This window comes from Nicotiana tomentosiformis, chromosome 6, assembly GCF_000390325.3.
Source record: "Nicotiana tomentosiformis chromosome 6, ASM39032v3, whole genome shotgun sequence".
Lineage (NCBI taxonomy): Eukaryota > Viridiplantae > Streptophyta > Magnoliopsida > Solanales > Solanaceae > Nicotiana > Nicotiana tomentosiformis.
This window is the reverse complement of record NC_090817.1, coordinates 42396784-42516768: the sequence shown is the minus strand read 5'-3', so window position 1 is coordinate 42516768 and position 119985 is coordinate 42396784. Positions and strand designations below refer to the sequence as shown.

Genomic DNA, 119985 nt, shown 5'->3' with positions numbered 1-119985 from the left:
CAAAACAACAAGAAGTGTTCCCGCTAAATAACTCTTTGCAACATGAGAATAACAACAAGAATCGCAATGAGGTATCGCCTCGTGCACAATAAGAATCACAACCGAAGTACCGCCTCATATAGATGTCAAGGATCACAACCGAGGTACCGCCTCATATTCACAATTCACAATCTTAATCATAATCTTTCCTTATATAGCCGCGTGAGCCTTACATTTAAATAGGTTTTGAAAACATTTTTTCCGAAATAGCAACACGCACTTTAGCCCACCTTATGACGCCGTGTGGCTTCACGTAGTTCCCCTACCAGCAACATGTACATAAGTCCCACCTTATGTTGTCGCGTGCACATTAACCCCTAGCCTTATACCGCCGCATGTGCGTCAATATCACATCATAATAACAACTCGCACCACAAGTGCCCATATGTCACAACTTGCCAATAATCAACAATATCAATGGTTCCACAACAATAGCCCATGGCTCCACCACAACATATACAAGAATATCAACAACAACAATGAATGTAAAATGCTCAACAAGAAAGGTGTCTCAACAATATTGATTTTGCCTCAACGTGATAACGGATTTCACAACTTCAACACCAATAACCTAATAATGAGAGAGATAATGCATAACCGTGATATTAAATAAGAATAACTCACAATGGAAGAGATAACGTGTAACAATGACTTCAAATAATGGAAATCAACAATGAAATAGATAACATGGACAATAACTTCAAATAATGATAATCAACAATGAAAGAGATAACATGAACAATAACTTTAAATAATGATAATCAACAATGAAAGAGATAACATGTAACAACAAAAGAGGCAACAAGTTGAACTAAAGCATGAGATCCATTTATCAATTAGGAAGTAGAACAAGTGTTAACGAAATCATTTAAGGCATGTAAGGATGGACTAACAGAAGTAAGAATAGATCGACTATGAGATCTTAGAACATGATATGAAAATTAAATTAAGGCATGAAAAGAGTCTAAGTAGCCTAATCTGGTCAATTACCATATACAACCTGTGTACCCACTAGTTACCTTGCGTACACGGCTTTCACTTAACACGAATGACACAATTAATCCCAAATCCTAAGGGGTAGTTCCCCCACACAAAGTTAGGCAAGATACTTATCTCAACTAGGCCAATTCAACTCTCGAAAATAGCTTTTCCCCTAATATTTGCCTCCACACGGCTCAAATCTAACCAAAATCGACTTACCATCATCAAACAATGCAAGGAAAATCAATTACAATAGATATAGCTATGATCTTTATACTTTTCCCAAAAAGTCAATAAAAGTCAACCCAAAGCTCGCCTGGTCAAAATTCTGGTAATTTTGGCATTTGATTGATGATTTTAGAAGATAAATTAGGGATTTTTGTCTAAACTTTCAAAAAATGAATTACTGAGTTTCGAACATCGATTTGGAGTCGGATTTGAGTAAAATTAGTATGGCTGGACTCGTATTCGAATGGGTTATCAGAATTTGTGAGTTTTGTCAGGTTTCGAGGTGCGGGCCCAGGTTGACATTTTGGTTGACTTTGAATTTTTTATTAAAGATTCGACCTTTAGCGCTTGGGCTTGTTTCCTAAGGCATTATTTGATATTTTTGAGTTTCTTTTGGCTAGTTTCGAGCTTTTCGCAAGTTGATTCGTGCGGGGTGGAGTTTCTAGAGTATTATTTGGCTTGATTGGTATTTGATTTGGCTTATTTGAGGTAAGTAACATATCTAAACTTTGACTTGAGGGTAATTATCCCTGGGAACTATGGTATTTGAGATGGGTTGGGGGTGACACACATGCTAGATGATGGGCGTGTGTGTGTGCACCGAGGTAGTCATGATCCGGATAGTTCTTAGATTATTATATGCCTTGTTTTGCTATCATGCTTCTTGATATCATGTTTTCTCCATTTTTATGACTACGTGAGATATTATTCATGCTGGAAATCATGTTTAGGCCACCTGCTTAATTGTTGAGACATGATAGGGCTATTTTGCCATGTTGAACTAATTGCCTTAGCCGTAGTCATATTGTTTCAGTCATGATAGTTATATCCGCATGTTATATCTCTGCCTTTGTGCAATCTTGATATGCTATCTCACATGTTATTAGAGTCATTGTATGACACAAGTTTGAGATATATTTGAGGCACATCATGGTATTCCGTGTTATATGATTGGATTATGTTTCTATGATATGTTGACATATGGAGACTTGAGCGTATTGATGACTGATGTGGGCCGTTGAGCCATGTTAGATCGGGTTGCACACTGCAACGGTTATATTGATATTGAGGTGGCACGTATGCCAGGCCCCACATTGGGCTAAGTGTTACTGATTTCGAGGCTACGCGTACACCAAGCCCCATTGGGCTATGTGATTATGATTAGCGCTTGGGCAGGATCCGTCCCTCCAAGGTCTGACATAATAACAGTGGGCATAAGCACAGTATTTTATATATGTGTTACATATGTTCCGGATATACCTGCCACTTGTCCTTGGTAGCTTAGGATTTGAAAATCTATTTATGTATATTTCGAACAGATGATGTATTTATTTCATACCAGCTTGTAAATTCTAAGTCTTAGAAGCTCATGATTTATACTAAAAATCCTTGGGATTTTGTATAGAAGTTCAATTATTGCACTCATTGACTTCTACATTTCTTATTCGAGTTGTGTTGACTATTATTTGGCTTACCTAGCGGGTTTGGTTAGGTGTCCTTAGGACTAGCCAGATTTTAGATCGTGACAAGTTGGTATCAGAGCTCTAGGCTCATAGATTCTAGGAGTCATGAGCAAGTGTCTAGTAGACTCTTTCAGATTAGTATGATGACGTCCATACCTATATTCGAGAGGCTACAGGGCACGTAGGAAAATTTCCCATCTTCCCTTCCTTATCGTGTAACATTGAATCACGTTGAAGTGTATCTCTTTGAATTTCGTACACTCTCTCATGTGTTATGTTGAGCATTCGGTACAGTTGTGCATCGGCGTCTTGTGATGGCATGGATGATGTGCAACATGTGTTCTCGATGTTATGGTTATGGGCCAGTCTGGAGGACTTAAGGCTAGGTTCAGACCGCAGCTTTGGCTCGGTAGTTTCAGTTATGGGAGTATGTACATTTGGACTTATATGTCCAGCACTATCCCTAGAATTGGGATTGATGGATCAGTGAGTGGTTGGATAGCTATATGATGAGTATTATGTGACTAAGGACTATGCTTAGATGATCTGTATGGGATGAGAAGAGTTTGCTTTGGATATGAAAAGGGTTATGGGTGCCGAATTTCTGTCTTGGTGTGTTGTACAATCTTGAGTTATAAGTGTATTGAGGGATATTTCAAGTTGTTCATTTATGGAATGAAGTAGATTTTAATGTTTTGCTGACGAGTTTAAACTTGGGAAGATTTAGCGATTGCATAGTGGTTGTGACCATCGTAGGGCATAGAGAAATGCCAGTTTGAAGCTAAGCAGGTGGGTTATCTCCTTCGGGATATTCTGAGGTTGTTTCATCCTTACGATGTTATGTGAGGAATTTTCTTTCTATCAGTGGGTTATGTGTTGCAATTCATGTTGGGATCGCTTGAGGAAGTTGCAATACTATCAGAAGATGATTTGAGGTATTTTACGATATGTGTTACATGAGCTTATGAAGAATTTAGTTGAATTATAGTGCGGGATTATGGCAGTAATGGAGTAGGGGTATTGTGGGTCATCGGATGTCGTGTTCTATGGCCTAGATCCAAGTGGAGGAGTCTGCTATCAACGATTAGATTGCATGGTTATGTGTTATATTAGTTTTGGTTTGAGGCATACTTGTGGATCGGTTATGACTTGAAGAGTTTGATTTTGAGGATGACTTCAGTAAGAATATTTCTAGATGCGTGATGTATTATACTTTGTGAATATATAGAAATCTTAGAATGATTCGGGTTTGTTATTCGTGATGGATGTAATGTGCTAAGAGAGGGGAGTCACTCGATTGCGTTAAGGTGGGGTTACTTCTTTGGGTATTGGTGTGCAAATGGAGAAAAAGTCGTTTGGCTCGTTTTGGAGATTTATTTGAGATTAGAGTAGGGTGGATGACTCTCGAGAAGGTTCGAAAGAGTTCAAGATCCATATGTGGTATTTAAGGAATTTCTAGATTTGTAAATGGCTAAGATATGAGATTTGCATTAGGTGGTGTCGGGACTCGCGGTATTTCTATATCATTATGGATTCTATATTTCAGCATCAGAGAGGTTAAGGAAACGACTTATATTCACATAAGGTCTCTTCCGAGTGAGTATCTTGGATGTGGTATTTTGGGTGCTTAGGAGGGATTACAGTAGTTTATGGGCTTCAAGGCGACATGGTTTCATGCTAAGATCCATTGGGGTGAGATTTGGTTATGGATCGTGGTGTACTGTAAAGGAGAAGTGTTAACTTGAAGGCAATTCTAAAAGAACTCGGAGAAATAGGACAGCTTGGTAGTAAGATGGATCAGCATGGTAATGGAAATAATTGGTTCTTTTCGTTCTTATGATGTGGTGAGGTTTTACCGGTGTTATAGGGGCAATACTCTTGGGTTAGTGACCTACGTGACTTGGTTGAGTTAGAGGGATTCAGTTCTAATGACTTGGTTATGTGCTAATGGGTTTTGAAGAGTTCTCAATGGTTTCTACCATGACTCGAGATGGATATTTTCAACTGGCATGATGAGTACGTTGCGTGTTGTGATTTTCTCTTGGATGGGGGTCAAGTGGAAGGTTTCTGGATGATGGAATAAGTGTCCTTCTTGCGAATCAGAGTTGATGATGAGGTTCTCATATTTTCATATGATGGTATGATAGATGCGGTGCAACGTGTGGGAGTGAGGTTTGCATGTACGAGGTTGTGGTTCTATTCGAAGGAAAAGTCATGAGCTTTAGACAGCATAGACGGTCTCAATTGTTTAGATGAATGCTAGTACTACTTGGTATTACTTGAGAAGAGTGTACTTTACAGAAGGGCGCATTGTGTTTTGACTTACAGATGATTCATTGGCATTGCGGTACTCGCCTGGTTGATCGACTGCTGATGTTCACATTTTGCTATATGGCACGAAATAATTAAGGAAGTATTTCTTGTGAGGTGATTGTGCATGAGGGGTGGGTCAGTTATATGGGTGGTCAAGTCGTGATCGGATATGGAGGTTTTTGTATTCTTGTGATTTGGAGACTGTGAGTCTTAGAGGTGGACTATTCCTTGGTTGTGCACTATGAAGATATGGCTAGAGTTAGATAGTTGATGGTATGTGTTATGGATAGGTTTCAGTGGATCTTTGGAAAGGTTATCTACTCATTTCGGGAGGATCGAAATCGATTTGGAGGCCATCGGTAGGCCTAACGAGAATTTGTATTCTACATCGGGTCGGATTTGTTTACTCAGCACAACTATTGTTGAAGGATGTAAAATCGATTAAAGTTGATCTTATTCGTGTCTGTTATGTTCCATGTATTTTTATTTTATGCTACGATGGGTTGTGATTTGTTGGTTATTTGCACACATAATGCATTTCTATTTGGGCCTTATGGAGAAATTCGAGCGAGATGATTCTTGAGGTGTCAAATTGTTGATTGCACCTTGGTTATGATCTTTCATGTTCACGGTATATTGTGCTACTCGTTTCTCCATGGCTATGGTTGTTTTGCCATGTTTGTTGGTGATTTGCATAGGGTTGTTGATTTTGAGCATTATGGATCGAGGTATTTCATGTGGGCCGGTATTTGTATGGGGTCACACATCGCAGCTGAGATTTGTTGGGATATGATCCTTTGTATTGATTTTGTGTTATTCCATACATATAATATTAAAATATAATTATTTAAAATAAAGGTATATTTATAATACATTATATATGCTTGAAAAGTTTGCTCCATTATTTTTTTTCAAGATTATATATGCCTGAAAACTATTTTTGCCTTTTTACTTTGTAAATAAAATTTATTTATTCTATATGTAAGTCCCTAATATAAAGTAAACAAGGAAAGTTATTATAATATTAAAAAGCATTAAAAATAAAGATTGATAATTTAGAGAGTAAAATAAGTATATAGTCGCGAAAGTTTGAAAAATCTAATTGAGCGACCTTAGTGCTATAGAAATAGTTAAGTGACTTTTCTGTTACAAACAAAAATTAAACATAACTTAACTAAGTAATTTTAAGTAGTTAAATAATTGTCTGAGTAATGAAATCGATCTTCCGTGTATTTTTAATTTGTGGCCTTTTTTTGCTTATTTATGTCAGTTTGGTTACTTTCTGTAACCAATATCACTAGCACTGCTTCTTCATTTTATAATCTTATTATGTGATAGCAATGATCAGAGTTGAAAGTTTTTGTCTGATCAAAAGAGAAAAGGGCAATCCTCACCTCGACCTAGTTTTTGGCTTGAGTTAAAGTTAAGATCCATTTTAGTCAAAATAGCATAAGCTCGTCAGTTTTTGGACGGGTAATTAGAAAATAACTAATATTTGTAAATTAATTGAAAAAAACTATTACTTTTTGCGGAAATAAAATCTGCATGAATTGTCACGACCCAAAATCCCACCACAGGCGTCGTGATGACACCTAGTCTCTAAGACTAGGAAAGCCGATTTCAATTATATTTTTTGGAGCTATTTTTTTTTATTTTAAAACTAACAACAGAAATAATTACAATATACAACCTCCCAAGACTGGTAGTACTGAGTCACGAACTCTAACTGAATACATGGAATGATCGCGAGGACCGAATATACAATAATGTTTGATTAAAATTAACAGTATAATGAAATGAAAAAACTCCAAGGGACTGCGACGACCAAGCAGCTTGGTTTTGTTCTCCTTTGTATGATGGGTTCATAGCATTGCGCTTGTGGTGATGCATGTTGAGCTTGCGGGGCGGTTCTCTCATTTGATTTTCTTCCCCTCATTGGGTAAATTCGAGTTGTTGTTTGTTTGGGTGCACGGATTGCACGGTGTGTGGCTATAGATGGTATTGGTGTGACATGTCGGTTGAACAGCTTGCATTGGATGAGATGAGGTTATTGGACATGGAATGAGTGCTATCAGATTTGATTAAGGTATGTTTGGAAGGGTAACGTCTCTAGTCAGCTTAGAATTGGGCTATGGTTCTTATCGGGCGAGGGAGCTCTATGAATTGTTGATCTAATCAGTATCTATGAGTATCTGCATGTTTCATTTATCATTGGCGGTGTACGAAGGTTCAGAACAAGGTTATAGTTTAGATAAGGTTTGTTACCGGAACCGGGTTTGTGATTAAGCAGCTATTGTTGTTGGAAGTTATTGTTATGAGTATCTGAGTTATGTGGTATATCATGCAATTATATCTTGTTGTTATGGTTATGACTTAATACAGCCTTTTTAGGCTTATACAATGTATAAATGAGATAATCGGGTCTTCTAATGGATTCCAAATATTAGAGATTTGATTCTAAGGTTTATGGCCTAAGAGTGAAGTAAGGATCTTAAGCTAGGTTGTGTTGGCAGACTTATATGGATTGGGGTGATGTGGAATCACCCACGGGGAGGTTATACGGTGATTTGATGGATTTGGGACGACTCGTGGCACATTCGAGAACGACGTATGTTTAAGTGGGGGAGAATGTAACGACCCGATCGGTCGTTATGAGTATTTTCATTTAGTTCGGTGGTTTGAGGTCATGAGTAGCTTCATATGATATATTATGACTTGCGTGTATCATCGGTTTTGCTTTTCGAGTGATTCCGGATTGATTTGGAATAATAATTCTCATTTTAGAAGCTTTAAGATGGAAGAGTTGACCAAGTTTGACTTTTGAGTATTTGACCTCGGATTGGAGTTTTGATTGTTTCGTTAGGTCCGGATGGTGATTTTGGACTTGGTCATATGCGTGGAATTTCATTTGGAAGTTTATAGAAGATTTTGGCGCTAATTGGTGAACATTGGCAATTTGAAGGTTTGGAATGATCATAAGTTTGTCTAGGAGATGACGATGATGATATTGGATTCAAATTATTATTCTGAGAGTTGGAATAGGTTCGTCGTGTTATTTAGAACTTGTGCACAAAATTTGAGGTCATTCCGAGTTGATTTGATGTGGTTCGGCACGGGTTTTGGAAGTTGAAAGTTCAAAAGTTTATCAAATTTGATTTGAGGTACAATTCGTGGTTTTGATGTTATTATGTATAATTTGAGGCCTCCAGTAAGTTCGTGTTATGTTTTAGGACTTGTTGGCATGTTCAGACGGGGTCCCAAAGGGGTCGGGTGAGTTTCGGACGGGTTTCGGACCATTTTGGCACAACTGATTTATGGTGCTTCATTTGTTCTTCGCGATTGCGAGGATGAAGCCGTGATCGCGAAATGTTAGGGGCTGGTCTTCTTCGCGTTAGCATTCACGTCCTCGTCTACGCATTCGCGTAGTGTTGAGCTGGGCTGGGTAGTTTTTAAGTTCTTCTTCGCGTTCACGTATGTTGGACCGCGTTTGCGAAGTTCTAGCTAAGGTGCTAATCGTGTTTGCAAAGGAAGTGCCGCAAACACGTAAAGGAAATTGTGGCATTGTGATTTGTGCATCGTGATCGTGAGGGTACAACCGCGATTGCGTAGGGTACCATAGGACAGAGTATATAAGTACTCTATTTCGGACCTTGAGCTCAGTTTATCACATTTTGAGTTATGGAGTTTGGATTTGGGCGATTTTGGAGAGGTTTTTCACCACATGGATTGGGGTAAGTATTTTTTTAGTCAGTTTTTATTATATACCATGAATCCATCATCGATTTTGGCATTTGATTGACGGTTTTAGAAGAGAAATTTGGGGGTTTTGTCTAAACTTTTCAAAAATGAATTATTAATTTTGAACATCGATTCGGAGTCGGATTTGAGTGAAATTAGCATGGTTGGACTCGTATTCGAATGGGTTTTCGAAATTTGTGAGGTTTGTTGGGTTTCGGGGTGCAAGCCCGGGTTGACGTTTTGGTTGACTTTGAGTTTTTGATTAAAGACTCGGCCTTTATCGCTTGGGTTTGTTTCCTAAGGCATTATTTGATGTTCTTGAGTTGCTTTTGGCTAGTTTCGAGCTGTTTAGAGGTTAATTCGCATGGGATGGAATTTCTAGAGTATTATTTGGCTTGCTCGGTATTTGATTTGGCTTGTTCGAGGTAAGTAACATATCTAATCTTCGATTTGAGGGTAATTATCCCTGAGAACTATGAAATTTGAGATGGGTTAGGGGTGACGCATGTGCTAGGTGACGGGCGTGTGTGCGTGTACCGAAGTATTCATAATCCGGGTAGTTCTTAGACTATTATATGCCTTGTTTTGCTATCATGCTTCTTTGATATCATATTTTCTCCATTTATATGACTACGTGAGATATTATTCATGCTAAAAATCATGTTTAGGCCACATGCTTAATTGTTGAGACATAATAGGGTTATTTTGCCATGTTGAGCTAATTGCCTTAGCCGTTGTCATACTGTTGCAATCATCATAGTTATATCCACATGTTATATCTCTGTTTCTATGCATTCTTGATATGCTATCTCACATGTTATTAGTGTCCTTGTACGTGACACGAGTTTGAGCTGTATTTCAGGCACATCATGGTATTCCGTGTTATGTGATTGGATTATGTTTCTGTGATATGTTGACATTTGGAGACTTGAGTGGATTGATGATTGTTGTGGGCCGTAGAGCAATGTTATGAGTTATGTTAGATCGGGTTGCACGTCGTAACGGTATATTGATATTGAGGTGGCGCGCATGCCAGACCCCATATTGGCAAAGTGTTACTGATTCTGAGGCTACGCATGCACCAGGCCCCATGATTGGGCTATGTGATTATGATTAGCTCTTGGTCAGGATCCTCCCCTCCGGAGTCTGACATACCAGCAGTGGGCGCATGCACAATGTTTTATATATGCGCTTTAGTGAGGGGCATTTATATCAAGCACATGTACAGTGCTAAGTGTTGTTGTGTGTGATAGTGAGGGCCTTGGGCCAAGCACGGTGAGTGTTCTAAGTGTGGTTATTCTTGATGGTTTCACTGTGATGATATTGAGTTGACATGAATATTTGATATATAGGCATAGAGATGTATTTTTCTCATGTCAGGCGGTGATGTGACATTTGATGATTTGGTATGTATATTTGACACATAAACAGAAAGATGTATATTCCTCATGCTAGACGGTATTTGATAATTGAAGACTTGATATGTATATTGACATCTAGGCATAGAGATGTACTTTCCTCATGCTTATTGGTAAACAGAAATTCTTATCCGGTGTTGTGAACTGGTGAATACTGTTCTTTTGATAAATTCATGTTTAGTTTATTTTTAGTGGCAAGATTAGGACTTGACTGTTATACTTGTAAAGCATGCCTACTTTCCCACAACTATGAACTGAGCATATATCTCTTGAGTTATTTACCTTTAGTGTCCTCATTATATTATTACGAGTTGTTATTGGTTATTGGTGTTAGATATTGACCTTCTTCCTAGCTCGTCACTACTTTTAACCTGAGGTTAGGTTTGTTGCTTATTGACTACATGGGATCGGTTGTATTCACACTATAATTTTGCACCTTGCGTGCAGATCTTGGAGTTGATGTTGTTGTGTATGGCGGGAGCTGGCATTGAAGATGTACCTGCATTTCGGTTATAGCTACCACTTGTCCTTGGTAGATTAGGATTTGCAAATATGTTTATGTATATTTCGAACATATGATGTATTTATTTCGTACCACCTTATAAATTTTGAGTCTTAGACGCTCATAATTTATACTACCAATCCTTGGATTTTTTTATAGAAGTTCATTTATTGCACTCATTGACTCCTATATTTCTTATTCGAGTTATGTTGACTGTTATTTGGCTTACCTAGCGGGTTGGGTTAGATTCCATCACGACTAGCCGAATTTTGGATAGTGACAGGAGGTATGGTCTTCGCAGTCATGAAGGGTGGACCGCGTTCACGATGGTCGTTGGACAGTGTGCTCCGCGTTCGCATTTGGTGTGTCGCGTTCGTGAAGAAGGAATTTCGGTCAGGGGTATATTTTGTTAAGAAATTCGGGAATTGCTTATTTTCACTATTTTGAGTTTTGGAGCTCAGGAAGAAGCGATTTTGGAGATGGATTGCACCCATATTTTGAGGGTAAGTAATTTCTACTTAATTTTGATTACATATCATGAATTCCCATGGATTGCTACACCTAAAACATGAAATTTTGAATGGAAATTTGGGGTTTTTGTCTACACTTTATGAGAGTATATTTCGGAGATTTGAGTACCGAGTTGGACACGGCTTTGGAAACTAATTATATATTTGGACTCGGCAAGTTATTGTTCATTGAGATTTGGTAATGCTTTCGGATTTTTGGGCATGCGGGCCGGGTTGACTCTTGTTGACTTTTTAGAAATTTTTCAAAGATCGAAGCTTTATTGATTGGAATTGCTTCCTATAGCAATTTTTACTTCCTTTTTTATATTTGGCTTGGATTTACGTGATTGGAGGGCTAGAATGAGATTTTGACGCGATTTGAGGTTGAAGACTAGCCCGGATGAGGTAAGTGTCTTGCCTAGCTTTGGTGAGGGAATTTTAAATGATGTATTTTGCTACATGCGAGGGTGACATACATGTGAGATAACAAGCATATGCACGTGAACCGGGTTTATCCATGCTTAGGGTAGTCTTCAGGTTGTATTATGCTTTGTTTTGGATAATGTGCTTCCTACTATCATGTTTTGTATGTTTGTATGACTAGGTGAACCTCTTGAATCATGCTAGAGATCATGTGTAGGTGTTGATTTCCTATTTCACCATGATACTTGTTATAGTATGCCATACCCGCCTAATCTGAGCTGTAGTCCTACACTTCGCACATGTATACACCTCAGTGTGCTATTTTCTCTCTGTCCATGTGTATGTGATTTGATATCAATTTTTGTATACATGTATTCTTGTATATGCTTTCTTTGTGATGGACTGGATTGGAAACACATGAGTAGTCTATGCAGGTTGAGTTATTATGGCACGTGAGTTATCCGTGCGGTTATAGAACGTGAATTATCCGTGCAGTGTATGGATATGGATTCATCCACCTAGGGTCGTCCTCTCACGTTTCTCCTTGATGACATATACGCAAATTATGGAAAACTGATCAGTGGTTGGATTTTGTGTTTCTTCTCTATATGAAAACTCCTTGGATGTATACATGATTTTTACCGCATATCTTATTTATATGCTAGCTTCGAAATATATACATGCCTTTTATGCATATCTTCTCTATATGCTGCTTTGGTTGATGAAATGATTCATGGTGCATAGTTTCTCTATATGTCAACATGTGCAACTCGACTTGTTTATTTATGCATATCTCCTCTATATGCCACTATTGGCGGGTTAATTGATATTTAATGCATATCTTCTCTATATATTGCTTGATTGAAGAACGATTCACGGTACATATCTTTTCTATATGTCAATTTGGGTAACTTTACTTGTTACTTCATGCATATCTTCTCTATATGACAATATTGACGGGCTATTTGATATCAAATGCATATCTTCTCTACATGTTGAACTGTTAGTTGATTTTCCATTCTTGTGCATATTTTCTCTATGTGTACCAATGGTCTTACTTGTATTTCATCCTTAGATTTTGGTATTGTTTCTATGTATATACTAGTGAGCTACACATGTTAAGTAAAGTGAGTATCTTCTGACTTGAAAACCTCATCACCACTTCACTGAGTTTAGTCAAGATTCTTACTGAGTACATGAGATTAGTTGTACTCATACTACACTTCTGCACCTTGCGTGCAGATTTTGGAGCTGAGTTGTTGTGGATGACGAAGTCTAGCATCGAAGACACACTAGGGTTCCAAATACAAGCTACCACTTATTAATGGTAGTTTAGGATTTGTACTTTTGTTTATGTATATTCAAACAGATGTTGTATTTTCTTCATACCAGCATTGTAAATCTAAATCTTAGTGGCTCATGACTTGTACTACCAGTCCTTGGGATAATATTATGGATTTTCACCATCTTATTTATTGCTTATTGATGATCTTTCATTCGAGTTGTGTTATTTGTTGTTTGGATTACCTAGCATATGGGGGCTAGTCTACTAAACATATCTATGACTCGTAGAACCCATGAACCTAGAGCTTTGATACCAATTTATCACGGCCCAAATCTCCCAAGGCCATGATGGTAACTAACCCAACCCATTAGGTGAACCAACACACACAAATAACCATAAAGCAACTATAATATATAAGTGCAGAAATAAGTCAAACATCAACATCAAGTGCGGAAATACTATATCAACCCCCAAGAATCGATAGTACAAGTCATGAGTCACTAAACGAAATACAACATAGTCTTAAAGTACAAAATACTATCTAGAACAAGAAACAATAGATAAGAGATGAATTCATATCCACACGCTATATCCAAGCATAATAGATCAATAATAAATCATCAATAATCATATCAATCCACATGAACAACTCACATGCTATAATCATATCAATCTACATGGACAACTCACATGGTATAACCTCAGTCCATATAAGAGAACCATATGCAGGGATGTATGCATACGTATAATAGATAAGAGTATATATGGACAAGAGAGATAAACATGCGGGGGTGTACGAATGTGTACAATGTATGACTATGGCTACGACATATAATCCAACATACAAATAGCCCATCATATCCAGATAAGGTTCCAAAATCCTATACATAATTTTTAGCATGAATAAGAAATGCTCAAGTAGTTAGACAAACAAATAAAGCACGTTACATGTAGAACATGTGTCAAAACAAGGCATAAGAAAGCCTAAAATCTAGCCCAAACATGATATAACATGGGTATCCGCATATGCACTCATCACCATATATATTACCTTTATACACATAGCATGTACCACATACATCCATTATAGGAATAATTCCATCAAGTTGAAGTTAGCGAGGATACCTTCTTCGTAGTAGTCTTTAACCTTCCAAAAACTCTTTTCCTCTATCCTCGGCCTCTGAACGCCCAAATCCATCCAAAGAATACTCAACAAGGTCAAATAAAACTTTATGAATAAACTCAAAATGATAAAATGAATCCCATGTACAAAATGAGGGTAAATAGCTATAAGTTAAAATTGCAGCAACTAGAAGAGCTCGTCTGGGGTCCTCGCATCGCGAGCCCAAAGCACGCTTTCCCATAGCTTGTCTCCTCCCTTCTATGACCTAGTGCAAATCTGCTGGTTTTTCTCTTTGAAACCACTCTGGAACACCCTGAAACTCACCCAAGCCTTTGGGACCCTTCCAAGCTTTCCCGACTACTCCATATGCCCTATACGAACTTGTTCAAGGGCTCTTAACACATATAGAAACATCACAACTAAGAATCAAGGTTGATATCAAATTATAAACTCTCTTAAGTTCTTCAAGCTTTAACTTTATATGCCCAGATCACATTTGAGCCCCTCGGGTGCTAAACTGAATATATGTACAAGTCCAAAATCATCATACGAACCTATTAGAACCTTCAAATCAAGAAACCAAGCTTGTCTACCCAAGTATTAACTTTGGTGAACATTTTTCAACTTATGGCTTCTAGTTAGAAACTAAGTATTCCAGATTATTCCCGCACTGCCCATACCCGAAAGTCATAAAACACCAAATGAACCTATGAGAAGTCTTGAATATGGGAATGAGGTTCTAGAACTCAAAACAATCAGTTGAGTCGTTATAAGCATATCTCAGAAAAATACAATGCAATGAGCGAGGAGCTAGCTTTTTGAGTTGGTGCTTATGAAGATGTACAAATGCCATAAGCACCAATGCTACACAACCAAAAGCATGAGGAGACAAATTTGGGACTGCTAGTACAATCACCACTTCAGCAAGAGCTTGAGATGGTGTTGTAAAACTTATTATGCTAGAAGGTACTCGATTAATTAGATATGTTGCACAAGCGAGTGCTTCTACCTAATAATGTCACGACCCAAAATCCTGATCGCCATGGCGCCTAACCCGCTCTCCAGGAAATACAACACTCATCAACAATTACGAAAGTAATTTATTAAGTTATTAACATAGCCATGATATAAATAATAAGTAATTTATTAAGTTACTTGACTTGTCCATTTATGCACATCTTCTCTATATGCTGAGTTGTTGTTCCATTTTGATGCTAATGCATATCTTCTCTAATGCACCGTAAGCTTTATCTATATTTTATGTGTAGATTCTAGTATTGTTAAAAAAACATCAACCCTGACCCACTAGTTAAAACCCGATCCTTGGGGTAGAGCCCGACTATCCATAACCCCACGAGTCGAAATATATAATTATATTCCAAATCCGAGGTCAAATTGGCACTCAAAACACTCAAAACCTCAAAATATCCTCTCTAAGTTTGTAAACGAACACCCTTAAATTTAACTTTAAATTTTCATATTTTAAGTGTAGAAATCTGTGGGGGAATCAAGATATATAATCAAAATCAAGTAGAGATTTCTTACCCCCAAGATTATAGAAAATCTCCTAAAGATCACCTCTTCCCGATCTCCAAAACTCAAAAATAATAAAAATGAGTCAAAACTCGACATATAAGATATGTGAGGCATTCTCGCATCTGCGGATACTTAGCTGCAGGTGCGAGCCCCGCATCTGCGCTACATGTTGCACATCAACGAGACTCCAGCCTTAGAATCATCTTTGCATTTGCGATCTAATAAGTTGGGTCACAGATGCGAATGTTGGTCAGTCCGAGCCTCCCATACTCCCATTCAATCATACTAATAAGTTCGGATAGCTTATCCAACCTTATCCTGAGACTAGAGACATCAAAAAAAATAAGAATAGAAGATCAAAACCATTTATTAATTTTCCAACTTTCCAACTTTGCCAAATGCGTGCGAATCATACTTAGACATTCTGAATCACAACCAAATTTTGCACATAAGTCCCATTCAACAAAATGAATCTACCTACAGTTTTGAAACACCAATTAAAACCCGATAACATTAAAGTCAACTATTGGTCAAACATAAGAACTCTTCAATCCTCCAAATTGCCGACTTTCGGCAACCAGAGCCAAAACCTTCTAAGTACCTTCAAAATCAAATTCGAACTTATGCCCAAGTCCAAAATCATCATACGAACCTATAGGAACCCTCGAATCTTAATTTCGAAGTCGTTTACTCAAAAGTTAAACCTTGGTCAATTCTTACAACTTAAGCTTCCAAAAATAGAACTAAGTGTTCCAATTCACTTCCAATCCATTCTGAAACCAATCAACCATCCCCGCAAGTCATAAAATATCAAAAAAAAATTAAAGATATCATAAAATAGGAGAATGAAGCTCTAATACTTAAAACAACCGGCGGGGCCATTACAAATAAGATAGTGGCATATGAGCTTCTATCAATAAAGCACGAACAACCTCTAACAATTTTTTTTGCGCGGCTAGCCCATTCTCCTAGGTGTATTAGCACAAGTCATCTGATGAACAACTTTTTTTTCTTCCAAATATTGCTGAAGTCTATGACCAATATGCTCTCCCACATTCTCACTATGTAGAGCTTTTACTTGGGCATTATATTGAGTGAATCATTTTATGAAACTTTCAAAACAACAAATCCACTTTACTTTTGAATTTCATCAAGCACAACCAAGTCATTCTAGTACAATCATCTATAAAAGTAACAAACCAACGTGACGCACCTAAGGTATTCACCTGGATGGACCCCAAACATCAGAATATGTAACCATAAAAGGAACTAAACTTCTATTCATTCTTGGTAAAAAAGACACACTCTATTCAAGTTTACATACATCACCGCAGAAACTAGAAGCATCAAATTTAATAAATAACTTAGGAAATAATTTCCTAAGTTAGCCAAAAACGCATGTCTCAATCGTCTATGCCATAGCCAAATATCAGATTTCCTTTATTTGTCCTTAGAACTAAACAATTCAGCCGATAATGCTTCGCATAACTGATTCACACTTTGTGACTCCAAGTCCAATACTTCGCATAACTGATTCACACGTTGTGACTCCAAGTCCAAGTAATATAATTTTCCTCGTATATAGTACCATAAACAATCGTATTCCTTGTTCGGATGTCCTTAAATACATAACATTCAGGCCAAAAGATCACAATATAAGATAGAATAGTGGTAATTTGAGAAACTAACAACGGATTATAATCCAACAATGGAACTACTAAGATGTGACGACCCAAAATCCCTTCTTAGGAGGCGTGATGGCACCTAGTATCTAAGACTAGGTAAGCCTAACAAATACTGAGATTTTTAACAGATTTAAATCAATCAAATATTAAACATGAACCAGAAATTTCTATACATAGCCAACAACCATTAAAAGATGTACAATATCCCAAAATCGGTAGTACAAGCCATAAGCTCTACTGAGTTCACTAGAAAATATCTAAGTATAACCAGTTCCGGAATAAAAATAAATAGTGGTAAAGAAGATAACAGAAGGTGACTCCGAGGCCAGCGAACGGGATGGCGGGTATACCTTGAAGTCTCCAGGGTAGCTCACAATCAGCTAACTAACGATCGGCACACTCTGAGGTACCTGGATCTGCACAAAAAAGTACAACAAGCATAGCATGAGTACACCACAGCGGTACCTAATAAGTATCAAGCCTAACCTCAGTAGAGTAGGTGACGAGGTCATGTCAAGACACCTATTGGAAATGGAAACTTGTATAAGATATTGATATAATCTAACAATGGAAAAATAAAGTCAGTTAAAGGACAATTAAGCAATTTATCCATACAAGCCTAACAACGGTAGCAAAGAAACAAATGTCAGTAAGAGAGTACATGCGGTAAAGATAACAGGTAACCAAGTACAATCAAAATACAAATGGAAGGAAGTAAGGAAAACAAGAACCACAACCGTTCAACTCATCAAGCTTTTCAACATAAAATGTACAACAAGAATCATACCGAAATACCACCATTTCACAAATCCCAACTCACGAATCATAATCACACAGCATATCGTGCCCACTTTATAAATCACAACTGCACGGACAATCTACGTGATGCACAGACAACTTACGTGCTAATTCTATTAACAGTAACCTCATACCCGCATGGAGAACTCACGTGCCAACAATAATAATGTCTCATATCTGCACGGACAACTCACTTGCCAATAGTTTAGTCCCCACATAGAAGGCAGATATACAAGAATACACGTACATGATCAATGGACATCAAGAATTTTACTCATGGATTGATATAGGTGACAGATTACGGTGCATGCTTGTGCAAGTGTACTTTCACAGCTCGAGTCAACAAGTAAGATCAAAGACACCGAATAGCACATTAGAAATACCACAACAAACCCGCAATATTCATGACACATACAAGATGGTCACACTACCACACAAATACCATCAAAGACAATGCCCTCAGGCCATTACAAATCATCCCCGACATAGCCCACCATGTCTCGACGCGTGCGCAATAGTAAATTAAATACCCGCCTTATCTCGCCACATGTGCATCAATAATTGTCCCGCCTTCTCTCGCCACATGCGCAAACTCAACATATATAGCCTGCCTTGTCACACTGCATGTGCAAATATCAATAATAACAATAGCACGATCACGTGTAAACACCCCGACAATCCTCTCAACAATTTCACATATGCCAAAAACATAACAACGCTGCCGCGCCCCTTACTTTCTCGCGAAATCGGGCTTCGACACGTGACAACTTCTTTTAAAGAAAGGGGTGTTAAAAGAGAGAGTCACCACCTAAAGGATTTAAGGTGCGTTAGGGCACCTATTTGCAGATAACTCTGGTTTAACCAGTTACGTCACCAAAGATCGGGTAAGGGCTCAAATTACCTTGAGGAGAAGGTGTTAGTAACTCCTCGAGGTCCACAATGGTGGGTCACGGCCGAACTTGAATTATATGAATTAGTCTAACCAAGGAGAAGAGACAAAATTGGACAAATAAAATAGAATGATTGACTTTAAAACAAAGGTGGGGGGTCCTAAATTTTTTTAGCCTAAAGGATCACCCCGTGCAACATAAATAATACTCCGTAACTCCCTCAAGATGGGGTGTTACTCATATTATTCGGCGGGCACAGACTATCATCTTCTGCTACCCGATTACTATCTTTAAGTTGTTTACTTAAAGCACACTAGTCAATTCTAGTCGTACTCTATATGTGCACTGCCCGTCCCATGCCTATGGTCCAGGAGCAATTTGGACCTCTATTTCAGGGTGGTTCTAAACTTTAAATTAGGTTGCTCAAAAGAGAAAATACTAGGCGACAAGCAAAATATTTAGGACTTTCATGTATAGGCAAACAAGGGCTCAAGTTGGCCTCCGCACTTAGGCAACAAATGCACGCGAACTAACTAACATTGACAGTTGCAAATTTTAATAAGTTAAGGTCGCAGAACCCTATAGGCAGGATCTCTATGTGATTCTGGATTTTATAAGCGGGCAGCTTCATGTGTAAAAGCCTTTCTTTTAATACAATTTCTAAAGCATGTATAGTTTCCTACTGATTATAAGCATAAGAGATTAAACCTATAGGCATAATTTCTAGGTGATTCGCGCAATAACTAACAATGGTAATCACAAGAATATGTTCAGAATTGCTTAATCGAGTCATATTGGCATGATTTCTAATAATGGTTAAAAGAAACAAGCAGGACCAGATTATGTTCGATTTAAAAGAATCTGAAATCCTAATTTTAGGGTGAGTAGGAGTCACAAAAATACATAGAGATTCATACCATAAAAGAACAAAAATGAACATATACGGAAAAGGTCAAGGAACTGAACCAGCTTTGGTTCGAATTTGATGAGATCCACTTGCCATGTTTAGGCAAGCGGTATAGAGAAAGGGTCCAGTACCAAGGGGGAGTCGAATATGGCAAGAAGTAACCGTCTAATCCCATGTCCGGTGGGATTAGGAGAAAAATTTGGGGGAGACGACTAGGGTTTGGGCATAGAGAATGGGGAGGTTTGAGAGCATTCAAAGGCGGCGGGTGACGAAGAGTGGTTAGGGTTAGGGGAGTATTAGGTTAATTAAAAGGGACGGGGTAATATGGGCCGTTGATCTCGGAGATCAACGGCCATGATTAGTTGGGGGTTCTAGGACGGGTTGGTTAATTGGTTGGGTTGGGGGTTATTTGGTTTGGGCTCAGAGGTTATTGGGCTGGGATTGGATAGTTTAGGTCCGAAACTAAGGTAAATTTGGGGGCAGATTTTAAATACCCAATGTTTAATAAATAAATAGTTTATAAAAGTAATTAATAAATATCAAAAAATATCATCTGTACACTAAGATGATTAAAAATAATTACTTAATATTATAAAAATATAAAAAATCATTTGTCTGCATAAATAAGGTAATTATACATGCATATGGGCTATTATTGCAAAATGTACAATTTGGCATTAAAAATGCAAATGTAATGTTACGCGGCGCCTTCCTGAAGTTCCTTGGAAGGGCGAAGTAAGGCTAAGCAACCGATGTCAGTACGGATGCTGTCCGCCAACTGAGGTCCCCTCCGTACGCTAGACTAGATTGTCAGTGTCGTACGGGAAAACCAATGTCATGAGCAATTGAAAGAGAGCAGAAAAGAGAATTGAGAATGAAAGAAAGCTTGATTGCATTGAATGAAAGCTATTACATAAAACAAGACGGTGTCGGGGAGGAGAGACACCAGTACAGAGAGTTGTTTGCTTGCTTGAAAGTTTTGATTGCTTGGTCCCCCTTAATAATGCTTAAAAAAAATAAACCAAAGTTACATGACTAGAACTATGAAAGCTAGAAAATCACACTTAAAGAAAATGCAGCAAAACTACTCTATATTTACAATGAAAAGGACTTAGTCTTCTACAAAGCAGCAACAAGTCCGTTGGCAGCAACTTTGTCTTTAGCATCAGGGTCTGCGCGCGCGGCATTGTCTACGCGCGCGGCGCTATTGGCATCTGCCTGTGGCTGGGCACTGGCGATGGCTATCGGTGGGGCGACAGAGGCACATGCGCGCTTGTCACTTGGAGCTGCCGAGTCCACGGGACCGACCGTGGCGACGGGCGTTGGGAGGCTGGCCAGGACGCCACGGGGCGCGTCCAAGGGGTCATGGGGTATGGTTGGAAAGCCGCCCATGACATTCTCCCCCACCTGAGTTGGCAACGTCCTCGGCGCCTTCCTTGCAAGGTAATCATCAATCAGGCTCTTGTAAGCTTTGAGGTTTGTTCCCCTCTCCCAAGTATTCTCCTCTGCATTACAACCCTGCCATTTCACCAAGAACTCCTGGTGATCTTTTCTTGAGGCGTGAATCACTCGATCATCAAGAATAGCTTCAGCACGCCTTTTCTCGGTTGAATTGGGGCCTCGAATACTTGGTATTGTGAGTTGGCTTCATGAAGGGTCCTCCATATCTTCCCGAAAAGGTTTCAGGAGACTGACATAGAAAACAGGATGGATTTTCCACCAAGCTGGGGTATCCACCCGGTATGCAACTTTCCCAATGCGCCTTTCAATGGACAAGGGTCCAATATATTTTTGCAATAGGCGAGGGTCATGGACACCTGCAAACAAGTACCGCTTTGGGATTTTGACCATCACTTTGTCTCCCACCTGGTATTCAACAAAGCGGCGATTCTGATCAGCATGCCTCTTCATCCGCTTTTGGACTTTGACAAGATAGCTCCGCACTATCTCCAAATTTTGCTTCCATTATTTTGAGAAGCTAGCAGCCCGAGGAGATTTTGACATGTTTGGTGCATTCACTGTGTGTGGGAGTAGCGGTTGCTGTTCGGTAACAATTTCAAAAGCGCTTTTGTTGGTACTTGAGCTCTTTTGTGAATTGAAACACAGTTGAGCAGCATCCAGAAGCTTCACCCAATTCTTCTGCGATCCGGTCACAAAGTGCCGGAGATATTCCTCTAGCATGCCATTGAATCGCTCCGTCTGGCCATCAGATTGCGGATGAAAACTTGAGCTATGACTCAATTTTGACCCGAGGCACTTAAAGAGTTGGGTCCAAAAATTGCTAGTGAAGCGTGAGTCGCGATCACTAACAATGTCTTTAGGTAAGCCCCAATATTTGACGACATGAGAGAAGAATAGTCGAGCTGTATCTTCTGCTGATATATATTGTGGGGCTGCTATAAAGGTAGCATACTTGGAAAACCGATCCACCACAACCAAGATAGTTGTGAGATCTCCGACCTTGGGCAATCCGGTGATGAAGTCCAGGGAAACGCTTTCCCAAGGTCTTTTTGGGACAGCTAGTGGTTCTAAGAGCCCTGCCTGCGACAAGCGATCTGACTTATCTTTCTGGCATACTAGACAAGTCTTCATATACTGAGCGACGTCATCGACCATTTGAAGCCAATAATATGCACGGCGAAGTAATGCCATAGTGCGTTCCTCGCCGGGATGACTGGCCCACAAAGTATCGTGGCATTCTGCAAGAAGAGCCCGTCGCAGATCTCCTCCTTTAGGAACATAAAGTCGGTTCCCTTTCACCTTCAGGAAACCATCTTCGGTGTAGAACTGGCGAGTCTTGCCCTATCCTACCAAATCAACCAAATACTGTGCAGCAGGATCCTTGATTAGTAGATCCTGTATCTGGTCTTTTATGGTGGCGGTTACTTCGCTTCCCTTTAGGGTGGCGAGTACACACATCGATGCTAGATCAGCCCTCCGACTGAGTACATCAGCAACATGATTGGTCTTTCCACTTCGGTACTCCAGGTTGAAGTGAAATTCCGCTAGGAGTTCCTGCCACCTAGCCTGTCGACCATTCAGCTTTGGCTGGGTCATGAAATGGCTAACGGCTGTGTTGTCTGTCTTGACCACGAATGGGGCTCCCAGTAGATAATGCCTCCAAAGGCGTAAGCAATGAACGACAGCCAATAATTCTTTCTCATGAGCGGCATAGCGCCGCTCTGCATCCTTCAGTTTCCGGCTCTCATATGCTACGGGATGCCCTTCTTGTAGCAATACTCCACCAAGTGCAAAGTCGGAGGCATCCGTTTGCACTTCGAATGGCTTGCCCAAGTCAGGGAGGGCCAAGACTGGGCTACTAGACATAGCCATCTTCAATGCGTCGAAGGCCTCTGCCCGCTTGGGGCCCCAATCCCACGGGGTGGCCTTCTTGAGAAGTTCTGTCGGCGGCACTGCAATGAGGGAGTAATTTTTCAGAAAACGTCGATAGAAGTTGCATAGACCAAGGAACGACCTCAAGGCATGTATATCCTTAGGAGGCGGCCATTCTGTAATGGCCTGAATCTTTTGCTGGTCCATCTTGATCCTCCCTTCCTCGATGACATGTCCGAGGAAGTCAATTTGTTTCTGAGCAAAGGAGCACTTGGATAGCTTCGCATATAATTCGTGCTCCCGCAATCGGGCTAGGACCTTCTGCAAATGCTCCAGGTGTTCTTCTAGTGTCTGGCTATATACCACAATGTCATCCAAATAAACCACGACAAATTCATCAATGTATTTTCGGAAGACTTGGTTCATCAGGGTGCAAAATGTGGCTGGCGCGTTAGTCAAGCCAAAGGGCATAACCAGGAAGTCTTACGACCCATATCTTGTCACACAGGTCGTCTTGTGCTCATCACCATCTGCAATCCGAACTTGCCAATAACCTGTCCTCAGGTCTATTTTGGTGAATACCGTCGCACCACCCAGTCTAGCAAACAAGTCTGTCATTAGCGGAATAGGATACTTATTTTTCACGGTGATTTTGTTTAGAGCCCGGTAATCCACACAGAGTCGTAAACTACCAACATGTTTCTTTTGGAATAGCACAGGGGACCCGTATGGGGACTTGGAGGGCACGATGATCCCTGTGTCTAGCATTTCCGTCAATTGTCTCCGAAGCTCGGAGAGTTCGGGTTGTGACATTCTGTACGGTGCCCGGGCAGGTGGCTTCGCACCCAGCACCAACTCAATCTCATGGTCCACAGCTCGCCTAGGCGGAAGGCGCTTTGGCATGTCTTGTGGCATGATGTCTTCAAATTCCAGAAGCAACTCCTTCACGGGTGCAGGAATGGGACCCGAGGAGCGTTCTATATCTTCCATGCAGAGGGTAGCCAGGAACGTGGGTTCATGTCTTTTTACCCCTTTTTCAACTGCAAGGCCGAGATGTTCTCGGCTGCCATCTTCATGGGAATGCACGGAATAATGTAGGGCTTGGCCCCATTTGCTCCCATCATCAGTAGCATGTCTGCATATGGTGCGGGCATGGTATTGGTCTGTCTCAGGAATTCCAACCCCACTATTAACTCAAAGTCATCTATGATCACTACGCGCAGGTTGAACTTTCCTTCATAAGGGCCAAGCTTCACAGGTACTTCTTTGGCTATTCCACCCACTGGTTGAGGTGGTGAGTTGATAGCCTTCACACGACCTTTGCCCTTTCCTACAACTAGTCCAAGACGCTCCACCTGAGTCGAGGCTAAGTAGTTGTGGGTGGCACCCGTGTCTATCATTGCCCGAATGGTCTTGCCATTTACCTTCATGTCAACGAACATTAAGGTCCTCTCTTGATGAGGAGGAGTCCTCAAATTCGCCTTCTTATTTCCTTTCCTGGCAATTGGACAGGGGTCCTTCTTCTTGCGGTTACCGGCACTGGTTCCTGCTAAGGGCTCAGAAATGGAGCCAACAATTGCATTGAATGCACCTACTGGCTCGGTCTGGTCCGCATCATCGGCGTCGTCATCCGTCCCATCCTCAAAAGGTTGCTGGGCGTTCATCTGTGCATGTGGGCATTCATTATTCCAATGTGGTCCGCCGCAATGACGACATCCTGAGGGGGGCTTCCTCCCCCGATCATTGTTGTTAGATGCAGCACTAGTACTGCCGGAAGAGGGAGCCTTGGATTTGGGTGCACTCCGGTCTCCTCCACTTCTGCTAGGGCCACCAGTGTTTGGTTGGCCCCCTTTGTATCCTCCTCGGACAGGCTGTTGAGGCCTATCCTTCCGGGCTTCCACTTGGTAATCCCCAAGGCACTCTGCTGCTTGGATTGCCTTAGGCAACGTGTCTACCCTTTGTCTCTGCAACTCCATCCGGGCATAAGGTTTCAACCCTTCCAGGAAGGTGAAGAGTTTGTCTTTGTCCCCCATGTCACGGATGTTCAGCATGAGCGCGGAGAATTCCCGCACGTAATCTCGCACTGATTTGGTCTGGCGGAGCTCCCGCAACTTTCTCCTGGCATTGTACTCAACATTTTCGGGGAAGAACTGTAGGCGTATGGCTGCCTTCAGTTCCGCCCATGTCTCGAGGGCATCTTCGCCAGCCTTGATGGCTTCGTACTTCACCCGCCACCAGAGTTTGGCATCACCCTGAAGATACATGGCAGCAGTTGCTACCTTCTTAGCTTCTTCTAGGCCTCCCACGGCATCGAAGTATTGCTCGATGTCGAAAATGAAATTTTCCACTTCTTTGGCATTCCGAGCTCCACTGTATGGCTTTGGCTCAGGAATTTTCAGCTTTTGTGCCATAGGGGCGAGGTTCACACCACCCCCAAATTGGTTTTCGCCTCCTCGAAGTAGGCCTTGTAAAGCAGCATTGACAACATTGAGCTGGCCTGTCAAGTTGTCTATAGTTTGTTGCATGGCAGTCACCCTGTCTGCCTCTTATTTCCTGTTGGCTAAATCCTCGGCACGCTCCTGCTGGAGGACCTCAAAATTACCAAAAATTTCAGCTGCCTCTGTGGCTGCTGTTTGCCGGTCTCCTTCAGAGTCGCGACTGATGTTTTCTATGTCAACTTCGGCCTGGATGAGTCTGCGGTCCAGGTCATCCAACCTTTGCACTAGGCTAGTCTTTAAATCGGGCACCATTTCCACGATGGGCCGTAATGCGTCAACCGTTCCCTTAAGGGTCGCGATGCGATCCCCATAATTCACCATGGTCAGAAATGGTGGTAATTGCAATGTAATCCCTCGTCCGATGTCGAGCCTAGGCTCTGATACCAACTGTTACGCGGCGCCTTCCTGAAGTTCCTTGGAAGGGAGACGTAAGGCTAAGCAACCGATGTCAGTACGGATGTTGTCCGCCAATTGAGGTCCCCTCCGTACGCTAGACTAGATTGTCAGTGTCGTACGGGAAAACCAATGTCATGAGCAATTGAAAGAGAGCAGAAAAGAGAATTGAGAATGAAAGAAAGCTTGATTGCATTGAATGAAAGCTATTACAGAAAACAAGACGGTGTCGGGGGAGAGACACCAGTACAGAGAGTTGTTTGCTTGCTTGAAAGTTTTGATTGCTTGGTCCCCCTTAATAATGCTTAAAAAAAATAAAACAAAGTTACATGACTAGAACTATGAAAGCTGGAAAATCACACTTAAAGAAAATGCAGCAAAACTACTCTATATTTACAATGAAAAGGACTTAGTCTTCTACAAAGCAGCAACAAGTCCGTTGGCAGCAACTTTGTCTTTAGCATCAGGGTCTGCGCGCGCGGCATTGTCTACGCGCGTGGCGCTATTGGCATCTGCCTGTGGCTGGGCACTGGCGATGGCTATCGGTGGGGCGACAGAGGCACATGCGCGCTTGTCACTTGGAGCTGCCGAGACCACGGGGCCGACCGTGGCGACGGGCGTTGGGAGGCTGGCCAGGACGCCACGGGGCGCGTCCAAGGGGTCATGGGGCGTGGTTGGAAAGCCGCCCATGACAGTAATTATGATAAATGCACTGAAAATATTTAAAACCTCATATTGATATAAATGATAAGTTTAGATGATTAAATCATCATAAAAATAATTTGTAGGGTAATTTTTGGATATTTATATAATAAAATACAGAAATAAATTGATTTAAAGCCTTTAAAAATTATAAAAAAATAATTATGAAAAAGGCTTGTATATGCTTATAAACTAAATGATTATGCATACGTACTATTTTGAAAGTATATATATATATATATATATATATATATATATGTATATTTGAAAATAGTGTAAGTCTATCCCTCAATTCCTTCCATTAGGGTCTTAGTAACCATAGCTAAGTGAGTGTGAATCCTTTCTCCTTGTATTGGGAATACCAGCATCCCCAGAAAACAGACAATGAACACAAAAACCCGGCGATGAGTCCAACCTTTGAAAATAGTGTAAGTCTGTCCCTCAATTCCTTCCATTAGGGTCTTAGTAACCATAGCTAAGTAAGTGTGAATCCTTTCTCCTTGTATTGGGAATACCAGCATCCCCAGAAAACAGACAATGAATACAAAAACCCGGCGATGAGTCCAACCCAGAGAGGTGATAGCAAATTCATCATGATAAAGACGGTAGGACTTGTTGTGCCCATAACGCTCGTAAAGGAAGTCAAATGGTATGTAAGACTCCTTCAGGTAGACTAACTCATCATTCCTTCTAAAACCCATCATTTTCAGAAAACCTCGAGAAGTACAATTTTCCGGTACCAACAGACCAGAGCTGTCCCAGGGAAGCCCAACAAAGCCTCATATTTCCTCTAGAAGGGGAGTCATTTCTATGTCACCGAAATGGAAAACAACCCTCTTCTCATCCCAGAACATAGCAGCGACCTCAATCAGTACATTGTTTGGCTGAATGTCTAGCAAAGAAGGTAAATTCCCAAAAACTCTTTTCACATGGTTTTTGTCGCTTGGCGAGAGATTTTCTCACCAATCTAGCAACAAAGGTGGGATACTTTGAACCATGCCGAACCTGGGGACTTTGTGCCTTATTTCTTCAAAACAGATAAAGTTAGCCCTTTCACCCTCCGGATCCGACTATTTACGCATTAATGATTAGCATATCGGTACATTTTCTCCAAATAATGCACATATCATGATCGTGCCCATTGGGATTATGGAAACCCCGATGGGCTTTGGACAAGGATTGCCTTATGGGGTTATTACGCAGATAGCGTTCTAACCCATACTAGGTTTAGACATTATGCATGCACAGTTAATATCATAGTGGGGGTTTCTAGATGAGTCTAGACCGATACCCTCAAGTGGACAACTTGAGAGGGAAAGGCACGGAACCGTCGATTGCACCGGTGATCGACTAGTTTCACCACAAATAAGCCTTTCCAAATTTAAAAGGGGTAATATATGAAGAGCGCGGACACTCATCAAGTGCCGCTATGGTATTAATTGCGCACGAGTGGAATATGATGTAGAGCATGCTTTATGCAAAAATAAAATAACACGTTGTCAAGTATTTTGCATGATAAAAGCGATAAATGCATTATTTAATAAATGTAAAGACAGAAAAGAAAGAAAAGCAGGGAAGAAGTTAGTTCATATAATATTAAAAAAATTGTAATGAAGCAATAAAGGGGTAAGGATTGGGAAAGTCATGATATAACAAAATTTAAAAAGTTGGAGCCAGTGGGATGCATATTGTAACTGGATTAAGCGAAGAGTTGCATATGAGTTCACATAAAGGGAAAATAGGGAAGAGGGTGTGCATGTAGAAATAAAAGGGAGAATGGGAGCGGGATGTTCAAGTATGAGCAAAATAATAAAGACACACTTATCGAGAGAGACTAATTCATATAAACCAAGTTCGCAATGGTAAGAGCCTAATATATATCCCCAGCGGAGTCGCCATGCTGTCGCGCCCCTTTCTTTCTCGCGAAATCGGGCTTCGACACGTGACAACTTCTTTTAAAGGAAGGGGTGTTAAAAAAGAGAGTCGCCATCTAACGGATTTAAGATGCGTTAGGGAACTTATTTGCAGATAACTCTGGTTTAACCAGTTGCGTCACCAAAAATCGGGTAAGTGCTCAAATTACCTTGAGGAGAAAGTGTTAGGCGCTCCTCGAGGTCCACAATGGTGGGTCCCGGACGAACTAGAATTATATGAATTAGTCTAAGCAAGGAGAAGAGACAAAATTGGACAAATAAAATAGAATGATTGACTTTAAAACAAAGGTGGGGGGTCCTAAGTTATTTTAGCCTATAGGATCACCCCGTGCAACATAAATAATACGTTGTAACTCCCTCAAGATGGGGTGTTACTCATATTATTCGGTGGGCACAGACTATCATCTTCTGCTACCCGATTACTATCTTTAAGTTGTTTACCTAAAGCGCACTAGTCAATTCTAGCCGTACTCTATATGTGCACTACCCGTCCCATGCCTATGGTCCAGGAGCAATTTGGACCTCTATTTCAGGGTGGTTCTAAACTTTAAATTAGGTTGCTCAAAAGAGAAAATACTAGGTGACAAGAAAAATATTTAGGACTTTCATGTATAGGCAAACAAGGGCTCAAGTTGGCCTCCGCACTTAGGCAACAAATGCACGCGAACTAACTAACATTGACAGTTGTAGATTTTAATAAGTTAAGGTCGCAGAACCTTATAGGCAGGATCTCTATGTGATTCTGGATTTTATAAGCGGGCAGCTTCATATGTAAAAGCCTTTCTTTTAATACAATTTCTAAAGCCTATATAGTTGCCTACTGATTATAAGTATAAGAGATTAAACCTATAGGCATGATTTCTAGGTGATTCGCGCAGTAACTAACAATAGTAATCATAAGAATATGTTCAGAATTTCTTAATCGAGTCCTATAGGCATGATTTCTAATAATGGTTAAAAGAAACGAGCAGGACAATAATCAAGACTGATTTAGACCCTATAGGCAAGATTTCTATAATTAAAACTGGGTTTTTTAGATCCTATAGGCATGGCATCTAATTTGTAGATTAAGTCGTACGTAAACAGAATCTTATGCGCACATTGAGATGTTAATCATTCAATACCCTATAGGCATGGTTTCTAACAAGTAAAAGTAGAACACATTTGGACCAAATAGAGAAACTATAGGCAAGATTTCTAACACACATTTGAGCAAGATAGGATACTTATAGGCAGGATTTCTATAATAACTGAAGAGTAACACATTATGAGCAAAATAGAATACCTATAGTCACAATCTCTAACACATGACAGCGGAACATGTTTGAACATAATAACATATTTGAGCTAAGTGATGAACCTATAGGCAGGATTTCTACCCCTCTCAATGCAAGTGTAAGATAAATCCCCTTTCCAAATTTTACTAATACCACAAAATGTTATTACAAAAATTATTACAAAGCTAGAATGAATAGCATGAATTACATCGGAGAATAACTATAGGGAGCCTAAAGTAGGCCCGAAATACACTTGGGAAGGCCTGGCCTTTACAACAGTCTCCAAGTTACACACTCAAAGACATACAGAAGCCAGGAACTGAATGATTCACCCAGTGAGCACAAGATAGAGTTGAGCCTATAAAACCAAGGCCCTAGCGCGTCAGAGTTCCCAAGGGCTTCAAGAACCAGGGTAGTGCTCACACTAGGGTGGTTAACAATAATAGTTCAGAGGAGGGATTAGGGACCAAATCCTAGTGTGTCAGAGTTCACAAGGGTCTCAATTGGACCCTGAGCAGTGCTCACACTATGAAGGTCAAAGGATAGAACCTAAGCAGCCTTGGCTTTCAGCCGGCTAAGAATAAGAATTCAAATAGACCAAGTAGTAAAGGAATAGACTGAGGCTAGGGGACAACACTGAGGGATACAAACAGATTCAAGTTGACCATATAAAAAAAGTAATAGAACATGCTTGGGTATTAAGAACATACTTTAGTAAAGTTTCAAAAGAACAAATTCAACACATAATACATATGTTACCAAGACAAGTTTGCAGGATTGATTTGCACAGACTTATGGTAAAAAGTTCAGATTATGCTAAATGTAGAATGTTAGTATCACAAGAAGGAATAATATCAATCAAAACTTAACATGAGAAGGGCCATTACTGGGGAAGCCAAGACATGGTGACAACAGGATCAAAACAGGCTACATGTCATCACAGCAAATTCAGAAACAGATTTGTGCTATATACTTATATACTCATACTTAGTCAACTAATCCATAGAAAGAGGGTATAGGAGCATGCTCAAATAGCAAATTTAAACAGTAAAGAGATGGCTATCAATAACACATAGGCTAGGCAGGCTTTAAAAAAAGAAATTAATCAACTTAAAGCAGGTCTAAACATGTCTCAAACTACAAGCGTAATGGCATTTTAGATTAGAAAGGCATATAATTGAAGTAAGACAGTTAGAATTGCATACGAGAACAACCTAGAAACATATTGAACAACGATCTTCAGAAGTGAAAACACATGCTAATGATAGGTAAGTAGAAATGAAATGACAAAGGTTTGGTAACTCACCAGCTAAGCGAAAACAAGAAAGAACGGAAGTCCACAGTGTTATGAATATCAATAAAAGAACAAGAACTCAGAATTTCTGGCCTTGGCTTTTAGCCGGCCAGGAACCAAAGTGCAGAATAAGATTATTAAAGAGCACACAACTTTTATTTTTTAGTAATTTTCCTTAATGATTGTGGACTGTCTCAAAAGGGGAGTGGGGAGGGATTTATATAGCAGTAGAAATCAAACACCCAAACAAGAAAAATCATCAATCAAACACTAGAAAGGAAAGCAATCGAAATCAATAAGGAAAAGCAAAAATTTCAAAACCCTAATTTTAGGTAATGTACACAAATCGGCAGAAATCTAAAATAAATAAAAGATAAAAATCACATGTTGCATAGAATAAGATGAACATAAACAGAAATACCTTTTAAAATCAAAGAATCGGGCCAGATTTGGTTCGATGTAAAAGAATCTGAAATCCTAATTTTAGGGTGAGTAGGAGTCACAGAAATACATAGAGATTCAAACCTTAAAAGAACATCAATGAACATATACGGAAAAGGTCAAGGAACTGAACCAACTTTGGTTCGAAGTTGATGAGATCTGTTTGCCATGTTTAGGCAAGCGGTATAGAGAAAGGGTCCAGTACCAAGGGGGAGTCGAATATGGCAAGAAGTAATCGTCTAATCCCATGTCCGGTGGGATTAGGAGAGAAATTTGGGGGAGACGACTAGGGTTTGGGCATAGAGAATGGGGAGGTTTGAGAGCATTCAAAGGCGGCGGGTGATGAAGAGTGGTTAGGGTTAGGGGAGTATTAGGTTAATTAAAAGGGACGGGGTAATATGGGCCGTTGATCTCCGGAGGCGGGTGATGAAGAGTGGTTAGGGTTAGGGGAGTATTAGGTTAATTAAAAGGGAAGAGGTAATATGGGCCGTTGATCTCGGAGATCAACGGCCATGATTAGTTAGGGGTTCTAGGATGGGTTGGTTAATTGGTTGGGTTGGGGGTTATTTGGTTTGGGCTCAGAGGTTATTGGGCTGGGATTGGGTAGTTTAGGTCCGAAACTAAGGTAAATTTGGGGCCAGATTTTAAATACCTAATGTTTAATAAATAAATAGTTTATAAAAGTAATTAATAAATATCAAAAAATATCATATGTACACTAAGATGATTAAAAATAATTACTTAATATTATAAAAATATAAAAAATCATGTTTCTGCATAAGTAAGGTAATTATACATACATATGGGCTATTATTGCAAAATGTACAATTTGGCATTAAAAACGCAAATGTAATTATGATAAATGCAGTGAAAATATTTAAAACCTCATATTGGTATAAATGATAAGTTTAGATGATTAAATCATCATAAAAATAATTTGTAGGGTAATTATTGGATATTTATATAATAAAATGCAGAAATAAATTGATTTAAAGCCTTTAAAAATTATAAAAAAATAATTATGTAAAATACTTGTATATGCTTATAAACTAAATGATGATGCATACGTACTATTTTGAAAGTATATATATATATATATATATATATATATATTTTGAAAATATAAGGGAAGGATGAAAATCGGATATCAAGAGCTGCCCCTATTTACCTGGGAAGGATGAAAGAGTTGTGGGGTAAAGAAATGATGACTGATTTAGACCGAATGGGGTGATTTCAAAAAATATAGGTTGAACCCTGGTTTCTGAGCTGCCTACATATCCCTGATTTTACAGGAATGAGGCCATGTGTAGTCCTGGATCCAACGGTGGAATAAACCGTTGGAGTTATTGTAATAACGGACAAGATATTCTGGATAGGACGATATCGGGATTGTAAATGGATGTATCTGGGAATGGTTATGGATATTTGAATGGTTATCAGATGGAAATGGGTAACAGATGGTGGTTGGTTGCTGGACATGAATGTTGAATGGAAACCGGAGCGAAGATTGCTCCAGTTAAGAGAACAGTTATTTTTTGGATCACCTGCAAACTCAAAATATTATGCATACAAATACATATAGATTATTGCATAAATTTAAGCATGATGCAAATTCCCTATGGACTATGGAGATCGTCTTTAGACGGTGAGGATGATGTCCTTAGACCGTGATGTCCCGGGCCATGAATTGTGAGATAGGGGATTCGTAGGCCATGAAATGATGTTCTCGGGCTATGAAGATGGTGCCTCCTAACTATGATGCCTTTGAATAATGATGTGCACTATTGAGAGATCCTCAAGCCCTGGCATGGTGTCTTCCGGCTATGAGAATGATGCCTTCGGACTATGACGCCTTCGGAAAATTTGGCCATGCTTCTGCCCATGAGATGCAAAGACATGCTGCTTGAGATAAAACAAGACAGAGCTTAGTTTTGTGTAGAATCGGGGGCATATCTTAGCCCCGAGAGAAGAGAATAATGCAAGGTTTTGAATAGCGCAACATTTGTGGTTATACAATGAGAGACAATGCTTAGTCTTGTGCAAGATTGGAGACAATGCTTAATCTTGTGCAAGGTTGGAGACAATGCTTAGTCTCATGCAGGATTGGATACAATGCTTAGTCTCGTGCATTGGGAAGGAAGAGCTTAGCCTTATGCAATCAAGGATGCAAGACTTAGCCTCATACAAGATGGGAGACAATGCTTAATCTCGTGCAAGCTTGGAGACAATGCTTAGTCTCGTGCATTGGGAAGGCAAAGCATAGCCTTATGCAATTGAGGAGGCAGGGCTTAGCATATGCAAAGATGGAGACAGTGCTTAGTCTCATGCAAGGGAAGGCAGTGCTTAGCCTTATGCAATTGAGGAGGCAGGGCTTAGCCTCATGCAAAGATGGAGACAGTGCTTAGTCTCATGCAAGGAAAGACAGAGCTTAGCCTTATGCAATTGTGGAGGCAGGGCTTAGCCTCATGCAAAGATGGATACAGTGCTTAGTCTCATACAAGGGAAGGAAGTGCTTAGCCTTATGCAATTGAGGAGGCAGGGCTTAGCCTCATGCAAAGATGGAGACAGTGCTTAGCCTTATGAAATTGAGGAGGCAGGGCTTAGCCTCATGCAAAGATGGAGACAGTGCTTAGTCTCATGCAAGGGAAGGCAGTTCTTAGCCTTATGCGATTGAGGAGGTAGGGCTTAGCCTCATGCAAAGATGGAGACAATGCTTAGTCTCATGCAATGAATAGATAATAAGTGATAACAGAGTATTTCTTAGCTAGAGATACGTTTGCGTTCGGTAGCTTTGTTGTTATGAAGATAGTGATTCTAAGGTGCGCACATACTTGCGGCTATTCCTTGTTCCTGTATCCAAAGGAAAATTATGAGTTTTACGGGGAGGTCGGTTTGTGCCTCCGCCTGCTTGCTTTGCTTTGCTCTGCATTGAAATCCTGCTCGAGTTACCATGGGTAGCATCTAGCTAAAAATAAAGCTTTCCGAAAAATATGTGTGCATAGTTATTTAAAACACATTAATATTAAATAAATTAGATGAACCAGAAAATGTGACATTATCAGAGACATTGCGACATTCTTGCCATAGAATTTTGAGGGTCCTCCTCAAAATTCTGCCCCAGTTATTCAGATGATTTAATGGATATTCCGCACACGGTGCAGTTGGCTGAGCTTGTCCCGAAATTTTGAAGGTCCTCCTCAAAATTCTGTCCTAGTTTCTGATTATGGGAAAAATGAAAATTTTATTGAATTGTGACCGAACCCACATGGCTACATACGTATCCTCTCTTAAACAGGAATCAGGTCATGCGTAGTTCAGTTATATCAATTGCATAAATGTAAACAACTTTAAACATAGTATATTTTGATTGCATCTGAGTTGATAAACTTTGGCCAAATCTCTCCATCCATTTCTGCGAGTATGAGTGCTCTTCCTGTTAGTACTCTATGAACCATATAGGTTCATTGCTAGTTGGGTGAGAATTTTCCTTTGGCTTCATCCTGATGTGGAAAGATTTGTTTCAGCACCAACTGCCCCGGTGCGAACTGTCTAGGTTTGACCCTTTTGTTGAAAGCTCTGGACATTCTGTTCTAATAAAGTTGACCATGACACACTGTATTCATTCTTTTCCCGTCAATGAGAGATAATTTTTCATAGCGACTTCTTACCCACTCCGCATCACTGAGTTCAGCTTCCTGTATAATTCTCTGGGAGGGAATTTCTACCCTGGCGGGAATGACGGCTTCCGTACCGTAGACCAATAGGTAAGGAGTTGCCCCGGTTGACGTGCAGACTGTGGTCCGGTACCCCAATAAGGCAAATGGTAACCTCTCGTGCCATTGCTTGTGGTTGTCTACCATCTTCCTCAGTATTTTCTTGATATTCTTGTTTGCGGCCTCCACGGCTCCATTCATTTGAGGTATGTATGCTGTGGAATTCTTGTGCTTGATTTTGAAGGTCTCGCACATAGCTTTCATTAGGTCAATGTTGATATTGGCGGCGTTGTCGGTGATGATTGACTCTGGAACCCCGAATCGGCAAACAATACGATCTCTGACAAACTCTACGATAACTTTCTTGGTTACAGCTTTGTAGGATGCAGCTTTAACCCATTTTTTGAAGTAGTCTATGGCCACTAAAATGAACTTGTGCACGTTTGAAGCGGCGGGCTCGATTGGTCCAATGACGTCCATTCCCCAAGCGGCAAAAGGCCAAGGCGCACTCGTTGCATTGAGTTCATTTGGCGGCACCCGTATCATATCTGTGTGTGTTTAGCACTGATGACATTTCTAGACATACCTGATGCAGTCTGTTTCCATAGTTATCCAAAAATAACTTGCCCTCAGTATCTTCTTGGCTAAAACGAAACCATTCATGTGTAGTCCGCAAGTTTCAGAGTGTATCTCTTCGATCAGTTTGGAAGCTTCCTTAGCATCAACATACCATAATAACACACCATAATAATCCTAAGTCTGGAGTCCTTCTGTACATAATTCCTCCACTTTGGAAGAAATGGTTGGACAGTCTTCGGAGCGTGCGTTTTTAGTATGATTTGCATGCTCCGGGTACTCTCCTTTTGCCAAGTACTCCTTGATATAATGGAACCATGGATTCCCGTCTACTTCTTCTTCAACATGAACGCAGTAAGATGGATGATTATGAATCCTTACCGGAATGGGGTCGATGAAATTCTTGTCCGGATATTGTATCATGGAGGACAAAGTGGCTAATGCGTCTGCGAACTCATTCTAGATTCTCAGAACATGTCTAAACTCTATTTTCATGAACCTCATCATCGTCTCTTGCACATGATATAGATATGGTAATATCTTGGTATTCTTTGTAGCCCATTTTCCATGCACCTGAAGTACCAGAAGATCTGAATCACCAATTACTAGTAATTCCTGGATATTTATGTCAACGGTCAAATTAAGCCCTAATATGCAAGCCTCATATTCTGCCATATTATTGGTGTAGGAAAATCTGAGTTTCGCGGATACCGGATAATGTCGACCTATTTCTGACACCAAAACGACTCCAATACCCACTCCTTTGAAGTTTGCGGCTACATCTGTAGGCTGAGGTTGGTTTCCCCAATTGTGGCCCTTTGAGACCCATCAAATGCTTTCACATTCATACTTCCTGCTCATATCTCTTGCAAGCATTTACCCAATCTTTTCAGAGTAGTTAATGGACATATGTTAAGACTCGAACCCCCATCTATCAGGACTCTGGCAATGAACTTATCCTCAAACTGCACTATGATATGCAGTGCCCTGTTATGACTTAGTCCTTCTGGTGGTAGCTTGTCTTCATGAAAAGTGATCTTGTGGCTTTCCAACACTTGTCCTATCATATTGTCCATCTCTCCACTGGTAATGTTGTTGGGTACATAAGCCTCATTCAACGCTTTCATCAACACATTCATGTGTGCCTTAGAATTCTGCAGTAGTGATAGAATGGATATCTTAGCAGGGGTTTTGTTCAAATGATCAACGACAGAATACTCCCTTGCTTGCACCTTTCTCCAAAGATCATCCGGGCCGGTTTCAATGATGGGCTGCCTGGAAGCGGCTTCTTTACTTGTTCCCCCCAAATGCTCGGGCGTGTAAACCCTACCAGTTCTGGTCATACCTTGTGTTGCACCAGTTTCTTCCATTTTCCCTTTTTCTTTCCTTCTTGCTTCCGCAATATAATTCCATGGTATAGCATTAGACTTATAAGGCGGTGTAGGTGTTACCATCACGATGAAGGGTGTTGTTACTTCAACCTCAAACGGAGTTGGTGCAGCTACCTCAACTTCAATTGGTGCCTAAGTTTGTACCATGATAGGTGTGAGAGTGACTGGAGATGTTTCAGGATTATCCCCTTCTCGAATGAGTCCAATTGACCCCTCTGGGTCCCATTCTTCATTAGTCTCTATCATGTTTACCCCTCCGCCCCGATGATCCGGGAGAGGATTATTACGGACATTGGGTGCAGCCTCATTTGCTTGTATGACTTTGGTGTCAATTAGTGTCTGAATCTTATCCTTCAAAGTATGACACTCATCAATAGTATGACCTTTCATGCATGAGTGATAGGCACATGTATTATTTGGATTGACCCATTGAGACAAATTTTCCATGGCGACAGAGGAATGGGAGTGATATAACTGGCAACCTTCAGTCTCTCGTACAGTTGGTCTATATGTTCAACAATTGGGGTGTATTGTCTGGGTGGTTTGCGGTCAAAATTTGGTCTAGGTTTTTGGTAGTTTTGGCGGGCTGGTGGTGAATGGTAGTATGCGGATTGGGTGTTATAGGTATGGTAAGTGGTGGCAGGTTGTCGGTATCTGGGAGGTGAAGGCTGATATGTGGGTGGAGGTGTTTGGTATGTGAGAGGAGACTTCGGATCTTAGGCTACCATTACTGCACCTACTTCTTTCTTCTTGGAGATACCTCCTGACTGCAGGGCCTTATTTGTGGCTTGGAGTGCTTCAAAATTTGTCACCATTCCATGTTTGATCCCTTCTTCTATTCTCTCTCCCAACTTGATGATATCAGAAAATTTATGGTTTTCAATAACCATCAATCTTTCGTAGTATTGCGGGTCCTGAGCTATGACGAAGAACATATTCATTTGTTCTTCTTCCAGCATTGGCCTCACTTTTGCAGCTTCAGACATCCACCGAGTAGCATACTCGCGGAAAGTTTCCATTGGCTTCTTCTTGAGATTTTGAATGTAGAAAACGTTTAGTGCATTTTCTGTGTTAAACCTGAACCGATCCATGAAATATGATGCCATGCTTACCCAATTGACCCATTTCTTTGGGTTCTGACTTATGTACCAAGACAGGGCATCTCCAGTGAGGCTTCTCATGAACAGCTTCATGCGGATTCTTTTATCCCTGCCAACTCCTACAAGCTTGTCACAATACGTTCTCAAGTGTACCTTCGGATCACCAGTTCCGTCGAACATTTTGAACTTGGGAGGTTTATAACCCTCTAGCAGTTCTATGTTTGGCTGAATACACAAAACTTCATAATTCAAACCCTCAACGCCTTTGCCCCCTTCGATATTTTGAACCCTGCCGGTAAGTTTCTTGAGTTCCTCTACCATGTTCTTGATGAGCATGTCCTTCTCGGTGAATTCGGGTATGTATAGGGTCTGTTATGGGGTGTGGGGTAAGGTTTCCACATATATAGGATTGCTTTGGTGGACTCCGAGAATCTGGGCGTAATGGTGGTCATTGGTTGAGCTTTGTAGGTCAGGAGTAGGCTGTGGTACATTCTGAGGAGTATGATATGTGGTAGTTTGTGGGTACTGGGTCGGATGATGATGATGTTGTGGAGGAGTTGGTGCTGGTGGAGGATTAGGATTTTGGGGAAGCATGGCGTATTGATGAGGTGTGGGAGGATTTTGCGGGTGCTGGTCCCAGAGAGGTGATAGTAAATTCATCATGATAAAGACGGTAGGACTTGCTGTGCCCATAACACTCGTAAAGGAAGTCGAATGGTATGTAAGACTCCTTCTAGCAGACTAACTCATCATTCCTTCTAAAACCCATCATTTTTAGAAAACCTCGAGAAGTGCAATTTTCCGGTACCAACAGACCAGGGCTGTCCCAGGGAAGCCCAGCAAAGCCTCATATTTCCTCTAGAAGGGGAGTCAATTCTATGTCATCAAAACGGAAAACAGCCCTCTTCTCATCCCAGAACATAGCAGCGGCCTCAATTAGTACATTGTTTGGCTGAATGTCTAGCAAAGAAGGTAAATTCCCGAAAACTCTTTTCACATGGTTTTTGTCGCTTGGCGAGATATTTTCTCACCAATCTAGCAACAAAGGTGGGATACTTCGAACCATGCCGAACCTGGGGACTTCGTGCCTCATTTATGCAAAACAGATAAAGTTAGCCCTTCCCCCTCCGCATCTGACTATTTATGCATTAATGATTAGCATATCGGCACGTTTTCTCCAAATAATACACATATCATGATCGTGCCCGTTGGGATTATGGAAACCCCGATGGGCTTTGGACAAGGATTGCCTTAGGGGGTTATTACGCAGATAGCATTCTAACCCATACTAGGTTTAGACATGATGCATGCACATTTAATATCAGAGTGGGAGTTTCTAGATAAGTCTAGACCAGTACCCTCAAGTGAACAACTTGAGAGGGAAAGGCACGGAACCGTCGATTGCACCGCTGATCGACTAGTTTCACTATAAATAAGCCTTTCCAAATTTAAAAAGGGTAATATAGGAAGAGCGCAGACACTCATCAAGTGCCACTATGGTATTAATTGCGCACGAGTGGAATATGATGTAGAGCATGCTTTATGCAAAAATAAAATAACACGTTGTCAAGTATTTTGCATGATAAAAGCGATAAATGCATTATTTAATAAATGTAAAGACAGAAAAGAAAGAAAAACAGGGAAGAAGTTAGTTCGTATAATATTAAAAAAAATTGTAATGAAGCAATAAAGGGGTAAGGATTGGGAAAGTCATGATATAACAAAATTTAAAAAGTTGGAGCCAGTGGGATGCATATTGTAACCGGATTAAGCGAAGAGTTACATATGAGTTCACATAAAGGGGAAATAGGGAAGAGGGTGTGCATGTAGCAATAAAAGGGAGAATGGGAGCGGGATGTTCAAGTATCAGCAAAATAATAAAGACACGCTTATCGAGAGAGACTAATTCATATAGACCAAGTTCGCAATGGTAAGAGCCTAATATATATCCCCAGCGGAGTCGCCATGTTGTCGCGCTCCTTTCTTTCTCGCGAAATCGGGCTTCGACACGTGACAACTTCTTTTAAAGGAAGGGGTGTTAAAAGAGAGAGTCGCCACCTAACGGATTTAAGGTGCGTTAGGGCACCTATTTGCAGATAACTCTGGTTTAACCAGTTGCGTCACCAAAAATCGGGTAAGTGCTCAAATTACCTTGAGGAGAAAGTGTTAGGCATTCCTCGAGGTCCACAATGGTGGGTCCCGGACGAACTAGAATTATATGAATTAGTCTAAGCAAGGAGAAGAGACAAAATTGGACAAATAAAATAGAATGATTGACTTTAAAACAAAGGTGGGGGGTCCTAAGTTATTTTAGCCTATAGGATCACCCCGTGCAACATAAATAATACGTTGTAACTCCCTCAAGATTGGGTGTTACTCATATTATTCGGTGGGCACAGACTATCATCTTCTGCTACCCGATTACTATCTTTAAGTTGTTTACCTAAAGCGCACTAGTCAATTCTAGCCGTACTCTATGCGTGCAATACCCGTCCCATGCCAATGGTCCAGGAGGCATTTGGACCTCTATTTCAGGGAGGTTCTAAACTTTAAATTAGGTTGCTCAAAAGAGAAAATACTAGGCGACAAACAAAACATTTAGGACTTTCATGTATAGGCAAACAAGGGCTCAAGTTGGCCTCCACACTTAGGCAATAAATGCACACGAACTAACTAACATTGACAGTTGCAGATTTTAATAAGTTAAGGTCGTAGAACCTTATAGGCAGGATCTCTATGTGATTCTTGATTTTATAAGCGGGTAGCTTCATATGTAATAGCTTTTCTTTTAATACGATTTCTAAAGCTTATATAGTTACCTACTGATTATAAGCATAAGAGATTAAACCTATAGGCATGATTTCTAGGTGATTCGCGCAGTAATTAACAATGGTAATCACAAGAATATGTTCAGAATTGGTTAATCGAGTCCTATAGGCATGATTTCTAATAATGGTTAAAAGAAACGAGCAAGACAATAATCAAGACTGATTTAGACCCTATAGGCATGATTTCTATAATTAAAACTGGTTTTTTAGATCCTATAGGCATGGCATCTAATTTGTAGATTAAGCCGTATGTAAACAGAATCATATGCACTTATTGAGATGTTAATCACTCAATACCCTATAGGCATGGTTTCTAACAGGTAAAAGTAGAACACATTTGGACCAAATAGAGAAACTATAAGCAAGATTTCTAACACACATTTGAGCAAGATAGGATACTTATAGGCAGGATTTCTATAATAACTGAAGAGTAACACATTTTGAGCAAAATAGAATACCTCTAGGCATGATCTCTAACACATGACAGCGGAACATGTTTGAACATAATAACACATTTGAGCTAAGTGATGAACCTATAGGCAGGATTTCTACCCCTCTCAATGCAAGTGTAAGATAAATCCCCTTTCCCAATTTTACTAATACCCCAAAATGTTATTACAAAAATTATTACAAACCCAGAATGAATAGCATGAATTACATAGGAGAATAACTATAGGGAGCCTACAGCAGGCCCGAAATACACTTGGAAAGGCCTGGCCTTTACAACAGTCTCCAAGTTACACACTCAAAGACATACAGAAGCCAGGAATTGAATGATTCACCCAGTGAGCACAAGATAGAGTTGAGCATATAGAACCAAAGCCCTAGTGTGTCAGATTCCCGAGGGCTTCAAGAACCTAGGGCAGTGCTCACACTAGGGTAGTTAACAACAATAGTTCAGAGGAGGGATTAGGGACCAAATCCTAGTATGTCAGAGTTCACAAGGGTCTCAATTGGACCCTGAGCAGTGCTCACACTATGAAGGTCAAAGGATAGAACCTAAGCAGCCTTGGCTTTCAGCCAGCTAAGAATAAGAATTCAAATAGACCAAGTAGTAAAGGAATAGACTGAGGCTAGGGGACAACACTGAGGGATACAAACAGATTCAAGTTGACCATATAAAAAAAGTAATAGAACATGCTTGGGTATTAAGAACATACTTTAGCAAAGTTTCAAAAGAACAAATTCAACACATAATACATATGTTACCAAGACAAGTTTGCAGGATTGATTTGCACAGACTTATGGTAAAAAGTTCAGATTATGCTAAATGTAGAATGTTAGTATCACAAGAAGGAATAATATCAATCAAAACTTAACATGAGAAGGGCCATTACTGGGGAAGCCAAGACATGGTGACAACAGGATCAAAACAGGCTACATGTCATCACAGCAAATTCAGAAACAGATTTGTGCTATATACTTATATACTCATACTTAGTCAACTAATCCATAGAAAGAGGGTATAGGAGCATGCTCAAATAGCAAATTTAAACAGTAAAGAGATGGCTATCAACAACACATAGGCTAGGTATGCTTTAAAAAAAGAAATTAATCAACTTAAAGGAGGTCTAAACATGTCTCAAACTACAAGTGTAATGGCATTTTAGATTAGAAAGGCATAGAATTGAAGTAAGACAGTTAGAATTGCATACGAGAACAACCTAGAAACATATTGAACAACGATCTTCAGAAGTGAAAACACATGCTAATGACAGGTAAGTAGAAATGAAATGACAAAGGTTTGGTAACTCACCAGTTAAGCGAAAACAAGAAAGAACGGAAGTCCACAGTGTTATGAATATCAACAAAAGAATAAGAACTCAGAATTTCTGGCCTTGGCTTTCTGCCGGCCAAGAACCAAAGTGCATAATAAGATTATTAAAGAGCAAAGAGCACACAACTTTTATTTTTTAGTAATTTTTCTTAATGATTCCGGACTGTCTCAAAAGGGGAGTAGGGAGGGATTTATATAGCAGTAGAAATCAAACACCCAAACAAGGAAAATCATCAGTCAAACACTAGAAAAGGAAAGCAATCAAAATCAGTAAGGAAAAGAGAAAATTTCAAAATCCTAATTTTAGGCAAAGTACACAAATCGGCATAAATCTAAAATAAATAAAAGGTAAAAATCACATGCTGCATAGAATAAGATGAGCATAGACAGAAATACCTTTTAAAATCAAAGAATCGAACAAGATTTGGTTCGATTTAAAAGAATCTGAAACCCTAATTTTAGGGTGAGTAGGAGTCCCAGAAATACGCAGAGATTCATACCATAAAAGAACAAGAATGAACATGGACAGAAAAGGTCAAGGAACTGAACCAGCTTTGGTTCGAAGTTGATGAGATCCGCTTGCCATGTTTAGGCAAGCGGTATAGAGAAAGGGTCCAGTACCAAGGGGGAGTCGAATATGGCAAGAAGTAACTGTATAATCCCATGTCCGGTGTGATTAGGAGAGAAATTTGGGGGGAGACGACTAGGGTTTGGGCAGAGAGAAGGGGGAGGTTTGAGAGCATTCAAAGGAGGCGGGTGATGAAGAGTGGTTAGGGTTATGGGAGTATTAGGTTAATTAAAAGGGACGGGGTAATATGGGTCGTTGATCTCGGAGATCAACGGCCATGATTAGTTGGGGGTTCTAGGTCGGGTCGATTAATTGGTTGGGTTAGGGGTTATTTCGTTTGGGCTCAGAGGTTATTGGGCTGGGATTGGGTAGTTTAGGTCCGAAATTAAGGTAAATTTGGGGCCAGATTTTAAATACCCAATATTTAATAAATAAATAATTTATAAACTTAATTAATAAATATCAAAAAATATCATTTGTTTACTAAAATGATTAAAAATAATTTCTTAATATTATAAAAATATAAAAAATCATTTTCTACATAAATAAGTTAATTATACATGCATATGGGCTATTATTGCAAAATGTACAATTTGGCCCTAAAAATGCAAATATAATTATTATAAATGCACTAAAAATATTTATAACCTCATATTGGTATAAATGATAAGTTTAGATGATTAAATCATCATAAAAATAATTTATAGGATAATTATTGGATATTTATATAATAAAATACAAAAATAAATTAATTTAAAGCCTTTAAAAATTAATAAAACAAATTATGAAAAATGCTTGTATATGCTTATAAACTAAATGATGATGCATACGTATTATTTTGAAATATATATATATATATATATATATATATATATATATATATATATATTTGAAAATATGAGGGAAAAATCGGGTATCAACAAACGCAATATAACAACTCGCACCACATGTGCCCATATGCTACAACAATCCCAATATCACAACCGCACATAGCCCACGGCTCAACAACACTGAGTAAAACAACAACAACAACAACAACAGTAACACGAGAGTACGACAAGCAAATCAACACAAGAATTACGGCAACATAATGAAACGGGAGAATAAGCTCAACAATGAAAGACATAACAAGTAATAATGAATTCAAATAAGAATAACTCAACAATGAGATATATAACATGTAGCAACGACTTCAAATAAGAATAAATCATTTATGGAAGATATATCATGACAATAAAAGTGTAAGACCCCGTAAAATTTCGCCAAGGGATTCTAGTTTTGTGGTGCCGAGGTCGGGTAATGAGTACGTATGTAGTAGAAGAAAGCATCGAGGTGTTGGTAGAAATTTTTTTGCTGAAGGGCTAGTTATGCGGTCAGATTCGCGACCGTAGATCCATTCTGCGGGTCGCATACCCGTCGCAGAGTTGAGCAGAAAAATGGTTGAATTTTGAAGGTCATTTTGCAGCCCATTCTGCGATCTCATACCCATTTCGCGGTCCGCACATCCATCGCAGATTTTGTATGAAGAATTTTGTTGGGTGATTATGCGGTCCATTCTGCTGCCGCACAAGTGGTCTGTGGACCGCAGACCTGTCCAGACCATTCCAGTTTTTAGGTATTAGTTTCGCGGTCCATTTTGCGGACCCCATATTTGTTATGCGGTCCATTCTGCGGCCGCAGACCTGAGTTCGGAGGGTCCATTTTCCTATTTTTATAACCCGATCCCATTTTGATAAATAGCCTTTGGGGCTTATTTTGGGGAGATTATTTGATGATTTTAGAGAGAGGTAAGAGCATTTTAGAGAGAGAATGAGGAAACCTAACATTCTAATCATCCAATCTTGCATCAAGCTTCAATAATCAAGGAAGTCAACCACTAGACCACCATCTATCCGGGTAAGTTCCTGTCCTATACCACCCATACAAGTTATTTTACGGTGCAAGTATATTTTGGGGTGGGAATTAGGCCATGCATGTGTCAATAGGTTGTACCACTAGACCACACATGCATGTTGTACTTCGAGGCTCCGTAGACAGGTTGCAGGTGGTGTCTGATATTGAGAATTAAACTAGTAAGTGTTGGTATTTGGGCAAACATGTTTCTCATCATATCTATAAACTTATAATGTTTTGGAAATCATAAATGAATATCCTTTAGTAATGGAAAAAGAAAGTGGAATACTTGACTCTTCTCATGTCTATCACTTGTACTGGTTCTTATATTATTAATGGGCAAGGTTGGGTAGAAAGCATCTAACAGGCTTGCTTAGCCGGGGTATGTCGGTTGAGCACGGGGTGCGCTCCCCGAGGTCGGGACGTGACAGAAAGAAGCAACAATTTCAATTAAAACATATAAGGGTAAATCTGGCAATAAAAAGCTAGAACATGGACGAACAACTTCAATTAGAGCATGTGAGAGTTAATTCACCAAAGAAGGATATAATATGTTATAACAAGTTCAATTAAGTGCATGGAAGAAGTCTAGAAGTCTATACGGTCAAAATATCACATATAGTCCGTGTACACACTCGTCACCTCATGTACACGTCTTCCACATAATACAAATAACACACTCTAACCAATCCCTAGAGGCAGTTCCCACACAAAGTTAGGCAAGATACTTATCTCAACTAGGCCAAATCAACACTAAAAAGTAGCTTTTTCTTTACAATTCACCTCTACACGGCTCAAATCTAACATAAATCGACTTGATAACATCAAATAATGCAAGAGAAACAAATTTCAATAAGTAAAGCTATGATCTTTATACAATTTCTAAAAAGTCAACAAAAGTCAACTCAGTCCCGTCCGGTCAAAATCCGAGTCCAAGGGTAGGTCTTGACTACCCATAACCCTACGAGTTCATATATGTATTTTGTTTCAAAATCCGAGTCCATTTCGATTCTCAAATCCTAAATTTTTATTTTTCAAAACATAGGCAAAATTTCCCAAAATTTCTCTTAGATTCTCATGAATTTGATGTTAAATCTTGTATATAATCATGAAATATAGTTAGAAATTGATTAGAATCACTTACCCAATAATTGTAGATGAAAATCCCTCCTCAAAATCTCCTCTTACCGAGTCTAGGGTTCTTAGATATGAAAAATGAGGCCTAAATCCCGACTTCCAGCCCTTATGTTCAGGCGCATGTGTCGCAAATGCGACATGGGGTTCGCAAATGCGAACCCCGCAAATGTAAAGAATGATCGCAAAAGCGACACTATCATCACAAATGCGAAGATTGAACATTTCGCAAAAGCGACCAAACGATCACAATTGCGATCACTGCCTAGTCTAGACCCCATCGCAAATGCGAATACTGAGTTCGCAAATGCGAACCTAACAGTCCCCATCCTATATCGCAAAAGCAATGTCCCACCTCGCAAATGCGAACATAGTCTCGCATTTGCGAGACCTGAAGCATCTGTGCAGAAACCAACAAAAACTAGAACTCCTCCTAGCACTCCGAAACGCGTCCGAAACTCACCCGACCCCTCAGGGCTCCACACCAAATATCAATACAAGTCTAAAAATATAACACGAACTCGCTCACGCGATCAATCCATCAAAATAACATATGGAGCCATCAATTGGGCATCAAAACGATTTTTTTTTCCTCATCCTTCCGCTTGGAGAAATTAACATTGAAACTCAAGAACTTCTAAAAACATAATCGCGCGTCTGATTCCTATCAAATCAACTCGGAATGACACCAAACTTTGCAGACAAGTTCCGAATCACAAAACGGACCTATTCCAAGTCCCAAAATCAAATTCCAAACCTGATAGCCATAAAGTCAAACCATGATCAAACCTAAGGAATTTCTAAACCTTCAAATTGCCAACTTTCGACAAAACAAGTCAAATCAACCTAGGAACCTTCGAATTAAATTCCGGACATACGCCCAAGTCTAAAATCATACTACGAAACCTATCGAATCCATCAAAATACCATTCTTGGGTCGTTTTCACAAACGTCAAACCTCGGTCAATATTTCCAATTTAAGCTTCTAGAATGAGAATCACTCATTCAAATCAATCCCGAAAAATCCGAAAATCGAATCCGACCATACGCGCAAGTCATAATACACAATATGAAGTCACTCAAGACTTCGAACCACTAAACGGAATGCTAAAGCTCAAAACGACCGGTCGAGTCGTTACATAAGATATAATCTAAGTTCAAAGTAATAATGAAAGACAAGGATCCATCCCTTATGAAAGATGTCGACGAACTAGTAGCTGTGGAAATATATTTTTGTGAGAAAGGTTTAAGGGGTGAAACATATCTACAATCAAACGTCATGTGATACATACCTCCGGAATCAATTATCCATGTACTATTAGAAATAAGTACAAATGAATTTAAAGTCTTACCACTATTACCTCTCGTTGCTACCAAGGTGTGTGCTGTCGAACATCATCTTCCTCATTATTTGTTGTACAATTATACTAGTGGAAGTCTTGCTTGTATTTCTTCGTCTTGAATCCCAGTTTTGATTTCACCAGGGGTATCTCACAATTCTAAAATAATAATCATTTGTGTGCCCTAGTTGATCATGGTGAGTACACTTATATGAGGACATGTTGATGCCATTAGACTTTGTTCAATCTTGTTTGGTTAATGCACTAATTTTTGGTATAGGTATGTTAAAGGTGCATAATTAGAAGAAGCTAAGTTAAAATAGGAAGAAAAAAAGGTCAAGGAAGTAAAAAATAGAGGATATCTAAAGTTCATAGTTGCCCAAAAATACAACACAAGTTGCTAAGTTTTTTGGGGTCCGCTGCCAATTGCTATGGCAGGAATGCGATCAAGCTTAAAAATACTGTGAAAAATGCGTTGAAGCACAAAAATACTAGGAACTTCAGTTGTAAAGGAAATAAATTACCGAGATATAAATTCTTATGATCAAGCTCTCAAGTCTCTACTATTGGCAAGAAGTTATCTGAAACTTTAGTTGAACGTGACAGAGAGAAAATTAAAACATATTTCTTCTTTCCCTATTCACTACTTCTGTCAACTTGCTATGTTGATTAACATGGAAAAGCAATGACATTAAGTATGATGTCAACAATCCAAATCATAAAAAGTAAGTCTCGTTCAGTTGGATTATTGATTTTGATATAGTTGAATCTAATGAGAATCCAAAATTCATGTTTATTTTTGAAGACTAATGGAATGAAAGAAAATTTTATTTTTGTAAGCGTGGTCTTTCCTTGTGTGTGTTAGTTGTGCATGAATTTTTTCCAAGCTAAAGTTATAGAAGAAACAGACTTCCTATGCAAATATTTAAGATAAAACTTTAGACCACTTGGAATATAGTTATCCGAGACTGGTAGCATAAATCCAAAATCAATTGTGAAGTGCATGGATTTATATTTGCAAAACTTATTAAAACAAGAATGAAATATAAATAGTGTCCTAAAAAGGGCTATTTGAGAAAATCAGAGTGGAAATGTCACCGGGTAATCACTTTTAAGCATGTTGTTTAAAATATATCCACAGTTTACAATATATTTAAAGATTAGCCAATTTTACTCAAACTTTAAGACACTTCGTCCTAGAGTTTAAACTTTAAAGTTCAAACTTAAGGAGTTCGAAAATTGTGTCCATAAATTCGAATCTTATGTCATGTATTTTAAATTAGTAGTTCAGAAATTCAGGACACTTAATCCTGAATTTCAAATTAGCAGCTCAAAAATTCAGGATACTAATTATCCATTTGGACATAAGAATTTTTTTCTTTTTTTCCAAAAAATTTTCACTTTTTTTCAAAATCAGTGTTTGTTCATAAAAATTTCAATTTTCACTTGAAGAAGCATTTTGAAAATTTTCAAAAATTTGAAAAACTCCAAAAGTTATTTTTCAAAATTCACTCAAATCACTCACAAAACTTCAAAAACAACCCAAAATTATATTCATGTCCAAACACAACTTTAAATTCCAAATACCATTTTTACTTGAAACTTTTTTTCCCTTATTTTGAAATTTTACAATTCTTATGTTCAAACGCCCACTAAGTCCTTAATTTTCAAATTGAGTAGTTTGAGTGAATTGACTAATATTTAAAAATATTATAAATTGCGGATATATTTGAAATAGTGGGCATAAAGTGTCTATTGTTGCAATTCGCCCAAAACCAAAGGTAAAAGGAAAATCAATGGGATTAAATTGCTCGGCGGGAGGATAAAACTGTTTTTGCCCAGTAGCAGTGGTGTGAAGTGACTACAATGGCTCTGCGCACTTCTTCCTCTTTCTTATCTTCCACTTCTTCTTCATGCTCCTCCTTGTGCTTTAGTTTCAATCCTCTTCTCTTCTCCACGCAACGCCGTTTCACTGTCTCACTCTCCCGTTCTCGTCGATTCTTCGCCAGTAAGTCTCCTCTCTAAATATCCCTCTCTTTTTTCTACTTATTTCAATTCTTAACACCGAAAATGCGTCGGAGTTGAATTAGGGCTTAGGGTTGTAGTACCTATTTATGCTTTTATGATGCAGTGTCTGCAGCAGCAGCAGAAAACGATGGTATATTTACTTCACCCGAAGTTGCAAAGTCATTTGATTTCAGTAATGAAGAACGCATATATAAATGGTGATTTTGCTTTCTCTGGACTCAATTCATCGCTTATATTTTTGGATTGTTTATTTTATTTCTGGTGTACCTCATAAGGTAACGGCAGTTATAGTCAAAAACTTTAGAAACGGTTCAGTAGAATTTTTTTACTGTTTCTACCGTGAACTGCTATTATGTTGGCTCGAAATGTTGAGATGCAAATTCCTGTTAAGTTTTAGATATTTTGTGGTTTTAGTATACAAAGCTGTTCACTGTTAACTTCAATTGGCTTAACTTAGAGTGACTAATAATTACACAAAATTTGGCCAGTTTATGGTAGGTTAGTATGCCATCTTCTCCATCAATAAAACAAAATCGATACCATTTCTGCATCAAAGAATAATGGTTATATCACTATCTAAGTATTCATTACTCTGCAAAATACTAATGAGTGAAATTGCTGATTATTAGGTGGGAGTCTCAAGGATATTTCAAACCAAACATTGACAAAGGGGGTGATCCTTTCGTAGTTCCAATGCCACCACCTAATGTTACCGGTTCTCTGCACATGGGGCATGCCATGTTTGTGACCCTTGAGGTTGCATTCAGTTGCAATTCTTTTGATATTTTTGCTCTAATCATTTTGAGTGTCTATCTTGAGTTGTATGAGCTCATCATTCAATATATCAAGTAATTATTGTCTAGATCTCACTTGCTACTCTATTTTGGGGCACTAAGCTAAAGATAAAGTTGATTACATGATAGCTTACAGAAAAGAGGCCCTTTAATTGAAAACTGAATGTATGTGGTGTCTTATCTTTGTATTGAAAATCATTTTCTCGACAATGACCAACTAATAAGGCTACCAGCCAACAAATTGTTATTTTTATCATGTCTTGTTAGGTTTAACTTGAACAGTCAATAAAATTATCAGAAACACTTGTGTTTTTTTTTTTTGTTTGATAAAGAAACAGTGCCTTATGCTAGATCGAGATTCTATATAATAAATAGATGAAGGAAATTATCAAATGTCAATTTAGGTGACTGCTGACGAAGTCGGATAACAGTCCGTGCCTTGTTAATTCTACATTGTGTCTCAGTTTAAAATGTAGAATATAGATAGTTGCTTTATGCTAGAACAATCATGCTATCATAAATGGATGATAAACGTCATTTAAGTGAGGATGTATAGATGATGACCTGAAAATAACTTAATTTGTCTTAGAGAACTCAGCTTACAATTTGATATATATGGTTACTCAGCTTACCGTTTGATATATATGGTTACTTTTGATTCCTTGCATCTTGTGTTTAGATGTATGCTATCACCTTAACCCGTCTTTGATCCCTAATTTCCAATATTCATAGTTCTTTCTGTTTTGTTTTTTCAGGATGTATTTCCCCACAATACTGTATTACATTCAAATGCATTGACAAACCATTTGTCTTCCGTATTCTGGAATTCTATTTATTATTGCTAAGAAATATAACTAGTACTAATTTCGTAGTATTATCAAGTGGTTCTAGAAGACGGTAAATCCATATTGACTATTCTATTTTTTAGAATCTTGTCTCCATTTTGGTTGTCAAAGATTAATGGAGATGAGATTTTCTAGTGCAATACAAATATGACTGAAAATTTTAGAACATAATGAAGCCGTATGAGGTTATAGTTATCATGGGATAGTTAATTGATGCTTCACTTCCTACGGGCAGGCACACTTGGTATATCTCATTTTTCTATGGCGGTTGTAGTTATCATACAAGGTGTCACCTTACCCATGCCTTTGTGCACATGGAGACACACTTTCCTTAAGGATTTATCTTTCCTCGGAGATTGCGATGTCTACTTGAAGGGGAGGGACTGGGTTTGGGAGTGTTAAATCATATGACCATCTCATTTATAAGTTTTAGTTGTTAGATTAGGGCAAACTTTTATTCACTTAGTTATATCTTCTACACGCCCCCTCACGTTTGAGTCTAGTTATTTTTCATGGTTAGGCACGTAGAGTTTTTTGTTTTGACAGTCGATGGCGGTGAGAATTGAAATCTTGAACCTCTTCCTACTCTGATACCATTTTGAAGTGTATGACCACTTCATCTAAAAGTTTAAGCTATTCATGCTTTGATCTTGCTTCTCATGATTCAACATATTGTCTGCCCACATGGTGGCTTGGCCAACTCTACATCTCCCCGCTTTAAGTGGCTTGACTCTATAGTGGCATTGCCTCCCCGCCTCAGCTGTTTGGTCCAATTCTGGCCCTCCTCTTGAAGTGATTTGACTTACTTTTACACATATGGGAGCTGACTCCACCTATTTGTAACTCTCGAACTCCCGGCAAGGCTCAAGTCTTTCCTCATGGTTGTCGCGACCCATATGCACGCCCTGCCCTTGCTTGGCGTCAACTTTGAGTAGAGCTTACTCTTGGAGATTCTCTCCTTCGTGATGATAGGTACAAAACCTATTCACCTAACGCGGTTGTTGATGTGACACTCGTGCGAACACCCCCACTAGGTTGGCCTCAGCCTTGCTTGCTTGGACTGCTGCGTGTTATATGATGGTAGGCACCAAATCTATTTTCCTTACATGGTGCTCGGGGGATTCACCTTCCATTCATTTTAGCCCTATGATAGATAAACATCTAGCATACTCAGCTCAACGCCAACTTTCTAGGAGGGCTCTTCAAATGATGCACTTCTTGCAATCTCAGTATGCTACTTGAAAAGATCTATGCCTGATCTAGCCCAAAGTTTATAGTCCATGGCCCGTGGCTCACCATAACTTGGTTGCTCAACCCGATAAACGTGGACTTATCTTACCTCAACTTATCGACATGACCCAATATTCAATGGAATTCAGTCAACAAGCATCACTTGTCATCGGAATGAACCCTTCCCTCTTCAGTCAAATAGGGACGAGCTCTATCCACTATCCCCAGAGTTGACCGATGATGTGAAGGAGAAGAATGTTTCTCTATAATCAGGTAGTCCTCTTTCTAAAAGCGCTCTATCCAGCTTAGCGCATGGAAGGGCAAGTCGTTCCGATAGGGTCGGGGTCACAGAGAGAAAATTCCGTTACCAATTTTGCCTCATTAAGTTGGGTAGCAACTTTGCATCAATGCATAGCATGGCAAAACATCTTGAATTGACAATTATCTGATGCAAATGAACCTTCTTTGCTCGAATTGTGCAAGAATCTCGCACGACACATCCACAATCTCCACATGACATTCTAGCCAAGTCCATGCTTTGCTGAACAAAGTTGCCACTTGAGCCCACTGCTGATAGAGTATCTGACACATTGATAGATGATCACAATATAGACTTAGGCTCTATAGATACTTCTCTGCCTAGTCTTACAACTTAATCCCAATAGCTTAGCACGATGCCGCTACATCTAACCAAATATGCTTCAGTCAGTTCCTTCTAGAAATACATTGATTGCTCATTGATAGCTCAATAAAAAAAGAATGCCCCAAGATCAACTCGTAAAAAACATATGAAGGCGGAAACAACGACTGGGGATGGCATGATTCTGAAAGTCGTCGTTCGTGGCTGACAAAACTAACTCTTTTTGGATGGTCTAAGAATATGCATCACACAGTTTAACGGGGAGGAATTGAACAATGTTGTTCTTGATTACCATTAGCCTTTTGCTTTTTCATTTTTCACCTAACATAGTCATTATTTTATCTGTTATTTGACATATCTCAAATTTTCTACATTACTTCATTTCTATCATCTCCTTTGTCAGGATATCATGATACGATATAACCGCATGAAGGGAAGACCTACCCTTTGGCTTCCTGGAACAGATCATGCTGGTATTGCAACTCAGGTTCCCTCTACATCCAAAAGCTTAGTGCTTTTACTTAACTGCATCTCATTTTACATTTGACTTTATATTGCTAACATATGGATGCGTGTGATTCGTTGATAATTTACATTCCCGGTTTCGTCTAATTTTGATCAAATTTTCTTACTATGACCATTTTGGGTATGCAAGAAATTTCGTTGCTAGCTAGTTGAGTTTGAGTTCTTGTTTTCCAATGTTCTCTTTGTGCAAATGCACATGGAATGGAAGTTATTTTTGCTTGTTTTGGTGCACGGAACTGTGGTTGCCAATATGACCTTCCGGTACTGATATTAGTTATAGAGTTTTGATGTGTAGCTAAGGTGTTCTGTCATTTACTCCCTCAATTATGTCAACATTTCCTTTATCTGTGGTTGGTAACATGTTGGTAGTCCTTTTTCTTTCTCAAACTTGTAGAGTACTTAATCTTTTTGTGTAATTGGCTCCACTTGTCATTTATCCTTTTTTTTCACAACTGCTCTCATTTTCCAGAAATCAAATTTTTTATTGTTTCTTGGGTGTGAAAAACTGAATACCTTTTATCTTTTTCTTTTTCTCTATTTTTTCTAGTTGGTTGTGGAGAGAATGCTAGCTGCAGAAGGAGTAAAACGGGCTGATTTGGGTAGAGATGAGTTTACAAAACGAGTATGGGAATGGAAACAGAAGTATATCTACTCATTCTTATTTAAGCTATTTGTTTACTAAATTCTAGAATGCTGCATGATTGATGGTATAAAACTTTTTCTCGCATATGCGATCCGATAAAAAAAGATAGAGAAACTTTTTCACCTACATGTATCCTAGGAATCTCCCAAGTTACTGGTGAATTCTTTTATCTATTCTTTTTTTTTGATGAAATAACGATTATTTTATTAAAACATCCAGAAGATGTCGACAATTCTTTTAGATAAGTAACATATTTTGTTAAATGAGTACCATTAGTGGCTATCAGCAGACCCTGACAAGTAAGGAAAGATAACTTCTTTGTGATAAAGTAATAAATTTCATTAAAAAGGGGCAAACACGTGTTCGTATACGTCTGAAGTATACCAAAAAATAGAAACCTTGGAAAGATAATATACAATGAAAAGAAGATAACAAACATTATGGAAGGTAAAGTACCAAGGTCTTCCTCTTGATAGTAAGGTCTACGATCTCCTTGTTGGATAGAGAAATCTAGTTGGCATCTAGTATTTTATGTCCCAGTTAGAACAACCTCCTCCCCACTAAAAATGAACATTTTAATTTCTTATTAAAAAAATGAAATGAAAAAATAAATAATATTTTCTACAAGTTCTGCAACCATTGAGCAGTAGAGTACCAAACAGGAAATTTCTCATGAGAATTTTTTTCTCATAGAAATTTCCTTATATTCTGGTAACATGTCAATGAGTTGAGCTCTGATGCTCTAAATAGTGTTGAAGACCTAGAAAAAGAGAAACCTATAAGACTTCTTTAGCTCTTGGATGAAATGAGCTTCTTTTCTCATACTCCCTCTTTTCCATTTTATGTAACAATCTTTCCCTTTTTAGTCTCTTAAAAAAGAACATACCTCTTTGTATTTGCAAATAATTTAACTTTAAACATTCTATTTTACCCTTAATGACATGCTTTTATAGCAATAGAAATGAGACCACAAGTTCGAAACGTCTTACTTTTTTTCTTAAACTACGTGCCCAGTACAGAGGGAATTCTTTAAAAAAGATTCAACCTAAGTTTATACCTCTGGAATCTTTCATAGTTCCTATACATAGGTGGCGCTGCAATTCCTTGAATCTATTAATTTGCATGCTATGCTCACATATATTGGGGTCGAGGCTGTTAGGTGTTTTTTCCAATAAAAATAATAATTTATTGATGTGGTCACTTTTTTTAAGTATATTAAGTTGTATACAGAAGTGGAATCTACATAATGAATATGCCCGTCTACAAAAAATTACCCAATCATAGATGTTGCTTGGGACTTCGCGGGTGTACCAAAAGTCTACTAAAACAAAAGATTTGTAGAATCTATACAAAACTAGTGTTCAATCCCTCAAATGCTCTCCTATTCCTTTCTATCCAAAGTATGTCATGTGGTCGGAGGCGTTTCATCCCATGACCATCTTCGTTTGCTCCTCCTTATGAATACCCCATTGAGCAACTAGTCTTGAAATGTCGTTAGCATCATGGCATCACCTGCTAAATGCCACTGAGATTCAGCACTGCCCACCATGATTGAATTGTGATTTGACAGTGAACAGCCAAATTTTTCACATTATCACTGGCTATTTTGCACATGCAACACCAAGTAACATGCGTTATCTCTATTTTTTCCGTGAGAATTGCTCCACTTTGTATCTCGCCATGTGATGAAGCACTCCTTCCTCAGTGTTGTGAGAACCCTAAATTGAGAGGTGGGGGAACACTCTATCCTCTTTATGTGATGACCCATGGTAGAAGAATATGACCGAGAAAGTTCCTCTTGCCTTTCCACCCTAAACCGAGGATTAGGAGCTGTTGACAAAGGGCTCCTAGTTCTATGGCATTCTTCGGGACCTTCCATTGATTAATATGGTAATCTTCCATTTTTGTTTCATAACGAGATTAGCTTGAACTTACTAATAGCCATCTTTTGTTCCTGTATCTATATTACGCTTCTATTATGGTACATTAGTTCCCTATGCGCTAATAGTTAGCTACATTTACAATGTGCCAACGTTTTCCTCACTCATTTCTAATTGAGCTGACTATTAGTATCCACTCCACCCCTATAAAAAGACACTTTTTATCGTGACTATGTGACAATTACATCTATAGTGTGGTTTGTCTTCAATCATGTTATTGAAATGCATAGTAGTCTCTTCATTTGGTAAGGTACTCCTTTGGTCTTTTTTTTTGGATAACCGCGGTGTTCCATCCAACTTGTACACACCTCGATTAATTCCATGGGGTACCTTCTACCTTCCACCAACACAGGTGCTGGGTAACTTTGTCCACCAAGTCGTAGACAGATGGAAAGAAATCACCTAGTATTTTTGCTCACCTATTTTTTTTTCACCTGCTGTCCTTTAAATGCTAGGATAGTTTCACCTTAATTCCTAATGTTATCTTGACTAATATCTTGCGCCCTCATTTTTTTGATAACCAAGAATCCTTGAGAGGCCAATGGTGCACGGTTCTAAACTCGGTGGATAGTGGACCCACTATGTTACTTTGCTTCACTTAAATGCAGCAGAGTTCGAACCCGTGACGTGCACCTAACCCACACATTATGCGCCGCTTTCTTATAATTAGACCAAAGCCATGGAGGCCTTTCGAGCTCACTTAACTATTCCACATACTTTTGTATTTGGCAAGGGGGAAGATAATTTTTTTTTTAATTTTCTTATGAGAAAGGTAAGTATGGGAAGATAAGGTGGTACGTTTTTTTTCTAAGAGAACCGGTTTGCAGCTGCATGTTCAATGATGCTTCATCCTATTTGTCCATTCTGATAGCTTTTTCCCAGAATTGATCTTAAAGAAATCTGATCAAATGCTTTGTAACATTCCAAACCGTTGGATGGGTCATTATAAATTATAAATCAGAAGGACCTGATGGCAAGTCTGAACATAAGAAGCCAACACTAGAATGAGAAGAAGCCGGAAGCATGTTCTTCCTTGACAGTTTGATGTGAAATTGAATGTTGATGAAGTGTGCTCTCCATAATCCTGATAGTGATGTTTCACGTTTCTAGCGACCGTATAAAAACGATACCAATGTAATTTTATTGAACAAAATGAGAACGTCTAAATGTTATATCAGTTTGTAGCAATTTGACATGCTTGCGACTATCTAGCTAATGGAAATTTTTCAGTAGGTTTCTGCGGGCCTGATGTTCCACTTCTCTTAAAAACCTACATAATTTTAATGAAGAGTTTGCCTATTCAACAGACAAGTGAACATTTAGTACACATCTCGCTGTGTGAGGTATGGCTAACTAGGCAAACTTTTGGGTAATACATATCAACACACATACATACAAATCTTTCTCCTTTTACATGAATCCAATATTTTCATTCCATATGGGAAAAGCCATCTTGGTGGCCCCAGTCCAGTGGGAACCTCAAAAGTGAACCCATGGTATTGGTACCCGAATATCCAGAAAAAGCATAATATACTGTTAGAAAATGAGTAGGTGCTCAAAGAGTACAGTCGGTGAGTGACTGATGAACTAGAGGAGATTTGATCCTGAATCAAACAATATTAGTATTATTGATAGTTGAAAATTTTAAAGCACAGGCTGAAGCAGGTGAAATCAAAGGGCATATCATCGTATTACATTTGTTCTGCAAGATTAGAGAACCATCATCAATACCTTGGTCTAAAGCTCAAACTTCCTGCATATGCCCCCCCTCCCCCACCCCCCAAGAAAAGAACACATTATAATAAGAGATTATATTTCACCTCTTCAACAAGTTAAGTTAGATCAATAATCTATTCATCAATCCAAACTAGTTGGGGTTGGTTATATGAATTCTTGTATCCATTCTGCTCTATCCAGATTCGTTCATTCCAGTACTAAATTATTTGTCTTTTAAGGCAAATTAGGGGTTGCGTAAGATAAATGTTCTCTAATTCTCACACTTATCCAGCTGCGGACATTGTTGTTTATATCTAGAATGAAAAGACTTGGCAAATGCTGGACCTAATGTAAGTATAACAAAAATAATTAGTATAGTATCAACTAGTCCGTTGCTGTTACTGATACATTGTCTCTTTCCTACTTGTTCCGAGGGTCTACCGGAAACAGCCTCTCTACTCCTCCGGAGTTGGGGTAAGGTCTGCGTACACACTACCCTCCCCAGACCCCACTTGTGGGATCTCACTGGGTTGTTATTGTAGTATCAACTAGTCGGTATTTCCCATTGGAACCCTCTGCCTCCATTCTGTTAAATTCTTAGCCAAGAAGGCATTGTTTAGAGATTCTTGAAATAACTTTATCTCCATTAGATTTTAGGTATATCTAATCTCCTTTTACCTTCAATTATCAGAAAAAGTTGCTCCTACGTAGCAATCTGTATCTAATCTTGTCCTATCTTCTATGGCCACACATCAAAACATTAGAATTATATGCTTCCATTTTACAGGGAAGAGACCTATCAGTGGTTATGCTTTCTACAGTGTTGCAGTATGCTATCATTCTTCGTGTTCAATGCATATCCTCCTTCTATTTCTAATTTATATGCATCTTTTTTCTCCTTCTAAGTATATCTTGTCATTCCAATCTTTTCCCTTCCTTTGCTTTTTCAATATTTTCCTTTTCAATCTAAATTACAAATGCTTATTCTCTTTTATTACTTAGGTATGGTGGAACCATTACTAACCAAATAAAGAGACTTGGTGCATCCTGTGATTGGACCAGAGAACGTTTTACCCTTGATGAACAGCTGAGTAGTAAGACTGCCTTCCATTCAGTAAAATTCCCATCAACTCTGTGGTGCGGACTTGTCTACATAATATGGATATCAACTCTCTAGGCTAGCAAGCTATGAATTCTCTAAGGGGCTCTTCAGTTCATCTGTCTTCTTACTTTGTCATCCTATGCACTGTTTCCCAATAATAGTTTATTACATCTGAATGTACCTGGTCCTGTCAAGATGTAGATGAGCTAATACTAGTCCAGTGATAAAATGTGTATTATTTCTTGTTTGTTATATATATATATATCATCAATTTTCATAATGGGAGTCTAAATTTTAAAATTTCGATTGTTGCAGGAGCAGTAGTTGAAGCATTTATAAGGCTTCATGAAAAAGGGTTAATCTATCAGGGTACGCACTGCTTTTCCAAAAAATTATATGATTTTAGTTTGTAAAAGATAGATACTTTTGCTTGATCCAATGAGCTATCTTTGCCAACTCTATTGTTTTGATGAAAGTAGACTTACCTCGAGAACTTCATGATTTCATTTTTCCGAGAGTAGTTCTGCCCTTTTCTATATTATGTTTTGGGTATTTTATTTTTCTATTCGGTTGAGGATTGTGGGTGGTGTTGAGAGTATGTGGTAGTTCTTCTGCGATAGAGTATGTTTTCCTTTTATTTCCTTTTGGCCCGTCTTTTGAATAGATATTTTGTCTTCGATGACAACCAAAATTTAATGGTATCATAGATGAATTTACTTTACGAACAGCAAAAGCAGCGTCTTGGCTGTGAGAAAGATAAAGGAAAGATGTGGGGAGCTAACCTCAGGGTATATGTACGGCACAAAATGAACATCTAAATTCCACTTGGTTGTGTTGCTAAGAATTGTTCAATCCTTTATCTTATAAGCTTTCCCAATCATTGTTGCTGAAGGATAGCGGTTGGTGGAGACAAATTTCACGACTAAAGTTATTCCTGTTCCTCTAATTTTACTTGATCTTTATAGAAGCAAAACTGCTACTCTGGAGCATTCAACCCTAAAATACTTCTATGTAGAGTTGAAAGTAATTTGGAGCTTCTTGTTGAGACATAATATAATTAAGTAATAAAAAGTGTGCTCCCTCTAAGAGCTTAAGCTTTTAAATGAGATGGTTACGCATTTCACCATGGTACCAGGGCAAGTAAGAGGTCCTGAGTTCAAATCTCACCGCCACCCAAAAAGCAAAAGATATTCCATGTCTTGGGCCCATGAAAAAAAGAAGAAAAGAATCAGGTCTATAAGTGAGGGGGCGTCTTGAGACATGATATAATTTAGTTAGAAGTGTGCTTTCTCTAAGAGCTTAAGCTTTTAGATGAGATGGTCATACATTTCAACACTTCCTTTAGAAGCATGAACCTGGATGACATGCCTTTCTAATTTATGGACTGACATTGCATTGGATCTCTTCACATGGAAAAAGTAGTGCTGTTGATAAACCCTTCAGGGTCAAATAGCATTTGAACTGCACTGTTTTTAATCTAATGCTGGACTCGACCCACCATTGTCTTTCTGCAAGATGCATAACAAGTAAGTGTTCTTCTGGATGTCAACTTTCACCTAAATTCCTTAGCTGTCAAATCGGAAATTTGCAGGTTCTTACATGGTTAATTGGTCTCCTAATTTGCAGACTGCAGTTTCAGACTTGGTATGCTATTTATGCAGTTGGAAATACTTGCATCTTCTATGCTTCTCTTGTTAATTAGTGGTTAAATCTCAGTGGTTAAAAGAATTTCTTTTCCACCTCAGGAAGTAGAGTATTCTGAAGAACCTGGTACACTTTATTACATCAAGTATCGTGTTGCTGGAGGATCAAAGTAAAGACATGTACTTGCAGCTAATCACTTTTATTTTCTTCTTGACTTCAGTTTAATGCTGTAAACTATCCATTTAAGTGATCTTTGAAATGGTAGTATGGATATGAGACTTTCACCAGTCCAGTAGCTTCAGTGACTTTATACCCTTTGTCTTGCTGCTAAGAGGGTTTTCTTTTTCAATAAGTTGCCCAATCCGTGTCCTAGCTTTGTTTGCTTTCAGCCATAATCAAATCTAGCTATTTCAGTCAAAAGAAATTGGTATGAACAAGTCTTTTTTGGTTTTGACGCAATATATATTAAGATAAGTTCTGTATTTCGTAAACCATTGTTTGGTTTATTAAAACTACAGAAAATATTTTCCTCAAGGAATTGTTTTACAGTATATATGGAAACAGCTTATGTCTTTTAAGGGAACATCATTGCTGTATTAGCTGTTTATTATCATCATTCAAACAGCAAGCCAATGCCGCGACCAATGAAATTTCAGAATCAGTTTATGAAATGGCTTTCTTCTGTATAACATTTCCCACAGTAAAATTTTCAGAACTTTTATGTTGTAAATAAGGTTTCACTCTAGTCAGACACAAGTGAAATGCTGTTTCGCATAATGTATCTTTTGGTCACACGATATAAGAAAATTGAACACGCTTTCAAGTTATTGATAACATGGTTTTCAATTTGTAACTGCTCGCTGCGAGCCTTAATTGTAGCTAAGATTCTAATTTTCTTATCAGCCAAGCTCTGTGCTTATTTTTCTTCACTATTGGGCTTTGGCTATTTGCTGTTCTGTGTAGCTTATAAAAGGGTTTATCCAGTTAGTTGCTTTATGAGCAACGTAATTCTTTTTCCAAATGTTCTAATTTGGTATTTTCTTATTAAATTTTTAAAAATTTTTTGGTGCAGGAGTGACTATTTGACAATTGCAACCACACGCCCAGAGACTTTATTTGGTGATACTGCCGTTGCTGTTAATCCTCAGGTATGTTGTCCTGAACTATATCTAATCAGAATTCAGAAATGATTTTTCTTTAAAGAGGGGAAAAATTACTGCTCCTGTTACATTTTATATGACGATATTGACCGGAAATGGAGTAAGTTAATTCGATTTATATATTAGAAGAAAATACCTTATAAAGATAGTATATGAATGTAATGGGTTTCATACAGAAAACATTACTGTACATGTTTAATACATTACTGGAAATGGGTTGTTGTCTCCTTATATGGTCTTGGGCAATCCTTATCTCTTGACCTAGCTTTGGGTTTGAGTTAGGTCCAAGGTCCATTTTCTTATCGGAAGGCATAGAAAAGGTCTGGTTTGCATCAACCCAAATGTTCTAAGCCTTGGAGGATGAAGGCCTTTTAAGTGCGTTATCGCAGAAGTTTATGTTGGCAAAGTAAGTCTGCCTTGCCCTCGAGCCTAGAATAAGCAATCGCCAGATTAAACTCTACTAACACATGCTTGAATTGTTAGAATTCATGCTCGTGAATTCGTATCCAAGCATTTTATGGTGTCTCACTAGTTGCTAATTGTTTTCTATTGATAGTTTTGCACATTGAGGTTTCTCATTTATGAATATTGTGTCATAAGATGTCACTTCCTCCACAAGTTTTAACTATTTGAGAACGAAGAAATGTTTTGCTTGCCTATGCCCTTAGTATGCCTACCCGCACATTCCTATGTGCTGGCCGAATTGAATTAGTCTGATGAAAAACTGAACATGGAAGAGTGCTTTGCTTACAGTCTATTTGGTCGCATTGTATGTCATCACGTCATGTATGAAGAATTTAATCAAGAGAAGTTGGTAATTTTTCTTGTGTCTTGTATAACTGTTCTCTATTGATGGAGTTAAATGATTCTACAGAGAAATCAGAATCCCTTTCCATGTGAATCTGCAGTTGATGTATTGGTGATGCTGTTTTGCAGGATGAACGTTATGCTAAGTTTATAGGAAAGCAGGCTATTGTGCCCTTGACATTTGGTCGCCATGTGCCAATTCTCTCTGACAAGGTAGGAAAAATACTTCTCCTCTAGTCAGACTAGGTTTGACTTCTCTTCGAGCTCAAAGTATATGAAGTGATCTCTAATGGTAGGTGCAGTGTCACCTGGAGGAATGAGTTACAAGGTTGTAATCTTGTCAGCCCATACATAGTAACTATTTCTCTGAAAGTTGAGTCAAGAATTGATGCCCATGCATATAACTGTTGTCAAAGGCACGCTTAAAGTGCGGTTAATCCCTGAAGCAAGGCGCAAAACATGTTGAGCGCTTCACCTTGCTTAGCGAGTGCTTCAGTGTTGTCACCAAGTCTCTAAGGCATACTTTTCCTTGCCAATGAGCGTAATCCTAAAGAGGCGACACTAAAAAAATGATATTTCACTTCTGTGAGAAGTATAGCACGGAAAAGTTTTATTAATTATTTCTAAAGTGTTGTACAATGCCCTATTTATATATAGTGATTATATAATAATAGGTATCTACTTCCCGATGTGGTACACTATACGTTACTAACTATTTAACACTCCTCCTCAAGCCGGTGCATATAAATCATATGTACCGAGCTTGTTACAGATGTAACTAATATGAGAACTAGTAAGAGACTTGGTGAAAATTCTGCAAGCTGATCATTCGACTTCACAAACTTGTAGTAATATCTCCTGAGAGTATCTTTTCTCCGACAAAGTGACAGTCGATCTCAATGTGTTTAGTCCTCTCATGGAACACCGTATTTGGCGCAATATGAAGAGCAGCTTGATTATCACACACCAGTTCCATCTGGCTGACTTGTCCGAACTTCAACTCCTTGAGCAACTGCTTAATCCAAACTAGCTCATACGTTGCTAGAGCCATGGCTCAATATTCTGCTTGTGTGCTAGATCGAGCAACTACATTCTGTTTCTTGCTTTCCCAAGAGACCAAATTACCTTCTACTAGAACATAATATTCAGACGTAGAATGTCTATCAGAAGGTGATCCTGCCCAATCAGCATGTGTACCCAACAATCTGTCCTTTGCTTGGAGCTGACTTTATATACTGAGGAATATGAACTGTATCCCAATGACTATCACAGGGAGAATCCATAAACTGACTTACAACACTCACAGGTAGTGGTGGCAAAATAGTTAAAAAGACAACAGTTAGCCCATTTTTTATCTGTATTAAATATGGGTCGGGTTGGATAATTTATTCGTTTTTTCATTACCCGCTTTCGACCCGTCCCATATCTGATCCGACCCGCCCGTTTGCCACCCCTACTCACAGGAAAAGAAATGTCAGGTCTAGTTACTGTGAGGTAATTCAATTTGCCAACCAACCTCCTTTATCTCGCAGAATCGCTAAGAGGCTCCTCCTGTCCTGGCAGAAGCTTAGCATTCAGATTAAGCCGGTTTAACGGGCCGGGTTTGACTCTGGGTTAGGGGGGTTGGTCCGTGTAAAAAAACAAATTCCGGTTAGCCGGACCGGTCAAACCCGGTCAAGGAAAATCACTGTTGAACCAGTTAACCGGCCCGGCCCGGCCCGGTTCAACAATGATTTTCTGATTTTTTTTTTTTAAAAAAAATTCATTTGATCGTTGGTAACGACCCCCCTCTTCTTCATTTCTTCACTCATCTCATTTCTCAAACTCAAATTCTCAATTCAAGTTAAATCATGCCCCGTGATTCTAGAGTGCGCTCATATGTTTGGGAACACTTTGAGGTGGTAGAAGAAAATGAAGAAGTTCACAAATTAAAGTGCAAGAATTGTGGTCGAGGCTTAAATCTTCGTCGAAAGTGGGAGGGCACAGGCTGTTTAAGGAGGCATATGAAGAGTTTTCTTGAGCGTCCTCCAAAAATTCGTATTTTAGATTTTAAGTTGATTTGAGGCAATTTGTGTTATTTTAAAACTATTAGACGTATTATGCTTAATGTTTTAGTTTGTTAGATTAATTTGAAGTATTATTATGCTATGAAAATTTGAAATGAAACTATGAAAGCCTTTGAATTTAACACTCCAGAAGATGGCCAAGAAGGTCATATTGATTATGAAGAACTTACTAAGGCAATGCAAAACCTTTGAAGTTCTAGATTTATATTTAATAATTAAATTTTGAATTTACTCTTTTTTCATTAATTTAGTTGTTGTTAAATGTAAACTTTAATTTCCAAGTTTGAACTTGCAAATTATAAGTGGAATTTTTTTCCATCTTTATTGTATACTATTATCTTAAATTCTTAATGAAATATTCAAATATAAGGATTTTAAAGTCTTTGCATCCTTTATTCAAACACTCTTTTTATAAGATTGTTTTTTTTAAAAATATATTTTTACTTTAGTTATACAAAACACACACAAAAAAAAAATTACACTAACCCGGCCCGGCCCCTTAGGCCCGAAACCGTTCCGGTTCAATTTTTGGCCGGATGGGGCCGGACCCGTTAAGCCCGGTTCGTAAAACCTGGAACCCGGCCCGGATCGGTGACCAGCCGGTCACTTTTTTTCTCGACCCGGACAGGTCCGGCCCACCCGTTTGTCACCTTTAATTCAGATCCATAGGAGTGTCAACAAGTTTGCAACCCATCATTCCTGTCTCCTCAAGAATGTCTAAGGCACTTCCGCTGTGAAATAACAATACCCGAGCTAGACTGAGCGGTCTCAATACCAAGAAAATACTTCAATTGCCTATATCCTTAGTCTGGAAGTGCCGAAAGAGATGCTGCTTCAGATAGTAATACCATCCTGATCATTGCCAGTAATAACAATATCATCAACATAAACCACCAGATAAATACACAGATTATGAGCAGAATGCCGAAAAACATAAAGTGATCTTCACTACGAGTCATGCCGAACTCCTGAATAGCTGTGCTGAACTTACCAAACCAAGCTCGAGGAGATTGTTTCTAACCATAGAGTGACCTGCGCAATCGACATACAAAACCATTAGACTCCCCGAGCCAGTGTTGTAAATAGTGAGCGCTACAGCGCTAATAGCGTGTAGCTACGCGAGGCGAGAGAACATCGCTATTTTGGTCTGTTGCGTTGCGAGGAAGAAAAGGCGAGCGCCTCTGCCTGTGTAGCGAGAGGCGCTGCGAGGCGTCGCTTTTTGAATAAAACAGAAGAAAAGGCAGCATTAATATTAAAACACAAAATTAGGGCTTGGGTTTCACTTTTCTCCTTCAGCGACGAGCATCGACCTTCTTCTCCTTCAACGACCTTCGATCTTCTTCTTCTTCTTCCATCATCAGCCATCATCACCATCACCAGGTATGTTACTTTCTTTTCTTTTCTTATTCTTCTTCTCCTTTTTTCTTCTACTTTTTTCTTCTTCTATTTCAGCAGCGACTTCTTCTTCTTTTTTCTTTTTCTTCTTCTTTCTTCTTTCTTCAATCATTCAATGATCAGCTCTTTCTTCTTTCTTTCTTCATTTTTCTTCTTCTTTCTTTGCTGATTTCCAGAGGCAGTAGCCTTTTTTTTTTGCTCTGTTTTTCTTCTTCTTTCTTTGCTGATTTCCAGAGGCAGTAGCCTTTTTTTTTTTGCTTTGTTTTTCTTCTTCTTTCTTTGCTGTTAGTTTCTTCATTTTTCTTCTTCTTTCTTTGCTGTTTTCCAGAGGCAGTAGCCTTTTTTTTTGCTCTGTTTTTCTTCTTCTTTCTTTGCTGTTTTTCCAGAGGCAGTAGCCTTTTTTTTGTTTGCTCTGTTTTTTCAATTATAGAATTATAGTCTTATACTTATATACTTAGTTTATGAATCTACTATGAGTCTATGACTATCTATTGAGTCTTTAATTTTTGAATGATATATTTATTAATATATTATTATTATTTAGTTTTTAGTTATATGTATATAATATTTTATGTTTTTGTATAAATTGTCGCTTCACATCAAAAAGGCGAGTGCTTCGCCGCGCGCCTCTCGCCTCAGTGAAGCGGGCCCTCGTCGCTATTTGTCGCCGCACGCTATCCAAAACACTGCCCTGAGCAACAAAACCAGGTGGTTGCTCCATATAAACTTCTTCCTCAAGATCACCGTGGAGAAAAATATTTTTAATATCTAACTGATAAAGAGGCCAATGACGAACAACAACCATGGACAAAAAGAGGCGAACATATGCTACTTTAGCCACAGGAGAGAAAGTGTCGCTATAATCAAGCCCAAATATATGAGTTTATCCTTTTGCAGCAAGACGAGTCTTAAACCGATCAACCTGGTCATCCAGGCTGGCTTTTACTGCATAAACCCAATGACAACCAACAATAGAACTTACTTGAAGGAAGAGAAACAAGCTCTCAAGTGCCACTTGCACCTAAAGACATCTTGTCAACCATAGCTTGTCGCCATCCTGGATGAGATAGTGCCTCACCTGTAGACTTAGGGATGAAATAGTGGACACAGATGAGACAAAGGCATAATGAGGTGATGATAGACGTTGATAACTTAAACCGACATAATGGGGATTAGGATTAAGTGTGGATCGTACGCCTTTTCGAAGTGCAAATGGTGGACTAGGAGGAGACAAGTCCGCAGTAGGTGAATCTGATGCAAGACGTGAATCATCTGGGCCTGATGCTGGACGTGGATGACGATGATAAGTCAAGAGTAGTGGCCTTGTGGGTGGGATGTAGGAGGAGCAATTGTAGACTCCTCAAAAGTCTGTATAGGTAGTAGTGGTTGTCGTAGTGTTTTGGATGTGAATTCCTTACAAGTAGGTACATGTAAGACCTTAGATATATTACGATGATCAGAAAAAGTAAAGTATGGTTGAGACTCAAAAAATGTGACATCGACTGACATAAGATACCTACGAAGGTCATGTGAGTAGCGGCGATATCCCTTTTGAACCCGAGAATTGCCAAGGAAGACACACTTAAGAGCACGATACGCTAACTTATCTTTCCCTGGAGCTAAGCTGTGAACAAAACATGTACTCCCAAAAACGCGAGGAGAAAGAGAGTATAAGGGTGACTTAGGGAACAATACTAAATGTGGAATCTTATTCTGGATAGCAGATGAAGGCATCCAATTAATTAAGTAACAAGCTGTAAGAACTGCATCTTCCCAAAAACGCAGTGGAACATTGGACTGAAGGAGAAGTGTGCGAGTAGTTTCAATGAGATGCCTATTCTCTCTTTGCTACCCCATTCTGCTGAGCGATATACGGACAAGATATTTGATGGATAATTCCTTGAGAGGTCATAAACTGCTGAAACTGAGAGGATAAGTATTCTAGAGCATTATCACTACGAAAAATGCAAATAGAAACACCAAATTGATTTTTAATTTCAACACAAAAAAATTTTAGAAGATGGGAAACAACTCGGAACGATCTTTTATTAGGAAAATCCAAGTACATCTTGAGTAATTATTAATGAAACTAACAAAATAACGAAATCTTAAGGTTGAACTAACTCTACTAGGGCCCCATATATTAGAATGAGCTAAAGAAAAAATAGACTTTGAATAACCCTCAGGGGTTGGCCTGGTGGCAATTGACTTGAGCCTTGGGGTTTGCTCCCTTTCAAGGTCTCAAGTTCGAAACCCACTGGGTGCAAACAATTTCCGAGGGCCATCGGACTGGGTAAAACCTGAATTAACCGTGGTGCACTTGCGGGAAACTCCTTGCAGAGGGCCTGTGCACCCCCGGGATTAGTCGGGGGCTCAAAGAGACTCGGACACCCGGTGCAAATCAAAAAAAAAATAGACTTTGAACGACTCTCAGCACTACGCGGAAAGGTGGCTCGGGTATGTTTCCCAAGTTGACACGACTCACATTCTAATGTAGACAAACTAGACACCATCTTCTGAAGCTTGGATAAACTCGGATGTCCTAAAAGTTTGTGAATTGGGTTTGGATGATTTGTAACTGGACATGTTATGGGGATTTGTAACTGGACATGTTGTGGGGATTGAGTGAATTAAGTTAGTAAAGGCCTTGCGATTCACGCCCTGTGCTAATCGTCTGCCCCATACTGCGGTCCTGCATAATAAAAGAATCATGAATAAAATATATACCACAGTGGAGGGCACGAGTCAAACGACTAACATATGCAAGACTAAAAGGACAGCCAGTGACGTAAAGAACGGAATCTAGAGTGACAGAAGATGAAAGATTAGCTTCCAACTCCTTTTGCTTTAGTTTGGAACCCATTGGCTAAAGTAACAATAAGAAAAAACTATGGATACACAATATTCGACAAACGTGATTTATTACCAAATCAGAAGCTCCTGAGTCCATGACCCACGGTCCAAGAGTAATAGACTGGGAAACACACGCAAAAGAATTACCAGCAACAAGAGTATCAATCCGAGCAACCAAAGCTACTTGTGGAGATTGTCGGCTTACTTGCTCGATACTGAAGGAACTCATTATATTTCCCTTCAGATAAAGAAAATCCCTGGTTACCTGTAGTCTCGGTCTGAGCAACATGAGCGTTTCTGATTGCCATGTAAAGAATAACACACTTCACGAGTGTGTCTAAATTTATTACAATAAGAACACTTGGGCCAAGATCTCCCAAAACGACCTCCTTCTCCTCAATTCTCCTCAATTCTCCATAGCCTGAGATATCCGATTTTCCATTGTCTGCGATGCGAGAATAGATGAATCAACAGCTGGTGGTGAGACCACTGTATGACTGGGTGGCGCAGCAAGACGGAGCAATCGAGAGAATAGTTCATCAACTGTAGGGACTGAAGGACTAGCCAAAATTTGGTCTCTCACAGAGTCAAGGTCATTAGGCAGTCCAGCAAGTGTAAGAACTAAAATCATCTTCTGTCGTTGTTCTTGTTGTTTTTCAACACTAGCAGTGACTGACATCAACTTTTCAAATTCCTCCATAACTGCCTGCACCAGTCCCAAGTAGGTAGACATATCCAATTTCTATTTCTTTAAGTTTGTCATCCGAGATATCACATCATAAAAACGAGATATGTCATTAGTGTATAAAGTACGAGCCTTCTCCCAAACTGAATAATATGTCTGAAATAGACGAAACAAAGATCTCCACAACAAACTACATAATTGATCATCAATTTTCTCCCAGAGTGCTTTGGCCTTTTCATCTCCATAACTAGTCTTCTTGGCTAGGTGATCTTGAACACCTTGACCCTTGCACCACAACTCAACTGAAGAAGCCCAGGCTAACTAGTTTGAACTTCCCATTAGAGGTTCCGAAGTAATCATTAAACTTGAATTTCCAGAATCCATGCTTTTAGAACCAAAAACATCAAGTCTCAAAGACATTGTTGGACCAAATAGCACAGACAATCACAATCAAGAACAATTAAAAGGCTCACAGGAACAGTGAAGAAAAAATACTGTATCTCGCCGGAAACAAAACAGTTGCCGGAAATCTTGCTGGAAAATTTTCAAAGTGATCGGAATAAAAAGAAAATAGTATGGATAGGCTCGGAAAAGGTAGGCGACCTCACTGTTCTAAAGAAACTTTTTCAAAAAGTGACCGGCAAAGGCTCCACGCGCCGACGTGTGGAGTAGATCTCGCAGGAATTTCTGACCTCTGATCAGCACATGCGAGCGCGTGAGGAGTCGGTTGCCGGAGATGTTTTCTGGGGTTTGGTCGCGGAAGGCTGAGGGACCCTGTGGTGGTGTTGGTTTTTGCACAATATCAACAGAGACTGATCTGACGCAATCAACCCTAGAAAGTCGACGGAATTTGACGCATGACGACTGTCTGACTTTCCCAGATGTGTCTCACTCATGCTCTGATATCATGTGAGAAGTATAGCACGGAAAGGTTTTATTAATTATTTCTAAAGTGTTGTACAACGCCCTATTTATATACAGTGATTACATAATAATAGGTATCTACTTCCCGATGTGGGACACTATACATTACTAACTATTTAACAACTTCATCGTACCTTTTTCAATTTCTTTGTCCACATATTTGTTATTCCTGCTTATATTTTCTAGTCTTGGACTACATATACTATTTTGTATTTTTTTCTCCATTTGCATGTTTCTTCATTAAAGGCCACGCTTTAATTGTGATTTGCGCTTAAACCCCGGCAGACCTTCGAGCTTTTTTGCGCTTTTCGCCTTTGGTAACCTTGATACGAGTGGCTCTCCTCCGTTGACCATTTCTGTTGTTATTTCTTGCGCCTATTCTCCTATCTACTCTCCTTCCATGCTTACCCTTCTCTTATTTCTTTTTGGATGCCTACTAGTCATTATACAAAGTTTTCATGGCCTGTGTTAGAGAATTTATTCGCCGTCAGTAGTACAATAGTTCCGAATGGGGTTATAATGTCCTAGGATATTCCACTTGTTGCCTTAAAGTTTTGGATTAGATAATCAGATTCTTTCCTATGGTATAAGGACTGAATTTCAGTAAGCCTGTATTCTTTCCTACCTATTCTATCCTTTTGGGCTACCTCTCTTAACTTAACCTTTTGAGCCAGCCTACTCTCTCTTCTCCAGGCCCACTTCTTATCTTTATGAGTCTCCAGATGAGTCCATTTGCTCTGCTCCAGGCCCACTGTTCCTGTTAAACTTCGTCAAACTTCTAAAAAGAAGAAAAGATATAAAAAGATCTTCAGTTCACATGTTAACCTTGGAACTGGGTTACATTTACGAGAGGACATTAGAGAACCTTTCCCACGTTGGTTGTATAATGGTTTCTAAAGGAGTTTTATATGTTCTGGGTTTAGATTATTTCACTGCTTGGCTCTTTCATTGTGGATGGTTTAGATGCTTGGGTGGCAAGTTTGTCCTATAAAAGTTTAGAAGATTTTGATCCTTAACTCTACATTTCTATGTTCAAACATAAGGCTCATTTGAACAAGAAATGTTTAAGTTGTTTTCCTTTTTCCTTTATAAAGAATTGTAAGGTTGTTGGGTTAAGTTTTGCTAATGCATGATTTATTACAGTATGTCGACAAAGACTTTGGAACTGGTGTATTGAAGATAAGTCCTGGACATGATCACAATGATTACCTCCTTGCTCGCAAGCTTGGTCTTCCTATACTTAATGTGATGAATAAAGATGGGACCCTAAATGAGGTGGCTGGGCTATATGCGTAAGTAACAAGCTTCTTTCCTATTGTTAGAGCACTGTTGGTTTTTGAAAGATTATAATTTGTTTTGTGCATGGTTATTCCATTTGTGCAGTGGCCTTGACCGGTTTGAGGCAAGAAAGAAACTTTGGTCAGATCTTGAGGAGACGGGCTTGGCTGTGAAGAAAGAGGCTCACACTTCACGAGTTCCTAGATCCCAGCGTGGTGGAGAAGTGCGATTCTTATGTTCTGCTCTTTATTTTGTGAAAGTGATAAAGAAGAAATAATTCCTTTATCCAGGCTTTGTTCTCACGTTACTTTTGTTTTCAGATTATAGAACCTCTAGTGAGTAAGCAATGGTTCGTCTCGATGGAGCCTTTGGCTGAGAGGGCACTTGAAGCAGTTTCAAAAGGAGAATTGACTATTATGCCTGAAAGATTTGAGAAGGTATGGAGATCATATTGGTAACTGTCTTGCTTCATATGGCTAAAAAATCATTCACTTTTGAGCTTTTTTTGTAAGCTCTTCTCTGTTTATACTTTCATTGTTTGAGTTTCTTAGGCTTCGAAAAATGCTAGATGTTGCCTCACATTCAACTTGAGGGAATCGGCTGCTTTTCATGTGCTCAATAATATTATAGAAGAAAAAGTTGTTGCTTAAACTGTATTATCTATTACGCGGGGTTTCCATTAGCTTGTTATTCACTTTTTGCATCTAAGCCTTCTACATATTTTGATTCTATTGGTCTTTCTGATCAACGGAAAACTTTTTGTTGGGAATAATCCAGTAGGTGAAGAGTCTGAGGACCGCATCCGTGGAGTTGTTAGGAGAATGACAGCACTAGAGTTGAGCATTACTGTAGGTCATATATCATTATATGAGGCTTACAGACATGTTCTTGTTGTATTAGCAGTAAATTATATTTGTGGAACAAGTTGAGAATGTGTATTTTTGCTAATGAAACTATGGTATTTCTTAAGGATGTAATATGTATACACTTATCTGGTAATCTAGCGTTAGTTGCACCAAAAAGTTAAAAGTTTGAGAGCAACCTGATTGCCTATCAACCTTGACTAGTTTTAGTAGGTTTTCATTTGCCTACTTATGTGTGTTATCTCCTGATGCGCTGCAGATATATAACCACTGGCTATCGAATATTAAGGATTGGTGTATAAGCAGACAGTTATGGTGGGGACATCGAATACCAGTTTGGTATGTTTCTGGTAAAGACTGTGAAGAAGAATATATTGTTGCTAGGAGTCACAGAGAAGCTCTCTCAAAAGCCCAGGAGAAGTATGGGAAAAATGTCGAAATATATCAGGATCCAGATGTTCTTGATACCTGGTTTTCGAGGTTTTTTGTTTAACTTGCTTTTCCCCCCCTTGAACTCCACTTGGGTATTTTTATGAAGCCATTTGGATATTTATTAACCTAGAATAAAAAATCCATCCTTTTGAACAATGTAGACTTCTATGTCTTGTCGCAAATTTACAGAACTCAACTCAGTCTTATCTTATCACTTGGTGTCGACAGTTGGCTATGAGCTTGTCAGCTCTATTCATCACCAATAGGGCCAATGTTCATCAATAAACGCCAACTGCTGTTCTCATTTTCGATTTTGTTTCAATGATATTTTTGGTTTTCTTTTTTCTCTAATATTCTCATTTATCATCTTTGCCCTTCAACATGCATCAGGCATTTTTTTTGGGACATATTTCGTAATTTTGTAAATCTGATGCTTTTGAGTTTATTCTCTATCAGCACCACATTATCGTATCTCAAGAGAAGTGTGTTGTTTCTTCTCATCTTCTTTTCTGCAACTGTGAAATTTTGGCGTTAATTTAATTGTTATTTCAACTTTATGCCTTTTAAACCTTCAGTCTTCGCTTTTGATGCTACTGGAATTTCTACTTCTGCTTTTCATTAAACTACGAATTTGATAATATTTTGCTTTCTGGTTTAAATTACTGGCAGTCTTCACATGATTTTGGTCCATGTGGTTGCTGAGTTTCTAGTATCTCTGATTGAAGTCATTGTTCTTTTCATTCAGTTCATTGTGGCCCTTCAGCACTCTTGGATGGCCAGATGAGTCAGCAGAGGATTTCAAGCGGTTCTATCCAACTTCCGTTCTTGAAACTGGGTTTGTACTTATTCCCTTTTCTTTCTTCTATTGTTTCATAAGGGAGTTCAAGGGTTTGCATTCTTCAACTTTCTGCATCAATGGATGAGTTATTTACCATTTGATTTCCCATAGTTCAATGTATAACCCCCAATTTTTTTGGCTGATCTTTCCTCTTCCCGTCCTGCACTGCACAGCCTTGAATTTCCCCTGCTCTCTTTCTCTCTCGCATTGATAGTAGCAACAAGAATATAAGGAGACCTAAGGTTCCGACATACACATGAGGTTCAGAAATGGACATGCTAGAGAAATAACTAAAAAGTAAAACCCTCCGAATACTGCTACTGACAATAACACAAAAATCCTGACCTTAGTGATGATTGAAACAGCACACGCCTTTATCTGCAATGAAATACATGTAAAACTTTTTTCTGGCAATTTTTTGTTTTGATTTGCTATTACTACGTCATTTAAATTTTATGTATTGCGAATTATATGTCTTGCAGTTAATTATTTGTTATAAAACTTGTCAGGTTTATGGTATATATTTGAATTTTCTCTTCTTTCTGCAATTGTTGATTTAAGCTTTGGATAGGATTAGGGATCCTGATATTAATATACCTACTAGGCTCAATTCCATAGTAAATCTTGTTCCCCTCAATCACTTAGTCCAAATCCATCTAGTAATCAAGATGGAAAAACAATGGAAGTATCCTTCCTGTCCACTTAACAAACCTATTGATGGAAATATGCAACTTCACTTTGTGTTAAACAAAAAGAAAGAAAGTAGATACATGCATCATTTAAGATCTTATTTTATGCTGGTGACGAGATGTTATCACTTAGACCTTGAATTCGATATGGTTCCTTATTTCCTATTTGAGGACGTTTAGTGCCTTGAAAGAAAAATCAGGAGGTCCCTCCATCTAAAGTTTTTTTTTTTGATGAAGTAAGGAGAATTCATTAAAAGCATCCAGCGGATGCAGGCTAAAGATTACAATTAAGAGAGATGGTGTCTGCTCATATACACAAAAAAAAACTATTCTATCACTAAGGAGCAGACACAATCAAAAAATTGAACACAACTAGTTACAGGTGCCTGATTTAGCCAACTAAACAAATTCAATAAGCATTTTGCTTTGACTACATGAATCGGAGTTGAGATCCCATCAAAACATCTACGGTCCTTTCATTCCAGATGCACCAAAATATAGCAGCAGGTATCATTACCCAAATTTTTTTGATGGATTTACCAACTCTCCATGAACACCAACATTCATATGCTTCCTTGATGCTGTTAGGCTTGACCCAGGCTAGTCCAAAAATAGAGAGGAACATGTTCCAAATATCACATGCTAAAGGACAATGCAAAAAGAGATGTCTAACACTTTCAGAATCCAAATTGCACATGTAGCACCTATTCAGCATTGGTATACTCCTTCTGCTGAGGTTGTCTTGAGTGAGGCATGCTTCATTTAAGGCAACCCAACTGAAACAGATCACTTTAGGAGGCAGTTTTGTTTTCCAAATTAGTTTCCATGGCCAATTGTTTATCAGATCATTGTTGGATCATAGGTGTGCATATGCTTTCTTCACTGTAAATTTCTCGTCCCCCCATTCCAGTTTGTCCTTCAGCTGGGGTTTGACAGCAATCTGTGCTAGTTTGGCCAGCAATTCCATTAGGTCATTTATCTCTCAATCTTGAAAATGTCTCCTGAATTGAGGGTCCCAAGAACTGTTCTGCCAACATTGTTCTACAGTGGATTCTTGATCTACTGCCAGTAGGTACAAATTTGGAAATTCATCTTTTAGTGCCATTGTTCCCAGCCACTTGTCTTTCCAAAACTTGATGAGTGTTCCACTCCCTAACTTGAGTTTTGAGTTAAGTTGGAACTCATCCCATAAACTGGATATGTGTTTCCATAGGCCTGTACCATGAGGTGATCTGCTAAGTCTTGTGCACCAGTTGTTCCTCACATCATGTTTAGCATTAATCACTGATTTCCACAAACCAGGGTCCTCCAAATTATACCTCCAATGCCATTTCATTAGCATACTCTTATTATGTAATGCCAAATCTTTAACACTCAATCCTCCATGCTCCTTTGGTAAAATAACCTTTGACCATTTGACCAAATGAAATTTGTGACTTTGACTGTTGCCTTCCCATAAGAAGTTTCTTCTAATTTGATCTAGCCTCTTCTTCACTTTAATTGGAATTGGGAATAATGACATGAAGTAAGTAGGAATACTATCCAACACACTGTTAATAAGCGTTAATCTACCCCCCATAGAGAGGTACTGCATTTTCCAGGAGGCCAATCTTTTCTCAAACTTCTCAATAACCCCACTCCAGATTCCTTGTGACTTGTATGATGCTCCCAATGGTAGGCCTAGGTATGTAGTGGGGAAGGATCCCACACTACAACACATTATATCAGATAGCTCTTCCAGATCAGGAACATCATTGACATGAAAAATTGTGCTTTTTGACATGTTCATATTTAAACCTGATATGGCTTCAAAAATCATAAGTGTGAGGTTCAGGTACATTACTTGTGATCTCTCAGCCCCACAAAATATGAGATTGTCATCTGCATAAAGAAGATGTGAGACTAAGACTGAGTTATGTGCATCATTCCCCACCCTAAATCCTTCCATCCAGTGTAGCTGATTTGCTTTGTCAATCATTTTGCTAAGCCCCTCCATAGCTAGGATAAACAAAAATGGAGAGAGAGGATCACCTTGTCTGAGACCTTTCTGAGGAGAAAAGAAACCAACAGGCCCACCATTGATCAAAATAGGGTATTTAACTGTGGTAATACTAAATTTGATCCACCTAATCCAGACTTCTCCAAAACCCATTTTCCTTAGAACAGTGATGAGATATGACCAATTTAGTTGATCGAAGGCTTTTTCAATATCCAATTTGAACAGAAGACCAGACTGCCCTGATTTCAACTTCCAATCCAGAACCTCATTAGCTAACAATGATGCATCGGTGATCTGTCTTGATTTGATGAAAGCATTCTGGTGTCCCGGTACCAACTTTCCTATTACACCCTTCAACCTTTCCGCTAGGATCTTGGAAACAATTTTGTAGACACTTCCAATTAGACTGATTGGCCTATAATCTCTCAGTTCCACAACCCCTTTCTTTTTAGGGATTAGGGCTATGAATGATGCATTACATGATCTTACTATTTGTCCAGTTTGGTGGACATGTTGGATAGCACTCATAAGGTCATGTTTGATCACGCCCCATGTTTTCTGATAGAATGCCATAGTATACCTGTCTGGACCCGGAGCTTTGTCTGGAGCACTCCCAGTGATTGCTTCCGGTACCTCAGACTCCTCAAAAGGTCTTTCCAGCTACTTTTTTTCCTCCTCTGTGATTGATGCTACATCATCCAGTCTTGCTGTTGGCCTCCAAGTCTCATTTTCTGTGTACAGTTGATGGTAAAAGCCTAGGATTTCACTCTTGATTAAGTCTTTATCTTCAGTAATGTCACTGCCCACTTTCAACCTGTCACTGCAATTTGATCTTCTGTTAGAGTTGCAGCTTTGTGGAAGAATTTGGTGTTCCTATCTCCCTCTTTGAGCCATAGGCACCTAGACTTTTGCCTCCATGATACTTCTTCTGCTTTGGCTAATTGTTGCATCTCCTGTTGCAGCCCTGAGAATTTTTGTTTCTCTTCCAAGGATTGGGGTCTCCCTTCAGTGATCTGTTGTAGCGTGAATAGGTCATCCAAAATTTTGTTCTTTTTTGCATCTAACTTCCCCAGTTCCTCCCTATTCCAAGTAGTAATGTCTTTCTTGAGTAGCTTCAATTTCTGAGTGGAAAATGAAGTCTGGACTGCCATTTACTATATAGCTTTGCCACCATGCCTTCACTCTATCCAAGAATCCATCAATACCTAGCCGCATGTTTTCAAATTTAAAGTACGACGGATTAGTGCCCCAATCTCCACTTTCCAGCAGGATAGGAATGTTGTCAGAAATGACCTTTGGAAGAGCAAGTTGCTTGACATTATTAAAAGTGTCATTCCACTCAGAGGAGATCAAAAATCTGTCTATTCTTAAGGCTTGGATGCATTCCTCCCCTCTAGACCATGTGAAATGCGCCCCCTGGAGTGGTAAATCTACTAAGCATAAGTCATTGATTACATCTGAGAATTCCTTCATTGCCCTGGATCTTCTCACACAATTGTGTCTTTCACTTTACCCATTGAACATCCCAGATTCCTCTAACAGCCCCAAGTTCATGCCAAAGGATTTCCCTCTCCAGATTAGTGTGCAGCCTTATACTCCTGTGAAACCCCATCTAAAGTTCACTGAAGAGTTATCGAATAAGCATGAGATAGAGTAAGACCCCTGTTGAACTTCAATGCAATTCCATTGTCTCTTGTCCCACAATATTATTATACCACCTCTCGTACCACTAGCCTTGAGTTCAGCCCATCCAACCCATCTAGAGCCCCAAATCTGTCTTGAAAGTTGCTCATTCCACTCATCAATTTTTGTTTCTTGTAAGCAAAGTATATCTGGTTTCCATTTCCATGTTAAGGACTTCACAATATCCCTATTCTCCTGGTCGTTCAAAACCCTAAGGCCTGGTGGCAATTGACTTGAGCCTTGGGGTTTGCTCCCTTTCAAGTTCTCAAGTTCGAAACTCACTGGGTGCAAACAATTTCTGAGGGCCATCGGACTGGGTAAAACCTGAATTAACCGTGGTGCACTTGCGGGAAACTCCTTGCCAAGGGCCTGTGCACCCCCGGGATTAGTCGGGGCTCGAAGAGACTCAGACAACCGGTGCAAAATCAAAAAAAATAGAGCAACTATTGAGTTCTGTTACATTTACTTGAAATGAGGCCAACAATGGAGAGGCTTTTTGATGAATTCAAATTAGGAGGGACCCAATTTTATATGAAGCAAAAAAATTAGTATATGAGAATAGAAGTACATTTTTTAGCTCATAAAGCACTACAAATATGCAACATGAATTACTAATGGACTGCATAATTCATTCATACTGGTATACTTAAAGTTGGTTTTTACTTTCTAAGAAATTTGAAAGAAAGTTGGCTTTACATCATGCCGAGCTTTTTTGTTCCGGCTGCTACTCATGTCAGTGGATTCTATATGCTCATGGCATTAGATTGATTAAGCCAAAAGTTATGAGTTATACCTAGCTAGTTCTTCGAGATGAATGAATTTCAATTTAGTGCTTGGCTCTACTAGTGAGAAAGTTTATGTAAGATTTGTTTTTAGCAACCAACCTCCAAAAAAAAAAAAGAAGGGAAAACTGAACTGAATTAAAAAAATAAAGTAAATTGTGAAATACGAGAGAAGGGAAGCAATGTTATTTTTTACCTTTTAGTTTGATAACCGAGAAATACACTGTTTACCGATTTGAAACTGGATGGATAATTGGCCCATTCCTCTACTTCTTTACTTAAATGCTAGACTTGGTTTCCTAGTAGGATTTGAACTCGTGATGTGCACTTGCTATACATTTGTGCACCGTGCTGTATTCCCTTCGTCGTTGGCCAAAGCTTTGGGTTTGAGATGTATAGATCTGGTGAATATAAATACATATTTATAGGTGTGAGATATAATCAATGATGAGAGACAAACTTATATTGACTCTTCATTGTAACGTTCTAACACAATAGCATGCACCATCAGACTCAAGTTGAGGAAGAATGTAGATATGTATTGTGTAGAATGTAGATATGAATATGGGACCTTGTATTATAGCAAATGAATGAGTATCAATAATATTTTCCCGTGCTATTTCTCACATGGTATCAGAGCTTTCGTGAGAGAGTTTATCATTGTGCAACATACCGGCGCCTCTGAAGAAAAAAAGAAATCAGTCACCGTGCAATTTTTCTGAGAGTTATCCTCCAACATTGTCAAACGATCAGATCTTGGTCTCTATAGGTGTTGTGCAAAATCCGACAACACCATCAAATTCAGCATTGTTCGGCGACCAAACCCCACAAAACCCCGCCGGTAGATTCCCTTCCATGCACCCCTATGCTCAAGGCAGTAGCAGAATGGTGGTAAAATATAGAGTGATTAGCTTCACTATGAGTCATGCTAAATTATTGAATAACTATGCTGAACTTATCAAACCAGGCTCGAGGAAACTGTTTCAGACCATAGAGTGACTGTGTCACGGGCCCAAATCTTTACATTGGGTAGCGGCACCTGCTCGCCCGTGCGGCGCCTGCAGTTCCCCTCGCTGCAGGCCAGCCTGTTTCCTGTCCCAGGATTCCCAAGCACGATCCTGTGCCTGTTGGTGGGGCTCGCCCCAACTTGTGCCGCCCGTAAGATGCCTAGGCCCTAGATATGTCGTGGCGCTTCATCTTAGGATCACAATCCATGCGCGCCCTGGGGGATTGGCTTAGGACATGTCTTGTCCCTCGCCCAAGACTGAGCATCGCTCCCGCGTGCACAGCCCCATCCTCAAGCTTGACACTCGCCTAGTGTATCCGCGACTAGCTCGTGCCTCGCCCGAGTAAGGCAACCTTTAGCCCTTGGCCATTGTCATGCGCGTCTTTCGTGCCATGCCCATACATTGCCCTCGCGACACGCTTCCATCCCGAATAGTGCAGTGTCGCCCCACAACTGCACCTTTAGGCCAACGGACCCTTGCTTGCATGGTGAAACCCAAGCCATGCTCACAAGTCGACACATGATGCCCCTATAACAGGTGCGTCAAGTATCCAATCGGCACGGTGGTCTCGTTCCAACATTCGGCAGCCCGCGGGGCTGGCCGTTCCACACATTGAGCCTCCAGCACCACTTTGATGCCCAACGCTAGCCCGAAGGCGTTGCGCCAACCATAGAGTTTCCCTAACTCGTATGGGTACCTTTGACACTCCTTTGAGTCATCTAGGCAGTCTCTTGAGGTTGCCCCCAAGGTAGCTCGTTCTATACGGCTCGGTGGCAGTATGGGGGAGGCAGGTCGGAGCTTTCATCACCTATACCCCCCTTATATATGCTTAAAATTAAAAAGCCCAAGTTGCCCGTGTAGACAGTTCTACGTCAGACCATCAGAAGGACCTTTTCTCACCAAATCTTAGCCGAAATCACAACTCCAAATTGCTAGTTGTGACGGATTGGCTCAACTGACATACAAAGCCACTAAATGGATTTTATTACCTAATCCTTATTAAATCACATAGACTCACATCTCGTCCTCCTTTAACACCTTGTCCTGTCATTGAGTCATCAGATTTATTACATAAACAGTTGGGACATCCAAGTTTATCAAAACTTCAGAAAATGGTACTTGGTTTGTGTCACTTGTCCATTCTAGAGTGTGAGTCATGTTAGCTCGGTAAGAATAATCGCTCCCATTTTCCTCGGCGTCTTGATAATCGGGCAGTCACCTTTCACTTTAATCCATTCAGATGTTTGTAGTCCTAGTCGGGTCAATTCTACCTTGGGATTCCGCTACTTTGTCAATTTCATGATGAGTATTCCAGTTGTTTTCTATTTTTCAAATCTTCCACGCTGAAATTCAAAATAAATTTGGGATTTCTATCTGCATATTTTGTAGTGATAATGTTCTAGAGTATTTGTCTTCTCCATTTCAGCAGTTTATGAATTCTCGTGGGATCATTCATCAAATATCTTGTCCATACACATCTCAACAAAATGGGGTAGTTGAAAGGAAGAATAAGCATCTCATTGAGACTGCTCGTAATCTACTCATACAATCTCATGTTCCGTTGCGTTTTTTTGGGGGATGCAGTCCTCACATCTTGTTATCTTATTAATCGTATGCCATTCTTAGCTATCCAGAATCAAATTTCATTCTCTGTCTTGTCTCTCTACTCACCTTTGTTCTCTCTTCCACCCCGTGTCTTTGAGAGCACGTGTTTTGTTTATAACCTTACTTTAGGAAAAGATAAGTTAGCTACCCGTGCTCGTAAGTGCGTATTATTAGGATATTCGAGAACGCAAAAGGGATATCGATGCTATTCACTTGATCTCCGGCGGTGCCTTATGTCTGTTGATGTTTCCTTCTTTGGAACCCAATCATACTTCACTAGTCCAAATGATGACTTAGACATCTCTGAGGTGTTACCGGTTTCATCTTTTGGAGATTCAGGCACTATCTCTCCTTCATCTTCCTCTACAGCTCCGGCTCCACCTACAGCTCCAGCTCCACCACATACAGCTACAACTACAACTCCACCACCTACAACTACAACTCCACCACCTACAACTACAACTCCATCTCCACCACCTATAGCTTCAGTTTCATCACCTACAGGTCCAGTTCAACCTTCTACGACTTCACCACTCCTGACTTATCATCGTCGTCAACGTCTAGCATTTGGTCCAAATGATTCACGTCCTGTATCGAATCTTTCACCTACTGTGTACTTGTCTCCTTCTAGTCTACCGATCGCACTTTGAAAAAGTATTTATTCCACTCTTAACCCTAATTCCCATTATATTGGTTTGAGTTATCATCTTTTATTATCACCCCATTATGCCTTTGTTTCATGTCCTCTATTTCTATCTCTAAGTCCACAGGTGAAGCTTTATCCAACCCTAGATGGCGACATGCTATGATTGAAGAAATATATGCTTTACATGCTAGTGATACTTGGGAGCTTGTTGCTCTACTTCCAGGTAAATCTACTGTTGGATGTCAGTGGGTGTATGCAGTCAAACTTGGTCCAGATGGTCAAATTGATCGCCTTAAAGGCCGCTTGGATGAAAAAGGTTTTACTCAGATATTTGGGCTTGATTACAATGATACTTTCTCTTCCATGGCTAAAATAACATTTATCCACCTTTTTCTATCCATGACTGCTGTTCGCCGTTGGCCTCTCTCTATCAGTTGGATATTTGAGGATGAAGTTTATATGGAGCAACTACCTAGTTTGGTTGCTCAGGGAGAGTCCAGTGCCCTTGTTTGTCGGTTGCGCCGGTCACTCTATCGTCTAAAACAGTCTCCTCGAGCCTGGTTTGGTAAGTTCAGCACAATTGTTTAGGAATTTGGCATGACTCTTATTGAAGCTGATCACTCTGTGTTTTACGAGCATTCTGCATCAAATTTGTGTATTTATTTGGTGGTTTATGCTGACGATGTCGTTATTACCGGTAACGATCAGGATGATATCACTAGTTTGAAGCATCTCTTTCAGCTTCCAGGCAAATGATTTGGGCAAATAGAAGTATTTTCTAGGTATTGAGGTCGCTTAGTCTAGCTTAGGTGTTATTATCTCACAACAAGAAGTATGCCTTAGACATTCTTGAGAAGACATGAATGACAGGTTGTAGACCCATTGACACTCCTATGGATACGAATGCTAAACTTCTGCCAGGACAGGCTCCCTCTTAGCGATCCTATAAGATATGCGGTTGGTTGATAAGTTGAATTATCTCACATTGACTAGATCTGATATTTCCTCATGTGAGTGGTGTTGTAAGTCAGTGTATGGACTCTCCCTATGATAGTCATCGGGATGCAATTGTCCGAATTCTTCGTTGTGAAATCAGCCCAGGCGAAGTAGTATTGTTCGAGGATCTAGGTCATGAGCAGATAGTTGGATACACAGATGCTGATTGGACATGATCACCTTCTGATAGATGTTCTACGTCTAGATATTGTGTTGTAATAGGAGGTAATTTAGTGTCCTGGAAGAGTAAGAAACAAAATGTGGTTGCTTGATCTAGTGCAGAAGCAGAATATCGAGCAATGGTTCTGGCAACGTGTGAGCTAGTTTCGATCAAAACAGTTGCTCCAAGAATTGAAGTTTGAAAAAATTTGTTAGATGGAACTTGTGCGTGATAATCAAGCTGCCCTTTATATTGCATCAAATCCGGTGTTCTATGGAGGACTAAACACATTGAGATTGACTATGACTTCATCAGAGAAAAGATACGTAAGGTGAGTAAACAAAATTCCATACTCGATCTTATAGATACATATAGAATTCTGCAAAAATCCGTATTCGATGAAAGTCGTATGTACGGCTTGGAGGGAGATCTTTCATATCTTTCAAGATCCACCCTACAATATATGGGGTAAAAAATCCAAAATAAGTGATTTTAACCCTTATAGAAAGAAAATTGATTCTTGATTCCCTTTCACGCCCATGACATGTCGAGGTACTACAGGAAAAAAGACAGCAAAATTCGATCCAATTTATCGTAATCAATTAGTTAACATGTTGGTTAACCATATTCTCAAACACGGGAAAAGCCATTGGCTTATCAAATTATCTATCGAGCCGTGAAAAATATTTAATAAAAGACAGAAACAAATCCACTATCTGTTTTACGTCAAGCAATACGTGGAGTAACTCCCGATATAATAGTAAAAGCAAGACGTGTAGGTGGATCGATTCATCAAGTTCCCATTGAAATAGGATCCACACAAAGAAAAGCACTTGCCATTGCCATTCGTTGGTTATCAGCGGCATCCCAAAAACGTCCGGGTCGAAATATGGCTTTCAGATTAAGTTCCGAATTAGTGGATTCTGCCAAAGGGAGTGGCGATGCCATGCACAAAAAGGAAGATACTCATAGAATGGCAGAGGCAAATAGAGCTACGCAAAAAGGAAGAGACTCAGATGGCAGAGGCAAATAGAGCTTTTGCATATTTTCGTTAATCCATGAACACGATCTATACATCTCGTTCGGAAAAGTTTCAAGAGAAAAAAAAGAAGTGGAATTGATCGATAGTTCTCGAACTCGAAACAAACGAAAGATGATTCATGAGATATTGTTACAAAGTTTGTAAAGTCAAATGATCAGCTTGCAGATATTTTCACCAAGTCCCTCACTGGTCCTCGTATTAGTTACATCTGTAACATGCTCGATACATATGACTTAATGCACCAGTTTAAGGGGAGTGTTAGAGAATTAATGTATATATGATGCTTAGTCCCACATTCTAATGGGAGTAGTATGTATTGTGTAGAATGTAGATATAAATAGGGCACATTGTATTTTAGAAAATGAATGAATATCAATAATACTTTCCCGTGCTATTTCTCACATCTAAAAACACAAAATAATAAGTGGCACTGTTAACGGATAGCTTGCCGAACAGCTGCTGGAAGAATCTTAAGAATGTTGGGTTGCCTGAAATCTGAATATCCCTGGAAGAGTACACTGCAAAAATGGTTTGGACTGGCCAAAATAGCAGCAGGTTCCTGAGAGCGGTGACTGAAAAAAGGAATGGTGTTGCCGGTGCGATCACTTGAAAGAGGTGCTGTGCTGCCAGAACAGTTACAGGAAAGAGGCACAGTACTCTTGGAACAAGTTTGGTGCTGTTGGAACAGTTATCAATTACATGCAACAATAAATTTTGAAAAGAAAATTTTCCTTCCAAAGCTACTTAGTCCTCCAACTAGAAACTCTGTTCTATGTGAGAAATACTAGTAGAGAAGAAAAGAAATGTAATGATTACATGATAAACATGGAATACAAGACACCTATTTATAAGCGCGAGATAGCATCAACACGTTATATTGAACCAATGAGGGATAACTTAATAGTAACTCTAATGTTTTAACTTTCACATACTAACACTTGACATTTAATATATATAGGAATATATTTATTGATTTTTTCTTTTCCTTTGTTTCAAGAAAGTCTTGTATTCTGGAAACACTTGTCATGTCTTTACTTCCAGCTCTTTTTCTCTTCAATGGTTAATTATTGCCATGTTTCGAAATTATAATAATGCTATACTGCCATAGTCTCTGAATAGTTACTTGGTAACAGGCACGACATACTGTTCTTTTGGGTGGCACGAATGGTGATGATGGGAATTGAGTTTACTGGGACTGTCCCCTTTTCAAATGTTTATCTTCATGGACTAATTCGTGACTCTCAAGTGAGTTCATGCTTTTAAGTTACTTGCTTTGAATGTATGTCCTTACTCTTCTTGATCCAATTTTTCTGGATAATTTATTGACCATGCTAGTTGATTTATTGTTCAGTGAAGTTACTTGTCCTGTAAATACAATTCCCTTTTATTTTGTACAAAATGTGCGCCTGGATGTTGCAAATTTGCATTTGTCCTAAGCCGATGCGTTTAGTTAATTCACATTTCGCTTCCTGCTCTTCGCTACCGTTTCAGCATGAAGGTATGTCTAGTAACATTGTTTTACTACTTGTAAAGAAGAGCTTCTGCTGTTTCGGAGGAAAGAGAAAATTATATTCGTCCTAGTTCTCTGGTGGAAGTGTCCAACTTGTAAAAAAGTTGTTTCAGGCCCTGCATTGAAGTTAATATTTTACAGATATCCCCGAACTTCTCGTTAATTGGTCTTTGGATTGATGGGATCAAAGTAAGCAGTTTTTGTTGAACGTCATGTATATATTTGTGATAATGAGTTGAGATTTGCTGAAATAATTGAATATGGGTTGAACCTGCGGTATCTGCATCTGAGTTTCCTCCTGGACTAATCTCAAACCATCATTACTTATGATAAGATATGGATTTACATCTCCATTTCCATGCATCTTTTCTATCATATATTATAGCTTTAAACTTGTCAATGCCCTGTTCCAGGGCAGAAAAATGTCTAAAACATTAGGGAATGTCATAGATCCCCTCGACACCATTGCAGAGTATGGCACAGATGCTTTGCGCTTCACTCTTGCCTTAGGGACTGCTGGTCAGGTTTGTTATGAGCTCATTTTGTCACTAAATCATGGATATGCATATTCCTTTTTCTGCGATGGTGTCCACTTTGGATGCTTTCATCAGCCAGCTTATCTCTTTGTTATAGGATCTAAATTTGTCCATGGAGAGGTTGACCTCTAACAAGGCATTCACCAACAAATTGTGGAACGCTGGCAAGTTCATATTGCGGAATTTGCCTCATCAAGATGACACTCTTGCTTGGGAAGCTTTACTGGCCCATAAGGTTTGTCGATTTTGGTGTTTCAACCCAAATATATGTTGTATGACAGTTTGCTTCAAGATCTGTGGATCAGAAGTAGTAAGGCAACAATGCAATACGAATGTTTGAAAGAGGTGAAATACTTATTAAAAAGCAAAATGCCTGGAAGAACTGAGATAAGTATTGCAGTAAATGAAATGAAAAAATGCACTAAATCAGAGATCGTCAAAGTGTCAGATTGTGTTTGGTGATTCACATTAACTATCAGATTGAGCTTGGTGACCAGCATGGGCTTACATACTAAAGAGCTTAATCCTAGTTGTTGACATAACTCTCAAAGAACGTCCAATTTTTTAATTTACTCTGTTTTGCAGCATAGGCTGGCAACTCAGAAATTTTTCGCTGTTAAATATTTTGGTATATACGCACGTCTCTCAATATTGAAGTCAAGTTCTTCGAGAGTTCTCAATTCTGCATGGCATGCAAATTCACGTCCTAGAACATAGTTGCTCCAAAAGAATTATGTTCTCACCGAAGCCCAAATATTTGGTGTTCAAATCAAGATCCTTGGTTTCTATGTAGATTCTAAAGTGAGAAACTTTTTCTATGTAGATTCTAAAGTGAGAAACTTTTGAAGTACAGTGAAATCACTTCTTCCAATTATCTTAGATGGTTATTTACCGGTGAACTTCAATGATCACATAATAAAAATTAGGAGTAATCCCAAGGTTTTCAAGGGTCTAGAGTTGACTTGTGTTTGAATTCTGCATTACGTGCCAATAATATAACATTCGAAATGCTTATCTATTGCGCTATCTACTCTTTTCTCAGTTTGATAAAGTGGAGTCTGTGGTGAAGCTCCCACTACCTGAATGCTGGGTGGTAAGATGATGCTTTTGATCCTTTTTCTGTTGGTAAATATGATGTTCTTGATCCTCATTAAGCGCACTATGGCATAGCTGTCCTGTTTTACCACTTCTACTCCTTTCAGGTATCAAAACTTCATGTACTTGTTGATGAAGTCACTGCAAGTTATGAGAAACTTTTCTTTGGAGATGTTGGAAGAGAAATATATGACTTCTTTTGGGCTGATTTTGCTGATTGGTATGTTCTTCCTATTGTTTTACGTGCTTTTACGTCATTTTGGTTTCCATGTTAGTCTTGTAATTCTTCTATTTTAATAAGACATTATCCAAAATGTGAAGTCTTGACCATCTAGAATGGAAATTATTTCTATTGAATTAATATGCAGAAAGAATGATGTTATTGGTGGATGGGAATTTAATTTGTAGTTCATTCTTATACATTATCTACAATCTGAAGTGGAGACTATTTTTATTGAAGAGTAATATGTAGAAAGAATGATGGTGTTGGTAGGCGTGAAAATTTTATTTGTAATTCATTATTACGCTCTTGCATGGTGACCTGCCTTATTCTGCTTGAAGAACTAGTCCACTGTGACTAAAACAGAGGTCATCACCTCCCCGACAAAAACTTAATGATACATGTTAGGTGTATTAAGAATAAAGTTAAAATACAGTGATAAGAGGAATAAGCTTAACTGTGAAAAGAGGTTATGAAAATGTTTACTTCTCCTTCATCATGAAACTAGTTTTCTAAATTCTACCATGAAATTGGTGATGATAAAGTGAGAGAAAGCACGGGAGAAAATATTATTATTGATGTTAATTATAATACAATGAACCCTATTTATAAGTGCACATAATATATAATCTACTCCTATTACATACAGGACTCAGACTAATTACATATATATTCACAAAGCTATTCTAACACTCCCCCTCAAGTTGGTGCATACAAATCATATGTACCGAGCTTGTTACATATATAGCTAATACGAGGACCAGTGAGGGATTTGGTGAAAATATCTGCAAGCTGATCATTCGACTTCACAAACTTTGTTGTAATATCTCCTCAGAGTATCTTTTCTCTGACGAGGTCACAGTCAATCTCAATATGTTTAGTTCTCTCATGGAACATCAGATTCGATGCAATATGAAGGGCAGCTTGATTATCACACACAAGTTTCATTTGGCTGATCTCACCAAATTTCAACTCTTTGAGCAACTGTTTGATCCAAACTAGCTCACATGTTGCTATAACCATTGCTCGATATTCTGCTTCTGCACTAGACCGAGCAACGACGTTCTGTTTCTTGCTCTTCCAAGACACCAAGTTACCTCCTACTAAAATACAATATCCAGACGTAGAACGTCTATCAGAAGGTGATTCTGCCCAATCAGCATTTGAGTATCCAACGATTTGCTCATGGCCTCGATCCTTAAATAATAGTCCTTTGCCTAGAGCTGATTTTATATACCGAAGAATTCAAAAATATCCAAGTGCACATGGAATAATCATCAATGAAACTGACAAAGTAGCGGAATCGCAAGGTAGAACTGACCCGACTAGGACCCTAAACATCTGAATGGACTAAATTAAAAGGTGAATCTGCTCGATTATCAAGACGCCAAGGGAAATTGGAGCGGGTATGCTTACCGAGCTAACATGACTCACACTCTAGAGCTGACAAGTGAGATAAAACAGATACCATTTTCTGAAGTTTTGACAAACTGGGATGTCCCAACCGTTTATGTAATAAATCTGGTGAATCAGTTACAGGACAAGTTGTAGAAGGAAGACAAGATGTGAGTCCATGTGATTTAGCAAGGATAAGGTAATAAAGTCCGTTTGATTCACGCCCGATACCAATGATCCGCCCCGTATTGCGTTCCTGTATAAAAACATGGTCATCAAGAAATAAAACAGCGCATTTAAGTGATTTGGCTAAGCGACAAACAGCTATGAGATTAAAAGGACTATTGGGAACATAAAGGACTGAATCTAAAGGTATGGAAGGAAGTGGGCTTGCTTGACCTATTGCAGTTGCTATGGTTTGAGACCCATTGGCCATTGTGACTTTTGGAAGAGATTGAGAATACGAAATAGTAGTGAAAAGAGATTTGTTACCAGAAATATGATCTGATGCACCTGAATCAATGACCCAAGACTCAGAGGATGAAGATTGGGAGAAACAAGTCACGCTATTACCTGTTTGAACAACAGAAGCTATCTCAGAAGATGTCTGCTTACATGCTTTATACTGAAGGAACTCAATATACTCTGCTAAAGAAACCATCCGACTATTCAAAGCATCGGTTCCCATGTCGCTACAATTTGTAGTAGTAAGGTTAACTTGAAATAGTGAAAATAAGTAACTCCTGTGAGAAAACTGAAGAAATAGCTTGAAAAATACTGTTTACAGGTGAGATAAACCAGGTACCATTTTCTGAAGTTTTGACAAACTGGGATGTCCCAACCGTTTATGTAATAAATCCGGTGAATCAGTAACAAGACAAGTTGTTGAAGGAAGACAAGATGTGAGTCCATGTGATTTTGCAAGGATAAGGTAATAAAGTCCATCTGATTCATGCCCAGTACCAATAATCTGCCCTGTACTGCGTTCCTATATAAAAACAAGGTCATCAAGAAATAAAACAGAGCATATAAGTGATTTGCTAAGCGACTAACGACTATGAGATTAAAGGGACTACCGGGAACATAAAGAACTGAATCTAAAGGTAAGGAAGGAAGTGGACTTGCTTGACCTATTCCAGTTGCCCTGGTTTGAGACGCATTGGCCATTGTGACTGTTGGGAGAGATTGAGAACATGAAATAGTAATGAAAAGTGATTTGTTACCAGAAATATGATCAGATGCACCTGAATCACTGACCCAAGACTCAGAGGTTGAAGATTGGGAGATACAAGTCACGCTACTATCTGTTTGAACAACGGAAGCTATCCCTGAAGATGTCTGTTTACATGCTTTATGCGAAAGGAACTCACTATAATCCGGTAAAGAAACCATCAGGATTGCATTGGATCCAACGGATTGTGAGTCAAAGGCTTTTGATACGAATGCCATTATAATGTTCACACCAGAAAAATATAAAAGTGGTCGGAATTTGATTTGAATTAGATGGGTAGGCTCGGAATTGTGAAGAGAGCAGACTGTCCTGAAGAAGTTTCGCGAAAAAATGGCCAGAAAGTGGCCCACGCGCCGGCGTGTGGGTCGGAACCCTCGCCGGAAAAGTTTCTGTTGCTGGCGCGTGGAGGCGCGTGGCAACTTTTCTGCCGGAGATATTTTTAGGGGTTGGTCGCCGGAGGGTGATCTACCTCGTGGTGGTGTTGATTTTTGCACAACACCGACAGAAAGTGACTTTCACGTAGACAAGCCTTAGATCACCGGAAAAAATGCACGATGACTCAGTTCTTTCTTCCCGGTTAACGCTGGAATGACGCACAACGATCTTTTCTCACTAATGCTTTGATACCATGTGAGAGCACAGGAGAAAATATTATTATTGATGTTAATTGTAATACAATGAACCCTATTTATAAGTACACATAATATATAACCTACTCCTATTACATACGGGACTCAGACTAATTACGTATATATTCACAAAGCTATTCTAACGAGTGTATTTTTCTAAAACATAAAATCTGGTTCTGGACAATTTTAGTTGTATCAATGGCAAGCGTGACGTGGAACCTATTGGAGGGTTTAAGTGATAGGTAATCAGTTGCTCGGACTCTTCACTTTCAGTGCCGCACCCGTGTCGACACGACGTGGGTGTGGGTATGGGTATGGGTATGGGTATGGGTATGGGTGTGGGATCCGTGTCGGATCTGGTCAACCGATTTTGGGTACTTTGACCAAAATCAACGGAGAAATTTGGGACAGATACAATAATTTTTGAAAACAAATCAAAAGTTAGGGTGATATGGAAGAAAATGGAATACCTTGTATATATAAATGTCTATGTCGGTCCTTTTCCTTTTATCTCCTTCTAAAATTCTACTCTTGTTCAATATTTTCTCCTTCTCGGAATACTTTATAAGTTTTTCACATAATGTCTCATAATTTAGACATATTTTTATAACTCTATTTTTAAATAATTGAATTATTTTTAGCCGAATTCCCGCACCCGTATCCGTACCTGGATCCGTACCCCCGAATCTTTAAATTTAGATCATGAAGGATCTGACCTCTAGATCCGCACCCTTATCGGACACCCGCACTCGAGTCCGAGCAACTTATCTACATTATGTTCGGTATAAGAGGGAGACAAATGGGAAGGGGGAGGTGGGCGTGCTTGTTTATTCCCCAAGGCGAACTATTGACCTTTTCATTGGATAACTTATAGTAACTGGAGTTGGAAGTTTAGTAATGTTCAGTTCCTCTTTCCCTTCCTGTTATATAGAGGGGTTGAAAAAGCTGATGTAGAAGTGTAATGTTCCTCCGCTTTCCTGTTTCTCTTCACTTCTGACCCAAAGAAAAGAAAAAGAACTTACCTGTTTTCTTTTATTCTTTTCCTTTAATCCATCCTATCTTCATCCAAACCTTAGCCAAAGATAGTATAGCTTTAGGGGTGGTTTGGTAGGAGGTATTAGAAAAAATAATGCAAGCATTAGCTCTATGCGTTACTAATACCTTGTTTGGTACATGTTTTCAACCTGTGTATAGTATTAGTTATACATCATACTTGGTATTATCTTATGTATAAGTAATGCATAGAAAACCATGACATTAGTAATACCAAGGCTACTAATGCATGCATTAGGTTGGTTAAAGACAAAATTATCCTTAAAGTCCCTTAAAGCTTGAGAATATGGAGAGCATTTTTGTAAACAACTATTTTTCTTAAAAATTATGCAATGTATTATAATTTTAATACACCACACCAAACTGTAGATAAGAAATAATATCTGCATAACTAATGCTTGCATTACTAATCCATGCATTACTAATACACCTTATTCCGCACTATTTTTATACACCCTACCAAATGACTTATAATTTATCTATCTCATCTTCTGTCACTAAATCTCTGTCTACTTTATAAGGTACATTGAAGTTAGTAAAGCTCGCCTGTATCACTCCGGAGATCATTCTGTTGCATCTGTATCACAAGCAGCTCTGATATATATTTTTGGGAGCATCCTTAAATTGCTACATCCATTTATGCCTTTCGTAACTGAAGAGCTCTGGCAGGTGATGTGATATATCCTTTTTCTTTTGTGCTTTGGTCAGTGCCTTTTATTGTTTTATATATGTATACTTCATGCCAAATACGATGATACAAGATGAGTGAGGATTATGCAATGGGATATTTACGAGAACCCGCAATCTACGGAAAAAGAGTTTCTCACTCCGAAAGTCTTAATATTATAGTTGAATAACAAAATATCCATATTGTTTATCTCTCGGTAACTAAAACTTACATGCAAATATGTGAGATGTATGGATAATCTAAATTTTAGTTGTTTTACAATGGGATAGTTTTTCTTTTTCGGGGTTTTTCACTCACAGATAGGTGTTTGTTTGAGGTAACTTTAAAGGCAATGGAGCTATTTACATATAGAGTAGTCAAAGGCGAAAAGCTTAAACAAGGCTAAAGTTGCTTTACGCGCATAGCAGAATTAAAGCATTGGCTTTTGCAAAGAAAAACGCTAATGAAGAATACCCAAGTCCCAAGTTAAAAATGTTACGCAAGAAAACATTACTACAAGTATAAATTATACTCCCTCCGTTTCAAATTATGTGAACCTATTTGGCTGCGCTCGGAGTTTAAGAAAAAAAAGATTTTTGAACTTGTGGTGTAAAATGAGTCATATATATTTTGTGTGGCTATAAATCATTGCATAAAGGTAAATTGTTTCCAAATATGGAAAGGGGTCATTCTTTTTGGCACGAACTAAAAAGGAAATAGGTTCACATAAATTGAAATCGAAACGGAGGGAGTAATTATTCGGACAGAAGAATTGTCAAACTATAATTAAGTGAAATATACAAAAAGAATCATGTCAATCAAGTTGACCATTTTAAATTTCTAACTTAGATGAAGATATGTAGTTTGAACATTGAACTTTTGACTATTTAGTTGTTAGTTTCTTATACTAAGCCTGTAATTTCTTGTTCCTAATCACTAACAATTCAATTCACATATTTTCTTAATGATTAATGTATCACTTTGTGAAGTATATTTACAAGGTGAAGAGATGCATGCGAAGCTCCAAAGCTTAAGCATGTCTTAGGCGAGCTTTTACCAACACTTGTTAAATTTTATTTCTAGATGTCAGCCAGCCTCTGGTGAATGCACCCCCACCCAATCCCACCCTCACTCCCCTAAAAGGCAAAAGAAAAAGAAAAGAGCGGCTTAAAGCTCGTCAATACTTACTTTTTTCACACAAGGTCACACTAATTAGTTTATGAGTTCTAATGCTGATCCATAACTTTGGGTCCTAGTCCACTCATAGCTGATTTGAGTCTTCTGGCGTCATAGCATGCCAACTTATTACCATTCTGATAGTCTTGCATCCTGGTTCTTTTTCCATGTTAATTCTATGTAGTTCTTTACTATAATCATGTCTGTGAAAGGTCAAGCCCCGGTAAATCTGCATTATCAATTGATGAAATGGTCTGCAAATATACGTTTAAGTAGCATGGTCTTCCACCTAGACTGTCTGATTACCTATTCTGTATCACCATAGCTTCTTGTCGTTGATTTCCTGAAATGCATTAATATCTTAATCAGTAGCAGATTCAAACTATGACTTATTTTATCGATTTTTCTTTTAGGAGGATTTGGCTATTTGCTTGTGTTGTCGATCTGAGTCCACTGTCATTTATAGTACAAAACTATAAAATAAAATAGACTGCATAATTTGGAAGTGGTTGTAGAATAACGAATGCAATATTTTCAATGTTGAAGCTGATATAAATTTCTGATTTTGTCCAAAGATAGCCAAAGCGGAGACAAAGGATACCCACTTTCAAATAGAAAAGAAATGGAATTTGGGTACCCGTTTGTTTCCAAATTCGGTTGACATTGGGAAGAAATAGAAATCTAATATCAGCTTCAATGTTGATGATACTGGTCAATTATTCTACATATATCTCTACATCAGCTTTTATTTGGCCTTGGGCCTGCTAGCTGATGAGGATGCAAGCAGTAACTTAGCTTGCTGCAAAATCTGGAAATGTTATAAGAGTATTCAGTTTTGCTTCAATGGCAAAATAGCTTAAGAATACATGCTGTTCTCATTGCAGTTTGACTTCTCCCGTTTCTGCAGGCATTACCCAGTCGACAGGAAGCTCTTATAGTATCTGCGTGGCCACCTACTTCACTTCCCAGGGATATTGATTCCATAAAAAAATTTGAGAACTTACAGGCATTGGTGAGTTTGATTATCAACTTTTCTTGTCCCAATTTTCATTTTATCTATAATTCTAGTTATCCTGGATAATTTATCCCTTCCATAAATTCAGACTAGAGCCATCAGAAATGTACGAGCAGAGTATGCAGTTGAGCCAGCAAAACTTATTTCTGCATCTATTGTTGCAAATCCAGATGTCATTCAGTATATCTCTGTAAGATCTCCACCTTATTCATAAACTTCCCTATGATGATAACTTGTGGACTGTGTTCGGATAACTATTCTTTCTGAAAGGTGGTGGCTATGGTTTTTTGGTATCATTTTCCTGTGTTACTAATCAAACAAACACGATAAAATGCAGGAGCACCTAAAAATAATGGACCTTTGAAATGCAACAAAATTAATGAACTTATCAGTTAATATGCGCCTAGTTTCAAAATATGTCTAGATTCTTTTGATTTTTGCAGGAGATGCTGAAGATTATCCCATGACATTCTATAAGACATTGTAGAATATTTTGCCTCTACTATGAAATAATTACATACCATACTATTCATTTTTTGATTTAAAACATACCATATTATTCATACACTGAGATTCTCAAATAAGGAGCCTTTGTTGACGTTGTTGATAATCAATTTACCAAGAACTACTCTCTCATCTTTCCTCCTTTTTACATGGACCAACAGATTTGTGGTCGTTATCATTGCTATCTTGTTTGATGAATACTACGCAATGGGATACATGTTGAAGGAAACATTTTCTCTTTATTCTGTAACACTTCTCATATAAAATTTGATTAGACTAGAAATGATCACATATGATAGAGAGTGTCAGTAACATGTTGAAAACTTGATAGGATAAGACATGATCACATACGATAGATAGTGAGTAGCACAAAGAGAAGAATAAATGAGAGGTCGCTTGAGATAGTTTGACCACATTCGATGTAGACCTCCACGATCATTGGTCTGTAGGTGCAACAGAATGATGATTGGAGATTATTAAAAGGGACAAGCAAGCCTAAAATCGAATGCAGAAAAGTTGTTGTTAGTTAGTTGTTATGTAAATAAGCATAGTCCTACATGGAATAGGAGTAGTGTAGGTATTGTGTATTGTTATAAATCGGGGTACTTGTATTATAGTTAATGTACATCAATAATATAATTTTCCCGTGTCATATTTCTCACATGGTATAAAAGCGGCAGTGAGAAAACATCTGGGAAAGAAAACCCAGCCGAAACAGTCGCCGTGCTTCAATTCCGACGACCTTTTTTGGGCTGTTTTTCGCCAAACCAATTTCTATTAGTGTTGTGCAAAAACCAACACCAAAACAAGGTCCCCCAACCCCCGGCGACCAAACCCCTAACCGACACCTCCGACAGCCGACTTCTCATGCGCTGCCACTCGCTGATCAGAGACAACTTTTTTCTGGCGAGATCTACTCCACGCGCTGGCGTGTGGAGCCCTTTCCGGCCACTTTTTGAAAAACTTTCTTCAGAAATAGTTGGATCGTCTTTTAATTCCGAGCCTACCCGTAATTTTCTTTTTTAGTTCCGATCACTTTGAAAATTTTCCGACAACTATAATAGTTTTCCGGCAGCTACAAGATTTTTCCGGCAGCTATACTGTGTTTTTCCGGCAACTATAGTTGATTCTTTGTTTTATTTGGTGCTAATTTGCTAGACCTCTTTTCAATCCAATAATGTCTCTGGGAATTGATTTTTTTGGGTCTAAAAATACGGGTTCTGGATGTTCCGGTATTATGATCACCTCAGAACCTTTAATGGGAAGTTCAAACTACTTAACTTGAGCTTCATCTGTTTAGTTGTGGTGTAAAGGTCAAGATGTTCAAGATCATTTAACAAAAAGGGCTAGCGAAGGAGATGAAAAGGCCAAAGCACTTTAGGAGAAGGTCGATGCTCAGTTATGTAGTATCTGTGGCGATCTATTAATTCCAAGTTGATGCCCTTGTTCCGTCTATTCCAAACATGTTATTTAGTTCGGGAAAAGGCTCATACTTTATACACTAATGACATATCTCGTTTCTATGATGTGATATCGCGAATGACAAGCTTGAAGACACAAGAATTGGATATGTCTACTTACTTGGGACATGTACAGGCAGTCAAGGAAGAATTTGAGAAGTTGATGTATTGAAAAGCAACAAGTGCAACGACAAAAGATGTTTCTAGTTCTTACACTCGCTGGACTTCCTAATGACCTTGATTCAGTACGCGACCAGATTTTGGCTAGTCCGACTGTCCCTGCAGTTGATGAATTATTCTCTCAATTATTCTCTCGGATCGGATCGGATCGTATTCAAATTACACCAATCCGAATCCGATCCAATCCGAAATCCGAAATTGAACGGATCTGTTCGGATTTCGGATATCCGATCCAAATGAACAGCCCTAGCACTAAGTCACCCAGTGATCTCATCTCAGACACTTGACTCCTCTGTTCTCGCATATCAGACAGTGGAAAATCGGGCATCTTAAACTGTGGAGAATAGACGAGGAGGAGGTCGTTTTGGAAGATCCATACCCAAGTGTTCTTATTGTCATAAACTTAGACACACTCGTGAAGTGTGCTATTCTTTGCATGATCGACCACCCAAAAATGCTTATGTTGCTCAGATGGAGACTACAGGTAACCAGTGATTTCTTTATCTGAAGGAAAATATAATGAGTTCATTCAGTATCGAGCAAGCAAGTAGACATCTCCACAAGTAGCCTCGATTGCTCAGATTGATACTTCTGCTGCTGATAATTCTTTTTCTTGTTTTTCCCAGTCTAGTACTCTTGGACCATGGGTCATGGACTCAGGCGCTTCTGATCATATCTCTTGTAATAAATCACTTTTGTCAAATATTGTGTATTCACAGTCTCGTCCCACTGTTACTTTAGCTAATGAGTTTCAAACAAAGCAAAACGAGTTGGACAAGCTAATCCCCTATCTTCTGTCACTCTAGATTCTGCTCTTTATGTCCCTGGCTGTCCTTTTAGTTTTGCATCTGTTAGTCGTTTGACTCGTGCCCTCCATTGTGGTATATATATTTTATTGATGATTCTTTTATTATACAGGACCGCAGTACGAGACAGGTGATTGGCACATGGCGTGAATCAAAAGGCCTTTACTACCTTAATTCACACAATCCCTCCACAACATGTCTAGTTACAGATCCTCCAGACCTAATTCACAGACGTTTAGGACATCCAAGTTAATCCAAGCTTCAGAAGATGATGCCTAATTTGTCTAGTTTGTCTATTAGATTGTGAGTCGTGTCAGCTTGGGAAACATACCCGAGCCTCCTTTCCGCGTAGTGTTGAGAGTCATGCAGAGTCTGTTTTCTCTTTAGTTCATTCTGATATATGGGGTCCTAGTAGAGTCAGTTCAACCTTGGGATTTCGTTATTTTGTTAGTTTCATTGATGATTATTCAAGATGTACTTGGTTTTTTTTAATGAATGATCGTTCTGAGTTGTTTTGTATATTCCAGAATTTTTGTGCTGAAATCAAAAATCAATTTGGTGTTTCTATTCACATTTTTCGCAGTGATAATGCCTTAGAATATTTATCCTCTCAGTTTCAGCAGTTCATGACTTCTCAAGGTATTATTCATCAAACATCTTGTCCTTATACCCTTCAGCAAAATGGGTTGCACAGAGAAAGAATAGGCACCACATTGAGACTGCTCGCACATTTCTCATTGAATCTCGTGTTCCGTTGCATTTTTGGGGCGTTGCAGTTCTCACAGCTTGTTATTTGATTAATTGGATGCCGTCATCTCCCCTTCGGAATCAGATTCCACATTCGGTATCGTTTCCCAAGTCACCCTTATACTCTCTTCATCCTCGTGTTTTTGGGAGCACATGTTTTCGTTCATAACTTAGCCCTTGGGAAAGATAAGTTAGCTCCTCGTGCTCTCAAAGTGTCTTCCTTGATTATTCTCGTACTCAGAAGGGATATTGTTGTTACTCACCTGATCTTCGTAAGTACCTTATGTCATCTGACGTCACATTTTTTGAGTCTAAAACCTTTTTTTACCTCTTCTGACCACCTTGAGATATCCGAGGTCTTACCTATACTGACCTTTGAGTAGTTTACTATAGCTCATCCTTCACCTTCAGCCACATAAGTCTTACCCATACCAACCGTTGAAGAGGTTAGTGTTGCTCCTAGATCCCCAGCTACATGAACACCACTCTTGACTTATAATCGTCGTCCGCGCGCAACATCAAGCCCAGCTGATTCATGTCCTGCACCTGACCCTGCTCCTATTGTGGACTTGTCTCTTCCTAGTATACCGATTGCACTTCGGAAAGGTATACAGACCACACTTAATCCTAATCCCCATTATGTCGATTTAAGTTATCATCGACTGTCATCACCCCATTATGCTTTTATATCTTCTTTGTCCTCTGTTTCCATCACTAAGTCTACAGGTGAAGCATTGTCTCATCCAGGCTGGCGACAAGCTATGATTGACGAGATGTCTGCTTTACATACGAGTGGTACTTGGGAGCTTGTTCCTCTTCCTTCAGGTAAATCTAGGTAAATCTAATGTTGGTTGTCATTGGGTTTATGCAGTCAAAGTTGGTCCGGATGGCCAGGTTGATCGACTTATGGCCCGTCTTGTTGCCAAATGATATACTCAGATATTTGGGCTCGATTACAGTGATACTTTCTCTTCCGTGGCTAAAATAGCATTAGTCTGCCTTTTTCTATCCATGGCTGTTGTTTCTTTATCAGTTGGACATTAAGAATTTTTTCTTCACTGTGACCTTGAGGATGAAACTTATATGGAGCAACCACCTGATTTTGTTGCTCAAGGGGAGTCTCGTGGCCTTGTATGTCGCTTGCGCCGGTCACTTTATGGTCTAAAGTAGTCCCCTCGAGCCTGGTTTGGTACGTTCATCACAGTTATCCAGGAGTTTGACATGACGCTGAGTGAAGCTGATCACAGTCCGCTTATAGGCGACTGGTTGGTAAATTAAATTATCTCACAGTGACTAGACCTGACATTTCCTTTCCTGTGAGTGTTGTAAGTCAGTTTATGGATTCTCCCTGTGATAGTCATTGGGATGTAGTTGTCCGCTTTTTTCGGTATATAAAATCGGCTCCAGGTAAAGGGTTATTGTTTGATGATCGAGGCCATGAGCAGATCGTTGGATACTCAGATGCTGATTGGGCAGGATCACCTTCTGATAGACGTTCTACGTCTGGATATTGTGTGTTAGTAGGAGGCAATCTGGTGTCTTGGAAGAGCAAGAAACAAAATGTAGTTGCTCGGTCTAGTGCAGAAGCAAAATATCGAGCAACGGCTATGACAACATGTGAGCTAGTTTGGATCAAACAATTGTTCAAGGAGTTGAAATTTGGTGAAATCAGCCAGATGGAACTTGTGTGCGAAAATCAAGCTGCCCTTCATCAATCATCAAATCCGGTGTTCCATAAGAGAACTAAACACATTGAGATTGACTCTCACTTCGTCAGAGAAAAGATACCCTCAGGTGATATTGCTACAAAGTTTGTGAAGTCGAATGATCAGCTTGCAGATATTTTCACCAAGTCCCTCGCTGGTCCTCGTATTAGTTATATATGTAACAAGCTCGGATATGATTTGTATGCACTTACTTGAGGGGGAGTGTTAGTTAGTTAAGAAAATAAACATAGGCCTACATGGAATATGAGTAGTGTAGGTATTGTGTATTGTTATAAATAGGGGTACTTATATTATAGTTAATGTACATCAATAATATAATTTTCCCATGTCATATTTCTCACGGTTGCCTCAAAAGATCTACAATCTTTCTGAATCATTGCAGAGCTTTCTAAAGACAGAACACAATGGAAGCAAAATATCCGTATAGGTGATACCAAATTATTTGTATTAAGGTTTAGTTGTTAGACTTACCTTCAATTTGGTGTTTGTTAGGAGTCCTTTTATTATGGTTAGACTTTTATGTCAATGTAGGAACAAGTGAGAGTTTAGACAACCTCTAGTTTTAAAGTGTGCCTTATAAGACAAATTACTGTTTGATCTGTTTGGTCCTGAATAGAGCACCAGGATTTAATAGGAGTTGTCTGGTCAACCCCAGATTTTTTTGGCATTGAGTTATATTTGATATCTTTGGGACTTAGGGGCACACACAATCTCAGTTACCTTGTAACAGCCATTTGCATGTAGACAGGGAAAAGGTTAAATCTGGTTAGGAAACTAACTGGTAAACTTCTTCTATCTTTTTCTGAATATTTTTCCCTGAAGTTCAATGTAATCCAACAAAATGCAATCTCTAAGTTAATTCATTTTGAACGTATCTGAAATTTGTACAAATGTTTTTTATAATATTTACGTGATGAGCTGAAACAGATTGCTGGCCCCATTAACTGTACTGGGCCTGCTAAAATACAATTTGAACTCCAAAGATGAACTTTTCTTATTACTGATTTTTTCGTTATTCTTTCACTGTTTAGCCTGTTTGGTTGACACCTGGTTACCGACCATCTACGAAACTCATGGTGGTTGAATGGATAAGGTGTGGAAGGTGGGGAACACAGTATAAATAGTCTATGCTCTATTTTTTCTGGCAAAATTTTTAAGGTTACTTTTTCTTTTTTTGGGTTGACAAAAAGGATATCGAGAAAGTTTAATGATTGGAAGGTTAATTTCTTCTCTATGGGTACTTAATTTTTTCAATATCATTCCGATAAGCACGTTTTATTGGCTTTCATATTACTTTCTTGAGGACCCCAAGGAATGTGGGATTAGGAAGTGACGTGCCCTTATGTGATAGGTAGAAAAAGCATTTGGTAGTGAATTCTCTGATCCATTTTGTTACAACATACTATTTAAACTAAAATTTAGTTAAAAGATGTACAAAGGTACTTACTCCCGCTAAGGATTACCTTAGCTACGACTGAGGCTTTGGAGGCAAATTTTGCCTTTTTTTACTTTTTCTTTGGGTTGACAAAAAGGATATCGAGAAGGTTTAATGATTGGAAGGTTAATTTCTTTTCTAGGAGTACTTTTTTTTTTTTTTTTTAAGGTATAGACCATTTCTCGATTTGTGCATGCCATCCTTGCGATAAGCATGTTTCATTGGCTTCCTATTACTTTCTTGAGGATGTCACGACCCAAAAATCCAACTAGTCGTGATGGCACCCAATCCAACCCGCTAGGTAAGCCAATTAACAATAAAACAATTCAAATGAGATTCAAATAAGAGGAGGAATGATAATACAACTGAACTTTTATATAAAGAATTCCCAAGGACCGGTAGTACAAGTCATGAGCCACTAAAACTTAGATTTTTACAAAAATTGAATTGAAATAATTACAACATCTGTTTGAAATATAAATGAACAGAATCCGAATCTAATGCTACCAAGGACAAGTGATGGTCATAACTGTAACGCAAGTACAACTTCAATGTCAGCCCTCGCCGTACACAGCAGCATCAACACAAGGATTTGCACGCAAGGTGCAGAAGTGTAAAGCAGGATTTCCGCAGAAGCGGGAAAAGTGGACCGCATCTGCGGTAGCGCAAAAGGGGAAGCCGTGATCGCAGAAGTGGGGATGTGCGCAGAAGCGCAGTTTGTGTCGCACCTGCGCTTGCGCAGAAGCTGTGCCTGTTGCGCAGGTGCGGAAGAGCGGACTTCTAGTGTTTTCCGCAGAAGCGGAGTTTTGTCGCAAAAGTGACTCCGTAGAAGCGACTCTTTTGTTCGCAAATGCGAAAATGGCTGGGCAGAAGCTATAATTTCGAGGGTTGGTCGTTTTATTCACATTTTTGAGACTTGGAGCTCGGTTTTGGGCGACTTTGGAGAACACGAATTGGGGTAGGCATTCTTAACTCGGATGTGATTATATTTCGCGAATCTATCTTCATTTTTGGTAATTGGATTATGAATTTTTAAGAGTAATTGGGTGATTTTGTCTAAAATTTCATAAAGTGAATTTTCGAGTTTTGAACGATTCGGAGTCGGATTTGACTAAAACTAGTATGGTTGGACTCGTAATTGAATGGGTTGTCGGATTTTGTGAGTTTTGTTGGGTTCCGATGTGCAGTCCCGGGTTTGACTTTTGGGTTGACTTTGGACTTTTGATTAAAGATTCGACCTTTATCGATAAGGTTTGTTTCCTTTGGCATTATTTGATGTTCTTGAGTTGCTTTTGGCTAGTTTCGAGCCGTTCGAAGGTGGACACGCGCGGGATGAAATTCTGGAGTGTCGTTTGGCTTGCTCGGTATGTCTTGGCTTAGACAAAATGTTAGACAAAATCCCCCAATTCCTCTTAAAAATTCATAATCCAATTACTAAAAATGAAGATAGATTCGCGAAATATAATCACAACCGAGTTAAGAATGCCTACCCCAATTCGTGTTCTCCAAAGTCGCCCAAAACCGAGCTCCAAGTCTAAAAAATGTGAATAAAACGACCAACCCTCGAAATTATAGCTTCTGCCTAGCTGTTTTCGCATTTGCGAACAAAAGGGCCGCTTCTGCGGTGTCGCTTTTGCGACAAAACTCCGCTTCTGCGGAAAACACTAGAAGTCTGCTCTTCCGCACCTGCGCAACAGGCACCGCTTCTGCGCAAGCGCAGGTGCGACACAAACTGCGCTTCTGCGCACATCCCCCCTTCTGCGATCACTGTTTCCGCTTTTGCGCTACCGCTGATGCGGTCCACTTTCCCCGCTTCTACGGAAATCCTGCTCCCAGCCTTACTTCGCTTCTGCGCCCACATGACCGTATTTGCTGCTCCGCACCTGCGCCCAATATTCCGCAGGTGCGGTCCAACAAAGACCAGCCATCACACATGAATGAAAGATGATCTGAAATACGTCCGTAACTCACCCGAGCCCCTCGGGACCCCGTCCGAATATACCAACAAGTTCCATAACATAACACAGAACTACTCGAGGCCTCAAATCATGCATATCAACATCGAAACGACGAGTCGCACCTCAAACCAAATCTAATGAACTTTTGAAATTCCAACTTCTAAAACTCGTGCCGAAACATATCAACTCGGAATGAACTCAAATTTTGCACACAAATTCCAAATGACATAACGAAGCTATCCCAATTCCCGGAACCACAATCTGAACCCGATATCATCAAAATCAACTCCCGGTCAACTTATGAAAATTCCAAACCTTCAATTTTCAACTTTCGCCAATTAGTGCCGAAACCATCTAGAAATATCCAAATGCAAATCCGGGTATATGCCCGAGTCGAAAATCACTATCCAGAGCTAACAGAACCATCAACACTCCGATCCGGGGTCAAATACTCAAAAGTCAAACTTGGTCAACTCTTCCAACTTTAAAGCTTCAATCATGAAATTCATTCTTCCAAATCAATTCCGAATAACTTGAAAACCAAAACCGACGATTCACACAAGTCATAATACAAACGATGCTGCTCAAGACTTCAAATAGCTGAACGGAATGCAAATGCTCAAAACGAACGGCTGGGTCGTTACAGAGGACCCCAAGGAATGTAGGTTGAGGAACTGATGTGCCCTTATGTGATCAGAGGCGGGGCTAAAATTGAAAGTTTGTGAAATTTATCACAAAACCCATGGCTCGTCTTAGCTACTGAGTTTGCAATTAAGTATTTTAACATATTTAATGATATCTTGATACAAATATAGAATTTAAACAAGTGTCACCGGGTTCGGCCGAACCCGTATCAAATAGGCTAGCTCCGCCCTGTATGTGATAGGTACAAAAAGCATTTGGTAGCGAATTCTCTGCGCTCCATTTTGTTACAAGATACTATTTAGACTAATATTTAGTTAAAAGATGTTGTACAGAGATACTTACTCCTGCTAAGGATTACCTTAGATACGACTGAGGCTTTGGAAACAAATTTTGGCTTTTTTACTTTTTCTTTGTGTTGACAAACATGATATCGAGAAGGTTCAATGATTGGAAGGTTAATTTCTTCTCTAGAAGTACTTATTTTTTTTTTTTTAAGGTATAGACCATTTGTACATGTCATCCTTGCGATAAGCACGTTTCATTGGCTTCCTATTACTTTCTTGAGGATCCCAAAGAATGTAGGTTGAGGAAGTGATGTGCCCTTATGTGATAAGAGGCGGAGCTAGATTTGAAGTTTATGGGTTCTAAATTTGCCACAAAACCCATAGTTCGTCTTAGTTACTGGGTTTGCAATAAAATATTTATATATATATTTAATGAATTTCTTAATACAAATGCAGAGTTTAAGCAAAAGTCAATGGGTTCCCGAACCCGTACCAAATAAGCAAAATTAACTACATATAGTGTTCACTATCTGCCTTCTGAGTCAGTGAGGTCAGCTTACCGCATGGCGACCATATTATAACAGATCAGTCACTTCTGTTTGTTCTCAATTTTGTGCTATATTAAATGCATTTCTCTTACCAGAAGAAATTTATATATGACTATGTAGATTAAGCACATGGCTATCACTTAATGCAGGGAGAGAGGGAAGTTTTGGCTCTTCTTTCAAGACTGGATTTGGGAAATGTCAATTTTGCAGAAGCTCCCCCAGGTATGTCGAAGTCAAGTATCACACGTTGCAAAAGGTTGATAAACCCCGCATCGTTAGAGCTCTCTGGTTTAATGTTCTTTTTCGTTGTAGTTTTATCTTAATATGAGATGAATTGCAGGAGATGCAAATCAGTCTGTCCACGTTGTTGCTAGTGAAGGTCTAGAAGCTTATCTTCCTCTATCAGATATGGTGGACATCTCTGCTGAAGTTCAGCGTCTCTCTAAGCGCCTTGTCAAGATGCAAGCTGAATATGATGGGCTGATGGCTCGTTTGGGTTCTTCAAGTGTGAGTTCTCCATTTTCTCATTTTGCCGGATAAATAAATTGAATGGCAAACTTAAATTTACTTCAGAATTAATTCCTCACAGTAAAAATAAAAAAAGCAATATGGTACTTAGTGGCAAATACGTCCACATATTGCGAATTAGAAATAAAGATGTCTTACTTTTCCATTTACTTTAAGAAATAAAGATGTCTTACAATGTCTTACTTTTCCATTTACTTTATCAAAAGATAGTTTTATACTATTAATTTGTGTGCATACATACCATTACTTCTATTTGATATACCAAGAATGGTGCAACTACGCAAAGTTTTATTGTGAACGAAAATTGGAATACCTCAGATGCAAAGGAGGCTTTCTAGTTTTTTCTTGATATGTTCAATATTTCAAACAGTACATAGTTAAAATCTTACAGTATTATGTCTTGCTTCTCCATTTCCACTTTTCTATGTCACGGACCTTATAGAGTTACTATGTGCAGTTTGTAGAGAAAGCTCCTGAGGATATTGTTCGTGGTGTCCGAGAAAAAGCGGCAGAGGCAGAAGAGAAGCTGACTCTAACTAAAAACCGCCTTAATTTCCTCAAGTCAAAAGTTTTGATTGCAAATTAGTTTCATTCCAACAATCCTTTATCGCCGCTTACCCTAGTTCAACCCACTAGAGGTTCATTACATTATTTTTGAGCTTTTAGCTCGATATCAAGATGAGTAGCCTCTTCCACAAGAACAAGAAGGCGGAGATCATCTAATCGCATTCTCGTAAGGCATTCTTTCATCTTTCTGCACCTCGACCAGTAGTTCCATCAAAAGGGTACTGCTTTACTTAATCTGTGTTGTGCTTCAATCTAAGAGTAGGGCGTTGAAAAATAAAGCATCAAGTGGCGGCTTTTACCCATTTTTCTCATTAACCCCTAGAAAGAGTGGGTGGGTGGGGTTTAGCTGATGTACAGAATTATATTTTTGTGAACATTTGTCATGGTAGTGATCATTATTGCTATATTCCATGTGTTAGAGTTGACTCGATTTCAGCTTTTACACAGAAGCACAAGTTAGTCTTTCTGTCTCTGTTACCATTTTTCTATCTTTTCAAAATCTTGTTTGGTCGTCATCTTTTGGTTGTAATTTGTAACAAATGGCAGTTGAGATGCTCATAATTGTTAGATGCATTAATCAGATGTTTTTCTTTATTTCTATGAAATCGTTGCTAGATTTTATACTTTAAAACTAATAGGAATCAAATGTGAATCCTTGCTGCTGTATTTATACGCAGAATTCACGTTGGAGAAGGACAGTGAAGCCTTCTGACTAAAGTTAGTAGTAATTAGTAGGAGTAATAGTTAACATGGGCAAGCTGATCTGCCCACGTCAAAAGTAGAATTATATATTTGAAGAATCTGCGCAGAAAATGTCTCTTTCACTTTCTTGATTCATTGATGTGCTTGCAAAATGGTTGTGCCTTTTTGGTGAAATAAGTCGGCTCTATGTTATGTATCTTGATGCCTCTGCCTGGATTACTTGGACTACGGTCAAATTTTAACTATTTGGTTTTTGACACGATACTTTCACTGATCTTTCTAACAGTGTTTGCGAAATAACCAGAAAGAGAGAAAAATCGAAAGTGCTGATTCATTATAATATATATTTTTTTTAATTTTGTTTGTTCTTCAAACATGATACTTAAATGCTTTTTGTCAAATTAATTTTTTCTATAACCTTCGAAGGTTAAGAAAGTTTATTTGGTAGATTACCTGCCCGGCTGCCTTTGCATATTAGCTATGCATGATGATGGGATTGTCGACTCGCTTCATGACTACCTTGCGATTAATGTTGGTGACGAGACCTATTTCTTTTTTAAATTTTATTTTTGGTGAATATGAACAGTTTAACTACTTTGTACAAATATTGATAGGATGCGACAGGTATTTTGAATGTGATTAGTTTGTAGATTGAGCATGTGTGGGGAACTAAGGTGTATCACTGTCTTTATCCGACGAAGCTCCTTTTGGATTATACAAATTCTGCCTTTGAGTGTGATTTTTATCCTATCGTATAGATTATCGCTAGAGCATACATTTAGATTCAAAGCAAGATTAGTGAGTTTTGTTGAATTTACAAGTGAGTTACAAAGCATATGCAGGATCATTATCTAGTTCTTTCAAAACACAAGGGTTAATTGAATTGTCTTACTAGGACGATTCATAGTTAACATTCTTCATCAGAAGAAATACTCTTAACGGTGTTCATAGATTTATCTAGTATAGTTTATTGACTAATCAATAAAAGAAAAATTGTTTTCGAATCCCATTAGTTACCCAAAAATTAAGTAAACAATAAACTCACAAAAGTCATCGCAATTATAAGGGAAAAGGCTCAAAAATGACCTTGTGGTATATGAAATGGATCAATTATAACATCCGTTTAAACTTGAGTCCACAAATGACCTTTGCCGTTATAGAATGGATCTAATAATGCCCTTGTGTTATTCGAAATAGATCTATTATAACCCTCGTTTAAATTTGAGCCCATTAATGACCCTACCGTTAAAGAATAGGTCTAATACTGCTATTTTCCTCAGTTAGTAATGATTAGGGATGTAAATGGATATTTAAAAATCGATTAAACCGACAGAACCATTCTGATAGTCTTGCATACTAGTTCTTTTTCCATGTTAATTCTATGTAGTTCTTTATTATAATCATGTCTGTGAAAGGTCAAGCCCCGGTAAATCTGCATTATCAATTGATGAAATGGTCTGCAAATATACGTTTAAGTAGCATGGTCTTCCACCTAGACTGTCTGATTACCTATTCTGTATCACCATAGCTTCTTGTCGTTGATTTCCTGAAATGCATTAATATCTTAATCAGTAGCAGATTCAAACTATGACTTATTTTATCGATTTTTCTTTTAGGAGGATTTGGCAATTTGCTTGTGTTGTCGATCTGAGTCCACTGTCATTTATAGTACAAAACTATAAAATAAAATAGACTGCATAATTTGGAAGTGGTTGTAGAATAACGAATGCAGTATTGTCAATGTTGAAGCTGATATAAATTTCTGATTTTGTCCAAAGATAGCCAAAGCGGAGACAAAGGATACCCACTTTCAAATAGAAAAGAAATGGAATTTGGGTACCCGTTTGTTTCCAAATTCGGTTGACATTGGGAAGAAATAGAAATCTAATATCAGCTTCAATGTTGATGATACTGGTCAATTATTCTACATATATCTCTACATCAGCTTTTATTTGGCCTTGGGCCTGCTAGCCGATGAGGATGCAAGCAGTAACTTAGCTTGCTGCAAAATCTGGAAATGTTATAAGAGTATTCAGTTTTGCTTCAATGGCAAAATAGCTTAAGAATACATGCTGTTCTCATTGCAGTTTGACTTCTCCCGTTTCTGCAGGCATTACCCAGTCGACAGGAAGCTCTTATAGTATCTGCGTGGCCACCTACTTCACTTCCCAGGGATATTGATTCCATAAAAAAATTTGAGAACTTACAGGCATTGGTGAGTTTGATTATCAACTTTTCTTGTCCCAATTTTCATTTTATCTATAATTCTAGTTATCCTGGATAATTTATCCCTTCCATAAATTCAGACTAGAGCCATCAGAAATGTACGAGCAGAGTATGCAGTTGAGCCAGCAAAACTTATTTCTGCATCTATTGTTGCAAATCCAGATGTCATTCAGTATATCTCTGTAAGATCTCCACTTTATTCATAAACTTCCCTATGATGATAACTTGTGGACTGTATTCGGATAACTATTCTTTCTGAAAGGTGGTGGCTATGGTTTTTTGGTATCATTTTCCTGTGTTACTAATCAAACAAACACGATAAAATGCAGGAGCACCTAAAAATAATGGACCTTTGAAATGCAACAAAATTAATGAACTTATCAGTTAATATGCGCCTAGTTTCAAAATATGTCTAGATTCTTTCGATTTTTGCAGGAGATGCTGAAGATTATCCCATGACATTCTATAAGACATTGTAGAATATTTTGCCTCTACTATGAAATAATTACATACCATACTATTCATTTTTTGATTTAAAACATACCATATTATTCATACACTGAGATTCTCAAATAAGGAGCCTTTGTTGACGTTGTTGATAATCAATTCACCAAGAACTACTCTCTCATCTTTCCTCCTTTTTACATGGACCAACAGATTTGTGGTCGTTATCATTGCTATCTTGTTTGATGAATGCTACGCAATGGGATACATGTTGAAGGAAACATTTTCTCTTTATTCTGTAACACTTCTCATATAAAATTTGATTAGACTAGAAATGATCACATATGATAGAGAAACTTGATAGGATAAGACATGTTGAAAATTTATTCGGTACGGTTCGATATTTTTTCGGTTTATTTTTATAAAATAAAAAATCTACCCTAATTATCGGTACGGTTATAGATTTATATAAAAACCTATGGTTTTAATAAAAGAAACCTAAAAATCAGTTCGGCACGGTACGGTTTTGTCTGTTTAGTCGGTTTTTAAATATCCATTTATATCCTTAATCATTATTAACTGAGAAAAATAGCAATATTAGACCCATTCTTTAACTGCAGGGTCATTAATGAGCTCAAATTTAAACGAGAGTTATAATTAATCCATTTCGAATAACACAAGGGCATTATTAGACCCATTCTATAACGGCAGGGTCATTTGTGGACTCAAGTTTAAACGGGGGTTATAATTGATCCATTTCGAATATCACAAAATCATTTTTGGGCCTTTTCCCCAATTATAAAATAAGCCTTGGCGAAAAGAATATTCTAAAAAAAATACTTAGAGCCTGTTTGACCAAATTTCTTAGAGGTTAAAAGTACTTTTTTTTGCTTTAAAAAGTACTTATTGAAAAATTTGAGAAGTTTGGCCAAGATGAAAAAGTACTTTTGAGCAGCAGCGAAAACAGTTTTTTTTGCTTTTGGGGAGAACCTACAAATTCTAGCTTCTTCCAAGAAGCAGAAGCAGAAAATTAATTTATTCAAGACAAAAATATTCTTGCGATATATTTATATTTTTTAATTTATCCCTTATTAATTTAATTTTTACCATAACTTTCTTCTCTTTTTTATTTTTGTAGTTTTTTTATTCTCTTTCTCTTTCCTCTTTGGAATATTCTCTCTATTATAAATAGATCTCTTCTTTTATATCGTGATTTATAAAAGTAGATTTTTAATTTATATTGAATGATGTATTTTGATATATTTAAATTATCCTGTTTAGTAAGTAATACTAGGTACCCGATATTATTGTTTTGAAATAAATATATTTTATATTAATCAAAATTTTAAATTTATATTGTTACTTTATGTTTTATATTTTAGTTGAATTCCTTTATAATAAATATTTAAATGTGTATCTCTTTTTAAATAATACTAATTACAAACTGAATCTTTATTGTCCCTTTTCGTAATTTGATACTCAAAAATACTTTTCGTAACGATTGACCAAACACAATTTGCTTACAAAAAGCATTACTCAAATGAGTTGGCCAAACACAAACTGCTATTTTACAAAAATACTTTGGACAAAATACTTTTCAACATAAATAGTTCTTGATAGCTTGGCCAAACGGGCTCCTAGACATCTATCTAAAGTAAGCCACGAAGCATACAAAGAAATCAATTACACAAGAATAGAAATAGGCCTCAACAAATGATTAATATAACAAGAAAAACAAACTAAATTGCCACCGATTACATATGGGAGTGACCACCGAAGCTCTATGTAATGGTGTAGTACTCAAGCCTCGTGGCCAAAAACATCATCAGAAAATCTAGAGTATTTTACAGAAATTATAAGCTTAGCCATCTAGAGAAAATGCATGTCTTCTCCTTTGTTCTTGGCGTTTCCTTTAGGCTATATTGATAATATTTTGATAGTTTGATGCTGGTAAGAAGGGATGTAGCTGCACATAACATTTAACTATTTATAGTTTTAGAATTGGGTTATACATAGATCTATTTTATTCTTAAATAAAAATCATTACATACATAAACTAAACAGAACCAAATATATGTTAGTGTTTGTTCTATTTTCTTACCATATTTTGACTTTCCTGTTACTTGAAGAAAAGGTAAAATATTTACCATAATTGATTTTACTTTTTCTAAAATAAAAAGGTAAAAATCTTCTATACTTGATGAATCTTTTTCTTAGAGAAAATTTTTTGGCCTTCTATAAATTGAAGATCATTATTTCTCACAGAATAACACAATAACATCAACAATGTAGTTATTAAAAGAGTTTTGTTTAGGGGAGACTGTTCTCTCAAAAATTTTATTTTCTCTTTTATATTAGTGAAGAATCATATGTAGGTCAATTGGCCAAATGATAATAAATTGTTATGTCTCGTTTGGTATATTTTTTTAATGTATCGTTGTCAATGTTTGCTTTGTTAGATTCCGCATGATCGACTTGTTATTTTTGTCTTTTTCATCGATCTGTTCGGTTTTTTTAAAATGTACATTGTTCCAGATTTTCACATAGAGGTATGTCGCAACAATAATTTATTTTCCTACTGTATATTTTTTCCATTGGGACAAAGGGAAGTGGAGGCAAAAGCCAAATAGCACGAGATGGCCTGTTAGAAAATTCTTGATGTATTGTAAAATAGATTTTGAATTTCGATACGAACATGATCCCCCTTCTAAACTAATTACATCAACACTTCAAATCAACCGATTTGATTCACTTTTCCAAATAAGAATAATAAGAATATAAATAAATGAGCAAAATAATAGAAAAATAATATAAAAGGAAAGAGAATTTTTATTGATGAGAATAGCTCTTCTTTTGTATCACTTGAATCTCACGTGGTATATATGAGTGGTTTTGCGATTTGCAGCGATCTTTTAGGCACTGAGACTCTGTGAATTCGAAGTGATAGTCTCATGATGACGTAATTTCTTCCAATAAATACGAAGCCAAGAGCTCTCAAACCTTTTTCTACTTTCTCTTGCCTTCGTCTTCTTCCTTGAATTCCTTTCTGCTCTTTTGCTCTTCTCTACTTGTAGTTTTCTTCATTGTTATAATGGCTTCTCAACTTTCTATTTTCTCTAACCCTGCAATATCCCCTCGTTGTGTTGTTATAGTCGACAAATTACCGAATATAGAGGCCCCTGTTAGGTTTAGGAGAAGAGGGGAAGACTCCGTAGCCTTGGCTCTCCGGCGAGCAGGGGCGGTGCTACTTCCACCAAGAGAAGTTCCTCTAGTACCAAAACTTCCTCCACTACCAAAATTTCTTTTAAGAGTAAGAAGAAAAACAAAGCAGAAGATAGCTCAGAACCTTTAGTTGATAAAATTATACCTAAAAAATTCAACTACAAAGCCGATTATATCGAATGGAATAAGAAAGTTAACCAAAAGGGTGGCCATAACGACCCTGCTGACTATTACTTTTCTCTTATCAAACCTGACCATCTACCTCATGTTCGAAAAGATTGTCGTTGGAGATCCAATTTTCCAGTTGAAGCTCCTCGTGAAGACGAACGAATAACTAGCTACCGTGAAGGTTATTCTTTCGTGTATACTTACCCATTTACTCACGGGTTTCAACCTGCAAGGCTCGGTAATTGACGAGTTCTGCCGCCACTTCAATGTTTGCCTATCTCAGATGGGTCCGATAGTTTGGGGATGGTAGCATGTCTCTGCTACTTAGCAAATTTAGTTTCGGTAAATTTCACTTTTTTCCATCTTTTTCACTTATACCCTCTCAAACTTTTTCGTGCTGGTATTTTTACCCTCAATACTCATAGTAAACGAATAGTAGTTGACCCCGAGGATGATCATCACCGTGGATGGTACTATCGATACGTGGTTGTTCCTACCCACGAATTGGTTTGACGCGGTAGTCGCCTATTTCCAGAAAAATAGAATTACATCCGTAAGTCTTCTTTAACTCTTCTGAATTACCTTTCTTCCATTTTTGTAATTGTGTATAACGAACAAATTTTTATGTTCAGCTACCATGGAAGTATTCAGAAAGTTCCGGATTTTCATGGTTGGGTCTAGACAATGTTGTCCTCTGCTCCCAAACATGGAAGTCTATTTCCAAGAAAGTTGGATGGAAAGTAAATACTCATGGTAAGTTTCTGTCACGACCCCAAATCACTAGTGCTGTGATGATGCCAATCATAATACTAGGCAAGCCGACAACTCACACATACCAACATCTTAAATTCAAAATATACCGAAATAGGTTTACGTAAGTAAAAATCTTATAAAAACTGGATGAAAACGTCATAACTCAATATATTATTCCCCAAAAGATTCGGGTATCACGGAGTACATGAGCATCTATACAATAATACGGTCTGACAAATAAAATACTGTCTAGGAAGGTAGAACAGTATAAACAAAACTAAAAGATAAAGGAGGAGAGTCAAGGTCTGCGGACGCCAAGGCAGCTACCTCGATAATCTACGACTTATGAAGCTCCAGAATTCAACAGCCATCGTGCCTGGAACTACCTGGATCTGCGCACGAAGTGCGGAGTGTAGCGTGAGTACAACCAACTCAATAAGTAATAAGTCTAACCTTTGGACTGAAAGCAGTGACGAGCTCGAATAATACAGTCCAAATACAGAATTTAACAATACAGAAATTGACAGGAAATATGACAATAATATCTCAGAGAAACTCATACACTTTAGATTTTCAAAGACACACCTTTCCATTTACATATTTTGGATGCCCTATATTCTACAGCAGGAGGCACAAAGATTTCTACAAAAACATCATCTTCAAAGTGCAAGAGAGGCTATCATGATGGAAGGGTAAGTTATTATCAATTGGTGGAAGGACAATATTGATTTCATATGTGTTAGAAAGCATGCCAATTCATCTCTGCATATGTGATCAACCAATTGCTCAAAATGTTTGCTAGATTTTACTGGAGCAACTCAGGTAATGGAAGGGCAAGACATTGGGCCTCATGGGACAACTTGTGTCTGCCTACAACTGAGAGAGGTCTTGCCTTCAGATTTTTACATTATGTGTCAAAGGTATTGTTTGCCAAGCTTTGGTGGAACTATAGAATAAAAGACACATTATGGTCTACATTTATGAAAAACAAGTATTGTAAGAAGATTAATGAGGTTCTAGTACCTTGGAGAGAAGGATCCTATGTTTGGAGGAAAATGTTACAAATGAGAGATGAGGTGGGACATCAACTGTGGTGGCAATTGAAGAATGGTAATTCCTGGTTTTGGTATGATAATTGAACTGGACTTGGAGCTCTTTACCATACTTCAGGTCCAGATCATTGGTATGATGAATCCATAAAGCATGTTGATGATGTGGTGGAGAATGGGTCATGGAATGAAGTGCTATTGAAGGAGTTACTGCCTGTGGATTTAGCTGACCATATCCTAGAGACAATCACACCACCTTCAGATCACTCAATGAAGGACAAAACTTCGTGAAAGTTGGAAACAAATGGCCAATTTATAGTGAAGTCTGCATGGCAATACATAAGGAAGAAAAGAGAAGAAAGCAAATTATACATGTTTTTTTGGGTGAAGGTTTTGCCTTTCAAGATTAGTTTCTTCATGTGGAGGTTATGGAAAGCAAAGCTACCTTTAGATGATTGGTTTCTAAGGCTGGGGTACTTCGCAACTTCAAGATATTAGTGTTGTAGGAACCCTAAAGAAGAAACACTGCCTCATGTCTTCTTGACATCTCCATATGCCAGGTTTGTGTGGAATTACTTTGGTGCACCTGCAGGAATCAAAACACAAAGGAAGCAGCTGGTATAAGTGATAAATAAATGATGGAGCAAATCTGGGAATGCAAGTTTGAAGGCAGTATATCAAACAATGCGAAGATTGATTGTCTGGCACTTGTGGAAGAAGATGAATTTTGGAAAGCATGGGAAGAATGTGTCTATTAATAGGTGGATTTTCCAGTTATCAACCTTAATCCAAATGCTGCTGAAAGTGAGGAGACCAGGCATCAAGGGTGTCATAGCAACCTGGCCAGATCTATATGAGAAGTTATCTCATCATGTTCCTAAGTTGAGATATACTAAGGTTTTGTGGCAATTACCTCCGGTGGGTTGGATAAAATGAAATACTGATGGGGCATGTAAAGGGGGACAATGAAGGAGCTTCATATGATTTTTGTATAAAGGATGGAATAGGAGACCTCATCTATGCCCAGGTAGATGCAGTAGAGGATGCAACAAACAATATAGCTGAGGCACATGCTATTCTGGAGGCTCTAAGGTACATAACTAAAATACATTTTGCTCCATGCATAATTGAAACTGATTCTTTACTTATGAAGAATGTGCTGGATGAAATTTGGGAACCACCTTGGAGCATAGCCAATCAGGTTGATGAAATCAAATCATTATTGTCTAGGGGTGTATTTCACTTAGACCATGTATTGAGGGAAGGTAACAAGTTAGCTGATCATCTAGCTAATGTGACATTGGACCAACAACATATGCAATAGGTGCATTCATTTTGTGAACTGGACATACAAGGGAGGAAAATATTTAATAATGACAAACTTCAAATACCCTATTTGAGGGTAAGAATTGCCCAATCAAATGCTAATTGATGAAGGAGCTAGATGATATGAAGAATAAGGGGGAGATCATACTAGTTATGAAGAGGAGGAGAATTTATAGTGGAGAAACAAGGCAAGCTATAGGGTATGGAGATCACATGGCACTTCCAACTCAAATCCTTTGGGAGGAGAGAATGAAGGATATTTTCTCTAACATGTTTGTTGATTTTGCTGGTACTTTGGAGGGGGTTTGGCTCTATGTTTTGGCCAAATCTATTAGGGTAGTATTAGTATATTTTATACTCATTACCTATAGGTATAACCATTATATAATTCAACCCGAGTATTCTCTCAAAAATGCAATGAGAAGGATGCTCACAAGCCTATACTACTTGAGTTACATCCATGCCCAGTATGGAGGAAACAAGAAGAGTTACACTATGGAATGCAAATCCCTTTACATCTACTACTTCCCAAGGATCACACAAGGTAAGAATCACATAGTTCATCAATCCACAAAGGCCAGTGACACGCGCAAGAATATACTACTGCCCATATTAGGTATGGTTGCCCATGGGACTTTACAGCTTTAGACGGGCCAGTTTAGCAAGTATTGGAGGAGCTCCCATATACTTTGTTCATCTATTACACATAAGGAATCTCCATAAAACAGGTTTATTACCAGATTGTCCAGGTATGATCATGTAACAAGGAGACAAAGTCACAACAGTGTCCCTATTGCGTGGAATTGGACAGGTTTTCTAGAATGCATTGCGTGCAATTTTTGCAAGAAGCAGGCATTGTAAAGCTTAAATACCAGTTGTAGACATCAAATGAATTTCCAGATGACCAAGATATCAATTGCAATTACCCAGATTCAAACGCAAAGAAGGCCAGACGTACAAAGAGATGTTGCAAGTTGAATTCAATTAGGTTGTCTCAAGGTTTATGGTTATTAGTTCTATTTGGACTATCAAAGAATTATTTTACACAAGACTTTGATAATAGGTTGCGTGTACTTTCATTTTTTATGCACTTACATTTTGTGAGACCTCCAGACACATGGTGTTTTACTTTTGATTATCTTAATAAAAAACACCACTAGGAAACGAGCCTAGTGGTATGTTTGCTAAAAATAAGTACAAGAATGTAGATATGTTTCTAGGTTTAACAGTTAAGCTCAACACAGATAAAATATGCCAAGTCTGAATAATATGACGAATATAACATCTCTATATCTACATGTCAGTATGCATATCGTATGTGATGCAACAAAATGAAAGGCGCGCGTACTTACACTCTCAGAGTACTCAACCTGACTGTCTCAATTCTCACTCATCACACTCAATCACTCAGCACTGTACTGTGCCCGCTGTGGCGTGCAGCCCAATCCCATCATGAATCAATAGCAACTACGCTCACTGTGGGTGTGCAGATTCTGGAGGGGCAGATCCTGCCCAAGCGCTAATAAAACCTGCTGTGACACGTAACCCGATCCCATCGTGGATCAATAATACCTGATGCGACGTGCAACCCGATCCCATCATGAGTCAATAGTAACCACTGCGGAGTGCAGCCTGATCCCATCAATATCACTCACAAACAGTCCCTCGGCCTCACTCAGTCATCAATCTCTTCAGTCTCTCGGGCTCACAACACTCATGCCAGGCAGCCCAAATCAGTGATACATGATGTGACAATGTATGATAACAGAGACTAGGATATGGTATGAAATGATGATTGCGACTAAGTACATAACTGAAATTAAGCAAATAACTCAACAGCCAAGAACGACCGCTGTGGGTCCTAATAGCACCAGCACATAGCCTAAACATGATTTCCAACATAAATTACGACTCAAATTCTCTAACACATAGAGTACAGTAAAAATATTCAGATAAGAGGACTACATAGTTCCACGAAATCGACTGAAATACAATTTTTATGGTGCACGCCCACACGCCGGTCACCCAACATGCACGTCACCTCAACACCAATCACATAACACGAAATTTTAGGGATTCATACCCTCAGAACCATGTTTAGAAGTGTTACTTACCTCAAGCCGTGCAAATATCTACTCCAACAAGCCCTTGCCTAATGAATTGGCCTCCGAACGCCTCGAATCGAGCCACAAACAATTCGATACAATCAACTCATGCTATAGGAATCAATTCCATATGAAAATGCTAAGTTCTTAATCAAAAGTAAAAAAGCCAACTCTAAAAGTCAACCTCAGGCCCACGACTCAGAATTGGATAAAAGTTAAAAAATCCGAACACCATTCAACCACGAGTCCAACCATACGAAAATTACTCAAATCCGACACCAAAATGCCGCTCAAATCCCCAAAATTCTGCCTAAGAAGTTTTCTCTATTTTTTCCAAAATTTTCAACCCAAATCACTAATCAAATGATGAAATCAATGATATATTCATGTAATTTAACCAAAACCGAGTTAGAATCACTTACCACAATTACTCCCTTGAAAATCTCTCCAAGAATCACCTTAACCCGAGCTCCCAAAATCAAATTGTGAAATAAACTCAAACCCTCATTTTTGAGACTTTAAATTCTGCTGAGAAGTCCTCAATCCCGATCGCAAAAAATGCTTTGCGATCTCGAAGCACAAAACTAAGCTACCCAACAATTAACTCTACGCGAATGCGATTCCGAACCATCACTGACCTACGTGATTGCGAATAACAACCTCGCGTGAATCCAACTACCTCACTCCCTTGTACGTGAACGCGATCTACTCCATATGTTCGCAAAGCACAAGCTTCACTACCTCCGCGATCGCGACCCTCTCTCTACGAACGCAAAGAGGAAAAACCCAACAATCCACAAAGACCCTTCGCGAACAGCTAAATCATCTGCTGCATAGTAGTACGTATTAAGAGAGGCCTCAAATCACATAAAAACACGAATTACACCCCAATTCAAGCCTAATGAAAACTAATGAATTCCAACTTCTACAATCGATGCTGAAACCTATCAAATCAACTCCAATTGACCTCAAATTTTGCACACAAGTCATAAATGACACAACAGATCTATTCTAACTTCCGGAACTA

The 119985-nt window shown here is 38.7% G+C and overlaps 2 protein-coding genes across 11 annotated transcripts; both read left to right on the top strand.

Annotated features, from left to right (window-relative positions):
• Positions 1-49819: 49819 nt before the first annotated feature.
• Positions 49820-110415, top strand: LOC104120427 (valine--tRNA ligase, chloroplastic/mitochondrial 2). 10 transcript variants are annotated; one of them, XR_011408527.1, is made up of 30 exons: positions 49821-50038; positions 50162-50255; positions 50688-50814; positions 53971-54054; positions 54640-54734; positions 59394-59485; positions 59809-59862; positions 61085-61137; positions 61239-61306; positions 62210-62285; positions 63234-63317; positions 72171-72319; positions 72411-72528; positions 72626-72742; positions 73428-73648; positions 74346-74435; positions 86181-86292; positions 86971-87081; positions 87191-87328; positions 88136-88186; positions 88296-88408; positions 93238-93385; positions 95467-95571; positions 95663-95764; positions 106018-106090; positions 106209-106375; positions 106854-107129; positions 109776-109880; positions 109972-110073; positions 110327-110415. XR_011408527.1 is itself a non-coding variant. In XM_070177296.1 (27 exons), exons 1-27 carry the CDS (start codon positions 49897-49899, stop codon positions 106980-106982), a joined length of 2913 nt encoding a protein of 970 aa, XP_070033397.1. In that variant the 5' UTR covers positions 49821-49896; the 3' UTR covers positions 106983-107568. The 10 variants fall into 10 exon arrangements, 2 of the variants coding, with proteins under 2 accessions (XP_070033398.1, XP_070033397.1); XR_011408528.1 differs by lacking the exon at positions 110327-110415 and having other exon boundaries at positions 73428-73507; positions 109972-110179; XR_011408526.1 differs by lacking the exon at positions 110327-110415 and having other exon boundaries at positions 109972-110179.
• A 6055-nt stretch (positions 110416-116470) lies between these two features.
• Positions 116471-116851, top strand: LOC138893880 (uncharacterized). The gene has a single exon (XM_070178547.1). The coding sequence runs from the start codon at positions 116471-116473 to the stop codon at positions 116849-116851; it is 381 nt and encodes a 126-aa protein (XP_070034648.1).
• Positions 116852-119985: the final 3134 nt, after the last annotated feature.

Coding starts and splice junctions, on each gene's coding strand:
- LOC104120427 (XM_070177296.1), top strand. CDS start 49,897: ATGGCTCTGCGCACTTCTTCCTCTTTCTTATCTTCCACTTCTTCTTCA. Junction 63,318..72,170: donor TGCCAATTCTCTCTGACAAG/GTAGGAAAAATA, acceptor GATTTATTACAG/TATGTCGACAAAGACTTTGG. Junction 88,187..88,295: donor CACTACCTGAATGCTGGGTG/GTAAGATGATGC, acceptor TACTCCTTTCAG/GTATCAAAACTTCATGTACT.
- LOC138893880 (XM_070178547.1), top strand. CDS start 116,471: ATGGGGCATGTAAAGGGGGACAATGAAGGAGCTTCATATGATTTTTGT.